Below are 144,179 nucleotides of genomic sequence, written 5' to 3'. Positions count from 1 at the left end.
TAATGCAAAGGTTTCTAGGTAAGCAAGTGTGATTTCAAGGTTGTTGAATTCTCAGCATTTCCACAAGGGGCGCTATTGCTGGTCTAAACTTAAAACAGGCAAAAGCATAAATATTGTCTTTTTTACGGTCAGTTTTCTCTATAAGATCAAGTACTTTCATGGCAGAGCAACATTTTGAAGACAGTCTTTCTGAGCAAGTTAGGCCGCTTAAGTTTGAAACTTCTGTTTTCATTTTCCTAACGTAATGTTTTTCCAAAGTTCATGGTAATGGAGAGCGTTTTCGAAACTCTCTGTTCTAGTGTGGATGGTAGGCATAAACGTAGCAAAATGAATGGCCTTACAACTGTCAACATGAATAATACTGGCACAGACATCTGAAGGTATCTCTGTTGCCCCCTTGTGTAGCCACAGGAACAAAAGATCAGGTATACACACTTAACAGTGAGTTTGCCAAGCATTTGCATATGTTTGCATTCTTACGTAGAGTATGTTTATTGTATTGATTCTATTTTTTATCGTAATGCTGGGAATGCATGTATTTTAATTTTTTTACTTTTAACAGCAATTCTCTTTGTTCTCCCTTCATTCCCTTCTTTTATTTCTCATATGCTCTCTCTTCTCACAGGTGGCCTATTTTACCGAGATGCACAAGATCTTCACTGAATTGATGGATCAGAATGAACAAGGCGAACTGACAGATGAACACAGAAAACAAGTAAACGAGGTACTCTGTGCATCGTGGCCATTGACTGATACAGAAAAAATCCTGTTACTCTCTCACATGCCGCAAAGACGTCTTCATGTGTTCAAGTAGATGTTTAAGGGATAGTTAACCCAAAAATGACAATTCTGTCTTCATTTACTCCCTCTTATGTTGTTTTTACTTCCATGGAATACAAAAAGAGATGTTAGGCAAAATGTCCAAGCTGCTCATTCCCTGGTCACATTCTTTCTTTATCATCCTTTTCTATACAATGGAAATAAATGGTGACCAGAGACAGACCAGCTTGGACATTCTATTCAATAACTCTGGGATTTTAATAATTTGTTTTTGTTTTCTGTGTGAGAGTGAAAGTCATATGGGTTTTTAATGACAGGAGGGTGAGTAAATAATGACAGAATAATTTTTTAGTTGAACTATGCCTTACATGACATTGCCTGAAATTATGTCAAGCATGGAGGATTTTAGTACATTTATTTATTTTTCATTTGAATTTGATTTTTTTACTCGATTCATAATGAAACTATTTTCTACTTGTTTTTTCAGATGAAAAGATTCTGATGAAATACATCTTCTTAGCTGGATTATCATCATACCTGGCACCGTTCCAGTAACTTAGCCGTTTTTGCTTAACAAGCTTCCTAAATGTATCAGTTCACCTAAATTATAAAATTTTATTACAAGTACAAACACTACAGTCGACACGGGCGATCACTTTATCGCTTTCTCATCCACTGGAGGTCAAATTCAGATTCAAACTCTACAAAGTTAAAGGTTAGTAAACCCAGAAATTTAAATCACATTGTTCCAGGTGAGTTTTTCTTTCCTGAAACACAAAATGAGATGTTGGGCAGAATGTTAGGGACTCACATTCTGAAAATAATCTAAAATAAGTCTAGTGAAAAAGCCCTTTAAATACAGTGCAAACCCTAAACGTTTCTATTTGGTTAGTTGTCCACTGCATGGGGAAAACTTATTTCTGTTGCTCATACAGTTCACACACTACATAAGATATGTTCTCCTCTTTATACTTGGTCTTTTTAAGAAGTGTCATCAGTCAATAGTGCAACATTGAAATCTTGCTGAGAACGTTTAAACAGCTCTCTCTTAGATAGTGACCATTTATAAGCAGTTGAATATGTCATAAAAATTAAAATGTTTATGGTTATTTTCAGAGCTAACAGAAATTATATGTATGTTATAACTTTCTGTCTTGATTATATATTTAGGAGACTTAATGTTGATGTAAACTCTGAAGGGACAACAGGCATTTAAATTATACTCGGGCTCCCTCTACTGACAGATCTATAGATGTTTGATTGAGAAGTTTTTCTTTACTCTTTGTAACTTGCTCATGTTTGTGTTTTTTTAATCAAGTAATGACGGATTGACCTGTTTTAACTATATTTTAACAATAGTTCAACAGCCATAATTTACAATGTACTCTTTGGAAATATTATTTGAAAAGTTGCCTATTGTCTTTGGACCTATTTTCCAAGTTATGCTACGTTCACACCGGACGCGAATAGCGCGTCAGGCGCGAGTGATTTCAATGTTAAGTCAATGCAAAGACGCGTTACGCACGTAAAAAATTCCTGCGGCGCGAATGAGGCGTAGAGCGCGGCGCGGTAGACGCGAATACGCCTCATTCGCGTATTCTGGCGCGTTACGCGCGAATGGTGCATTTTGTGCATTCACGCGTTTGACGCGAATTCGCGTCTGCCGCCCGAGTTGAAAAATCTGAACTTTGGCGTCAATTCGCGCCGCGTTAACCAATCAGGAGCCTAGCTGCCTGCTGTCACTCAGGAGGTAAAGTGACGTAAACTCCCGCTCCCGCTCGGAATCTTTCATTCCAAAATCACTGACAGCTATGGAGGAAAAATGAATTGTTGCTGTTAGCAGTCACCCGGAATTGCACGATTCCAGTTCATATTTTTACAGAGACAGGAACAAAAAGGACCTCGCTTGGAAGAGGGTCAGTGAGGAGATTGGGCAACCTGGTAAGTTGTAAATACAAATTAATCTTTAATATTTGTCCACTTCTTTACGATAGAAATGCTACAGTCACTGTAATTTCTTGAACAAAATATTTATGGGTATATTTTTTACACGCATATATATATATATATATATATATATATATATATATATATATATATATATATATATATATATATATATATAATTACACATTTCACTTTTGTGTCACGTTATTGCCCTGCTAAGCAGCTAGCTATTTTTAACTATTTTCCTGCTACTTTTGAGTCACGTTATTGACCTGCTAACCAGCTAGCAAGCTGCCTTGCGCTATTTTACAATTATTTTCCCGCTTATATTCAGCTACATTTTTTGCTTACAAGATATTGTTTATTCAGGGGACTTTTGCAGAAAAAAGTGGAAGAGCCTCAGGGACACATATCTGAAGGAGAAGAGGAAGGAGATGGACAAGAGGAGTGGGTCAGCAGCAGGGTCTGGGAAGAGGTGGAAGTACTCTCAGATCTTGGGATTCCTCGACCCCTTCGTCACCCCATGGGAGACTAGTGGTAACATGAGGGGGTCGAGGCCCGGATCAGAGAGGACAACCACCTCGAGGACCAGGGACAGCCTGGAGAAACGGCGTGGGAGACAGAGACTGGTGTGTTTCCAATTAATCCACATTACAAGGCATATATGCTGTCATTGTTTACAGATGAAGAAATGTAATCTCTCTATGATCATTGTTACCAACGTGTTGTATTAACATTTAATATTGTCTTGACAGAGGAAAATGATCAGAGGGGGGAAGAGGATATTTTGAGATCCCTTGCCTCTTCTCCTGTCTCCCCAGTCCCTGGTCCCTCAGCCTCTGCTGCTGAACTCACAGGTGTGTGAAGGCAATAGTACATACATACTTTTTAGCTACTGTTCATTTGCATGTTTATCTATTTACATGTCTGAAGTATAACTTGTAATTACTTGATATATAGTTCAAAACAATTTCACACTTGCATTTAAGCACTGTCTATGTCACTGACACAGATAGTATTTTCACAATATCTAGACAATTTTGTTGTTTCAATTAAATTGTTAACCTTTACTGTGAACATGAAAATCAGGTATCATCTTTCTGCCTTCTCATTGCACTGTGTATTGCTTTCACAGGCCAACAGAGGAGGAGAGCCCGACGGCGGCCCCGTGAACGGTCCCAGGATGGTCCGTCGGAGGTGGAGCAGACACTGTTGGAGCTTCTGACACAACCTCTGGCGTGACCTCCAACCCCACCGCCACGCTCCGCTGATGAGTACTTCCTCCTCAGCCTTCTGCCTTTTCTGCAGAGCATGCCGCCTCATTTAAAAGAAACAGTTAAATTTCAAATATACAAATTGGCAATGGAAAATAGCACCATTGTGCTAAATTTGGAACAATTGGACCCCCCCACACAGTAAACTTTAAAAATAAAATTAAAAAAAAGAGGCGGCAGGCTCTGCAGGAAACACAGAATGCCCTCCTTCCTCTTCTCCTATGCCGTTCCCTGTGGCTCTTCCACCTTCCAAGCGAGGTCCTTTTTGTTCCTGTCTCTTAATGTAAATAGTTTGCACATATTATTCATTTTTTTCAGTTCATATTGTTATTTTATATATTTTGCCTAAATAATTTTTTTTACGTTTTGCCTAAATATGTTTTTTAATGTTATACCTAAAATTACTTCATATGTTTGGCCTCAATAAATTATTTTGTAATATGACTAAATGCCTGGTGTGGTTCTAATGCACAAACAAAGCAAATCTTTTATCACATAACTTGATTTCAATATATGAGACATTTTGATTTTGTATTGATTGCTATTTATTCCATATCTAAATCTAGATTATATGAAACATTATTATTGTAATGTAAAAACAACCAACATTAGTGTCTGGACAGTGTTGAATAAGGAAAAAAAACACAGGACAGGTGTTAGATAATTTTGTCATCCAATGTATTTAATTTATTTGTTGATCTGCAATCCCCGTCTCGATACGGCTCAGCCGAGGGAAGAAAGAACTGACACAGAGAACCAATGCTATCAAATCCTCCTTCAACATTTATTGTCTCAACACTCTGTTTTATGGTCCAGAAAACCACATTCCACTGGACCCTCACCAATGAAATAGTTTTTTACCTTATATGGGGGTGACATACATGTTTGAGCTACGTGCGAAACGTGAGACAAAAACACATTCCTTAGAACATCTTTAGAGCAGGGAGCAGCTGTAGCTACCCCCAACAAGAGATACATAAAAGAGGCCTTCATTATTCCACATTACATCACCAGAGAAGTTGTTGAGAAGCATTAATTATTCCACAATGCCCACTTTGATCCTGAAAGGATCACATAGCCTTCTCAACCAACGTCAGTGTTAGGTACACGCATATAATGCAGCATGGCGATATTATGCCTGTTTATCATTACATTCATCTTTTGCATTAGTAATTGTAGCAAACATGGGCCAAATAATAACATAAGTATAATGGATACACCAATCGATATAATGGAAGACATCCAGGGTGCGAACCACCCAAACATATTGAAAAAGTTTCCCCATATTCCCTGATGTCCGGCGTGATCTGCTAACTCTTTATTCAACCTATCCATTTCCTTTAATACTTTCGTGAATTCTCCATCATCATCAGTGTGACCCGGGATGTATGTACAGCATTTGTCACCAAACATTTTACATACTCCTCCATCTTTAGCCAAGAGGTAGTCCAAAGCTATGCGATTTTGTTTAGTCATTTCACTTGCGGCATGTAATTGTTCTTTCACCAAATCGAAGGCCCGTTTAGTTTTATTAAAGAAACGCTGCTGATTATAATAGAGGTAATTGATCCATTCAGTGTTTTTATTTGGGGTTACCCATAAAAAGATGGATTCAAAACCACTAGCAATTTCGTTTCGGGCTTTGTACTGGTTTGGAATACCTCTAGGCTGTCCAAATATACTTCAGGGTCACTCGAGGCATCACCTTCTAGGTACCTTCGTATCCGGGTGTTCACCCGTACCTTCATAACAGAAACATCTTCCTGTAACATTACTATAAAACACAAACCATCAAATGGGGTGGGGGGTGCGACAAGAAGTTCTGAATCATTACCGGAACATACCCACCACATATCTGCAACCCCCCTAATGTTGTGAAATATTTGTGCGGGTAAACCGATGCTTTGATGTGAATAAGATTCTACAGCCTCGATCCACTTCACCTGAGAACAGTATTTGATCCGAAACCATTTTTTATGTAATGAAGTTCTGTTACCTGTATCTGAGAATTTATAACATTCAGTCTTATTAAACTTGACCCAGGAAACTAGCTTGGGTGGACTGGCACCTGGCACTGGCCAGTTTGTACATTGGGAATTGTCCAGTATAGTTTTGTTAACACGTCCACTGGCCCTGTAAAGTAAACAGTTAAAAGGACACATTGACTCCTTCTGGAGCACGGCTATGGCATTAGGGTCAGTGCAAGTTCGAGTTGTTTGTTAGTCCCGGCTATTGGCAGATTGATTGTATAGTTCAAACATGGAGGCCTTTTCTTAACCAGCTCCTCCTGATGAGTTAAACATGTTGATGTATTCATTGGTACAGGGATGACATAAGAAATTGATGCTGGCGATCTAGAGCACACTATACATTGTTTACCACCAGCAGTGTAGTTCATCCATAACCACCATACATTGTTCCTGGGAATTGGAATTACACTTGTGACTCCCTGCTGTTGTGTTAACACTGAACGGGTAAAGGCAAGCATAACCGCCTGACATATGCAGAGCATCAGTAGGAATACTTTCATGTTGACTATTCCGGGTCCCTCCTCAGGTCCTCCTAATTCAAAGATTCCGGTTGGGCACTGGCGCTGCGTGTTCAGCTCCTCCAGTGCTTTCACCGTTCACCCTGAATCAGTAAGTCCCTCCTCTGGAGCAAGCTTCACGCGGCTTGCGTGGATCCACTGCGGTTGAAGGTCAGTCAGCACCCCTGTTCTTGTCACTGCCAGTACAGTAGTTGGGCCCAAATACTTTGGTTCTCCTAACTTCGTTGGTCTCAGACACTTCACAAGAACCTGCTGATTTGGAACAAATGGATGAGTAGGACTTTCTGCAGGCAGAGGGGGAGAGAGAGAGAGACGTCACCATTTATGCCATTTAATGTCTTAATGAGGGAATCCACATATTCTGCAATCACCACCTCCGTGTCACCTGTGGAGAGAAAGCCAGCACGGCCTTTGACCCAAGGGGTCGGGAAAGGCCTACCCATTAGTATTTCAAATGGAGAGAATTTAACAACAGAAGATGGTGACATTCTGAGTTCAGTCAACACAGCCGGTAGAACATCAACCCATGTTCTTCCGGTTTCGGTGCAGGCTTTGTTCAATCTTTCTTTTAATGTGCGATTCGTTCGTTCAACGACGCCCGCTGACTGTGGGTGGTACGGTATGTTGAAATGCCAATTTATGTTCAATTCCTTTGCGAGTAGTTGCGTAACTTTGGACGTAAACGGAGTGCCATTGTCACTCTCAATAACGGTTGGAATGCCGAATCTTGGTATTATTTCTTTTGCCAGAATTTTTACCACTGTTTTAGCATTTTCCCTCACACATGGGAAAGCTTCTGTCCACTTAGAAAAACGGTCCACGATTACGAGTAATAATTTGTTATTCTTACATGGCGGCATATGTGTAAAATCTATTTGCAGGTGTTGGAAAGGCAATTCCGGGTGCGGTAATGAGTCGTGCTTTGTAGACTTGTGTCTGTTATTCTGTGCGCACATTAGACATGAGTCTAGGATTAGTTTTACTGCACTTCGTACCCCACTCATGCAATATGTTTGATTTATTGACTGTATAACTTTTTCTTTTGAAATGTGCAAGATACCGTGGTAATTTCGACAGAGTATTACTATTGCGGTTTTAGGCAGAGCCAGATGCCCTTGTTTATCCCTTAACAAATTATTCCGGTCTGGTTTCACTTCATTTGAGGCCCAATGTTGAATATCAGATTCAGATGGATTTGCCTGCAACAGTTTTACGTCAATGTCTCTTACCAGGGTTGATTGCATCATGGAAACTCTCTCTTTAGCTTGATTCAGATCTGGGCTTACCACAACTTCCTTCGCAGCCCACTTTGCTACCTCGTCAGCTAATTTATTTCCCCTCGCCTCTTCCAGCTCCCCTGTCATGTGCCCCGCAACTTTTATTACGGCCAATTTGGCAGGCAACTGTGCTGCTCTTAATAATTCTGAAACCAGGTTATGATGTGATATAGGTTTGCCTTCAGCTGTCTTGAAATCTCTTTCCTCCCACATTCGAGCAAAATCATGTATCACCCCATAAGCATACTTCGAGTCTGTGTATATATTGATTGATTTACCTTTAGCTAATTGGCATGCTCTGATCAATGCAAACAACTCAGCAGCTTGTGCAGATTTATATGGGAGCGAATAGGCTTCAATAATTCGATTCGGAAGTTCTGTTACAGCATAACCACACCAGTATACTGAGTCATTTGGCTTGGAACAGGACCCATCAACGTACCAATGATCCCCCTCCTCCAGGACGGATGAAGAAACATCTGACCTGCAGGAAGTACATGTTTTCAAGCGATCAAAGCAATCATGTGTGTCATTGGAAAATTCACCTTCAGTTAGCAATTTGTGTAATGACAATGTCGGGCCGTGTACAGAGGAAGTTGGTTTAATTGACAGATTAGCAGTAGCCAATAAAATAGCTTCATACCCCGATCGACGTTGTGCTGTCATGTGTTGCGTTGTAATATTGTGCATGATCGTTCCTACCTGGTGAGAGGTGTGCAGAACTAATGGATGTGAGAGTACAATGCATTCTGCATGTTGTATCATCAATGCCGCAACAGCCACTGCTCGCAAACATGCAGGGAGGCCTCTGGCAACTGCATCCAAAGTTTTTGACAAGTACGCCACTGGTCTATATGTTCCGCCATGGGACTGAGCGAGGATCGCTGCTGCTGTGCCTGCCGCCTCGTGCACGTACAGATGAAAGGGTTCATCATAGTTCGGTAAACCTAGCGCAGGTGGAGAGCTAAGGCTGTTTCGTAGATGTTTGAAAGCCATGTCCATTTCAGCAGTCCACTCTATAGGTTCTTCAGCATTTGAGAGTGTTGCTTCTCTCAGTATTTTGTCATATAATGAGCAGTTTGGCACCCATGCTCGACAATAGTTCACTAAGCCCAAGAAACTTTGCATTTGAGTTTTTGTTTTTGGGCATTTGAAGGTAGTTATTGTTTTCACCCTGTCTGTGGAGAGCCGTACTGTTCCTTTTTGTAGTTCATGACCCAGGTAGTTAACCTTTGGTTCCACCCATTGCAGCTTTTCTTTTGATGCTTTGAAGCCAGCCTTCGCTAATACATTGCACACAATAGTTGAAGCGGCTGTGCATGACTCGATGTCTGAGCCGGAAACCAGGATGTCATCAGCATATTGCAGCAGACAGGTCTGTGGTGGCAGTTTGGTACCTTTGAGAGTAGCGTGCACTACAGCAGAGAACACAGCAGGCGAGTCTCGAAATCCTTGAGGCATTTGCGTCCAAGTATACTGTTGGCCTCCATAGGTGAATGCGAACAGGGGCTGCGTAACTGGTGCAACTGGCACACTGAAGAAGGCAGAACATAAATCAATAACAGTAAAATGAGTGTGGTTTGCTGGAATTGAGTTAATGATAGTGTGTACATCTGGTACCACAGGTGACAATGGAATAATTAAATCATTAACTTTCCTTAAATCTTGTGTTAAACGCCATGTACCATTAGCTTTCTTTACTGGATTAATCAGTGTGTTGTATGGTGAGTGAGTAGGTTTTAAAATACCTTGTGATAGGCATTGCTGTATTATTGGGCCAATGCCTTGTTCTTTCTCTTTGGAAAGTGGATACTGTTTGCAATATACTGGTAGGTTTGAGCAGAGTTTGGCAACATATGGTCTTACGTCAATAAGGCCCGCCTCATCCTTGTGGGCGGCCCATAGCGCTGGGTCGACGTCGAACATTTCCTGTTTCGCAGCAGAAGTGCGGACAGACGTTGAGCTGCAAACATCTCCACAATGTCCTGTATACACAGACTGAAAATATACTGAGGGAAACAGTAATTGTAGTGAGTTAGAATCAAAAGTCATTTTTGCCCCAATTTTATGCATCAGATCACGACCCAGTAGGCAAAACGGAGAGTCAGGCAGAATCACAAAATCGTGCATTTTAAACAAGTTTGGGTTATAGGGAGATGTTACGGGTAATTTTGGTGTCATCTGACACTTAACGGGAACACCATTAATTCCCACAGAGTTTAGAGTGCGTCCCGTAATAGAGCCCTCATAGCAATGTGCTGTTAATGAACTTTTAGATGCGCCAGTATCGACCAGAAATGTATATGGTTTGTGGTCAATATTTAACGATATAAAAGGCAGTGTTGAGTTATCGAAACGCAGCGTTGATGCTAATGCATATGTGGAGGGCTCAGTGCTCTGTGGGCTTCCCTAGCGGGGTGTCCATTCTGTGGGGTATCGCGGTGTGGAGCGGTTATGTGGGCCAATTTCTCGTGACTGTTCAGAACGCGGCGGTACAGAGCGTGTTGAATTTTGTCTTTCATTTCGGTTACACCAATATGGTTGTCCCTGATCTTTCATCAATTTACGACAATCCCGCCTTAGATGTCCCTGTTTTCCGCAGTAATGGCATATGCGAGATTCATACATTTGGGACGTATATTGCACCATTGCGGATGCCGTTTTCGAGAAAGAACACTGACAGCCCTCAAAAGCCCCGGCAGTGGACAGCTCACGAAGACGTCGTCCGAATTCTGCAATTGTCATTGTAGTCAAACCAGCAGTTGTGATACGAATTAATCGAGCGGTTTCAGGGTCCATGTTATTCAAGAACGTGTTTATAAATAGAATCGCTTGATCATCATCAGTCGAAAGGGACGATTCGTCTGTCCACGAAGCTTTAAACCGGGCAAAGAATGCCACTGGACCTTCGTCTCTTTTTTGTTTCGTGTTAGCCGCATGCGTAATATCTTGTCTGGATGCGGCCATGCCCTGCAGGAATTTGAGGAGGTCTCCAAAAAACATTGGCAAGGCGTAATTGTCTCCCCATGCCCAGTCTATGGTTGTTCCTTTAAAGTCTCTTCCTGACCTGGTTTTCCCTTCCTCCACTCGTGGCTGATCGAATTTAGAATCCAGCAAAGGCACTTTATCAACTAATACTGTTTCAGTTACGTCTGGAGGTAATGTTTTGGACAATATGAATCTATAATCGCGCCCGGTCAGTTGACTGTACGTTGTAAGTTTCTTTAAAATATTCACGTATTGCAAGGGAGATCTAACTGGGTCGGGTAATTCCTTGCATATTGCCAGCGCCTCCGACATTGTTAGTGGAATGATCTTATATCCATCTGGACATTGGATAAAAGGAAATGCAGCTGTTGTACCCTCGCTTGTATCTTTCTTTGAATCTGAATCGTATACGTTTGCGGCTGCAGCGAATGAGTTACCCTTTACTTGTGTTAAATCGGGATACAACAGTGCGCATGGTGTCGCTGGGAGGTTAGGGGTTAAAGCTTTGTTCACGACAATATCATACTTAGGCGGTTGTTCGGACACAGAGACCGCTGCGTGCATTTGATTAGCTTCTTTTTGTTCAGGACCATTGTCCCAAAAAATTTCATCTTCTTCCATACCTCGTATGACTCTTTCATGTATTTATAATCCCACTGAGGGTCCCCCCACCCTTTTTTAACCATAGATTTTGAATTGCTCATGAATCGATCAATAAATGAGCCATCTCTAGGATATGTATCCAATTGTGTTTTTCCTTCTGACCATCCGGCCAGATTACTAATATAAGGTTCAGTATTGAAACCCTGATTATTGCGAAACATCCACTGTTTTGGAGTTTCGTTCGATAACGGGCGACTTATTTCCTGTCCCATAATGTCACCCTTTTAATAATAATAATAATACAAACAATTTCCCGATCGACACGGTTCCTGCAGATCAATAATGCAGATCAAATTTGTTCCGTCTTTTCCTTAGGACAATTCAAGTCCTCTTCTTATTCATACCAGAATAAGGATATCCTTAAACTACTGCTGCGGTTGTGGGGTTTTCCCTATATTATAATAGAGCAAAACCCTCCTTCCTATTTTCATAATAGGGCAATATCGTCTCTGAGAAGAGGCCCCCGAGCAGAGTTATTAACGGAGTTAATATAGAGCCAAATTAAACTAAGTTTTATTCAATCTCTCATCAGACAGGAATACCTGATACTTAAATCAGTCTTACCTGTCTGGAGAAATCCCGACGAGCCCCCAAACTGTTAGATAATTTTGTCATCCAATGTATTTAATTTATTTGTTGATCTGCAATCCCCGTCTCGATACGGCTCAGCCGAGGGAAGAAAGAACTGACACAGAGAACCAATGCTATCAAATCCTTCTTCAACGTTTATTGTCTCAACACTCTGTTTTATGGTCCAGAAAACCACATTCCACTGGACCCTCACCAATGAAATAGTTTTTTACCTTATATGGGGGTGACATACATGTTTGAGCTACGTGCGAAACGTGAGACAAAAACACATTCCTTAGAACATCTTTAGAGCAGGGAGCAGCTGTAGCTACCCCCAACAAGAGATACATAAAAGAGGCCTTCATTATTCCACATTACATCACCAGAGAATTTGTTGAGAAGCATTAATTATTCCACAACAGGTTAATTACTTTTTGAGGCTGGCTCCATTTATCATCAAAACAAAAATAAATAAATAATTTAACCTGATATACTACCATGGAAAACCTGACATTTTTAAAAAGTCTCAACTTAATAAATGTGCATGTTGTGGACCTGACATCCTGGAACTGGGGCTGACAACCTGGGAAAAAAAATATATATATAATAATAATGGACTATTTTTAGATAGTTTAGCTCTTTATAGGTTTGTGGGTGGCTCTTAAAAGAGCCGTTGTGGGGAAGTCATGAGGAGGACTTCAAACGCTACTCTGTCGGCTGCCATGGTACTGCTCCCTCCGCTGAGAAGTGTGCCATAAAGACATCCCTCACCCGGAGTGCCTCTCTGGAGGAGTTGTTGGCCGCAACCCGACCCAGACCTGGCAGTGGCTCCTCTCCAGCATGTCCCGCGCCCCTCGCAGCAGGTGCCTCTCTCCCTCCGAACACCTCAGAAAGTTGTGGAGAAGACACGTCGCCTTAACACACTTCTCCGCAACTTCTGGGTGGACCTCGATGAGGCGGCGTACTTCCTCCACTGTGAGGAGAGGATGCCAAAGGCGTTCTCCACCACCAGCCTGGCTCTGGAGAGGTGGTAATTGAAGACACGCCTCTCTGGAGGAAGGGTGCGTCCAGGGAAGGGCCGCATGAGGTTCCTCCTGAGCGGGAATGCCTCATCAGCCACAAAGACATGGGGCTGGGGTCCTCTTTCATCAGCACCGGGAAGAGGCTGGTCAGGAGGCAGATGAAGTGTACCAGCACGGAGAGCCTGTCCAAAGGCGGAGTTTGCCAGAATCCCACTGTCGCTGGTCCTGCCGTACCACCCAACATCGATCAACCGGAAGCGATACCTCGCATCCACAACTGCAAGGAGAATGATGGAGAATGTTCCCTTGTAGTTGTGGAACTGGGATCCTGAGTTGGGGGGTGCCTTCATTACCACGTGCTTCCCATCCACCGCTCCACAGCATAGAGGGTAGTTCCACCGCTCCTGGAATCCTTCTGGAATGGACCTCCAGTCATCAGGGGTGGGCACAGCCATGTACTCCTCCACAAGACAGTCCCAGATTGCAGTCACAACCTGGTGGACAATCTGGCTCACTGTTGAGACACCAACCCTGAAGCTGGACGCTATGGTCCTGAATGAGTCCCCTGTGGCAAGAAACCTAGAAAATATTTTTATAAGTACACTTGTAGTTACATATTCAACTATATACAATAACCAGTCTGTTTTACTTTAATGCACCATATTTGTTTGTTTGCTAGCAATTTTGCAAGCAATTTAACAAAGTTTTGAATCTTCAAAACAAAAGGGTATATGTGTATATGGTTTAAATCACTAGTGTGCCAATAACTGATTATCAAAAGAAAGAGTAACGTTACTACATATTGCTTACAGATAGAGACATGACAGTATCATTTTTAGGTTATAGCAGTTAACCGATTAACGTTATCACTAGAAAGAGCACTACATATTGCTTACAGATAGAGACATTATCACGTCTGCCAAAATAATATTTTATTTTTTAGGTTAACGTTACAGCAGTTAACTGAGTATCACTAGAAAGAGCACCAACAGTGGTATCCGTACCATACAGTTTGAAAAACATTGCTAGCATAGCATAAATTAACATATATTTAATATACTGTATTTAACATTTTATATACATTTACTAACCGAAGACAGATGGACAGGCGCCCGCAGCTGGGATAGAGCCTGTAGTTGGTGTCCTGAAGGGTGATCCTCGCTCCGATGCGGGACAACAGGTCATCAAACTGGGCGCGGGACAAGCGGAAGTACCGCTGAAAGCGGCCGTCATCCAGGCGCAGCTCCTGGAGCAAATGATGAAATTCGCCGAACTGGGAACGCCTCCGGAGGGTCTAGTGGACCCAAGTACGGCGACGACGACCCATACACCGCTGTTCTGCTCTCCAGAGCAAATACAGAGTGGTGACTCTCTCCACGAATGCTCGATCAACATCAGCCATCTTGTAAAAAGATGGCCGTCAACGGGTTTCGCCTCCGGAGTTTCATCGGATTTCGCCTCTGACGCGCGTCACGCGCGTAAATTTCGCTTCAAACTTTTGTTTTTTACACGCGTCAATTTCGCTCTTGACGCGCGAATGGATTCAAAGTGGTCAAGCGTATAACTAGACGCGGTAGGCGCGAATTTGACGCACTATTCGCGTCCGGTGTGAACACAGCATTACACTTTGTCTTCTCTTCTGATTTAGATTTTCTACTGAAAATCAATATAGAATCAAAGTATTTCTTTAAATGGATAGCCTTGTTTGTATCTGGGTCATCATTATTGAGATGATATTTAAATTGGATTATAAATGTGCCTTGGTTTTTGTAGTTCCTGTCATAGCTGGTAGAGCAAGCTGTTTGATTCCCAGGCAATACACAAACACTTGAATGCACTTTAAGTCACTTTGGATAAATTGTATGCTAAGTGAAGAAATGTAGACGGTATGTGTTTTTGCATGCCAACTTTGCCACAAAAGAAATGAATGTTCCCCTTCTGTCGCTCTCTCCACGTTGTGTCAGAGAAGCGACACTAGGGGTCTCTCTTGAGCGCCGATATTCACCTCTGGACTATGAAAAAAGGCCAATGAGAGTTTGCAACCAGTATTTGCATGTCCCGCCCCCGGACATACGGGTATTTAAGCGGCGCAAATACGGGAGTTCATTCAGAAAATTTCTTCGGAGCCGATGGTCGTGCATGAACTCTACTGCGAGTTACACACCAAGTTCCTGGTTAATCCTCTGACGCTCTGCATACTGTTGGATCTGACGCCGCATAACAGCGGCTTTCTCCTTCGTACACGGCTGTGCATTCTTGCCCCTGGGCGCTTCGACAGCGCAGACAACTCGAAAGAGTTATTCCAAACGGTCATAAAAACTGCCTTGCATTCCTGGGTTGCGATCACACGCAGGCAGCGTTTTTATGAATGGTCTATGTTTTCAGTGCGAGAACATAGCCATGACAGCATTGCGGTCGTAGGCTTTCTCTTGTAGTGAGAGAAAGCCGCTTCAGCCGCCCCCCGCACCTCGCCTCCTTCCTACGGGATTGAGGCAGGCGCCGCGGGCGATGAAAACAATCTGGGGACAATGACGGGCTCCGTTTAGCCAGGTGAACCCCTCGAAACCCCCGCCTCCCGGCACGCTTGCTTGTTTCTGTCCGAGCTCGGGATGAGCATTCTCTCCAATGGGTTATGTTTTCATTGTGAGAACATAGCCGCGGCAGCGATGCGATCTCTGCTTTCTCTTGTAGTGAGAGAGAGCCATCTCAGCCGCACCTCGCCTCCTTCCTACGGGATTGAGGCAGGCGCCGCGGGCGATGGAGAACGATCTGGGGAGAATAACGGGACGCTTTCGCCGGGTAAATCCCCCCAAAAACCTCCCGCCTCCCCGGCACGCTTGCCTGCTTCCCTCGAGCTCGGGATTAGTGCGGTCCGCTTAACGGCCTACCGTCCGGTCCCTCGAGCTCCCCAGCATTGGATGATGACATCACCGCTGCATCGGAGAGCGTAGCAGTGGCGTCGGATGCGGATAACTCGCCTGGGCCGCCACCTTCGGGTCTCCGCCCAGTCTGAGCCTGACGCAAGAAGGTCCGCTATGCTTCCCCGGGCTTAATTGGTTCCGTGGGCATCCCCCTGGATTCCTTCCCAGACGTGCATGACGAGCTGAGCAAGCCAAGCTTCCTCGCTCCTCCGCTCTCGCTACCCTCGGTGGTAGACCGGTCCCAGACCGCTCCCCCCTGCACACCATGGCCCCCTCCTGCAAGTCCACCGGGCCAGGGCACTTCAAAATCTGCACTTGGGTAGTCCTGTTCTTGACGTGACTCAGTCTCAGTGACAGCACGTCTCTCCAACGAGCGTGCTCAGTCAGTGCTGAAATGCCTCGCTTCCTTCAAGCCAGGCGCCGTGGTCCTGCTAAAACGTTTCCAACAGCTCCTGGGGCATATGGCATCCTCCGCGGCGGCCGCGCAGCTGGGGTTGATGCATATGGGACCACTTCAGCACTGGCTCTGGACTCGAGTCCCGAGACGAGCATGGTGCCGCGGCACGCATAACGTAAAAGTTACTTCTGCCTGCCGCTAAACCTTCAAACCCTGGACAGACCTCTGGTTTCTAAGGGCAGGTGTACCCTTGCAGCAGGTGTTCCGATGCGTTCTGGTCACAACCGACGCTTCCAAATTGGGTTGGGGCGCCGTGTGCAATGGGCGCGCAGCCGCAGGCCGGTGGAACCGAGGCCCGCTGCGCTGGCACATCAACTGCCTAGAGCTGCTGGCTGTTTGTCTGGCCCTGCAGAAGTTTCTCCCGTTAACTCGGAACAAACACATCCTAGTCAGGACAGACAGCACCACGGTCGTAGCCTACATAAACCGCCAAGGCGGAGTACGCTCCCCCACATGTCACAGCTCGCCCGTCGTCTCCTCCTTTGGAGTCAGCAGCGACTGGAGTCACTGCGCGCCACTCACATCCCCAGCAACCTCAATGTGATAGCGGACGCGCTGTCAAGACAAAGGTTGCCTGGCGGGGAGTGGAGGCTCCACCCCCAGTCGGTCCAGCTGATTTGGGACCGGTTCGGCAAGGCTCAGGTAGACCTGTTTGCCTCCCAAGAAACCTCCCACTGCCCGCTCTGGTATGCCCGGACAGAGGCTACCCTCGGGGCAGATGCGCTGGCACACAGCTGGCCCGCGGGGCTGCGCAAGTATGCATTTCCCCCAGTGAGCCTTCTTGCACAGGTGCTATGCAAGGTCAGGGAGGACGAGGAGCAAGTCATTCTTGTAGCCCCCTATTGGCCTACCCGGACTTGGTTTTCGGACCTCACGCTCCTGACAGCCCCTCCCTGGCGAATTCCCCTGAGGAAGGACCTTCTTTCTCAGGGACGGGGCACACTCTGGCACCCGCACCCAGACCTCTGGAACCTCCACGTCTGGCCCCTGGACAGGATGCGGAAGTAGATACAATCAGCCAAGCCAGAGCCCCCTCTACCAGGCATCTTTACGCCCTAAAGTGGCGTCTGTTCGCGGACTGGTGTTCTTCCCGAGCCGAAGACCCGCAGAAGTGCGCAGTTAGGTCAGCGCTCGTGTTTCTTCTGGAGAGGCTGGAGAGGAGGCTGTCCCCCTCCACCCTCAAGGTGTATGTCGCCGCTATCGCGGCCCACCATGACACGGTAGACGGAAAGTCTCTTGGTAAGCACGACTTAATCGTCAGGTTCCTAAAAGGTGCCCGGAGGATAGCTCACTCCCGGCCTAACCTGTTCCCCTCCTGGGATCTCTCGGTCGTCCTTACGGGACTCCAGAGACCCCCCTTCGAGCCACTTGACTCAGTTGGACTCAGGGCCCTCTCTCTCAAGACCGCCCTGCTGATCGCGCTCGCTTCCATCAAGAGGGTCGGGGACCTGCATGCGTTCTCCGTTAGCGACGCTTGCCTGGAGTTCGGTCCGGCAGACACTTTCGTGATCCTAAGACCGCGACCGGGCTATGTGCCCAAGGTTCCTACCACACCCTTCAGAAATCAGGTAGTGAACCTGCAAGCGCTGCACCAGGAGGAGGCAGATCCAGCCCTTTCACTGCTGTGTCCAGTACGTGCCTTACGTATCTACCTGGACCACACACAGAGCACTAGACGCTCTGAGCAGCTCTTCGTCTGCTTTGGGGGACAGCAGAAAGGGAATGCTGTCTCCAAGCAGAGACTCGCCCACTGGGTTGTCGACGCCATTTCCCTGGCTTATCACACCCAGGCCGTGCCCCCCCCTTTGCGGGTCCGAGCCCACTCCACCAGGAGTGTTGCGTCCTCATGGGCACTGGCTAGGGGCACTGCCCTAGCAGACATTTGTAGAGCAGCGGGCTGGGCAACACCTAACACTTTTGTGATATTCTACAATCTCCGAGTTGGGTCAGTATCGTCCCGTGTTCTCTCAGGTACCGAGCCCGTAGAACTCGGTGGCACGCTCACGATCTGACCGGGTGAATCGCTTGCACCTAGCGCCCTTCCCCCTAACCAGGGGAAACAGTGTGCCTTCATTCCCAGGAGATCTCAGGTTTGGGACACTGGTTGATTCCTCCCTAGCCCTCGTGGGTCGCAGTTCAGTGGAGGAACTCGCCGACCCAAGCCACTGCGGGTACCGCAAGCTACCCTGCACTGGTGTAGGTGCTCCACAGGTAAGGTCTCCTTCGGACTCCCCCTGTGTGTAACGCCACGGTTCTGTCCCCTCTGGCGAGCGGACTCCTGTGCTTCCCTTAGGCAGTCACGGCTGCCTTGGTTGCCGTGCTGTATGTTCCCCCCTCTATAGGCTGGATCCACCACCGCACCGACTTTTCCACATAGGCCCTAAGTCAGGCCTCTGATGGTTTTGCCACTTAAACTTGCCTCCCCTCTCGGGTAGGCGCGGCCTCCGCAGGGTCTTCTCCACCCTGAATAAGGGCTAAGACCCCCTTCCCTCAATGCGTGTAAGGGCCCCGGCCTAAGTTGCTCTATGCGAGAAACATAGAGAGAAAAGAGGCCCGGCCAGGCTTGGCCCGTTCCCAGGTTGGCAGCCTGCACCTTGTTCCCCCTTCCGGGGTAACGATAAGGAATCCTGATGGCTTAAATGGGGCATTGGGGAAGGGTACGTGCAGCCTGATACAGTTGGTCGTCCTGCACGTAAGAATACCTGCTCGCTCCTGTATCAGCAGTTCACGTACACGGCTCAGCGCGTGGCGCTTTTATAAGTGGACCCCTAGTGTCGCTTCTCTGACACAACGTGGAGAGAGCGACAGAAGGGGAACGTCTAGGTTACGTATGTAACCTCCGTTCCCCGATGGAGGGAACGAGATGTTGTGTCTCCCCTGCCACGTCGCTGAGCCGAGCCACTGTTGTGGCCGGACCATTTCCGGCTCCTCAGAAAAAGCGCCGCTTAAATACCCGTATGTCCGGGGGCGGGACATGCAAATACTGGTTGCCAACTCTCATTGGCCTTTTTTCATAGTCCAGAGGTGAATATTGGCGCTCAAGAGAGACCCCTAGTGTCGCTTCTCTGACACAACGTCTCGTTCCCTCCATCGGGGAACGGAGGTTACATACGTAACCTAGACGTTTTGCGTTCATAAAAATGTTAAAACTTTTTTCTGTCTGGAAACATAGCCTTATGTTTTAACAAATGTGTTCTCTCTTTTTGCTGCCATTGTGTATAATTTTCATGAACAGTCTTATAGTAAAATGGTTCTTGATGTCCACTGTTTGTGTTTCATATCATGCTGTACCAAATTGCAAATGGTATAATGCAAGTAAATCTCTAAACTTACAAAATCCTTCTTTTTCCATGTATGGTGAGTAATGGTTCCAGTAGCATTTACACCATGACAAGGGCTAGACTGTCCTTGTGCCTGGCACAAGGGGGACCAACCTAAGCCAAAAACTTGAGGAGGAGATAAACAGTTGCCCACCCTAAAGATCACATCCCTGGTTTCCCCTTGAGTGCAGTTCATTGCTATGGAGAGCCAGAGTGTTCTATATTTCTTTAGGCGTAAAGCATTCAGACATAACATTTAAAGATCCCTAAGTAATATGGAAGGCCAAATAGACAAAAATATCTTTATGAATAACATGTATAGACTCTATGTGTAAAGATGATATAATGGATGTACGCACATCTAAACACGCAATATTGTGTCCTTGGCTGTTAAAATAAAACTCACATCCACAAGCATGGAAACCTAACAAAATGACTGTGATTCAACTGGCTAGTCTACAATTAATTGCTTTTAGGGTGCTTTTTTACTTTATTACACAACATATAGTATGTTTATTAATGCGACATGTCAGTGAAAGTGTATTCATATAAGTTATAAGATAGAGAAGACACATAAGTACTTAGTGGGTACCTCAGGTCTCAGTTCTTGGTCCACTTCTCTATATATACAACATCACTGGGACCCATCATTATAGCACACAGGTTTTCGTATAACTGCTACCACTGATAATATGCAGCACTACTTGTCTTTTGAGGCTGATAATTCCACAATGAGAAATCTCTGCCTGGATGAAGGAACACCGCCTTCAACTCAACCTAGTGAAGACCGAGCTCCTCATATTTCTAGCCAACCCTGTTATTGAGCAAAACATCAGCATTCAGCTGGGTTAATCTACAATCCAAAATGGCCAGAAATCTAGAGGTCACCATCTACAACCAACTCAATTTCACTGAACACATCTCAAAAACAGTCAGATAATTTCTCTCTGAACATGCCACACAACTCCTTTTTTGTCATATCTAGACTGGACTACTGCAATGCACTTTTAGCCTGCAAATGATCCAAAATGCAGCAGTACGTCTGGCCTTCAATGAACCCAAGAGTGCGTTCTACACACCTCCTTGTCTCTCTACACTGGCTGCTGGTTGCTGCATGTATCAAGTTCAAGGATTTGATGTTGGCATACACTGGTTCTGTGCAACCTGACACCAGGCACCAAATCACTTTCTCTGACTTTCGGCTTCACTGTAACTTGATGGTGGAATGACCTTCCCAACTCCATCGGCCTTCAAAAAACGTCTAGTGTGTCTGCCTCATTAGGTTTCATTTGAATGGGAGTGAATGGAGCGTAAAGTGTTGTGTGACTGGGGCTTAATCCTGATTTTACAACACCACAGATGAAAAGGAACAGTAACTGTGCCAACTAGCCGGGATCGGTATGGAACGGCACAGCTGAGCTGAGCAAAGAGAACCGTTCTGCCTGATGCTGGAAAAGCAACTATCACTATAGTTAATGTACCATGTATCATATAATTTAGGTGTTTTGTATCCAAAGTGTATCCTGGCTCCTGGATGGGGCCCAGGCTGGGTTGGCACATCACATAGAGTTGCTGGCTGTATTTCTTGCCCTTTGCAGATTTCTGCCATTGATCTGTGGCAAGCACGTGTTGATTCGCTCAGACAACACAGCAATAGTAGCGTATATAATTCGTCAGGGCGGAGTTTGCTCTCGTCGCATGTTGCAACTCGCCTGCCATCTCCTCCTTTGGAGTCAGCAGCGACTGAGGTCACTGCATGGCACTCATATCCCAGGCAACCTAAACACCACAGCAGACATGGTGTCATGACAGGTAAAGCTCAGCTGAGAGTTGAGACTCCACCCTCATCTGGTCCAGCTGATTTGGGCTCCGTTTGGTAGAGCATAGGTAGATCTGTATTCCACCCACTGCCCGCACTGGTACTCTCTGACAGAAGCCCTCCTGGGCACAGATGCGCTGGCACAGATGCGCTGCGCAAGTACGCATTTCCCCCAGTGAGCCTATTTGCACAAGTCTTGTGCAAGGTCAGGGAGGACGAAGAATATGTCATTCTCTTGGCCCTCTACTAGCCCACACAGACTTGGTTCTCAGATCTCACGCTCCTTGCGACAACACCTCCCTGGCAAATTCCCCTGAGGAAGGACCTTCTTTCTCAGGGACGGGGCACCCTCTGGCATCCATTCCCAGATCTATGGAACCTCCACATCTGGCTCTTGGATGGAATGTGGAAGATCTAAATGGTCTACCACCAGCCGTCGTAGACATGATCACTAAAGCCAGAGCTTCCTCTACCAGGCTTTATGCCCCAAAGTGGCACTTATTCGCAAATTGTTGTTCTTCCCTATCTGAAGACCCGTAGAGGTGCGCAGTCGGGTCAATGCTCCCTTTCCTGCAGGAGAGGCTAGAGGGGTGGCTGTCCCCTCCACCTTGAAGGTCTATGTAGCCACCGTAGTGGTGCAGTGGACGGTAAGTCGTTTGGGTAGCTTGACCTGATCATCAGTTTCCTTAGAGGCACCCGGAGGCTGAAACCTCCTAGGCCATGCCTGTTCCCCTCATGGGATCTCACCCTTGTCCTCTCATAGCCTTCGGGGAGCCTTGTTTGAGCTGCTAGAATCAGTTGAACTAAAGGCCCTCTCCTTGAAAACAGCCCTTCTGATTACACTCACTTCCATCATGAGGGTTGGGGACCTGCAAACATTCTCTGTCAGCAACCCTTGCCTGAAGTCCGGGCTACGTGCTCAAGGTTCCTACGACCCCTTTTTTAGGGTTCAGATAGTGAACCTGCAAGTGTTGCCCAGAAGGAGGCAGACCCAACCTTAGAGTTGCTGTGTTCGGTGCAGAGCTTTAGACACTCTGAGCACCTCTTTGTCTGCTTGGGGGACAGCGGAAAGGGAACACTGTCTTAATCAGAGGCTTGCCAATGGGATCGTGGACGACATTGTGTTGGCCTTCCAGACCAGGCCGTGCCCGCCCCCTTCTGGGTTCGAGCACCCTCTACAAGGAGTGTGGCATCCTCGTGGGCACTGGCAATGCAACCTCTCTAGCAGACATCGCCAGAGCGGAGGGCTGGGCAACACCCAATACCTCACGAGGTCTTACAGTATCCAGGTTGAGCCGGTCGCTCTGTGTTTTGACAGGTCTGAACACGTAGAATTCAGTAATATTGTATGCCTGGCCGGGTGTATCGCTTCCGCATAGCGCCTTTCCCCTTCCCCGAGGTGAAGACCTGCTCTCTACTCCCCCAGTTAATTCCACAAGTCATGGACCCTGTGTGTCCTTCCTCCCTAGACCTCTGGCTCCAAATTCAGCAGAGGAAGTTCGCAGCTAGACCCACTGCAGGCACTGAATTGCCTGTACTGGAACAGGTGCTCCACAGGTTCTGATTACTCCAATGTTGTTGGGCAGAGTTTCCTCTCCCCTGGTCGCTGTGTTTGTAGAGCTCCTCCCCATCGAGGACCTACCACCGCACCACTTCCATGTGTGGCTGATAAGCCCATGTGACATATTTCCCCTGCTGGGCAGGATATGGTTGCCACAGGGTCTTTTCCCCCTGACAGAATAGGATTGTAAAATAATGCCTTCCCCAATGCGTTTTATAGTGTTAGATGGCCCCAGCCTCATCTAACACTCTATGGAGAGAAAACATAGAGAGAGAAAAGGTGCGGCCGGCTCCTAGGCTAGTGTCCCTCTTGCCACAACACTGTACTAAGCCGCTGAAATAGCCGGGACTTTATTCTCGGCTCCTCAGCTCAAAACCTGAAAAGACGCACGCTTCCCTCATTTTATATCCGTATGTCCGGGGGAGGGGCATGCAAATTATGTTTGTCAATTCTCATTGGCATTTTCTCAAAGACAGAGGTAAACGAGGCTCTCAATTGAGACCCCTAATGTCACTATATCGACACAACGTCTTGTTCCCTCCATCAGGGAACGGAGGTTACGACAGTAACCGAGATGTTTGAGGGGAATAATAGCCATTTTCTATACGTTTGAGGCACAATCAATTAGGAAATAACACTTAATACCCAGGAACCAAAAACAAATAATTAAAATGTGTTACATGGTGTAATTCAACAAAACAAATGAAATTAAGATGAACAAAATTTCAAACAGATTGTTCTTTAGAGGTGCAACATTGCTCATGATGTTAATAACTATTAGACTGTATATGTAGTTCATATTTTGTAAACAGAATTTAGCTTACTTGACAAGAAAATGAAAAATATTGAGTTAGGAATGTTGATATCCTTGTTCAGTTAAACCTAGTTACATATACATTATATAGCAGTGTTTGTGTAACGGTTACCCTGTCTTGTCCCTCTGTTGCCCTTTGTTTGTAATTTTGTCACTTTTGGTATTTCTTAGTTTTCACTTTAGTCCCTTATTTAACTCCACAGTCCTCTGTTAGCGTTCGTGTTCACTGTTCATTGTTTACACCTGCCCTTGTTAATTTGCCTTTGGTTTCTGTTAATCACCTCGTTATCTTGTTTGAGTTCTGTTCTTTCATTGGCCCCTTTTCCCATGTTTGTGTATTTATACCCCGTGTCTTTGTTCAGTCTTTGTCGATCGTTGTTTGATGTTAGCCTGATGTGTGCTTCTCTCCCTTGTTCCCTGTTTGTCTCTACCGTGGTTACCTTAACTAGTTTATGTTTCTTTTCCCCATCGTGGGTTGTTCTTTTGTTCATTTTGTGTTTTCTGATTAAATAAACTCAAACTGCGTTTGGATCCGCATCTCCTCGTCAGCCTCGTTATTCAAACGTTACAGAACGATCGAACGCACAATGGATCCAGCAGTTTTTCGGGCGAACTATGAACTGCTCAGCCTGAAGCAAGGGGACCGACCTATAGAAGACCACATCCACGACTTTCTGGTTCTGGCAAACGTTTCAGACTTCCCTAATTTCTCCCTGGTGGTCTTCTTCCGAGGCAACCTGAGTGACGGGCTGAAGGAGCGGCTGCCACCGCCAACGCCGCGACTGGACGCTCCGCGCGTTCGTTGAGGAGACCCTACAGATCTGCGGTTCTCCCTTAACAGTGGACATCCTCGAGGAGAACCCCGTAGCGCCTCCCGCAGTATTGACCCTCCATTCACCCGTGGTTCGTCCTTTCACACCAGTCAACGAGCCAGCACGGTCCTCTTCGTCTGCCCGGAGGAGGAGGAGAAGACAGGCTTCCGCCTCCCGGCCCACGCCTGCCCCGGTCTGCGAGCCAGAGCCCACGCCTGCCCCAGTGAGCGAGCCAGCTGCCACGCATGTCACAGTGAGCGAGCCAGCGGCCACGCATGTCACAGTGAGCGAACCAGCGCCTACGGCCTCTACCGTCAGCAAGCCTGAGCCCTCGTCAACCGCGGTCAGCGAGCCTGAGCCCTTGCCAGCCACGGTCAGCGAACCTGAAGCCACGCCGACCAGGAACAACATCCCAGCTTCGCCAGTCGCATCAGCCCGGAGGAAGAGGAGAAAGGGAGAGGTCTCTGCACTCCAGCCACCGCCTGCCACAGCCCCATGCTCTGAACCCCCCTTGGCTCTGCCCTCAGCGCCCAGCGAACCCAAGCCGGCGCTTACCACGGCAACCCAGCCAGTGCTTGTAGCCTCGGACGTCAGTGAGCCAGCGCCTGTAGCCTCAAACGTCAGTGAGCCAGCGCCTGTAGCCTCAAACGTCAGTGAGCCAGCGCCTGTAGCCTCAAACGTCAGTGAGCCAGCGCCAGTAGCCTCAAACGTCAGTGAGCCAGCGCCTGTAGCCTCGACCGTCCCTGAGCCAGCGCCTGTAGCCTCGACCGTCCCTGAGCCAGCGCCTGTAGCCTCGACCGTCCCTGAGCCAGTGCCTGCGGCCTCGACTGTCCCTGAGCCAGCGCCTGCGGCCTCGACCGTCCCTGAGCCAGCGCCAGCAGCTGTGACCGTCCAAGAGCCAGTGCCAGTAGCCATGACCGTCCAAGAGCCAGTGCCAGTAGCCGTGACCGTCCAAGAGCCAGTGCCAGTAGCCTCGATCGTCCAAGAGCCAGAGCCCGAAGCCATGACCGTCCAAGAGCCAGTGCCAGTAGCCATGACCGTCAAAGAGCCAGTGCCAGTAACCGTGACCGCCCAAGAGCCAGCGCCAGTGGTCGTGCCCATCCTAGAGCCAGCACCTCTCGGGTCTTCCAGGGCTCCTCCTCCCGAGCTTTCCAGAGCTCAGCCATCCGAGTTTCCCGAGCTTTCCAGAGCTCCGCCATCCGAGTTTCCCGAGCTTTCTAGAGCTCAGCCATCCGAGTTTCCCGAGCTTTCCAGAGCTCAGCCATCCGAGTTTCCCGAGCTTTCCAGAGCTCCGCCATCCGAGTTTTCCGAGCTTTCCAGAGCTCAGCCATCCGAGTTTCCCGAGCCTTCCAGAGCTCCGCCATCCGAGTTTCCAGAGCTTTCCAGAGCTCCGCCATCCGAGTTTCCCGAGCTTTCTAGAGCTCCGCCTTCCGAGTTTCCCGAGCTTTCCAGAGCTCCGCCTTCCGAGTTTCCCGAGGTTTCCAGAGCTCCGCCTTCCGAGTTTCCCGAGCTTTCCAGAGCTCCGCCTCCCGAGCTTTACAGAGCTCCGCCTCCCGAGCTTTACAGAGCTCCGCCTCTCAAGCCTCTCGAGCCTTCCAGGGCTGCGCCTCTCAAGCCTCTCGAGCCTACCAGGGGTCCACCCCTCAAGCCTCTCGAGCCTCCTAGAGCTCCGCCTCTCAAGTCTCTCGAGTCTTCCAGGACTCCGTCTCTCAAGCCTCCCAAGCTTTCCAGAGCTCCGCCCCCAGAGCTCCCCAGAACTCCGCCTCTCAAGCCTTCCAGGGCTCCGCCCCTCAAGCCTCTCGAGCCTGCCAGGGCTCCGCCCCTCAAGCCTCTCGAGCCTGCCAGGGCTCCGCCCCTCAAGCCTCTCGAGCCTCCCAGGGCTCCGCCTCTCGAACCTCTCGAGCCTTCCAGGGCTCCGCCTCCTGAACCTCTCGAGCCTGCCAGGGCTCCGCCCATCAAGCCTCTCGAGCCTTCCAGGGCTCCGCCCCCCCGAGTCTCCTACGGCTCCGCCCCCAGAGCCTCTTGAGCCTCCTACGGCTCCGCCCCCAGAGCCTCTCGAGCCTCCTGCAGCTCTGCCTACGGGGCCTCCTGCGGTTCCACCCCCGAGTCTCCTACGGCTCCGCCCCCAGAGCCTCTTGAGCCTCCTACGGCTCCACCTCTCGAGCCACTCAAGCCTTCGACGGCCCCGCCCTCAGAGCCTCCCGAGCCTCCTATGGCTCCGCCACCCGAGCCTCCTACGGCTCCGCCGCTCGAGCCACTCAAGCCTTCGACGGCTCCGCCCTCAGAGCCTCCTATGGCTCCGCCTCCCGAGCCTCCTCCGGCACCGCCTCTCAAGCCACTCAAGCCTTTGGTGGCTCCACCCTCAGAGCCTCCTACGTCTCTATCCCCAGAGACTCCAGAGTCTTCCTGGTCTCCGCTCCTAGATCCTCCCACGGTGCCGCCTACCTCGGCTCCACCTCCTGAGCCTCTTTCAGCTCCACCTCCTGATCCTCTCCCTTCGTCTCCGAAGCCTCCATTGGCTCCGTCTTCAGAGCCTTCATCGCCCTCGCCTCCTTCGGCTCCGCCTCCTGAACCTCCTTCAATTCCTCCTCCGGAGCCTCCCGAGCCTCTCCCGGCTCCGCCCCCGAAGCCTCCATTGGCTCCGTCTTCAGAGCCTTCTTCGCCCTCGCCACCTTCGGCTCCACCTCCAGTGGCTCCGCCTTCTGAGCCTTCTACACCATCGCCTCCCTTGGCTCCGCCCAACACTGTTCCGCCTCCTGACCTGCCCAAGGCCTTACCACCTGAGTCTGCCATGGCCCTGCCTAAGCCTCCTTTGGCGCCGCCTCCTAAGTCCTCTATGGCTCCGCCTCCGAAGTCCTCCTTGGCTCCGCCTCACACGGCTCTGCCAGCCTCTGTCCTGTGGCCTCTTCCCAGACCTCCTGACCCAGTCCCGTGGCCTCTTCCCAGGCCCCCTGACCCAGTCCCTGTCCGGTGGCCTCCACCCAGGCCTCCTGACCCAGTCCCTGTCCATTGGCCTCCTCCCTGGTCCCCCAAACCTGTCCTTGCCCTGTGGCCAGCTCCCAGACCACTGAAACCTGAGCCCGCCCGGTCGATACCACCCCGGCCTCCTAAACCTGTCCCTTTGTGCCCCCATGGACTGCCTGGTTGTCCCTTGTGCCCCCGTGGACTGTCTCATCTCCCTTTGTGCCCCCGTGGACTGTCGCATCTCCCTTTGTGCCCCCGTGGACTGTCTCATTTCCCCTCGTGGCCCCCCGGACTTCCTGCCTGCCCTCTGTGCCCCTTGGACTGCCTCCTTGTTCTTGTGCCCCCCTGGTCTGCCTGTCTGCCCCCGGACTTCCTGCCTGCCCAGTGTTCCCCCTGGTCTGCCTGTCTGCCCATGTGCCCACTTGGACTGTCTGTTTGCCCCTGGTGCCCTCATGTTGTTCTTATGGATTTTTGTCTTTTGTTGTGTGTTATTAAGGATCGTCTGGTATCCGATCCTTAAGGGGAGCTATGTAACGGTTACCCTGTCTTGTCCCTCTGTTGCCCTTTGTTTGTAATTTTGTCACTTTTGGTATTTCTTAGTTTTCACTTTAGTCCCTTATTTAACTCCACAGTCCTCTGTTAGCGTTCGTGTTCACTGTTCATTGTTTACACCTGCCCTTGTTAATTTGCCTTTGGTTTCTGTTAATCACCTCGTTATCTTGTTTGAGTTCTGTTCTTTCATTGGCCCCTTTTCCCATGTTTGTGTATTTATACCCCGTGTCTTTGTTCAGTCTTTGTCGATCGTTGTTTGATGTTAGCCTGATGTGTGCTTCTCTCCCTTGTTCCCTGTTTGTCTCTACCGTGGTTACCTTAACTAGTTTATGTTTCTTTTCCCCATCGTGGGTTGTTCTTTTGTTCATTTTGTGTTTTCTGATTAAATAAACTCAAACTGCGTTTGGATCCGCATCTCCTCGTCAGCCTCGTTATTCAAACGTTACAGTTTGCTGATTATTTATTCCCACAAGTCAATACATACAGTAATATAAATTATCAAAACATAGTTTCCTTTCAGCAGCATAGTTTTTGTTTAGCAAGTTTTCACAAAATGTTTAAAATATTAAAAAAATTAAATAACTTGTGAGACAGCAGAAATCAGATGTGAACCGTGTGTGTGTTAGAGTGTTTTAGAGGAACTGGATCTCTATATAGATGATTTACTATCATCTTTGTGATCTGCTCACTGAAAACTCTTCTTAGATCAACTCATTTGCTCTTCAGAGTTGGTGTGAGGAGGCCATTAGACACACTAAACATTTCAGGGTGCAAATATTAGTCCTTCACCTGACAGAGAAAGAGAAAACAAGACATGTAACACATCTCAGCTTCTCCATTGAAGTACATGACTGTTTTCATGAGCTGATACAGTGTGTGTGTGTGTGTGTGTGTGTGTGTGTGTGTATATATATATATATATATATATATATATATATATATATATATATATACTCAGCAAAAAAAGAAACGTCCTCTCACTTTCAACTGCTTTTATTTTCAGCAAACTTAACATGTGTAAATATTTGTATGAGCATAAAAAGATTCAACAACTAAGACGTAAACTGAACAATTTCACAGACATATTGAATATTGTGTCCCTGAACAAAGATAACAGTTCCCCACTATTCCACCAAGGCACTTGCAAGTTCCCGGACATTTCTGGGGGGAATGGCCCTAGCCCTCACCCTCCGATCCAACAGGTCCCAGACGTGCTCAATGGGATTGAGATCCAGGCTCTTCGCTGGCCATGGCAGAACACTGACATTCCTGTCTTGGAGGAAATCATGCACAGAATGAGCAGTATGGCTGGTGGCATTTTCATGCTGGAGGGTCATGTCAGGATGAGCGTGATAAGTGAAACGGAAAAAACAGGACAGACAACAAGGGATCGTAACATTAACCCCCCTCAAAAGGACTGGATTCCAGACGGTCCTAGCAAACAAAAGAAAGGAAAAAAAACAAACAAATGGTCAAGGAGAGAGGGGCTAGAAGAGGGGGAGAACAGACAAACCAAAGGGGGCACAAGGGACACAGAGACAGACCAGGGAGGCACAAGGGACACAGAGACAGACCAAGGAGGCACAAGGGATGGACAGGCAGACCAGGGAGGCCGAGGGGGCCGACAGGCAGTCCATAGGGATATGTGACAGGGACCAGGTCAGGTGGCCTGGGGGGCGTCTACCGGGTAGGGACTGGTTTAGGAGGCCAGGGAGGTATCGACCAGGCAGGGACAGGTTTAGGTGGTCTGGGAGGCGGCCACCAAATGGGGACAGGTTTGGGTGGCCCGGGGGCTGGCCACAAGGCAAGGGCCAGTCCAGGGGGCCTGGGAGGAGGAGTGGCCTCTGGGGAAGCTGGCGGAGCCGCGTGAGGCGGAGCCAAGGAAGGCTTCTGAGGCGGCACAGTCGTAGACTTGGGCGGCGGCGCCGAGGGAGGCGCAGGTAGGGCCGCAGGAGACCCTGGGGGCAGAGCAGAGGCAGGCAGAGCCGTGGGGTACACTGTGGGCGGAGCAGAGGCAGGCAGAGCCGTGGGAAACACGGGGGGCAGAGCAGAGGCAGGCTGGGCCGTGGCAGACTCAGGTGGTAGGGACTGAAGGAGGCTCTGGAGGCAGAGCCGAGAGAAGTTCAGGAGGCGGAGCCGAAGGAGGCGAGGGCGAAGAAGGCTCTGAAGGCAGTGCCGGGGGAGGCTTCAGAGGCGGAGTTGTGGTTGGCGGAGCCGAAGGAGGCGAGGGCGAAGAAGGCTCTGAAGGCGGTGCCGGGGGAGGCTTCAGAGGCGGAGTTGTGGTTGGCGGAACCATAGAAGGTTCTGTAGGCAGGGCCAAGGGAGGCTCCGGGGGCGGAGCCGTGGTTGACGGAGCCGTAGGAGGCTCGGAAGGCTCAGGAGGCTCGGGAGGCAATGGCCTGAGAGACTCGGGAGGCAGAGCCGTAGGAGGCTCGGGGGGCGGAGCCATGAGTGGCTCGAGAGGCGGAGCCCTGGGTGGCTTGAGAGGCTCGAGAGGCGGAGCCCTGAGTGGCTCGAGAGGCGGAGCCCTGGGAGGCTCGAGAGACTTGCGAGGCGGAGCCCTGGGAGGCTCGGGAGGAGGAGCCCTGGAAGACTCGAGAGACTTGAGAGGCGGGGTCCTGGGAGGCTCGAGAGACTTGAGAGGCGGAGCCCTGGGAGGCTCGAGAGACTTGAGAGGCGGAGCCCTGGGAGGCTCGAGAGACTTGAGAGGCGGAGCCCTAGAAGGCTCGGGAGGAGGAGACCTGGAAGACTCGAGAGACTTGAGAGGCGGAGCCCTGGAAGACTCGAGAGACTTGAGAGGCGGGGTCCTGGGAGGCCCGAGAGGAGGAGCCCTGGAAGACTCGAGAGACTTGAGAGGCGGGGCCCTGGGAGGCCCGAGAGGAGCCCTGGGAGGCTCGAGAGACTTGAGAGACTTGAGAGGCGGAGCCCTGGCTCACTGACATTTGAGGCTATCGGCACTGGCTCATTGACGTCTGAGGCTACAGGCATTGGCTGGTTGACCGTGGTATGCGCGAGCTTGGGTTCGCTGGACGCTGAAGGCAGAGCCACAGGGGGTTCTGGGGACGGAGCTGCGGTAGACGGAGGCTGGAGAGCAGAGACCCTTCCCTTTCTCCTCTTCCTCCGGGCGGATGAGGCTGACAATGCTGGAACGCTGTTCGTGGCTGGAGTGTGCTCAGGCTCGCTGACCGTGGCTGGAGTGGGCTCAGGCTCGCTGACCGTGGCTGGCGTGGGCTCAGGCTCGCTGACCGGGGCAGGCGAGGGCTCTGGCTCGCAGACCGTGGCGGTCCTCCGGTTAGACGAAGAGGGCCGCACTGGCTCGTGGGGGGCGACTGGCGTGGGGGTGAGCTCGCTGACAGGTGGAGCTGGTGCGACAGGAATCGCCATGACGACTGGAGAGTTGCCACCATGGGGGGAGAGGTAGGGTCCTCTTCAGCGACGCCCACGGTGAATGGTGAGCCACAGACCAGCAAAGTCGCCTCCTGGAAGTCGAGAAGACTCTAGCCGTGCGTCGTCTGCGGCAACCGCTCCTTCAGCGAACTCTGCAGGTTGTCCCTGAAGAAAACCACCAGAGAGGAGTCCGGGAAATCCGATATGCTCGCCAGGTTCAGGAAGTCGCGGATGTGGTCTTCTATAGGGCGGTCCTCTTGCTTTAAGCAGAGCAGGTGGTAGTTTGCTTGTTGAACCGCTGGATCCATAGTGGGTCGTTCGTTCTGTTATGGTGTGGGGAGTCAGGAGAAGGCAGACGGGAGGTTCGGATCCAAATGCGGGTCTTTATTCACAAGCAAATGATAATATTACAAACACAGGAGCAAATAAAGGGTCCACGGTGGGAAAAGGAAACTAAAATACTAGACTAAACACAGACGGGGTGCAGGTAACGAAACATCCACGAAGGGCAGGGAGATCCTCGAACGGGTTAACAGCGGGGAACACGAACAGCAGGGAAATCCTCGGACGAACACGCAGACAGCGAACATGAATTGTGAACAGCAGGGAGAGAAGTTAGCAGAGAACATGTAACGTCAACGAACTACAAAGGAAAGGGAAAACAAGCAGGTTTAAATAGACAGACATGTGATAACAAAATAACAAACAGGTGCGGACAATAACACAGAGATGGCGGTGATGAGTGAAACAGAAAACATGGGACAGACAACAAGGGATCGTAACACAGAGCAATACTAAAGCAGAATTTTCCACCTATTTCTATTTTTGGGCTTAAAAGATACTAAATTAATGTGGAACATTGTATCTAAAAAGGAGGACAATGTGGACCCCCATGTGCTACTTAAAGAAATAGTAAACTCAAACATGACAATTCTCTCATCATGCCATCTGTCTATGACTTTCTTTCTTCATAACCCAAATTAAGATTTTTAGAAGAATATCACTGCTCTGTAGGTCCATACAATGCAAGTGAATGAATGCCAACATTTTGAAGCTCCAAAAAGCACATCAAGGCAGCATAAACATTATCCATACGACTCCAGTGGTTTAATCCATGTCTTCAGAAGTCATATAATAGGTGTGGGTGAGAAACAGATCACAATTTAAGTACATTTTTGCTAGAAATGATTCTCCCTGTCCAGTAGATGGCAATATGCATGAAGAATGTGAATCACCAAAAATAAAAGAAGAAGAAAGTGAAAGTTAAAGTTGACTGAGCAGGGAGGAGAATTTATAATAAAAATGGAATTAAATATTTATCAGTCATATTGCTTCTGAAGACGGATTAAACCACTGGAGTCATATGAATTAGGCTACTTTTATGCTGATTTATGGAGCTTAAAAAATTTGGCACCCCTTCACTTACATTGTATGAACTAAAAGAGCTACAATAACTCTCTCTTGTCAGCATTATGGAAAATTTAGACCCTACACATAAACTGATTTTAATGTAATTGTTTCATACATTACGATATTGAAAATAACTTTCATCTTTTCATTTCTGCAATCATGTCACCCTTTTATTTCTTATGTAAAATCATGTAGTGTTTACAATATCATAGATAAATTATTAATTTTAAAAGTTGTCTATCCCTCTCTCTTTGACCCAGTCGACAAACACCTCGGGATCCGAAACTACTATTCCTATCAGATATGACTGAATGCACAAACACAGAACAAGAAATTACTGTTAAAAATGACTGTATGGTTGTTTCAAAACCTAGTGAGCTGCCTATTTAGACAGTAAACTGAGTTTCAAAACACAACCTACAGTATGTCTATGTCTACAAATCATATAAATGTATATGCACACAATTACTTGTAGACTATCTCCATGCACAAAGACCTGCAAAACTGGAAAACAGCATTTTTTTAATACGTAAAGTCCCATTCTGACAGACAACAGAGATAACAATGTTATAGTGTTATGTTCAGAACATTTTAACATGTTTTGAGGATGCTTATGTCTATTGTCTTATAATATTTATTTATAAATGTCTGTATAACTCTTAATAACCTACTGAAAGACATGTTTTTTTTTTCTTTAAATTTTCTTCCATTATGAAATTGACATCTTTGCAAAACTAAAAAACTGTTTTTGTTAAATAATATTTGGAGGATCCTTTTTTGGTAGCTATGTTCCCTGCATGGAAGCAACACAGTGCGACAACGGAAAGAAAGACATTTCTGATGTCAGAATAGAAAGTGATACATGACAATATTTAACATAATTTACTCAAAACTAACTTTTTATTTAAATGTTACTTTGAATGTTAAGTTAATACTAAGGAGGTAAATCATTTAATACTGGATATTACAAAAATATTATATAAAAAGCATGTAATAAGTGCAATATTCTTTTCTGAGGCCACCTCTAGGCAAAATAAACATTTAAGCAATCCAACATAGCATAAAAATAATTCATAATTAATATATAATTACTAGGGCTGTCAATTTATCTAGTTATTTTAGTGCGGTTAACCCTTTAAGCTCTAAGATTTTTTAATTAATATTATTATAAAAAAATTTTTTTTTAAGATTTCCTGTTTCAGACGCATGCCCAAAATGTTTAAAGGAGGGTCAAGTTTTTGATATAATTCTAAAGAAAACTTTTCAAAATTTCTAATGATATAGATTATAATAAATTCTGAGACTCTCAAAAACAATTTATTAAATACAAACATTTCTTTTTTTTTTCTTTTTTTCTAGTTTGATATTAGATTCAGAAAGTCTTCAGATCATTTCATTGTTTTCACATTTTGTCGACGAATCCATATGTTTGCAGCCTTATGCTAAAATGCTTTAAAAAGTTCACATTGATCTACACTCCATGACCCATAATGACTAATAAAATACCAGATTTTTGATAACACTGCAAATTTAATAAAAAGAAAAAACTGAAATATCACATTGACATAAATAATCACACCCTTTGCTATGACACTTGAAATTTAGCTCAGGTGCATCCCATTTCACTGGATTATCTGTGAGATGTTTCTACACTTTGATTGGAGTCCAACTGTGGCAAATTCAATTGATTGGACATGATTTGGAAAGGCACATACTTGTCTATATAAGATCTCACAGCTGAAAATGCATATCAGAGCAAAAACCAAGCCATGAGTTCAAAGAAACTGCCTGCAAAACTCATAGACAGGATTGTCTTGAGGCAAAGATCTGGGGAAGGCTACAAAAAAAAAAAAAATTGGCTGCATTGAAGGTTCCCAAGAGCACAGTGAACTCTAGAATTCTTAAATGGAAGAAGTTTGGAACAACCAGGACTCTTCCTAGTGCTGACTGACAAGCCAAACTAAGCAATTGGGGGAGAAGGGCCTTGGTAAGAGAGTTAACCAAGAACCTGGTGATTACTCTGGTTGAGCTCCAGAGATCATGTGTGGAGATGGAAGAAACTTGAAGAAGGACAACCATTACTGCAACATTCTACTGATCTGGGCATTATGGCGGAGAGGCCAGACGTAAGCCTCTCAGTGCAAGACACATAAAACAAGCACCTAAAGGACTCTCAGACTGTGAGAAACAAGATTCACCGGTTTGATGAAACAAAGATTGAACTGTTTGGCCTCAATTGCAAGTGTCATGTCTGGATGAAACCAGGCACCACTCATCACCTGCGCATTACCATCCCAACGGTGAAGCATGATGGTGGTATCATCATGCTGTGGGGGTGTTTTTCAGTGGTAGGGACTGGGGGACTGGTCAGGGTTGAAGGAAAGCTGAACGCAACAAAATACAGAGATATCCTTAATGAAATCCTGGTCCAGAGCACTCAAGACCTCAGACTGGGCCAAAGGTTCACCTTCCAACAATGACCCCAAGCACACAGCCAAGACAATGCAGAGTGGCTTAGGGACAACTCTGTGAATGTTCTTGAGTGGTCCAGCTAGAACCTGGACTTGAATCCAAGCGAACATCTCTGGAGAGACCTGAAAATGGCTGCCCACTGAGGGTCCCCATCCAACCTGACAGAGCTTGAGAGGATCGGCAGAGAAGAATGGCAGTAAATCCCCAAATATTACAGTGAATGATCATCTCTGCCCATATTTGGTTGACTTCCTCTTCTGGTTGCAGCGATCTGAATCCTAATACGATTGGTTTAGTGTTCCATGATACTGGACAACATACTACATCATTTCTCATGAAGTCATCTGATCCAGGAATGGTAACTTGTATTTAGCCAGATAACATATTATGTGCTGTGTGCACATTGTGCTATGTATGGATTATTGAATGATCTATGCATCTGATTATTTTGTGTGTGAACTAGTATTTAAATTTGTTGTTGTTGTATTGGGTTTTTTTTCTCCCCTTTTCTCCCCAATTTGGAATGCTCAATTCCCAATGAGCTCTAGGTCCTCGTGGTGGCATAGTGACTAGCCTCAATCCGAGTGGCGGAGGATGAATCTCAGTTGCCTCCTTGTCTGAGAGCGTCAATCCATGCATCTTTTCACGAAGCTTGTTGAGTGCGCTACCACAGAGACGTAGCACGTGTGGAGGCTTCACACAATTCTCCACGGCATCCACGCACAACACACCACGCTCCCCACCGAGAGCAGGAACCACATTATAGTGACCATGAGGAGGTTACCCCATGTGACTCTACCCTCCCTAGCAACCGGGCCAATTTGGTTGCTTAGAAGACCTGGCTGGAGACGCTCAGCATGCCACTAGATTCAAACTTGCGACTCCAGGTGTGGTAGTCAGCTTCTTTACTTGCTGAGTGACCCGAGGCCCCGTGTGTGGGCTCGTTTTAAAGATAATCAACTCTTATTAGTAATGTTACACTATATTTTATTTTTGGTTAATTTGTTCTTGAAGTGCAGTATTAAGCGAAAATGCGGCTTATAAGCAACATTTCTTATGTTTACAGGTAACATCTTTTTCAAAGGTATATATATATACTTATTACTCACTATACTTTTGTCTGTGAGAAAAACAAAATAGGCTTGTTGTATTCTACTCTTTTAAAGATTTCCAACGACATATGACACATGGCTATTTATTCAGTTTAATGTTTTTACCGATTACAATAATATGTGCAGTGCAAAGTATTAATAAATTATCAAAACGGAACACTTCTGATTTGTCTGCAAATTTCAAAACGCTTTCAGTTTTGGTCATAATACCTACATGCATTGTAAAGTACAGCTTCTAATCTTTTAAACAATACTTATTTTGTGTTGGTCAAGACTGTAGTTATTAGGCACTGAACCTGCCAAAGAGAATCCGTCAAAGAGAAATGGTGGACGGTGGTCGTAATGACGGCAAAAAAAGAAAGGACAAAAAGATTCTCCTGCCAAACCGAGTGGTCTGTTCACCAGCACCGGAACAGCGGGTCTCCTGGTCCCTGGGTCGTCCGTCTCTAGGGTGCTTCGAGGCATTCTTCTTGGTGGCCGGCTGTGAGACGGGTGGCATCTGCTGCAAGGGTACGACCTTGGCGATGAGCAGACGGGGTGCGGGGTCTTGAGCCGCGTTGCTTTCTGGGCAGGATGTGTTGGATGGTCTCCGTCTGCTGCTTCACTGCCGACACTTATGGGAAATGGGTAGATAAGGAACCTTATAGGCCTCTCTCATCTCGACCAGGTTGAGCCAAAGGTGGTGCTCCTGGACCAACAAGGTGGACATCGGCCATCTGAGAAACCGCGCCGTGATCTTCGTCACCCGGAGGGTGAGGTTGGTCGCAGTGCGCAGTTCCTCCATCAATCCTGGGACGGAAATACCCTCGTGCAGTTCTTTTAGCGCCTAGCCTTGGTGGACTTGCAGGAGAGCCATGGCGTGCAGGGAGGAGGTGGCTTGTCCAGTGGCACCGCGGGATTTGGCCATCAGGGACGACGTAAACCTACAGGCCCTGGATGGGAGCTTTGGGCGGCCATGCCTGATGGTGGCGGGATTTCAGGATTTCAGGGTTCAAATCCAGCCCCACGCTCACGGCGGTCCGGGCAAGCATAGCGGACATCAGCGTGTCAGGCTCAGACTGGACGAGTAGACCCGGAGGTGGCAGCCTAGTTGAGTCATCAGCATCAGACGCCACTGCGGCGCTCTCCGATGCAGCAGCGAAATCATCATCCAGCTCGCAGGGTCCGAGGGAGTAAACAGACTGGCCGTGAGGCTAGCCGCTCTCACCCCAAACCCATAGGAAGGAGGTGCGGCACAGGTGCGACTGAAGTGGCTTTCTCTCGGAGGAAAGAAAGACATGACCGCAAAGTTGCCATGGTTGTGTTCTCGCACTGAGAACATGAACCATTCATAAAACGCTGTCTGTGTGTGGCACGTGAGAAGCGGAGAGAAATCGACCACATCCAGGAACTACACAGGGGCGGAAGGGCATCTTTATAAAAACTCGTCCTGAAAAGGATGTTCAACACCAGCTGCGTATTGCTCTTTTAGAGAAATCACTCTTTTATGGAACTCTTTAAGTTTCTTTGCGCTGTCCTGCCCAGCGCCCGACGAATCCAACTGGCAAAGCGTCAGAGGAAAACAGGAACAGGTGTGTGACTCGCAGCTGACTGCAACACGACCATCGGCCCTGAAGAAAATTTCTGAATGAACTCGACATATTTGCCTTCTTTTATACCCGTATGTTAGGGGGCAGGGTATGCAAATACTGTCTGCCTAATTCCCATTGGCCTTTTTTCATAGATCAGAGGCATATTCGGCACTCAAGAGAGACCCTTAGTGTCGCTTCTTCGACACAACGTCGAAGTGAGTGACAGACAGGGAACTGTACTTATCCACAAATGAACAAAATTCCAGGACCAACAGATTCAGATACAGTGGTGAACTTTTAAAATTAATTATGTGAAATATTTATTGAATTGGCCATTAAGGATGAATATTTAATAATGGGTTTCATGACATCACTATCAGCAGCCCCCTTTCCAAACTGTCCCAAAAATTACAGATTAATTACAGATTACAATATGTATATATGTGTGTGTGTGTGTGTGTGTGTGTGTGTGTGTGTGTGTGTGTGTGTGTGTGTGTGTGTGTGTGTGTATATAACGTGTATATTGGAGTATATATATCCATAAAACTATCTTTTAGAATATGACAGCCCTAAACAGGATGGTTTTATTGTATTTCTTTATTACAAACATTTTCTATTGTAGTATATTTTTCCTGATCTGATCTGTACTGTAGCTTATCTTGTTAATAATATGTATAAATGCTTTCAAAGAAACTGCAGAAACAAAAAGGTTTTTTATTCCTTCATAAAAAGTTATTTATTGTTATGACAGTCCTTTTATCTTTCATCAGTTGATCTCTGTTCTCTTACAGGTGAAACTCGAAAAATTAGAATATCGTGCAAAAGTTCATTAATTTCAGTAATTCAACTTAAAAGGTGAAACTAATATATTATATAGACTCATTACAAGCAAAGTAAGATATTTCAAGCCTTTATTTGATATAATTTTGATGATTATGGCTTACAGTTTATGAAAACCCCAAATTCAGAATCTCAGAAAATTAGAATATTACATGAAATCAATAAAAAAAGGATTTTAAATACAGAAATGTCGGCCCTCTGAAAAGTATAATCATGCATATGTACTCAGTACTTGGTTTGGGCCCCTTTTGCATTAATTACTGCCTCAATGCGGCGTGGCATGGATGCTATCAGCCTGTGGCACTGCTGAGGTGTTATGGAAGACCAAGATGCTTCAATAGCGGCCTTCAGCTCTTCTGCATTGTTTGGTCTCATGTCTCTCATCTTTCTCTTAGCAATGCCCCATAGATTCTCTATGGGGTTCAGGTCAGGCGAGTTTGCTGGCCAATCAAGCACAGTAATACCATGGTCATTGAACCAGGTTTTGGTACTTTTGGCAGTGTGGGCAGGTGCCAAGTCCTGCTGGAAAATGAAGTCAGCATCTCCATAAAGCTTGTCTGCTGAAGGAAGCATGAAGTGCTCTAAAATGTCCCGGTAGATGGCTGCGTTGACTCTGGACTTAATAAAGCACAGTGGACCAACACCAGCCGATGACATGGCTCCCCAAACCAACACAGACTGTGGAAACTTCACACTGGACTTCAAGCATCTTGGATTGTGTGCCTCTCCATTCTTCCTCCAGACTCTGGGACCTTGGTTTCCAAATGAGATGCAAAATTTGCTCTCATCAGAAAAGAGGACTTTGGACCACTGAGCAACAGACCAGTTCTTTTTTTCTTTAGCCCAGGTAAGACGTTTGACATTTGAAGCCCATGTCCAAGACCCGTCTGTGTGTGGTGGCTCTTGATGCAGTAACACCAGCCTCAGTCCACTCATTGTGAAGCTCCCCCACACATTTGAATGGCCTTTTCCTGACAATCCTCTCCAGGCTACGGTCATCCCTGCTGCTTGTGCACCTTTTTCTTCCACACTTTTCCCTTCCACTTAACTTTCTATTAATGTGCTTTGATACAGCACTTTGAGAACATCCAACTTCTTTTGCAATTACCTTTTGAGGCTTTCCCTCCTTGTGGAGGGTGTCAATGATGGTTTTCTGCACAACTGTCAGGTTAGCAGTCTTCCCCATGATTGTGAATTCAACTGAACCAGACTGAGAGACCATTTAAAGGCTCAGGAACCCTTTGCAGGTGTTTAGCTGATTAGAGTGTGACACTTTGAGCCTACAATACTGAATCTTTTCACAATATTCTAATTTTCTGAGATTCTGAATTTGGGGTTTTCATAAGCTGTAAGCCATAATCATCAAAATTATATCAAATAAAGTCTTGAAATATCTTACTTTGCTTGTAATGAGTCTATATAATATATTAGTTTCACCTTTTAAGTTGAATTACTGAAATTAATGAACTTTTGCACGATATTCTAATTTTTCGAGTTTCACCTGTATATATAATATATTAAGTAAAGTGGCAAATGAGTAGCTCTCATTTGAGGAAAAAAAAATAATAAATAAATAAATATATATATATATATATATATATATATATATATATATATATATATATATATGCAGTTTATGGTGACCACCTCTTTAAGCTTCAAAAGGAAGCAAAAGCACAATTTAGAAGTCTAAAAATGTTTTCCATGTGACTCATGAGAGCTCCGTGAACTGCTGCTCTCGTGCACTCTCATGAACAGACCAACGGTCGGTGATGAATTTAACTAAATAATACATTCGATTACAGTTTGTTTCTCACCAAACCATGCCTTTTAGAACAATGCGTGTGTCACACTGAATAATTTTTTAGACTTCTGAATTATACATTTGTGTGCTTTTGAAGCGGACATGAGGTGGTCACATAAACTGCCATTGTATGACATCAGTGAGCACACATTTTTTTCACAATTTCTCCCTTTGTGTACCAAAAAAGAAAGTAAGTTATATGGATTTAGAATAATAAGATGGTGAGTAAATAAAGACAAGACTACAATTTTTGGATTAACTATCCCTTCAAATATACTAGATTTTAAAATATATACATACAGTACCTATTTTATATACTGTACATTAATATATATATATATATATATATATATATATATATATATATATATATATATATATATATATATTGTACTAACCCAGTCCAATTGAGACACTAACCCAGACAAATCTAAAAGTTTTCCTCTGTGACTAAACATTTTGAGGGAAATTCAACAAAGACAGCTTAAGTCTCGATACTCCAGTTGTTTTATGATATATGATGTTTTATTATATATATTTTTATTACCCCTATAACCTACTTTCCACTTAAATGACACCCTGTTGTGCAAATAACATGAGGAATTTTGTAATGCCTCAAAATGTACTGTGTGTGTATTTTAATATAACTTCCATAATATAAGCTTGACTTGTAATTTAATGTATTTAGCAAGTGTGTTATGTCTGTTTATAAGAAGACATTGCTTTTGTTAACCTTTGGTAAAATAGTTGTGATGACCATCTTTTGACAGAGCCTCACCCGTCAGTGAGTACATGACAAGAAGCGATGACCCAAGCATAGTTATGCTGATATCATTAACTTCTTCGAGTAATGACAGCCAACAAATACACAAGTTGGTCCTGAACTAATTTGAACTCCCAAATAATAATTAATGTGGTTGTTGTTTTCCATCTGAAATGCTCTTGGTACTTTTTACATTGTTGCTTATGGAGACCAGCACTAGAAAACAGTCCGGCATCAATTAGAATCATAATGGAACCACACAGTGGTGGCTCAGGAAAATGATTTTTTTTTTTATCTTATTAGTAGTTTTAAATGCATTATGGACTTTACCATTACTATACATTAACTATACATTACTAACGTAGTGAGACTGGTCATTATTCATTCATCCCAAATTAACATTTTTGGAAGGTAAAGATCACACTGCACATTAATATTTTCCCCCCTTGTCTCACTGAAGGCATGTGAAAGTATTTCTGTATGTGGTCAATGTAGTACATGTAGCTCATTACTTCCCAACTCGTTTACAGTTTTCCATTCTCTGCTTTTCTGCAGGTATTGGTGTTGATGATATGTTCATAATGATCTCCTGCTGGCAGAAGACTAATGTTCATGATGAAGTTGAAGAACGTTTAGCAGCAACATATAAAGAGGCAGCTGTTTCCATCACTATCACCACACTGACAGATGTGATCTCTTTCTACATAGGTCTCTTGACTCCCTTCCGCTCAGTACAATCTTTCTGCATGTATGCTAGCACAGCTATTCTCTTCTGTTACTTCCTTAACATTACATTCTTTGGCGCCTATCTTGCATTGAATGGAAGGCGAGAAAAAGGTAACAAGCACTGGCTGACTTGTATGGAAGTCCAAAAAGCCAATGGTGGTGGTGCAACTGGCAATATGTGTTGTATTGGTGGTGCTTTTAATGAAAACACTGGTACTGATTTAGAAATGCCAATGGATATATGCTTTAAAAAGCACTATGGGCCATTTCTGACAAAGACCTCGGTTAAGATGTTTGTGTGTTTTTTCTTTGCTGGTTATTTGGCAGTCAGCATTTATGGATGCTTAAAAATAAAAGAGGGACTTGATCTGAAAAATTTAGCTGCTGACAACTCGTATGTGGGCAATTACTACAATGATGAGGATCAATATTTTTCTGCTTATGGTCCCAATGTCATGTTGGTTATAACAGATGAACACTTTCAGTACTGGAATGCAACTGCTCGTGAACACCTTGACAGGTGTCTGGAAAATTTTCAGAATCTTTCAATGGCATCAAAAGATTCAGAAATTTCATTAATTTCTTGGCTTCATGCATATTTGAAGTATGGAAAGAATATTACAGATAATGAAACACATTTCAAAAGTAATATAAATGAATTTCTTAATATTGCTGGTTTTAGTCAGGATGTTAACTTTACTAACAATCAAATTCACGCATCACGCATGTTCATTCAGACGGTGAACATAAGAACATCATTCGATCAGAGGGACATGCTAAATGCATTTAGAGAAACAGCAGAAAAATGTGAAAAGTTGCCAACACCCATTATTCTAACAGTGATATCCTTTGTTTATCTATTATGATCAATATGCTGTTATAGTCAGTAACACAATCCAAAATGTAATAGCGACTTCATGTGCAATGTTAGTTATTTCACTCTTGTTGATTCCCAATCCTCTCTGTTCTCTCTGGGTGACATTTGCCATTGCATCTGTTTTTGTGGGTGTGGCTGGTTTTATGGCACTATGGGACGTTAGTTTAGACTCTGTATCTATGATCATTCTTATTATCTGTATTGGGTTTTCTGTGGACTTCTCTGCACACATATCCTATGCTTTTGTGTCCAGCAAAAAATCTTCAGCGAATGAGAAAGCCATAGATGCCATCTATCATCTGGGCTATCCAATAATACAAGGTGCAGTGTCCACTATTGCAGGTGTAGTTGTGCTTGCGGCAGCAGAGAGTTGTATTTTCAGAACCTTCTTTAAAATCATGTTCTTAGTCATTATTATTGGGGCCACCCATGGCATCATGTTCATACCTGTGTTTTTGACCTTCTTTGGCACTTGTGACCACATGTCTTGTGCCAAATGTGGAAAAAATAAACAGAGTCAAGGGCGTTCTGAGCACAGTGACATAAAGGATCAGAAAGTAGTAACAGTAATGAGTCAAAATGTCATTATCCAGACTGATACCAAATGTAGTACTTCAAATAATGTCTACAATTGCGGCATTGATCGTAGGACAGCTATGCCGATATTTATCACCCTGAAGAATGGAGCATTGCCATTTGATCCTGACTGTTACTGAGTTTAAATTTCTTCATACATGTAATGTTTATAATGGCTTGGCAAAGCTAACATACTATTATCCTACACTTGGTTTAGGGTGATTTATATATTTTTTTTCACTAACTCCAAGTGCTTTCAAGTTAAACATTCACCAAATTTGGCACAGACTATGAGTCCTGTTCTGACTTAGGGGCCATTCACACCGAACGCATCCTTGCACTAAATAAACTTGTCACACCACCACAAACAGAAAGGAACACAGGTTCTTTGAGATGCATCTTTAAAAATTGAAATTAAAATCTTTTTAACTTTGTATAATTTCTTCTCTTTGCATACAATGAATGAAGTTCTCTTCTCATTTCTGTTGTTTTCTATCCTGAAATTTGTTTAGAAGCCAAATCATTTTTTCATCATTAAATATTTTTAACTACTATAGATATGAATTGTAATTTTGCAATATATGTAGGAAATCATGAGCACTCACATTAAAATGAAGAATCTTTGATGTTAGATGTTAGAATCACACAACCAGCTTAATCTCAATAACCGTCATGTTATTTGACTCTTTCACTCATCGATTTAAGTAATCATGGCTGACTGTAAATCCAAAATTTCTACAATGGCATCTGAAACGGAAAACTATCGATTTTAACAGATGCTGCATCCAAGCCACTAGTTGTTAATGGAAGTACAAGATGATGCAAAGACAAAAGTTACTGAGTGCACCCTTAAGGTACCAATGGACTCTAAGCTATGGAAGTAAGCTATTGCAGGGTAAATACCACCGCTGGCATACAAAGGTACATGGAAGAATAGAGCAAATGTTATTTTTGAGTTCCAATTTGCTCCAACAGCAAACTAAAAAATCCACTATGGTTTTCCCAAGACTTTCTAAAGGAGGAAAAACATTTGAGAACTGGACTACTACAGATAACCAAGATATCAAATTTACTGTCACTCTCTCTGCAGCTGCATTTGAAACCCCATTGCAGCAGTGTTGAGATTTTCTTTTTATTAATACTTTGTGTTATAATGATAATATTATCATTAAAGTATTGCATTTTAATTATATATAACATAATTAAAAAATGTCAAATAAAAATAGTTTGCTTGATTTAACTTGCTAAATTAAGGCAGAAACACATCATCACACAGTCTGTATTCCATAGCAGCGAACAAAAAGAAAGTAACAAACAAATGCAGGTAGGCATTAACATCCCCAGTGACTCAACTAACTGCTGATTTAATGGCCCTGTGACTCCAACAATATCAACATGCTTTACACTTAAATGACGAGAAAATAAAGAGAACAGTCAATCTATCGTTCAATGAAGCTGAACATATCCTTTTAAAGGTGAGTACCAAAAGGACAAGACAATGTCACTCCATGATATGCATCCTAACCCACTACATTGTTTTACATTTCTGCAGTATTGCTGTTTTTATTTCAAGCTTTATATTGATTTGCATCCAAAATGGTACAATGCCTCCTCTGACAGTGGAGGGTGATATTGCAGCAAAACAGTTGGTAGGTGTGACACTGATTTAATTTAACATACAACATGACACAATGGAAACATAAGGGTATCTTATACACTAGAGTTCAAGAGTTATAGGACCAACACCAAAAAATGGCAGCATGTACACCAAACTACACCAAAAACTCAACATTTCACTCTGGTGAATATTGGTCAAAATTTGTAGAAAGAGTTACGAAAAATACCAAAATGATAGCCAATCTAGTTGGCGGAAATTTTAATCAGTGTTTCTCAACTGAAAGGTCTGTTAAGATTGGGTTGTGAACAGCAGTGAAAGAACAATGCCAAGGTTCTTATTTAAATATTTCTGCAAAAACATGATGCGATCAAAGCCTGGTTTTCCCGCATGTGTGGCACGAACCACCTGCGCCAATGATCTGCTCTGTTTTGTATCTCTGCGCATCAAGCTGGCTTCCCTCGATCTTGCGTGAGCAAAGACTATTACTTTATAGGCTATTACTTTGACAATATACTATAAATATTTAATTTTTACTTTTTCAGGAAGACTAGCTACATTAATCTAACCACAGTAATGAAGAACCATCCATGGTTTACCTGTGCTTATATGGCATTGCACTATTATTCTCCTGTGTAATATATTTTATGTTTGAAAGATATTTGATGTTAGGAAATAAACTGGATAATAAATATAATAGGTGCGTAAATAGGCTCATCAATTTTAAATCCTCTGTTTCTTTTGTTGATTGTTGATTGATTGTTGTTGACATTTTACTTGAAAGAAAATGCAACCAAGATTACATTAAATATAGGGGACATTTTCTTTTGTGTTGGGTCACCACTTAATGCCCAATGTAAATACAAAGTCCTGAAGCAAAACCAGTTGAGAACACTTATTTATATAAATTAATAATCTGCATTGGGTAAGAAACCTGAGGAAAAAAATGTATATTTCTAGGGGTTCGAAAGTTATAAGCAAAACAAAAATGGACTATAAACTGTAAGTGGACTATTCCTTTTTACTATCATGTGTAAAAGGGCCAAAAGGAGCAGAACAGGTATTAAAATAAAAAAACTGGAGTGGTGGTGGCGTAGTGGCTAAAGCACAGGGCTGTTAATCAGAAGGTCACAGTTTCTAACCCCACGGACACCACCATTGTGTCCTTGAGCAAGACACTTAACTCCAGGTTGCTCCAGGGGGATTGTCCCTGTAATAAGTGCTCTGTAAGTCGCTTTGGATAAAAGCATCTGCCAAATGCATAAATGTAAAATATCAAAAAAGTGTGGGGTTACCTGGATCAAGAGCTCAAATATGTGGGCAAGTGGCAGGTAGGAAATTGACACGTCCTACTGACAAACCACAAAGAAGCCCTGCCACAAGAACATTTTGACTAATTACAAATCAGAATCAAGGCAATCTTATTATACTTATTACACTTATTATAGCTAAAGTCTCATTGTATTTGATAACAAAAGTATCAGTGAACAAACCTGTTCATACAATGTACCCTCTCTGATACTATCTAGTTTGAACACTCTAGTTTACTCTAGTTTGACCTGAATCAACAAATAAATTAATCAACATTATGTTTGAAGTATTAATTTATCTTAGGACAATTGTAGGTTTCCCCACTGAAGATATACAATCAAAGATATATATGAAAGGTATCCATGAATTGCCACAGTAAACAAAGACTTAAATTAACAAAATTTGAAAGAGAAAGTTGTTTTAAGATCTCACAGGAAAACCAAGGTAAAACAAGAAACAGAAGGAAGAGATAACGAACAGAAGATAAGATGAAAGGTCTGAGTGGTAAAGTTCTGGAGAGGGAAAACAGGACATATAAAGAATGCATAAAGCAATAAAAACTAATGGATAAACTGGCCTCCAGCATCTTGATAACAGAGGAGGTGTTGGAGGCAATGTTGCCATGAGTGATCATGGCTCCTTTTGGCTTTCCTGTATAACAGTGATATCGTAACCACATTTGAATACAACTATCAGTCACAAATATAGGCCTTTGAAGGCATCAGTTATATAGGTTTTTAATACTATTAAAGAAAATACAACTGCATAATACAACAAAACTTAATTTGGCTTAGTCTATCTTACACTAGAGCAGAACAGGATCAAGAGTAAGCAAGGTTTACCTGTGGTTCCACTAGTGAAACACACAACTGCCAAGTCCTGGGGCTAAGGAGGCTGAAGCCAATTACAAACATTACATTAGAACCTTTTAATTTGTGGTGTGCCTCACAATATATTTGCCTTAAAATCAATCAGTCTCTAAAAAAAAAAAAGGGCAGTAATATATTCAGCTCACTTTACCAACCAAAAAGTCTCTCTTGAGAGCCTCGGTTACCGCTTATCTTTGAGAAAAGGCCAATGAGAATTGTCGAACAGAATTTGCATGCCCCTCCCCTGGACATTTGGGTATAAAAGGCGGGAAGCGTGCATCTGTCCAGACAGATTTTTTCTTCGGAGCTGAGAAAAACACACTGCTGTTTCACTCACCTCTAAAAAAGCATACGCTGTTGGTGATATGGCACATTTCAGCGCCTTTTCTCTTCTTCTGCATGCCAGTGCAGACTATGCCCCTGGGTGTTTCGACATCCCTCTATAAAAGAGTATATATTTCTCTGAACGAGTAATACACATTGACGTTGAATATCTTTTTAAAGACGCTTCTTTTTCAAGATGCCCTTCCATCTCCGTGTCATTCCTGGATGCGGTCGTTAACTCTCAGCTTCTGATGGCCACGGGCGCTGCCTCACGTCTCTGGGCAGAGATCACACAGAGGCAGCATTTGTGGATGGTTCATGTTCTCACTGCGAGAACATGACCATGGCAATGTTGCGGTCACGGCTTTCCTTCTTCCAAAGTTTTTTCACTCTATTCGCCCCGTGTGTAGCGCCTTCTACCCATGGGAACAGCGGCTGCTGCTGGAGGCCATTTTTGGAATTTAATGGGTGTAGTATTGCCAGGTAAATCCCCGCAGACCATACGTTCCCAGCACGCTCGTCTGCCCCGTCCGGTCCTGAGATCAGACCGGCTCGCCTTACGGTCTGATGTCTCTTTCGGAGCCCCCGAGCTGGATGAGAGTGCATCGGAGAGCTTCTTAGCTGACACTGATGACTCGGCTGGGCTAGCGCCTGCGGGTGTGCCGGCCCAGCCTGATGGTGATGCCGAGATGTCCGCTATGCTTGCCCGGGCCTCCGCGAGTGTTGGGCTTTACAGGAACCCTCTGTCCTCCCCTCAGCCCTCGTGGCTAGATGATTGGTTCCAGGGTTCAGGGCACCGCTCACAGCCATCCCCCCCCCACCCCCTTTCTTTGTGGAGGGCACCATTCACTGCCCGAAACCAACTTCCTCACTCGTCCGCTCTCACAACCCTTGACGGCGGGGTGGTCCACGGGTACACGGAGCTCCCTCAGGTGGATAAGATGGTTGCGGCACACCTGTGCCTGCAAAACACCACCACCTGGCAGGATCGACAAGCCTGTAGGTTGACGTAATTTCTGGTGGCCAAGGCCAACAGCGCCGCTGGACAGGCCGCCTCCACCCTGCGGCAGTGAAACCTTAGGGAGCTCCGCCCCAGCACGTGCCCAAGCTCTCAACCCAGCATAGAGCTCCATGCAGGAAACGGATGCCCCCCTCTAGTACAAGAACAAGGTAAGTGCTTCGAGCCTCTCCTCAACACATCCACCTTGGGACTTCAGCGGGATTCGCTTCACCTTGGTGCAGGGTGAAAATGCCTCCACCCTGCGTGTGGAGATCGCAACCCTTCTGGCAAGGACGCGATAGAGCCTGTCCCTCCAGCCGAGATGGAGAAGGGATTCTACAGCACTTACTTCATTGTACTCAAGAAAGGCGGTGGGTTGCGGCCAATCTTGGACCTGCGAGTTCTGAACTGGGCCTTTCAAGATTCAAGATGCTGAGGCAAAAATGTATTCTGACATGTGTCTGGCATCAAGATTGGTTTGCGGCAGTAGACCTGAAGGACGCATAATTTCACGCCTCAATATTACCCTGTCACAGACCCTTTCGACAGTTCACTTTCGACGGCCAGGCGTATCAGTACAAGGTCCTCCTCTTCGGTCATTCCCTGTCCCCTCGCGTCTTCGCGAAAGTCGCAGAGGCAACTCTTGCCCCGTTAGGGGAAGTGGGCATTCACATACTCAACTACCTCGACGATTGGCTAATCCTAGCACACTCTCGACATTTGCTCTGTGCACACAGGTACTTAGTGCTCAGGCACATCAGCCATTTAGGGCTTAGGGTCAACTGGGAAAAGAGCAAGCTCTTCCCAGTTCAGAGCATCTCTTTTCTCGGCATGGAGTTAGACTCTGTCTCAATGACAGCATGTCTCACAAGTGGGCGTGTGCAGTTGGTGCTGAACTGCCTGAGTACGTTCAGACCAGGCACAGCGGTACCACTAAAACAATTTAATATGGCATCCTCAACGACGGTCGCACCACTCGGGTTGATGCATAAAATACTGCTTCAGCACTGGCTTCAGACTGGAGTCCTGAGATGGGGATGGTGCTATGGCACATACCGTGTGACCCTCACCCCTTCCTACCATCACTTATTCAGCCCTTGGACAGACCTCTGTTTTCTACAGGCAGGAGTCCCCCTACAGCAGGTGTTCAGACGTACTTGTAGTTACTGCAGATGCCTCCCAGTCAGGCTGGGGCGCTGTGTGCAATGGGCACGCAGCCGCTGGCTCCTGGATAGGGCCGTAGCTGGGTTGGCACATCAACAACACAGTGACAGTAGCATATATAAATCACCAAAGTGGCGTTCACTCGTCGCATGTCGCAACTCGCCCGCCATCTCCTCCTTTTGAGTCAGCAGCAGCTGAGGTCGCTGCATGCCACTCATGTCCCGGGCAACCTAAACACCACTGCAGACGCGCTGTCATGGCAGGTAACACTCAGTGGACGGTACAGCTGATTTGGGGTCGGTTCGGCAGAGCACAGTTAGATATGTTTGCCTCCAGAGAATCAATCTAGCAGACATCAGCAGAGCGGCGGCCTTTGCAACACCAATACCTTTGTGAGATTTTACAATCTCCGGGTTGAGATGGTCTCGTCCGGTGTTTTGACAGGTCCAAAGACATAGAATTCGGTAATACGGAAAAGCTGGCCTGGTGTATCGCATGCACATAGAGCCTTTCCCCTCCCCTGAGGTGAAGATGTGCATTCTACTCCCCCAGTCAAGTCCACAAGCCACAGACACTGGTTGTCCTTCCTCCCTAGCCCTCTGGCTCTTAATTCAGCAGAGGAAGTTTTCAGCAAGACGCACAGCAGGCACTGACTTGCCTTTACTGGAACAGGTGCTCCATAGGTTCTGATTATTCCAATAATCTCCTGTCATATATTTTCGGCTGTACTGTCCCCCTTTCGGCGGACCAGCGTCTCCCTTGGGCAAAGTCCTTTCTGCCCCACGGTCGCTGTGTTTGTAGAGCTCTTCCCCGTCAAGACAGGACCTACCACCGTGCCACTTCCTTGATGGAGAGAACAAGACGTTGTGTCCCTCTTGCCACAACACTGGGCCGGGACCTTACTCTCGGCTCCTCAGCTAAAAACCTGTCTGAACAGATGCATGCTTCTCTCCTTTTATACCCGTATGTCCGGGGGAGGGGCATGCAAATTCTGTTCGCCAATTCTCATTGGCCTTTTCTCAAAGATATGAGTAACCGAGGCTCTCAAGAGAGACCCCTAGTGTCACTACATCGACACAACGTCTCGTTCCCTCCACCAGGAACGCAGGTTACAACAGTAACCGAGACTTTATAATTTGATCGATGAATTTTAAGATTTAGCATTTCAACAAGCCATATGGTATGAGCATACAACTCCTACAGGCAATTATGAATATGGACATTCAGATATTCTTAAATACAGCTCTTACCACAGGTACATTCTCTCGTCCCAGTCTTGTGAAGCAGGCCAAATATATAATTTAGTAACATGTAACTTATTTTTATTGATATGAAGACATTTATGACTTCGGGATATTCAACTTGAGATGTTGTGTCATTGCAGTCACTGCATGAAATGCTGTTCCTGACCTTGATCTGTGATAATTGCAGTATCTCCACACCGCACTTCCTCCCTCTCTCCAGCAGAGCAGTGCTGAAAGGGCTAAAGAGCACCAGACAATAGAAGTTGGGAGTCATACCTTTCTCCTTATTTTTTAACAGAGATTCTGCCTTGTCCTCCTTATCACAGATCACCAAAGAGATCTCCGCTAGACACACACACACACACACACACAGAGATAGAGAGAGAGAGAGAGAGAGAGAGAGAGAGAGAGAGAGAGAGAGAGAGAGGGAGGAGGGTAAGTATCAAAAGTCCTATTAAGATTGCTATTTTCAAAGCAATCGAGTGCAGCATTTTTAGCCAATTTAGTTTCAGAAATATTGTTATTTCCTGTAGAAAATTACATGAAGATGCATCTTTTAAGATTTTATGCAAAAATTATGTCATGTGTCAGCATCTGTTTCACTCACCCAGATTAAGGATATGAACGAAGGTCTCTAATCCCAGTGTATCATACAGAGGTACCACTGCCAAGGAGAATGTGTAGCAGGCCAGCTCTGCAATAACCCATTTCAGCCAGCAGGGGGAGACAAATATAACAAGGAGAATTTAGTAACATTACGCATACAAAAAGTGATAATTCAAAATAAGTGAAAATTCATGGCGAAATATTACAAACCCTAAGCCAAATTTACCATAATCATAAAAGAACAGTATATCTGGGTGTGTGGTTGACTGCCCAGATTTAATGTGTGAGTTTTAAATGCTTCAAAAACGAAATATGCTCTTAAGATAAAATCCAAGGCAGCGTCACATCTTTCCTTATATTTGAGAAAAGCTCAGAATGTTTTACAAAAGCTCAGTGAAAAGTTTAGGAAAATATCTAATTATCTGAATACTAATTAACAATCTTTTTTATTTTGTGTGCTATGTATTTTTTGTGCTTATTGTATTCTCCTCAGTTTTCATTACGAATATGTGCTGTTGGCTTTGATAATATAGGTGAAAAGAAACTGAAAAACAGTTTTCCCTTATTAATCTTGGCCAAGTTTCACATATATATAAAGTGTCAATTCTCCAATCAAAATTGAATTTTTTTTTAAGCATTTGTCAACAAAACTAAGCAATATTTTGAATAAACTCTCTGTGTCTGAAGACAAAATTTCCACTTATTTCAAGATTTTTTGTTGATATTTATAATTTATTATAATTGATTATTATTTTATATATATATATATATATATATATATATATATATATATATATATGGTCGGGAGGGTTACTTTTGAAATGTATTCCACTACAGATTACAGTATGCATGATGTAAAATGTAATTTGTAATGTATTCCGTTAGATTATTCAAGGTCAGTACCGTATTCTAAATACTTTGGATTACTTCTTCAGCACTGGTAGATTTTTTCACTTGTTTTGACTATAAAATCTGACAAAATACACATATTAAAAATACATTCTCTGAAAAACCTACATATCTTGTGCAGTGTTGTTTCTAAAACAACATAAATCAAATTGATCACAAGGATGGATTAAGAATTGAGAGGCCCATAGGCCGGTACACCGCGGAGGCCCCCCATGATTACCTTCACCTTTATTCACCAGAATAAGGATGTGCACGGTAGGCCCTACCCGAAAAACCTATGGATTTTGGGCCAAGTACTATAGGGTGAGTTACAGTCTGTTCACATGTGCATCTGCGCCATTTCTCAATTGTTTCAAAGCTATATAAACATGTACTGAATGGACATCTTTGATCGTTGCACCACAACTCACTTTTTTCAGCATACCGCGCAGGAACATTGCATTTATTTAGACAATGTTACTTTAAAAAGAACTCCAATATTTATAAATGCATCTCGAGACACATCTGTTCTGTTTCACCATTTGTTGCAATACATCAAGCTTTTTCAGCGCTGGTGTCACAAATCAACATTCTGATGAAGTTCAGGTTGCAAAGAAGACTTAATGTGACTGTTACACATGATTCCAGATTGTTTTTCACCTGCAAAGTTTCAGCAATTGATAAATGGTGAGTGTTTTCCCCCCTTTTGCTCTGGTGTGCAGACAATAATTATAAGTTAAATGCTGAATTTTAAATTCAAAGCATCCCGAAGAAGTCGGGATAACCTAATATTACAAAAGGTTACCGTGCAGATATTGAGGGTATAAAGGCACATTTGGTTTATCATTAAACATTAAATGCATGCAGGACTTTTTAGAGTCCTCGTCACTGTTGCAGGAAATCTGTCTCTTATATGAATTTAAACCATCAGCTTTGTACACAGCTAGGGTAAACTGCACTGTATCTTTGTGTTTGGATGCGTTTTGTAAATCAGGTGCATTTCTCTGTTGTCATTCAAATAAACACTCTGCACCTGTGAGACGCAGATTCCTTGAGTATGCACTCGACTGTCTGTGCTCGCGCTGCTGTACTCCAGCACTCATTCGACCGAACAAATGGTATTTCACAAAAGGCTGACATTTACGTGGATTTATAGAAATGTCTCAAAATACATAAAAGCATAAGTCCCTGCATCTACAGATCCATTCAGGTGCACTAGCAGAGGTTGTAACTGTGAATGTCTATTTTATATTTTCTTTTCTAAGCAAAACCTAGTGCTTCAGATGCATCAATAAACTAAAGGCAAACCGTGGTGCCAATGCTTACCAAACCGTGGGTGGCGAACCGAACAGTTCGCTTTTTTTTTACAGAGAACCGTTACACCCCTATTCACCCAATTGTCTTTTTCGAAACATTATTGGGATTTTGGTTGAAAAATAAACTACATCTGGTATTTTATTTGTTTTAGACTCTAGCCTTTATGCCTGAGCTGAAAAACTCATTTTTAAAAAACTATCGGCCAATTAATCGGTTATCTGCCTTTTCCACCATCTTAATTAACAGTATAGACAAACTTCACTATCGGTCGACATCTATGTACTGTATATATGCACTTTGCTTTAAAAAGGAAAAAAAAAATTTTGGTGTGAAATATGGCCCAGCATTTTTTCATGAGATAATGCCAAACAGGCCAAAAATGGTCTGATTTTAAGCCTGGATAATTTACTGTCTATCACAGCACACCTCATTTACTGTAAATGTACATTATGGAAATCTGGGCTCCCTATCGACATCTATTGTTGAAACATAAAATTGCAAGTAAACACTGTTGAGTATTTGTTTTATTTTAATTTTTTACGTCACTTGTGGTCTAGTGCAGCTCTTCTGTGTTAATGAATTTGATGGTTTGAGGTATACACATACCATATAAAATGGACATGACTACCTACACCAGTCACTGATAGTAAGAAGAAAGTCTATCCAAAAAATGTGTTATCTGGGCAGTCTGGGCCTGCCAGACATTCTTTTCTTTGTTTATAGACATGACAGAAACCAAAGACTGTTTAGCCCAAGACAGAGCACTTATAAAGAAAGGGAGAAATTAGAATGCCTAATAAGTCACATGTAGAAAAGGAAGTCCCACCTTACAGGTAATAAATAAACTTCAATTGGTTCAAAATGCAGCATCCAGTGTGCTGACGAGAACCAAAAAATATGATCGTATCAGCCCCATTTTATCATCATTACATTGGCTACCTGTTAAATTTTGTATTAATTTAAAAGTTCTGTTAACTATGTACATAAAGGAAGTAGATCCTTTTCATATTTGGCTCCTAAACTATGGAATAGTTTCCCTAACACTGTTCGAGATGCAGACACACTCACTCAGTTTAAGTCTAGACTAAAGACTTTGCCATGCATACACCTAATTTATCCTTCAACTCACAATTAGGCTGCTTTAGTTAGGTCTGCTGGAACCATAAACAGTAATCATGATCTATAACTCTGCAATAAATTGAATGGCATCAGTGCTAATATTATTTTATTGGTTTCTCAACCTCTGGACATCTATCCTTGGTCACCAGAACCAGATGTATCCAGCTCCATTCCTCCTTCATGTTGGACTCCACTGCTACGTGTCGCTATGTGATGATGACAAATAGCAGCCGTGCCAGCCAAACATCACTTCAGTCTATTACGATGGACTTCAGAGGATGAACTGATGCCAACTCCAACCATAAGACAAGGGATAATTCATATGCCATTGTCTGAACCTTGGATTTAGGATAGACCTCACTGAAATTACCGGCCAGGTTCAACTGCGACTGGACTACACTCTTAAAATGGAATACACAGACTATCAATAAATTGCCAACAAAAGCCTTCATCAACCAACTAACAAGGACAATTGTATCTATGTGAACTTCTGCAGTTAATCCAGGATGGACTTCAAAGACATTAGTCATTATTCTTACAGTTCATACAAAATCTATGTTTAAACACTGAGCCTTAACACTTACTTAGTTTAATAATTTTAAACCATGACTTGCACTAAACATAAGTAATATTGGCATTATATTCATGATGTTAGCCAGAGGGGAACTGTCCCCCACAGTGAGTCTGGTTTCTCCCAAGGTTATTTCATCTTATGGAGTTTTGTGTTCCTTGCCACAGTCGCCTTCGGCTTGCTCACTGGAGTTATAATTAGAATTTTTATTTAATTATATACTTATTTTTAAATGCGATTCCAAATCGTATTTAATCAAACTACATAATGATGAATCTAGCACTTTATATATATTACAGTTTCAATTTCTGTTAATGCCTGATCTTCTGTATAGCTGCTTTGAAACGATGTGTGTTGTGAAAGGCGCTATACAAATAAAAATGACTTGACTTGACATGTAAAACAGCCAATCACATTTTAAATACAGGTATCGCCTGTCAGTCAACTAAAAAAAGCATATTCGCATTAGCTGGACCAGCCTGAAAAAGTGTTTTTTTAGCGTAATCGGAGCTAAAGAAGCACAATTTATGTCAAATTTAACAGCTGATTTAAAAAACGTCCTTTGATTCTAATTATTCTTTTGTAGAGATGACATCAGAAAATTAAACAGAACTTAAACAGAACAAAAAAAGGGGAGACAGACAGAGGCTATCACTCAAAGTACTGCTAAATGAACTAAAGAGCATTTCAAAAGAAAGGCTTACAGATTTACAACCTCCATTACTGAAGCAAACTCAAACTCTCAGACACCAACACAGCAGATATCAACATACAACCGAGAAAGTTAGTAAAGCCCATGGAAAGACGTTTTTGAACATTTTTTATTATTATTATTAGACAAGGCTTAAGACATTAGGACAGTACAACATGCTTAATTTTAATTCATGTTTTGTAAACATGGCATCTACCCTCGATAAATATCCATGATCAAGCTATTAGTTTTGTTGCTGTAGTCAAGAGTCTTGTGGGATCTTCACATGTGATGAGTGGAGGTTTTGAAGTGGTTATCCCATAATGGTGTTGCTTCCTTTCTGGAACAGTTAAACTGGATTTGTGTTGGTTTTAAGGTCATAAAACGTCATAGGTTTGGAGTTCACAGAGGAATCATAAGGCACTGGGAATTTTGAGTTGCTTGTAAGGAGTTCAGCTTGAGTTATTAATTAAGAGTCCTTTTTGCACATTCAATGGACATTTTGGTCAAGGCATTCTCCTGTGATGGCTAATGAAGCAACTAGGAAGAGTGGACAATAGTGGAGAATCTCTACAGACGTATTTAAACTAGCATGAATGTCACACAAGAGTAAACATTGAATGCATTTACATGCATGATCTTACAGAGATTATGGTTAATAAGTTGACAACATATGTGCATTAAAGTCTTAAACCATATTTTTTAATTGGAGAAAGGTCAAATCCATTTAATTGGCACACAGATTTTGACCCATTACCCCGATTTCGTGTTGCATGTAAACACAATTAATGGCACACTCTGCCGGCCTATTCGATGTGCGCATTGTCTTTTGCACATGTCCGTTTACCGTTTTGACCCTAACACCAGAAAAAACAGAATAACTTCAGATGTCATGTAAACAAGTTTTTCTCGAATTGTTGAGTATTTAGAATGAGCTAATTTCTGACAGACATCAGCATATTGTAGTGCATGTTATGCACTCAGTGACTCATGATCACCTTCACCTGAGGCCAACGCACAGACAGCTTTACACAAACTCCCATTCAAAATGCTAACGCAGAGATGCGCAGTTCGGTCAGTGCTTTCATTCCTGCAAGAGAGGTTGGAGGGGAGGCTGTCCCCCTCCACCTTGAAGGTGTATGTAGCCACTATCGCAGCCCACCATGACCATGCAGTGGACAGCAAGTACTTGGGTAAGCATGATTGGATTATCAGGTTCCTTAGAGGTGCCCGGAGGCTGAGCTCTCCCTGGCCAAGCCTGTTCCCCTCCTGGAATCTCTCAGTGGTCCTCTCGGGCCTTCAGAGACCCCCCTTTGAGCCGCTTTACTCAGTTGAGCTCAAGGCCCTCTCCTCTCCTCTACTCACGTCATCCTAAGACCGCGACCTGGCTACGTGCCCAAGTCACCTCCCTAGCAGACATCTGCAGAGCAGCGGGCTGGGCAACACCTTTGCGAGATTCTACAATCAAATCAAAATCAAATCATTTATTGTCACACTACCATGTACACAAGTGCAACAGTAGGTTAAATACTTGTGTGCAGTTTCCGAGCAACATAGCAGTCATGACAGTGACGAGACATATACCAATTACAATAAACAACATATTTACACAACACAATTTACATATCAAATGTACACATAATTACACAACACAATAATAATAATATACAATGTACAGTAAACAATACACACAATATAGAATACACATACAATAACAAAAATTAAATAAAGAGTATATACAAATATATATACAGTAGTTGTATTGTGGAGAATATATTTGACAGTCCAGTGTGAGATATAAGATTAATAAGATTAATAAAGTGCAGTGCTGATTATTGATCATGAGAGATCAAGTGTTCAAAAGTCTGATTGCTTGGGGGAAGAAGCTGTCATGTAGTCGGCTGGTGGGGGTCCTGATGCTGCGATACCGCCTGCCTGATGGTAGCAGTGAGAGCAGCCCATGACTCGGGTGGCTGGAGTCTCTGATGATCCTCCGAGCTTTTTTCACACGCCACCTATTATATATGTCCTGGAGGGAGGGAAGCACACCTCCAATGATGTGTCTGGCAGTTCGCACCACCCTTTGCAGGGCTTTGCAGTTGTGGGCGGTGCTATTGCCGTACCAGGCAGTGATGCAGCCGGTCAGGATGCTCTCTATAGTACTGGTGTAGAACCGTGTGAGGATGTGGTGGTTCATTCCAAACTTCCTCAGCCGTCTCAGGAAGAAGAGGCACTGGGGAGCCTTCTTCACAATGGCCTCAGTGTGGACGGACCATGTGAGTTCCTCAGTAATGTGGACACCGAGGAACTTGAAGCTGCTGACTCTCTCCACCGGTGCTCCATTAATGGTGATGGGGCTGTGTTCTCTGTCTTTCTTCCTGAAGTCCACTACAAGCTCCTTGGTTTTACTGACGTTGAGGGAGAGGTTGTGCTCCTGATACCAGCATGTCAGAGTGTGCACCTCCTCTATGTAGGCTGTTTCATCATTGTCAGTGATCAGACCTACCACCGTCGTATCATCAGCAAACTTAATGATGGCATTGGAGCTATGTGTTGCCACACAGTCATGTGTGTATAGGGAATACAGGAGTGGGCTGAGAACACAGCCCTGCGGGGCTCCAGTGTTGAGGGTCAGTGATGAGGAGATGTTGCTGCCCATTCTAACCACCTGATGTCTGCCTGACAGGTAGTCCAGGATCCAGCTGCACAGCAAGCTGTTTAAGCCAAGAGCCCAGAGTTTCACATCAAGCTTGGAGGGCACTATGGTGTTGAATGCTGAGCTGTAGTCTACAAACAGCATTTTCACATATGTTTTCCAGGTGGGAGAGAGCAGTGTGTATTGTAGATGCAATGGCATCATCAGTAGAGCGGTTGTTATGGTAGGCAAACTGCAATAGATCCAGAGAGGTGGGCAGCTGTGGAATAATTAATGCTTCTCAACAACTTCTCTGGTGATGTAATGTGGAATAATGAAGGCCTCTTTCAAACTTCTTTTGTTGGGTAGCTACAGCTGTTCCCTGTTCTAAAGATGTTCTAAGGAATCTGTTTCTTGTCTCTCACATTTCACACGTAGCTTCAAACATGTATGTCACCCCCATATAAGGTAAAGAACTATTTCATTGGTGAGGGTCCAGTGGAATGTGGTTTTGTGGACCATATAACAGAATGCTGAAACAATAAACGTCAAAGAAGGGATTTGATACCATTGAGTCTGTGTCATTTCTTTCTTCCCTCGGCTGAGCCGTATCGAGATGGGGATTGCAGATCAATAAAATAAATTAAATACATTGGATGACAAAATTATCTAACAGTTTGGGGGCTCGTCCGGGATTTCTCCAGACAGGTAAGACTGATTTAAATATCAGGTATTCCTGTCTGATGAGAGATTGAATAAAACTTAGTTTAATTTGGCTCTATATTAACTCAGTTAATAACTCTGCTCGGGGGCCCCTTCTCAGGGATGACGTTGCCCTATTATGAAATAGGAAGGAGGGTTTTGCTCTATTATAATATAGGGAAAACCCCACAACAGCAGCAGTAGTTTTAAGGATATCCTTATTGTGGTATGAATAGGAAGAGGACAGTAATTGTCCTAAGGAAAAGACGGAGAGAATTTGATCTGCATTATTGTTCTGCATGAACCGTGTCGATCAGGAAATTGTTTGTATTATTATTATTATTAAAAGGGTGACATTATGGGACAGGAAATAAGTCACCCGTTATCGAAGTAAACTCCAAAATAATGGATGTTTTACAATAAATAAGATTATAATACTGAGCCATATATCAGCAATATGGCTGGGTGGTCAGAGAAAGGAAAAAGGAAGAAAAAAAAAGAAAGAAAAACTTAGATAAATTCATGAGTAAATCCAAATCTATGGTTAAAAAGGGTGAAAGGACCCTCAGTGGGATTATAAATACATAAAAGAGTCATACGATGTGTGGAAGAAAATAAAACTATTCTGGGACATAGGTCCTGAACAAAAAGAGACTAATCAAATGCACGCAGCGGCCTCGGTTTCAAAACAAGCTGCCTAAATATGATATTGTCGTGAACATAGCTTTAACCCCTAGCTTCCCAAAGACACCATGCGCACTGTTGTATCCCGATTTAACACAATTTAAGGGTAACTCATTCGCTGCAGCCGCGGATGTATTCGATTCAGATTCAAAGAAAGATACGAGCAAAGATACAACATCTGCATTTCCTTTTATCAAGTGCCCAAACGGATATAAAATCGTTTCAATAACATTGTCAGAGACGCTGGCTAAATGCAAAGAATTACCTTAAAAAAACTGCATACCTTTATCATCGATACGAGCGCATCTAAAAGTTAATTTACAGTGCATTGCTATGAGGGCTCTATTATGGGACGCACTCTGAACTCTGTGGGAATTAATGGCATTCCTGTGAAGTGTAATATGACACCAAAATTACCCGTAACATCTCCAGATAACATAAACATGTTTAAAATGCATGATTTTGTGATTTTGCCTGACTCGTCTGTGATCCGATGCATAAAATGGAAAAAAAAACTTTTGATTCTGACTCATTACAATTGCTGTTTCCCTCAGTATATTTTCAGTCTGTTTATACAGGACATTACGGAGCAGTTTGCGGCTCAATGTCTGACAACACTTCTGCTGCAAACCAGGAAATGCTCGACGTCGACTCAGCGCTATGGGCCGCCCACAAGGATGAGGTGGGCCTTATTGACGTAAGACCATATGTTGCCAAACTCTGCTCAAACCTACCAGTATACAGCAAACAGTATCCACTTTCCAAAGAGAAAGAACAAGGCATTGGCCCAATGAAGAAAGCTAATAATACATGGAAATTAACACAACATTTGAAAATTAATGCCATTGTCACCAGTGGTGCCGGATGTGTGCACTACTATTAACTAAATTCCAGCAGACCACACCTCTACTATTATTAATTTGTGTTAATTCAGTGTCAGTTATGCCAATTACACAGTCGCTGTTCGCATTCACATATGGAGGCCAATAGTAACAGAATTTAGAGACTCGCCTGCTGTGTTCTCTGCTGTAGTGCACGCTACTTTGAAGGACACCAAGCTGCCACCTGTCTATTGCAATATGCTGATGACATTCTGCTTTCCGGCCTGGACATCAAGTCATGCACAGCCACTTCAACTATTGTGTACAATGTATTAGCGAAGGCTGGCTTCAAGACATCAAAAGAAAAGATGCAATGGGTGAACTGAACTATCAATCTGGGTCATGAACTACAGAAAGGAACAGTACGTCTCTCCACAGACAGAGTGAAGATGATTAATACCTTCCAACACCCTAAAACAAAGGCTCAAATGCAAAGTTTCTTGGGCTTAATGAACTATTGTCGAGCATGGGTGCCAAACTGCTCGTTATATGAGAAAATCCTGAGAGAAGCAACACTCTCAAGGGCTGAGGAACCTATCAAGTGGACTGCTGAAATGGACATTGCTACCAAATCATGATGAACCCTTTCATCTGTACGTGCACGAGGCGACAGGCACAGCAGCAGCGATCCTCGCTCAGTCCCATTGCGGAACATATAGACCAGTGGCGTACTTGTCAAAATTTTAGAGGCAAAGGCCTCCCTGCATGTTTGTGAGCAGTGACTGCTGCGGCGTTGATGGTACAACATGCAGAACATATAGTTCTCTCACATCCATTAGTTGTGAACACCTCTCACAAGGTAGGAACTATCATGTACAACATTACCACATGACAGCACAACATTGATCGGGGTATGAAGTTATTTTATTGGCTACTGCTAATCTGATCATTAAACCAACTTCCATTGTACATTAATGGCCCGACATTATCATTACACATGATTGCTTCGATCACCTGAAAATATATACTTTATGCAGGCCGGATGTTTCAACATCCTCCCTGGAGGAGGGGAACCATTAGTACGTTGATGGGTCCTGTGTAGTACGTTGATGGGTCCTGTTTGGTTATGCTGTAACGGAACTTTCGAATCGAATTATTGAAGCTTATTCGCTCCCATATAAATCTGCACAAGCTGCTGAGTTGTTTGCATTGATCAGAGCATGCCATTTGGCTAAAGGTAAATCAACAGATATATGACACAGACTCAAAGTATGCTGATGAGGTAGCAAAGTGGGCTGCAAGGGAAGTTATGGTAAGCCCAGAGCTGAATCAAGCTAAAGAGAATTTTTCCATGATACAATCAACACTGGTAAAAGACAATGACACTAAATTGTTACAGGTAAATCCATCTGAATCTGACAACATTGGGCCTCAAATTAAGTGAAATCAAACTTATTGCATAAATGGGGTACAAAATGCTGTAAAATGTATGTCTTATGTCTTGTGTCTTAATATGCGTACAGAACAACAGACACAAGCCTACGGAGCACAACTCATTACCACACTCGGAACTGCAATTCTAAACGGACAGAAGCTTTCCTGTGTGTGAGGTAAAATTATAAAATGGTGAAAATTTGGCAAAATAAATAATACAGAGATTCGGCTGACTGAGCTCAGAATGTCACATCCTCTGTTGTTAATCTCTCCATTTGAAATACTAATGCGTAAGCCTTTCCCGACCCCTTGGGGTCAAAGGCTGCGCTAGCTTTCTCTCCACAGGTGACAAGGAGGTGGTGATTGCAGAATATGTGGATTCCCTCATTAAATATTAAATGACATAAATGATGATATCTCTCTCCCTCTGCCTGCAGAAAGCCCTACTCATTTGTTCCGAATCAGCAGGTTCTGGTGAAGTGTCTGAAACCAACAAAGTTAGGTGAACCAAAGTGGGCCCAACAACTGTACTGCCAGTGACCAGAACGGTGGTGCTAACTGACCTTCAACCACAGTGAATCCACGCAAGCCGCGTGAAGCTTGCTCCAGAGGAGGGCTTCACTGATTCAAGGTGAACGGTGAAAGCACTGGAGGAGCTGAACATGCAGCGCCAGTGCCCAACCGGGAATCTGTGAATTAGGAGGACCTGAGGAGGGACCCAGAACAGTCCACATGAAGACATTCCTACTGACACTCTGCATATGGCAGGTGGTCGTGCTTGCCTATGCCCGTTCAGTATCAACACAACAGCAAGGAGTCACAAGTGTAATTCCAATTCCTAGAAATAATGTATGATGGTTTATGTTTTATGGTAATGTTACAGGAAGATGTTTCTGTTATGAAGGTATGGGTAAGTGAAGGTATGGGTAAACACCCGGAAACGAAGGTACATAGAAGGTGATGCCTCAAGTGACCCTGAAGTATATCTAGACAGTGTTGGACAGCCAAGAGGTATTAAATGTTTGGATTAACTCCTGGCTAAAGATGGAGGAGGAATATGTAAAATATTTGGTGACAAATGCTATACATACATCCTGAGTCACATTGATGATGATGGTGAATTCATGATGGTATGAAAGGAAATGGATAAGTTGAATAAAGAATTAGCTAATAACACCGGAAATCAGGGAATATGGGGAAACTTTTTCAATATGTTTGGGTGGTTCGCACCCTAGATGTCTTCCATTATTTTGATTGGTGTATGTATTATACTTATGTTATTATTTGGCCCATGTTTGCAACAATTACTAATGTAAAAGTTGAATGTGATGATAAACAGGCATAATATCGCCATGCTCCATTATATGCGTGTACCTAATACTGAAGTTGGTTGAGAAGGCTACGTGATCCTTTCAGGTGTTATTGTCCTCGAAACGAGCATAAAATGTATTAAGCTCATCTGGGAGAGAGGCAGCAGTGTTCACGGCAGAGTTTTTATTCCCTTTGTAGTCCGTGATGATGTTAATTCCCTGCCACATACTTCTAGAGTCGGTGGTGTTGAACTGTCCTTCAATTTTGAGCCTGTTCTGGCGTTTGGCTGTTCTGGTAGAGTTACGGAGGGCAAAACTGGCTTGTTTATTGCTCCTCCGTGTTCCTGGAATTAAAAGTGAACATCGCCGTTAACACATGGTTTCTGGTTGGGGTAGATCCATATTGTTATGGTTGGAACAATGTCCTCTTTGCACTTCCTGATGAAACACTGTAACGTATTCAATGGAAGGGAGGAGGCTAAAGTCGGTCTCGTCCCGTGTTTTTTCAGGTCCGAGCCGGTAGAACTCGGTAATACGGAACAGCCAACCGGGTGTTTCGCTTGCACCTAGCGCCCTTCACCAAGTTGATCCAGTGCTCTTTTCTCTCCCAGGTTAACCACTAACCTGGATGTTCTTCCTCCCCAGCCTTCTGGCCTGCGAATTCAGCAGAGGAATTTGCGACCAGACCCACTATGAGCCACAAGTGCTTTGTACTGTGGTAGGGCTCCACAGGCTTAATTCCCTCTTCAGGCAACTCTATGTGATGTATTTTCCACAGAACGGTCCCCCTGTCGGTGGACCCGCATCTCCATTGGGCAACCCCTCTGCCCCCCCGGTCGCTGTGTTTGTAGAGCTCCTCCCTCATCAGGTAGGACCTGCCACTCCCACGTGTGGCTTGACAACCCATGTGGTGTATTGGCCACATATAACCTCCCCCTAGTCTGGGCAGGATGTGGTCTCTGCAGGGTCTTTTCCCCTGAAAGAATAGGATCGGGAAAGATCGCCTTCCCCGATGCATTTCATAGAGTTAAGATTTAAGCCCAGCCATAGCCCAGCCGCTTTACACTCTATGCGAGAAACATAGAGAGAGAAAAGGCCCCGACTGGCTGGCTTGCTCCCATGATGGTCATGTAGTGCCTGTTCCCCCTTAGGGGTGCTGGAAACCTAAGGTCTGTATATGACACCTTTTTCTGGGGGCGTTGGGGAAGGGTTACGTGCAGCCAATACAGTTGCTTCTTGCACGCACCAGCCTGCTTGCACCTGTGTCAGCAGTTCACGTATCATGGTCTAGTGCATGGCGCTTTGAAATGGGACCCCCTTGTGTCACTACATAAGACACAACTTCGAGTGAGTGACAGAAGGGGAACGTCATGGTTACTGTTGTAACCTCCGTTCCCTGATGGAGGGAACGAGAGGTTGTGTCCCCTTTGCCACGACACTAGACCTTCCACTGTGATTGGCCATACCTTATTCTCGGCTCCTTAGTGAGCTTTCAGCTTCATGCTACTTACACATCATGCACGCGCTACAGTAGCCAGAGCTTATTTTCTCTGTGTACGGATATGACGCGAACACACATGGGTGAAATTCGTATGTATGCAATTTCCCAACAGCTTTAAAATAGAAATCATTATTATAGGTTTATCAAAGTGTATTTGGGTAAAGTAATGACATGGTTTGGAAGATAGATTTTTGTTGCACTCACTCCTTTATAATTATTTATTTTTAACAAAGAAATGTTACATAGTGTAGCTTTAAATTAATTTAAACTGACTGAATACTGTTCACAACACTCTAGACTGTCATTTAAGGGTTCAACTTCTGGTACACCGAGTCACGTGACACAACAGCATGGTGTCGATTTCCTTGAAGCTCTTCCCTGGGTGCAGAGACAACACAAGTGGCTCTGGTAAGTAACCCCTTTATGTTTTTAAATTGAAACCTGTTTGGGTGTAAAGAGTACCATCTCTAGTTTTGTTTGATATGCCGCTTTAAAAATATATGAATTTTTTGTGCGTCAGCATGCTGATAAACATGATGTACACATATGTGGATTTTGGTACATTATTCCCTCAAAAAATTAAAAAACATGTTATTTTGAATAACTTCTTATTTTCGTTATTTTGAATAACTTTCAACATTAACACATCTGTGGGTCATTTCGCTTCATTTTAATATGTATTTTGATAGATTTCATTTTGTTGTCATTGTACAATACAGTTCTATTCATTAACATTAGTAAATGCATTCCTATATTCACTGTGCATTTTCACATTGAGAATCAATGGGTTCATCTAAAAGCTTTATATGGAGTTAGAATGAAAATTAGATTAATTTCAAACTATTCTGAAACCAGTGAAGACAGACAGCACACTGGAGGTTAAGCAATTCACTAAAGATTATGTTTTTACATTATCTTTAATAGACATTAAATATCTTTGATTCTTTGGTTCTGCAATGTTGGACAGTCATTCATTTATAATTATAATTATTTTGTATAATATGAAAATGTTTAATATGAAAGTTTCTACATTTTAGTTCTAATTATTATTTTAAGTTCTATAATAGAAAATGCTGATATTTTTAATTAATTTGATATGCTTTCAAATTATATCACATATTCTTAGAAAAATAAAACATAAAAAAATATTTTAAACTCTCATATTGTGAGATATGAGAGGCTGATTTAGAATGTGTAATGAAGGGCTGAAAGAGATAGATAAAACAAACTCAAGTGTAAAGAACCATAATGCAAAATGATTAAGGTTAAGCCTGGAGGCATGACAGCACCTCTGATAATAATGAGTGACTTTTAAACACTGGGTTACAAGATAACAATGCAAGCCACTGGGAAGAATAATAAAGATGAAGAGATATATTGGCAAATACACTGTAAAACAAATCCTGTTGTTTTTACAACAACAACAAAAAAAAAAAAACAACTGCAGCAGTGGTTGCCAGAATAATTATGTTAAAAATATAGTAAAAATGTAAACAACTTTACAGAACAACCTGTACATTTTACAGTTTAATATGGTTGTAATTTACATGACCACACTGGCACTGTAAAAAAAATTTTTTTACTTGTTATTAGGCTTCTAAAACTGAAAAAATCTGCTTTTTACTTTATAAGGTGTTGTTAATCACCGTAGTAACAACAGAAGAACATGATGCCACAAAGTTCATCAATAGTGGCTCTTTCAGGAGCAATGACCAATAAATATGTAGAGACAGTGTCACTCACACAAACACTAAATACCTTCAGGGTAACACATGTGAGATTTAAATAACGCAGTAAACATTAACTAAATTACATCAAATATAAATATACCTGCTCAGTAGGTGGCGACATGCACGAAGAATGTGAATTGCCAAAAACAAAAGAAGAAAATTTTATTTTGGAAGAACTTTTCCTTCAAATTGCAGATGGCTAAGTTAAATAGTGATTTCTTACCATTTGTATTAATTTCACATTAAAACGATAAAATGGCTTGCCATAGCAGCAGGTCGCACCAGCAGTAGATTCTGAGATGGCTGGAATGTTGGCACTGAGCCGCAGACGGTCGAACTCCCTCTGCAGGCGACGTCGCCTAAAGATGAGAACGTCTTTAGCGTCCAGTTCAAGCTCCAGCTCGTCGATAAGAGCATCTCCCTGCTGTTACCCTTCTTCAACTGCAGCGTGAACTGACATAGTGAGCAATTTCTATAGAATGATTTTAGATCATTTGATCTAACATTTAATAACTTTTATGTAATGAGAATTCCTGAAATTGTGTTAAAAGATAAAGAACTTTTTTGTCATTTTCAGTTTGTTGAAGCTGATTGAATGAAAACGTTTTTCAAAAACTGACCATAAGAGAAAGGATAGTATTTGGGTTATAAAGCCCCCCATGTTGCAGAAGCTAAATAAAACACATTGCTTTTCTTAAAGGCACACTCAGTAATTTTTACCTCATAAAAAGTTGTATTCCTAATGAAATTAATAGTAATTTTGAAACATATGTTTAAAATCACATTAAAATGAAGACTCCAGTCATATCAGTTACCTTATAAATTCTGTTTTATTCTACATGGAGAGGGTCCGCACATGGGGGTTAGAATCACATGACCAGCTAAATACTACTTGCTTAATCTCAGTAACTGTCCTGTTATCTGGCACTTTCACTCATTGATTAAATTAATCATGGCTGACTGTGAATAATGAACTGAAAACTATTGATTTTAAATTATGCTGCATCCAAGCACAAGTGTCAGTGTAAGTCCAAGATGGCACAAAGACAAAAGTTACTGAGTGCACCTTTAAGTGGGGTGAACAGATTTGTTATGAAAAATGTTCAAAGTGGGTTCACATTGACTGATCCAAATACAGTGGAGATTCATTTGTGTATAGAATACTTGAGATGTTATGAAATGCCAAATGTCAGACAATCATGTGTCAGCTGTACAGTGCATAAAATCATGCAAATACGTGTCAGGAGCTTCAGTTAATGTTCACATCAACCATCAGATTGGGGAAAAGTTTTATCGCAGTGATTTTGACAGTGTTATGATTGTTGGTGTCAGATGGGCTGGTTTGAGTATTTCTGTAACTGCTGATCTCCTGGGATTTCTCAGAATGGTGACAAAAACAAAAACATGCAGAGAGCGGCAGTTCTGCAGATGGAAATGCCTTGTTGATGAGAGAGGTCAACGGAGTTCAAGCTGACAGAAAGGCTACAGTAAATCAGATAACCGCTCTGTACAATCATAGTGAACAGAATAGCATCTCAGAATGGGCTACAACAGCAGAAGACCAAATTGGGCACTTCATTAGAACCATGTTCCCAACAAAATGCTCAGTGAGTGTACATTATCACTATAACCTCCCAGCCAAAAAATTAAATAAAACAACAACAATAATAATTATAAAAACAATCTTCTGTTATTACTTTACACACATGTTGCTTCTTCAATATTCAATACAAATAATTGTATTTTTTATATCTTGATACACTTTGTGACCAGATAAATTCACATAAGTTGTATTAGTTGGACTGTTTGGGGTGTCAGCTGTTTATAATAAAATACATAAATTGCTTGTTACATTGTTAACATCAAATAATTTATTTAAATAAATTTTAACTAGAAAAAAAAGAGGTGTAATGTGATTTAGTTTAGATTGTACTTAGTAGTAGAAGCTAACCCGAATTTTTTCGACTCTTTGCCCAACCACCAAGTCTTCATAAACACCTAACGACAGAAAATAACATCTCTGATAGGATGAACAATATTTGAGGGCGTGTCGTCATTTCTGTACGTATGTTCCGTGTTGCTACTGTTCAGCATTCTTTCTACGAGTGCGCAGGAGAAAAGACGTCAATTTGAGGAGATATAGTCGTATATTTTGAAATATCTGAAACATCAATATTGAAGTCATGTGGTTTAAATTCACTTTAGCCGCTGTTGTGCTCCTTGGCGTCAGCTGTTCAGCCAAGCAATGTAAGTAAATCCTTTGTTCTTTGACGCGGAGTTTATTATTATATATTAATATATATATTATTGTTTTAAGTTTTCTGTCGCTCTCTTTTTCATACGCGGGTACCTTCAAGATGTTTTTTTTTTACCTTCAATAAAGGTAACGAACGTCGAGCTAATGTGGAAAGAAGCTGAATTCAGCCTCGTGAAAACAGGACGAAGAATATCTTTTAAAATTGAGGAGAAATCCCACATGCTTACTAAAAATATATTCCTAACTTATTGTAGTAACCTTAAAAAGCTTGTAAGAAATATTTTCAGAGATTTTAAACATGTCTGAGACATGTTTCTGTGTCTGATATCAAAGAGCATTTTACTTTCACTTTCACTTAGGCTACTGTAATGGTGTATGAGAAGAAAACAAAAACTCGTTTTACTGGATTTGAGTGGTTGTAAGACAGAGATGTTCTGTCACGTGATACATGAGAACTTGTTTTTAATCAAGCCCTTTTTTTCTTGAGAAATCAATTTTAGTTTTTGCATTTAAAATGAAATGAAATGAAATTACACAGTTCCATTCACAAGACTACACATACATACAGGGCTGGAGTGAGACTCATTTTCAGCCCTGGAGTTTCATGCCTTAGACCTGCCCACTTTAGTTCACAAATTACTATTAAAATAATGTAATTAAAACCTCAGTATTTAAGTCTGCAATAGTGCACTGTTCTCTAGTGACTTGTAATTCATTGTATTTTTCTAGGCATTTTGTATATTTACTAGGCCAATCTTTTGATCAAATACATTATGGGTCACTAGTAACATTTGGGCATAGAAAGTTGTTATAGGTCTAGTGTAATTCATGTGATCATGTTTGCTTATTCACACAGCTTTCCTGTGTCTTCCACAGTGAGAGCATCAATCTCTTGCATAGGCCTACAACTGGGTCCTGGCTCTGCTTCTGACACTAAATCAAATTTTACAAATTGTTATATTTCTCACCACAAATCTCCCCTTTTTACAAAGTTTTCTGGTCAAGTCAGTTTCATTAATGTAGTGCTGAATCATCTGGTATCATTAATTATCTCATGGCATTTTTCTTTGAGCTGGTGTACACCATACTAGGGCTGCAACTAACGATTATTTTGATAATTGATTAATCTAACGGTTATTAGAATGATTATTCGACTTTTCATCAATTATTGCAATGATTAATCATTAGCTCTTAACCGATTATTCTGCTTAAAGGTTGTATTAAACGTGTTTACTAACAAAAAAGAGGACAAAATCATCTTTTAAAAATATCTCTAAATGACTCATGGAACTAAAGGGAAAAAATGCTTTTTATTAAGTTTAATTAAGTAAAGAAATTCACTGCAAAAAAACTATTTCTATCAAGGGTTTTTGTCTTGTTTTCCATTTAAAATTGTCTGAAAATCCTTAAAACAAGATACATTTACTTGAGAAGCAACATACACAATATTTCGACTTGCTTTAAGAGAATGTATCTTAAATATACAGTAAGTGTATTTTATAAGTGAATTGTTTCACTTGTTCATACTTCTGCAAGTGCAGTAAAGACAAAATATACTTATATGCAAGGTATATTCTCTAAAAGCAAGTCTAAATATCTCATATGCTACTTCTCAGGTGAATTAATATTTTTTTTAAAGGATTTGTATATATTTTTAAATATTTGAATTTTTAATATTATATCCAACATTTTTTTTTCTTCTGCAGTATAGTTCCTAAAGTAGATGAGTTTTAGATATTTGTATTGGGAAAACAAGCCAAAACAAAAGAAATCAAAAATATATTTTGTTGCAGTGTATAATGGAGCGAATACTTCCTCTCTCACCTTTCTGTTCACTTCAATCCATCTTTAACTCACAAAACAAAAAAAACTCTCTCTTATTATTAAAGCTGTTTATTGCCAATTTTCTTCAAGATAAGACATGCACAGTGACACATACAGTGGGTACAGAAAGTATTCAGACCCCCTTAAATTTTTCACTCTTTGTTATATTGCAGCCATTTGCTAAAATCATTTAAGTTCATTTTTTTCCTCATTATTGTACACACAGCACCCCATATTGACAGAAAAACACAGAATTGTTGACATTTTTGCACATTTATTAAAAAAAGAAAAACTGAAATATCACATGGTCCTAAGTATTCAGACCCTTTGTTCAGTATTTAGTAGAAGCACCCTTTTGATCTAATACAGCCATGAGTCTTTTTGGGAAAGATGCAACAAGTTTTTTCACATCTGGATTTGGGTATCCTCTGCCATTCCTCCTTGCAGATCCTCTCCAGTTATGTCAGGTTGGATGGTAAACGTTGGTGGACAGCCATTTTCAGGTCTCTCCAGAGATGCTCAATTGGGTTTAAGTCAGGGCTCTGGCTGGGCCATTCAAGAACAGTCACAGAGTTGTTGTGAAGCCACTCCTTCGTTATTTTAGCGGTGTGCTTAGGGTCATTGGCTTGTAGGAAGGTGAACCTTCGGCCCAGTCTGAGGTCCAGAGCACTCTGGAGAAGGTTTTCGTCCAGGATATCCCTGTACTTGGCCGCATTCATCTTTCCCTCGATTGAAACCAGTCGTCCTGTCCCCGCAGCTGAAAAACACCCCCACAGCATGATGCTGCCACCACCATGTTTCACTGTTGAGACTGTATTGGACAGGTGATGAGCAGTGCCTGGTTTTCTCCACACATACCGCTTAGAATTAAGGCCAAAAAGTTCTATCTTGGTCTCATCAGACCAGAAAATCTTATTTATCACCATCTTGGAGTCCTTCGGGTGTTTTTTAGCAAACTCCATGCAGGCTTTCATGTGTCTTGCACTGAGGAGAGGCTTCCGTCGGGCCACTCTGCCATAAAGCTCCGACTGGTGGATGGCTGCAGTGATGGTTGACTTTTACTACAACTTTCTCCCATCTCCCGACTGCATCTCTGGAGCTCAGACACAGTGATCTTTGGGTTCTTCTTTACCTCTCTCTCCAAGGCCCTTCTCCCCCGATAGCTCAGTTTGGCCGGACGGCCAGCTCTAGGAAGGGTTCTGGTCATCCCAAACGTCTTCCATTTAAGGATTATGGAGGCCACTGTGCTCTTATGAACCTTAAGGGCAGCAGAATTTTTTTTGTAACCTTGGCCAGATCTGTGCCTTGCCACAAATGTCTCTGAGCTCTTCAGGCAGTTCCTTTGACCTCATGATTCTCATTTGCTCTGACATGCACTGTGAGCTGTAAGGTCTTATATAGACAGGTGTGTGGCTTTCCTAATAAAGTCCAATCAGTATAATCAAACACAGCTGGACTCAATTGAAGGTGTAGAACCATCTCAAGGATGATCAGACGAAATGGACAGCACCTGAGTTAAATATATTGCTGTGTCACAGCAAAGGGTCTGAATACTTAGGACCATGTGATATTTCAGTTTTTCTTTTTTAATAAATGTGCAAAAATGTCAACAATTCTGTGTTTTTCTGTCAATATGGGGTGCTGTGTGTACAATAATGAGGAAAAAAAATGAACTTAAATGATTTTAGCAAATGGCTGCAATATAACAAAGAGTGAAAAATGTAAGGGGGTCCGAATACTTTCTGTACCTACTGTATATTATGATTCATTAAGTCATGAGCCATTGCGTTATAATCTAGCTTTAGTAAGTGTGGGCTCGAGGGATGAGTGTCTCTGTGACAGTGTGTCTCTCAACTGGGTGCAGTTTCATCCTCTCCCCCTTAGATTGGGACATTCGTGCAGCTCATAGAAGAGGCGCTGACTGCACAGAGAAATGCCAGTTTCTGAGTTTTTAGTTAACTACAAGACCTGCTTCCATATTATTTGAACTTTAATAAAGCAATAACGCATTAAATATATCTGAATTTAAGATGTAACGCCATGGTGTTTCCTTTAAAGACCTCCGGCTCCACTTATTCCACAATGAGAGTGCTTCTGTATTTACTTATTGGATATTTTTGTATAATTCCCCAATACTTTGTGATCTACATCACCTGAAGCTGTTTGGAAAGTTTAGAGTGCATCTGGACTGTGATCTGTGTAATTCTTCCTCAGTCAGACTCAGGCGCGAACTTCAGTGCTGCTCTCGCGCGTCATCATTACAGTTTATTGTGATCTCATGTTACGTTTAATGAGATCAAAGACAAATTCAACAACGAAAATTATTGTCAACAATATTTTATTGTCGACGTTGTCGATAACGTCGACTAATCGTTTCAGCTCTACACCATACTCTTCATTAACATTTATTCTTCTAACTTATATTCACTCAATGAGCAATAGAGGCTGCTGCTGCTGAAAAACTAAAAGAAAAGGTTTTATATGTAAACATGAACGGTGGTTTGCAGACAACATTGTATTGCACGGCCGCTAGGATATTGCACTGCTCCGAACTAGCTTAACGTTAGCATACCAGCCCTCTCATCGTCTTCATTTGGTGCGCTGGTGAAAAAGCTGCTCAGTTTTGTACATTTGGCCATGTCAGTTTGAAGAGCTTTCTTTTTTTAATCTTGCATCCGCCTTTGCGCGTTCTATTGTCCATTTTAGCCTATATCCTCCATCAACCACAACCACCACTGACTGAAGTTTAACCCTCTGGGGTCTGAGGGTGTTTTGGGCCCTGGAGAAGTTTTGACATGCCTTGACATTTGTGCTTTTTTCAGTTGCTTAAAAACATATTAATGTCTAAAGTCTGATAACACTGTCTTCAGCACAACCTGGGCTACAATAATATGTGAGCAACATGTATGTACAGGTTTGTATTTTTGAGAAAATAACGTTTATGCGTGGTTTTTGAAAAAACGAAAATGTTAAGTCACTGAAATAAGGCCATATAACACATACTAAACATTTGTCCACAAGACTTTTGAGAACTGGATCTTGTAGCCTTGAGTTTTTGCTACAAAATGATGTGAAAAATCATCCTGATCACTCATTCATACAAAACAATATAGTCATTTAACTTTTGTGTGACAATTTTAGTGCTGAATGGTAATATGCGAGGAGGCTTGAATGATCATGAATATTGATGTGATTCACACCTGAGGACACAAAGACCACTCCTCTGGGCCTATCAATGAGGAATGTGACAGAGAGAGAATTAATGTGAGGAGACTTAATGATCAAAATCAAGTTTTAAGTTAAAAGAAGTACTCTGACTATATATTTTCTTTACATAAAGACTTTACTTAATTTTAGACCTACACTACCATTAAAAGAAGTCTCTTCTGCTCACCAAGACTGCATTTATTTGATCCAAAATACATATGATAATATGCTGATTTTCTAATATGGGCATATTTAAAGTGCATTTTACTCATTTAACCTAAACACATATTTGCAAGCACAAGCTTTGTTGATGATAACGAGGCAGCATAAACACATTAAAATATAATCTAACATTCATATTATTTTTATATCATATTACATATCATATTTATATCATACAGCATACAATGTAAATAACAACATTTACATGTAACTAAAACTTGCCTATTAGGACATGTCAATACTTCGAATGTCAAATGTCAAACTTTGAATCCTGTCTGGAAACAGTTCCACTAGTAAAATATGTACATGTTTATATAAAATAGCATGTCAGCTAATGAAAACTAAATGACTTACTCGTTTGAAATTGTATCTTCTGCTGGATCAAGTCTCTCTTCAAAATACAAACGTTCATCGGAGTCCCGCTCTTCTTCTCAGAAAAATGTTAACTCTTCCTTAATAGCCAAGAGTTTGATCACCTGTGTATCGTTACAAACATGCAGAAAAGTTGTGTTGTGTTTACATCAAATCTCGCAGTCGGGGGCGTGTACTTTTCCCTTGATCGCCTCAGCACATTAGCGTATGAATGGCGCGCTCTGCTGGTGGGTCTGATCACATTAGAGAAGCTGTGCCAGGAAAACCGTACATCGCTTTGTTTCATACAGATTACATTGCAGGAGAATATTTGTTTTAAATTTGAATTGTTTTATTTAAAAGTAGACATTTTAAGCTTTCTTTAGACATATGTTTCATGTTTGTGTGAGAAGAATTTGCGGAGTTTAAGTTAATTTTAGTGACGTGTTTCTGAAATATGATCGTGAACACCGAGACTGCTGAAAGCTCAACCTTTTTATTTTATTTATTAAAAAAAAACACAAGGTTTTGATGTTAATATGAGTGTACACAAAAAAAGAAGACCCTCTATAGTTTATAATCATGTATTGATTGTATTTATTTATTTATATGACCATATATGACGGAGTATTTTAAGTCTATGTTGCTGCTATGTGAAAAAAAAACAGCAAAACGCGCCGGCGCGTTTGCCGACCCCAGAGGGTTAAAGTAACTATTTTTTTTTTTAGCAAGGTGCCGCTGTCGGGGGAGTCAAAAGATAATTACATCATTAACCTGCAGGCTGCACTCTGCGAGTGGGCTGCGAAAAAATTATAAATAAAAAGAGTGGGTCTGAGGTAAAATAAAAATAAAAAAGAGTGGCTGCTGTGAGTGCAGGCAGCCTAGGGACAGTAGCCGTATTGCAACCCAGTGCCATGACAACACCGGCCCTCGCGGCCAAAAAAACAGTCTGGCCCACCAGGAATTCTCCCGGTGCTCACGATTAGCCAATCCGGGCCTACATACATACAATACAACATATAAAACATTCACAAGGACTGAAAATGAAATACAAGGAGAAAAAAGGGGAGAGAAAAGGTGATAAAGGGTATAATTAACTGTATTAGAATTACAGATATAATGTTAAACATAATATAATATTTAATTAAAGGGAAGTAAATCTGGTCTGTTGACACATTCTTCATATAATTAAAACGTTGGCAATTTTTATATTATTTTTTGCTTTTGTTTCTTAGCAAGTATGTTATCTTTTCTAGGGGTATAGTCAAGTCAAGTCAATTTTATTTGTATAGCGCCTTTCACAACACACATCGTTTCAAAGCAGCTTTACAGAATATCAGCATTAACAGACGATAAAACTGTAATGTCTATAAAGTCGATTAATCATCATTAATGTATACAGCTGTTAATTCCTGATATCCACATTCCAGTTGGTGTGACAATGTCTGACTTCCATTTTAATGCAATAAAGGTTTTTTGGGAAATCAGTAATCAAACTTCTGTATAAGCGTTGCATCATATAATATATAATTATGCCTGAGGTTAGAGTTTGTAAAATTATCCAGTAACTTCAATAGTTTTTGATTTTATTTATTTTTTTATGTATTGTCACTAGCTGACCCAAAAGTCCAAGTGTATAGCCACGGTCCTGGAATTTTCGGCAAAAAGAATGTGCTGATCTGCCATGTTAGTGGCTTCCATCCTCCTGACATCACCATTGACCTTCTCAAGAATGACCAGGTGATTCCAAACACCATCCAGACAGACCTGGCCTTCGAGCAGGGCTGGGACTTTCACCTGACAAAGTTCATTGACTTCAATCCCCAGAGTGGAGAGGTGTATTCCTGCAAAGTCCGACACCTGACAAACATTAAGACCTACACATGGGGTGAGAGTTTATAGAGATCATTTTGTTCTTAACAAGCACATTTATGTCCTTGATGCAGTTTTGTTGAATACCTTTAGTGGAGGAAAGTGTTGATATTTTTTTAGGAACTGTTTTAGGCTGTGAGTCCTGTATTCTCTATTCTCACTTTCTTAGAAATCTGTCTTTTATTCTTGAAGTTTAGTTTCCTATCAAAAAGCTACACTTTGATGTTGCGCTGATTTAGCGCTTTGGGAACGTCTTTAGGTGTGACCAGCTGTGAATATGTGTGCAACATGTCAATGAAATTGACAAAATGTATAGCCTCCGCCGGTGACATCATCAAGATGCGTCGGTAAAGAGGCTATAAATAGATGCGCCACAGGCGCATCGTCAGATCTTTTGTCTTCAGATCATTCTGTGTGTGTTGTGCTTCTTGACTGTCAGAACTTTCTACTTTCCTCTGTTAGGAGTTAGAATTGTTAGGCAGTGCACAGAAACCTTTCTCTTTTCTTAAAAAAAAAAAAGAAGAATGACTGATAAACAAAGTGGTGTGTTCCCATGTTTATGCTCTATGGCTGAGAGGGACAAACTGCCACCAAGAGATGCTGCGCTTCATTGCCGCACTCAGGATGCCCCAGGTCTGCTCTTCAGACAAAATACCTGACGATTCACCTGTGGCGCATCTATTTCTAGCCCCTTTACCAGTGCATCCTGATGATGTCCCTGGCGGAGGCTATCATTTTTGTCAATTTCATTGACGTGTTGCACACATATTCACAGCTGGTCACTCCTAAAGACGTTACCAAAGCGCTAAATCAGCGCAGCATCTCATTCCGCTTTTATCAGGGAACGGGTGTTACAGTTAAGTAACCCAAGACATTCCTTTCCACCATGTTAATTACGGGAAGGGATATGCTTCAGACAGCCAAAACAGCTGTGTCAATCAAACAGCTTGTGACTGTTGACAAATGTGTAAGAAATGAGGGCAACTGGGTATGCATTAAAAAAGAAGAATTTGAGCTATATATCTGGCTAAATCAGATACCAATAAGATTAAATGAGACAATGTTTAAATAAAATTAATGTTTGTTTTTCTTTCTTTTAGAGCCTGATATGTGAAACACAATTAGTAGTTCGGGCAAAACACAATTAGAAGTAAGTTTTGTTGTATTTATATATATTAGTGTTTTGTTAGTGTTATATAAGTGTTTTGTTAGATTTAGCTGTCAAATCTTGTATTTTTTTATTAATATATTTCTATAAGTGCCTTTTTAAAATGTATTATTACAGGAATCATTTATCACACACAGTATGTAAATGTATTTTCTTTCTAACAGATACCTGAAATCAGCACCTCACCCTTTCTCTGCATATAGACTCCAGAAATTTTCCAGTACTGCAAGCGCAATCATACGCACTTGCTTTGATTTTATCATGATGGCTATGAAATTCTCACCTTCAGTTTTTTAGGATGCTGCCACCTATGATGTTAAGATTGTCAGAATTTGAATGCTTTCATTCTTGATAAGAGCTTCCTAACTTTTAAAGCCCAAAGTATACTTCGGTTTTGATGCAAATGCTCAGTGTCTGCATACAGTTGAACATGAGCCTGTTGAAATAGACTTAATTTTACTGTGCGCGCATACATAGGCAGTTGCCGCATTCCTGTTATGACTGCTATGAGATACTGGACTATTTCTCCACAGGAGTTCAGACACATAAACGATGTTTTCATATTCTTTACACTCATGTTATACAAATGCAGGTATCTCCAGACCTCCTCACACAAGTGCTCTTGATGTGCACATCCACTGTTGTTGTTTCCTCATTCGTCTTCTGTAATTTAGCAGTGATTGATCAAATGTGAGTGTTGTCATCTTGCGGACCCACTAATTAGTGCAAATAAATCCAGGTGCATGCACTTTCAAAGATGCGCAGTTAGAAAAATTTACATTTATGCATTTGGCAGACACTTTTATCCAAAGCGACTTACAGTGCACTTATTACAGAGACAATCCCCCCGGAGCAACCTGGAGTTGAGTGCCTTGCTCAAGGAAACAGTTATGTGCTTTAGCCCACTACGCCACCACCACTCATCGCGCTACGCACGTTCAGTGCTCAAGCACACTGCTGATGACTAGATTTGCCTGATGTGTCATGTAAGCGGACGCTAAGCATTCGTGTCTGACTGAAGTATACTTTGGGATTGAACTGTTTATATTACTGTAAGTGTGTGAATTTAAATACCACCTAATACATTGTGTGTGAAAATTCTTTACTTTGTTTTTTTCTTTACAAGATAAGCAATTTCTTCAACTAAATATATTTTGTTTTGAATTGTAATCTTCGCTTTATAATTCAGGAATAGTAAGCTTTCGATTTCAGTAGCGTAACTCATGCAGTCATTAGATTGAGCAAGTTTTTTGCTGAAAAACAAACTCATAAAAAGCTTTTAATTTTTCCCTCTAAAATGAAACAATGAAATGATGAAAACATCAGCGATTATTCAGGTAGATAACGTTAGAAATTAACTTACATTGTAATGTTTTGGAATTGTAATTTGGTTCAATAAAATATATTTTTTTTCCTCCTTAAGTGTGTGTAAAAATTTGATGGATAGGGCAGTTTTCTCAGTGTGGTCTTGGTCTTCAAATCTCTCAAGAGAACATAAATATCTTAAATTATAAATTCTTGGCCTGAGCCTTTGTCTCGGCATATGGTATAAATGGAAGCTGGATCCTGCCACGGAATAAAGAAAATAAAAGGTGATCTAACTTAATTCTCTGAATTGTATGATATATAGTTGCAATTGCAAGATATTGTAAATTGTGAGAAATACTTCCAACATAAAGAACTTGTGTTCTGTATTGTGTGTGTATATATATGAAAAATATATTTTTTCTATCCAAAAATAGCACTTAGTATTGTGAAACTGTGGGTATTGTTAGTTTTTGTTATTGTTGTATTGTTTTGCTTATATTCCTCATTTTTGTAAATTGCTTTGATGGAAGAGTGTGTCTAGGTTACGGATGTGGAGGGAACGAGATGCTGTGTCGAAGAAGCGACACTATGGGTCTCTCTTGAGTGCAGAATATACCTCTGAACTATAAAAAAAAAGGCCAATGAGAAGTTGGCAGACAGAATTTGCATGTCCCACCCCCAGACATATGGGTATAAATGTGGGGAAATGCATCTGTTTCATTCAGGATTTTTCTGAGGAGCCGGAAATGGTCCGGCCACAACAGTGGCTCGGCTCAGCGACGTGGACGGGAGGACACAAAGTCTTGTTCCTTCCATCAGGGAATGGAGGTTACATCCATAAACTAGACGTTCCCCGTCTGTCGCTCACTTCGATGTTGTGTCGAAGAAGCGACACTAAGGGTCCAATTTAAATCACGCCATGCGCTGAGCCGTGTACGTCTACTGCTGACACAGGAGCAGCCAGGTACTTGACGTGCCAAAACGACGAGCTGTATCAGACTGCACGTACCCTTCCCCCAATGCCCCATAAAGTCATCAAAATCCTTATAGTTCTAGGTCCTCGAGGGGGTCCGTGAGACAGAATGTGTGCTTCCTGCAGGGCACTCGACGCGGGGGCTGACAGCTGTGCCCGGGTTGAGGCAGGGCTGCACGTGTTTTAGCCACAGGAAGACGCCCTTGGCGAGCCGACGGGGCTTGGCCCGTGGCGGGGAAGGATGTGTGAGATGGCCATCCTGAGATGGTTTCGCTGAAGAGGCTGAACTGGGAGACAGGGGCGTCGAGAAAGCGTGTCTTGTCCGTCTTGCGCATCTCGACCAAGTTCAGCCACAGATGACGTTCCTGAACCAAAAGTGTGGCCATCGCCTGCCCGAGTGACTGCACTGTGGCCTTCGTGGCCCTGAGGGTGAGGTCGGTTGCGGAGCGCAGTTCCTGCAGCACGTCGGGATCAGGACTACCCTCGTGCAGATCTTTGAGTGCCTTGGCCTGGTGGACTTGCAGGAGGGCCATGGCATGCAGGGCGGAAGCGGCCTGTCCGGTGGCACTGTAGGCTTTGGTGGTCAATCACGAAGTTGTCCTACAGGCCTTGGAGGGGAGCACATGGTGACCCCGCCAGGTGGCGGCGTTCTCGGGGCATAGATGGATCGCAACCGCCCTATCTACCTGGGGAATCGCCGTGTACCCGTGGGCCGCTCCGCCGTCAAGGATAGTGAGAGCAGATGAGCGAGGGGCTTTGTGACTAGTGGAGAGGGGTGCTCGCCATGCTGTCGTCAGCTCATCATGCACCTCCGGGAATAAAGGGACCGGGGGGGGGGGGTGTGGCTGTGAGCGGAACGCAGACCCCAGGAACCAATCATCCAACCACGACGGAGGGTTCCAGTCCATCCCCATGCTGGTGGCGGCCCGGGCAAGCATGTCGGACATCTGGGTGTCGGCCTCAGCCTGGGCGTGCTGGCCCTAAGGCGGCAGCCCAGACGAGTCACTCCGCGTCCCCAGATCACCTCTATCGCCAGCCGCGTCATCCTCAATCCAGTGAGAAAAAGGAGTGACCCGGGGGGCGGCTGGAGTGGCCGTGATTGCAAAGTTGTGGAAAGCCGTGACTGCAAAGTTGCCATGGTCATGCTCTCGCAGTGAGAACATGAACCATCCACAAACGCTGCCTCGGTGTGATCGCAGCCCAGACACACGAGACAGCGCCTGTGGCTGTCTGAAGCAGAGAGCACTCTACCGCATCCAGGAACTACACAGGGGCGGAAAGGCATCTTTATAAAGACGCGTCCTGAAAAAGGCGTTCAACGCCGCTGTGTATTGCTCTTTTAGAGTAAAATACTCTTTTAGAGAAAATCACTCTTTTAACAAAACACTCTTTTAGTTTTGCGCTGTCGAAGCGCCCAGGGGCAAACTGCACTGCCGTGCAGAGATGAAGAAAGCCGCTGAAGTTAGCCGTAGATCCAACAGCAGTATCGCTCAGAGGCAGAGGAACAGGTGTGTGACTCGCAGTTCGCTGCATACACGACCATCGGCTCCGAAGAAAATTTCTGAATGAAACAGACGCATTTCCCCGCCTTTATACCCGTATGTCTGGGGGCGGGACATGCAAATTCTGTTTGCCAACTTCTCATTGGCCTTTTTTCATAGTTCAGAGGTATATTCGGCGCTCAAGAGAGACGCCTAGTGTCACTTCTTCGACACGTCGAAGTGAGCGACAGACGGGGAACTAAATGTAAATTAAAATAAAGTCGCAAATGTGGAAATGTTGGCATTGTGAGCGTGGACTATATCATGAAACTACTAGTTATGAAGTCTCAGTTGTGAGAAATAAAGCCAGAATTACCTTTAAAATAAAATGTAATTCCGTGGCAGGATCAAGGCACGAGTAAAAGTGTAATGTAAAAAGTTTTTGTGTGTGAGTTTGTTGGTTTATTGTTATTATTCAATATTATATAATTACAATTGGAAACTACAAAATAAGGTTAAATTCTGAGCCAGATTGTTTTAGAATAAGGACTATAAGGCCTATCTTAGTCTTCCTAAAGATTTTCTGTATGCTCACCAAAAGGACTTATGATACATATGCTTGCCAGAACAACAAGTATGCTTTTGACTTATTATTTATCTTGTTTACTTTTTAAGTGTACAGAGATTCTCTCTAAAAACTAACAAAGTAACTTGAGGCGGGAGAGTGGACCAGAAGGAACGTTCAAGATAGACAGTTCAACACAGCAAAGCAACCAATCAGAATGTTCGGTTCAGACGGAATTGGATACTTGCTAACGAATCATACTTTACGTTTCAGAAAGGGGTAGGCTACTTTCTATTATGCCACCCTTTATGCAAAGAGGACTACAAGTAAACTATTTCATTGTTAATTTTCTCGAAAACCATGAACACTGTGTCTCTGTGGCAATTTGAAAGTGCCTCTGTTTGTTTTCAGTGACCCAATAATTCAGACACTAACATTGACAGCCAATGGCTTGTTGATATGCAAAGTATTGAAACTCAAAATGAGTAAAACTAATGAACTTTTACAACTATTTTCACACAATAAAAATATTATTAAACATTTTACTAACATATTTTCTACAGCACAATACACTTCCAACAACCAGTAATGTATTAATAAATAAAAAGGCGGGTAAAATGTTAAGTTACTTATTATTTTAAGTAGGCTACAGTCACTGCTACCAAAAACAATCAGTCTTCAGCTGAGTGAAAAGACAATAACTGCTGTCTCAACCAGCACCCCTATTCGAGCGTCCCAACTTGCAATGTGCAGTCATCCACACACTCGCAGTCTTCACGTCTACTTGCACACTATTAGCCAAACACCAGAAATACGTAAGACGAGGGTAAGTAGGCAAGACCAAAACCGCAGGAGGGGGTATTATGAGGTGTGATTTGTGCACTTACTTTGCAAACTAAGCAATCATCGTGTCGATCGTCACGTACATTGCCGGGCCTACACGTTAGTTCACCTCTCAGTTTGCTTAGCGATCGCCAAAAAGTGCACAAATCACACCTCATAGGGTATAGGGACAGGGCCATTGTTTCTGCCGTTTACTGCTAACAGTGGTGGTGTCTTTTCGTCGTGACAAATTATTTAACGTTGTTGTTTTTTTATTTTGTTGTTGATAAATTTACAGTATGCCCACTCTTTTGTCACCATTTCACTATTGTATGTGACTGTCTGGCACTATGGCTGGCACATGGGTGAGGGCGAGGCGGAACATCCACTCAGTGCGCATGTGTAGGTCAAGATCCATCGTCTACGTCATGTCCGTGGGAAGCGACGGCTGTTAGTCAACGAATGTTAAATTCGATAATATTTATCTTTTCTTTAATTGATATTTAATTATATACATGTAAAAATGATTCTTACAGTAAAGCCACTTCAAGGAAAAGAGTGTAATGTACAGGTATGCTTAATAGCGGTTTGGCCTCTTTAGCATAGCACTGTAGCTTTGTTTTCTCTCACTTTAGAACACAGCATATTGTTCATGTGCCAACCTATTCTTGTAGATAAATTATAAAACAACTTTTATCTGCTGTAGCCAGTTAGACATGCTTTCCACTCTCGACATTATTATTGTTCACGACACATTCCCGAACAAATAATTTACACTTGGTTCAAACAAAAGTGCTGTCTAGCTAGGCAGCACACTAGGTCTTGAGAGCCACTAATATCTGTACAGGAGAATATTTTGAGCTAGATCAGGCAAAACATGAATAATCATTTTGAGTTAATATGTCCATCTTTACAGTATGAGTATCATGAAAAGTTATGTTTGTAGTAGCCCACTAACTTCAGTTAGGCTGGCACACAAAAGCAATGTGTTAATCTGAAGAGTTATCAATAAACAAACAATCACTGTCTCTAAATATAACGATTTAATGCATTTGTAACCATTCAGTCTTGTTCTTTTCGTCAATGCACAGGTGACAGAAAATGAAAAGGTATGGACAGTAAAAGAACTAGTATCAGAACGTTTAAACATCCCACCAAGTCAGCAGAGACTGCTGTATAAAGGAAAAGCTCTTTCAGGTACAACCTCGATTTTTATTTAAAGTTATAGTAGAACCAATAATAATAATCTTTATGTCATTATTTACCCACCCTCATGTCGTTCCAAGTCTCTACTTTCAGGGAGCACAAATGTTTTGCAGGATGTTAACATTGTGCATTTATTATGCAACAAATGCCTATAGTTTCCAGGGTTCGTTGCACCAGCTGTGCGTAAGGTCTCACATAAGTTGGGGTGTAAAGTTCAGACTAAAGGCTTAGTAACTACTAGTTAGATTGTAACTAAATCAGGGCTTAATTTGGTTGCACCTCCTGTTCTTAATGCAAGACTTATCTAGTAGGTCGTAAACTCTCCATAAAGTAATGCTTAGTCGCATAATATGTTGTTTACCTGAATTGATTCAATAAGCAGCCTTCAAATTTGTACACACAAGTGTTAAAAAGCCTTGAATTTCAGTTTGACTTTGTTACGGTTGATGTTCAAACCTTGTATGCTTACGGAATTGTCAGCTGTAATAAATTAGTTCCCCATTGAAATATGATACGTAATAAAAGTAGATTTGATAAATAGTGTATTTGCCCTGTGTAAATAACAAATATTGTTATAAATATTCTCCGATACACCATAGCTTGGTCCTCGGCCACTCCTCCACCCTCTAACGGATGACAGCCGCGCCTCCCCGGGTGGATCGGAGGCAGTCCTCCAGCCCCTGGCAGACGGAATGCCCGCCGCGTTCTCGGGTCTCCCCCGACCCTGGCAGCGGTTCTCCCGCTCCAGGTGGTCGGCAGTGAGCCCCTTCTCCCCTTGTGGTTGGCGGCCGTCCTCTGCTTCCAGGCTGCCGGGCTCCTCCGTCCTCCGGCAGACGGCTGCTCTGTTGGGGTGTATGGTAGTGGCGAGAACTCCACTACGGTGTATCCCTCCCCCTTCCGGGTCTTCGGCACTAGTGTAAAGGAGTTCAATGGAAAGTAGGAGGCGAGAACCGGCTTGACAATATAAATAATATTTTAATGAAAAACTTAAAAGACACAAACACACATGACGGTCAGCTGCCCGTGAACGTTTTCTCTCTCTGTCGCATCATCGTCCGCAGTCGGCCCTTATCCCTCTCGGAGGCTTAATTAGCCTGATAAGGGACTGGGTGTGCAGCATCACGGCCCGGCCCCTCCCTCCGCCCTTTCACAAGTGTATTTTTCACTTGTTCATACTTCTTAAAGACAAAATATACTTATATTCAAGATCTATTCTTTTTTTTTTTTTAAAGGATTTTTAGATATTTTAAAATATTTGCATTTTTAATATTATATTCATCATTCTCAGATAACCATTTTTTCTTCTGCAGTATGTAAAAAATGTACGTTGTTTTAAAAGAGTTTTACATATTTATATTGGAAAACAAGCCAAAATTAAACATCAAGAAAGTGTTTTGTTGCAGTGTATAATGGGGCGAAGAATACCCTCTCTCACCTTTCTGATCACTTCAATCCATTTTTAACTCACAAAAAAACAAACTCTCTCTTATTAATAAAGCTGCATATTGCCAATATTCTTCACAATAAGAAATGCACAGTAACACACGTATTATGATTCAATAAGTCACCAGCCATCACATTATAATCTAGCTGCATTAAGTGAGCACGCTCAAGGTAAGAGCGTCCCCGTGACAGAGTGCGCCTCAGCTGGGTGCAGTTTCAGCCTCTCACCCTTAGATTGGGATATTCGTGCAACTCATAGAAATGCCAGTTTCAGAGTTTGTAGTTATTTACATGATCTACTTCGGTATTATTTGAACTTTAATAAAGCTATAATGCATTAAATATAACTGCATTTAAGATGTTATTCCGGGGTGTTTCCTTTAAAGATGCTCGACACACGAGCTTTGCTTTGTTAAAATCCCCAAGAATAATAAGTGAGTCCGGGTGTTGTTGCTTGTGTCTGTGATGTGATCAGCCAGCAGTTGCAGCACTGTGCTCACACACGCTTCTAGAGGAATGTAAACACTCACCAGAATATATGAGGAAAACTCTCGTTGTGAGTTGAAAGGCTTACAGTTGAGGAAGAGCGCTTCTAAAGTAGGGCAGCACATTTTCTTCAATGCTGTTACATCTGTACACCAACTTGCATTGATGTAAAAGCATGTTCCACCACCTCTCGTTTTCCCCGATAACTCGGCGATGTGATCCGCTCTGAACAGCTGAAAGCCCGGCAGATGTAACGTGCTGTCCGGAATGATTTCACTCAGCCAGGTTTCCGTAAAGCACAGAGCAGCAGAGTTAGCAAAGTCCTTATTTGTATGGGTTAGGAGAAGTAGTTTGTCCGTTTTGTTAGGAAGAGAGTGGAGATTCGCTTGATATATACTTCATTTGCTTCAGAATAATCAAATACCAGTAAAAACTTATCTGGTGTTTGCTGCCGAATATGTCATAGTTTGTTTCTGTTGAAACTGATCGAAAATACATTATTAAACCCAGGACAAACAAACAAAAACTGCTAAAGAACTGAGAGATCCACACAGAGGCGTTCAACTCCCATCATTTACTCACCATTATACCATCCCAGATATGAATGACTTACTTTCTTCTGCTGAACACAAAGTATTTAGAAGAATATCTCAGCTCTGTTGGTCCATACAATGCAAGTAAACAGGGTCCAAAACTTGAAGCTCAAACAGCACGTAAAGGCAGCATAAAAGTTATCCATAAGACTCCAGTGGTTAAATCTACATCTTCAGAAGTGATTTGATAGGTGAGTGAGAAGCAGATACATTTGTAAGCCCTTTTTATTACTGTAAATGTTAACTTTCAAACAGCCCTCCTAAGCGCATTTCTCTCCTAAGAGGGCTTTTTTACATATCGCCACCTAGAGGGCAGAGAGGAAAAATTATGGTAAAAAAGGATTTCAATATTGATCTTCATCCACACTTATCACTTCTGAAGGTATGGATTACATTTATGCTGCCATTATGTGCTTTTTGAGCTTCAACGTTTTGGACCCTGTTTACTTGTATTGTATGGACTTTCAGAGCTGAAATATTCTTCTAAAAATCTTTGTGTTCAGCAGAATTTGGAAATTCATACACATCTTGAGCCTATACGATCAGTCTGGTTGTACAACCTCATGGTTACAGGATTGGTTTCGAGTTCAATCAATCCAATCAGGGATAATTGGTACCATGATGCTGCTCATCAACTTTCTCTGTCAACTCAAGCTTTGATCCTGAGTTCAAGATTAGTTCAGGCTCATGTGCACATGATTAAGTGACTTTTGCAGCGAACAGCCAATCATGTGAAACATGGAGAGAGAAAGAGATTCTCTTCTTACAAGAGACAGTGGGATTTACCTCTCTGCTGAAGATCAGTAGAGAAAATGTGAACAATTTAAATACATTTAAACAGCACAACAAGAGATTGGGACCCACTTTATATTAGGTGGCCTTAACTGCTATCTACTTAATCATTTGATACAATGTACTTCTGTACATGCTGTTGCATTGTAATTACATTTAAAGTACTTGCATCTAATAACATTTGTGGTTACACTGTTAACTTTACCCCTAACCTAACCCTTACCCCAAAACCTAAATCTAACCCCTAATCTTAACCCTACCCTTACTCCAAAACCTACCTGTACCTCAACCTCAGTGTGGGCATTTTGCAGTACAACCTGTAGTTACAGAGTAAATGCATAGTTTTGTATGTATTTGATGTTAGTACATATTAGTTAAGTCCACCTAATATAAAGTTGTGACCAGAGATTGTTATAATGTAATGTAATAATAGGAAAATTGAAAACACGTTTACACGGCACAAGAGATCACCCATGAAATCACGAAGAATTAAAACACATGATTTACACAGCAAAAGGGATCACTGTACAATTATGAAGAAATTAAAGACATTTACACTGCAAGAAGAAACACAGCGGCTGCTGCGAGAGCTCAAGAGGACTGATGGAAACAAATTCTGAATGTGATAAAAATATAAAACAGCTGATGTATCAATGCTTAAGTGAATTCAGATATTTCCACAACAAAAACACACTGGCTTATTAATTTGAATAGCTTAAAAAATTTATTTAAAATAGAAAAGCTTCTATATTCACTTAAATGGAAAGCTTAGTATAATTTATTACTATTAAAAATGTACATAGGCTACTATTGAATAATACAAAATTGAGCATTTGGAATATTAAATGCAATTTCATATTAGTTCTTTTTTGTTTTAAATGTATTTTGTGTACTGCTTATACTGAACTAAAATTAACTTAAGTGTACTTATTTGAACTTGTATTATATTGAACGTCTGACTCATTGAAATGCTGTATGTACATCTCTAGTCCATGATAGAGGTTTTGGATGCATGTATCGCTGTTTTATTGATAGCTTAATATATCTTTTTGTTTTACATTTTCCACAGATATTTTATGGCTAGAGTAGGTCAATTAAAAACAAAAATAGTACTTTTAAATAAAATAGAATGAATCTGCCGAAAATCTATATTTAAATTATTTATCATGAAGAGATAAATTTGTGGATATCTATAATTTTGTTTCTGTAAAGTGTGCTTTAATTGATACAGGGGTGTGACTTCATTGCATCATGTGAGGGTGAGCAATTGATGGCTACATTTTCATTTTTGGGTGAACTACTCCATTACAGCCCTTTTTGGACAAATGCTGATTAGTACATGTGCATTCATAATTTTAGGTGACACAAAATCTATTTCTCTTCCTGCTGTGCTTTTGTGGTATTTTGAGGACACATACTGGCAGCAACATTCCTTTAATTCCATTTGTCAAGGCATGAGGTTAAGTATGTCATTACGACTGTTTTGTTCTGTCTCCAGATGAACAAAGTTTGAGTGATTACTCCATTGGACCAGAGGCCAAGCTGAATCTAGTTGTGCGGCCAGCAGGAGAGAGGAGTGGAGGGGCAATGGAAGCCAGTAGCAGTTGTAACAATGGAAAACCTGGTAATAGTGTATGGCAATTATTGTCAACTGTCCTGGCCAAACACTTCAGCCTGGCCGATGCTGCTAAAGTGCAGGAACAACTTATTAAGGTACTTTTGGTACAAATATTTCTCTTTCTCCTAGATATCTAAGATTCATACAGTCTATTTCTCTCTCATTTTCTTTGCCCTTCTCAGTATTACCTAGGGTTGCCAAGTTTTTGCCATACAAATATGGGACACACTTTGACCAAAATACAGGACTTCTCGGCTAATACTTGACAGTTAGCAACCCTAGTATTGCCATATATTTTTATTGTGGTTTCATGCTTCTGCAAGCATCACAATTACAATTGTTTGTACTTAGTGTTTGGGATTTGACCAATCCTTCTGGGTTGTAAACCTGCAACTGTTTGGTTACTAACGCAGATCTTGAAACACCATGTTTCAACACCCATTTGTAAAATGTATTATTGAACCTAAGTTTATTTTAATTTTTTTTATTTAGGATTATGAACGCTCCATCAGACTGCTAAGTCTAGATGACATTGAGCGTATGGCCAGTCGTCTGCTGCATCCGGAGGCAGAGGGCATGGATACATCATACATGGACTGAAAAAAACTACACAGATGTAACTCTGACTCCAGTGGACTACCCCTACCAATCAGCCATGTATGTGGGAGTAGGATGTATTTAATATGGACTGTTAGAAAGAAAAAAGCCAGAAGTCTCCTTTACATTACAGACTGAGGTGAACTCTCACAAGGCAAGGAGCCACAATGCATACCATAGCTTTTCCATAAGAGGAAACTGGTGGTGATTTTACTGCAACTCTGTTAATATGCTGTGCAAATTATTACATAAAAGAAAAAAAATGTTCCTCCCCTTTTCTCCCCAATATGGAATGCCCAATTCCCGATGCGTTCTAAGTCCTCGTGGTGGCGTAGTGACTCGCCTCAATCTGGGTGGCGGTGGACGAATCTTAGTTGCCTCCGTGTCTGAGATCGTCAATCCGTGCATCTTATCACGTGGCTTGTTGAGTGCCTTTCCGCAGAGACATAGCGCGTGGAGGCTTCACGCTATTCTCCTCGGCATCCATGCACAACTCGCCATGCGCCCCACGCATTATGGTGACCACGATGAGGTTACCCCATGTGACTCTACCCTCCCTAGCAAACGGGCCAATTTGGTTGCTTAAGTCAGGAGACCTGGCTGGAGTCAAACTCGTGACTCCATGGGTGGTAGTCAGTGTCTTTACTTGCTGAGCTACCCATGTCCCCTTGGGCAAATTAATAAAAAGTGTTCTTGATCAGCTTTATTATTTACTTATTTAAAAGTAAGCACATGGATCTTTGAAAATGCACAGGTATTGACAAAGCCAGCTTGCTTGTAAATGTTTCCTTTATTGAACTCTTTTTGGTTTTCAAGTCGTTCTTACATATGGCCAAAATAAAGTGATACCTACTGCAAGGTTTGTGTGTGTGTGTGTGTGTGTGTGTGTGTGTGTGTGTGTGTGTGTGTTGGCTTATAAAATGGTGGAGCTCTTAGGTAGGTTACAGATATATATTAATTAATAAAAGTATACCACAGAATTGACCAAAGGCAAATCAAAGCACTAAATTGAGCATGGAATGTGCGTCTCTTTTGCTTACGAGCAACTTATCTGGCAGTTCTGCAACTCACATGACCTCTAATGAACCACACTGGAAATACGTGCAAAAAATGACCTGTTTATGTAAACCTTCATCACTTGGACACTGTACATTGTTGGAATGAGAAACAATCTGAAGAAATTTGCTGCAGAAACAGTCATGCAGTCCAATTAATTTTAAACTATATTCTTTGTTCTATGTCAGCGAGACCTACAACAGCCAAATGTCACTAAATTAATGGCCAATATAATGTTATCCACTTTTAAAAGGGCTGTCTGTCCTTCATGACATATTACAAACTAGGGCTGGGTAATATAGCTATATTTGAAGCCTTCTGACAATATTCATTTACTCTGAAATGGTTTGAAAAGTGATTTTTTTTTTATGTTGTTGAGGATTGAACTGTCAATGCAACCAAACGGCTATTGCTGCCAAGTAGATTCAAAATCTTTGTAGCAAGAAGTAAAATACTGTAGAAATGTAGTTAAAAATAAGCAAGGAATGTTTTCCACACTTTTTACAAAATGGGCACATGGATAATTTACATTTATATGCATCAACATGTCAATACATAGTTATAAACAGCAATAATTACCTCCATACATATTTTTTACTAAAACATTCTAAAGCATGTAAAATTAAATGCAGCGTCTTCGAAAAATTTGAAGTGATGATGTGAACGAATCGTTAAGGCAGTCCTTTGAACTGCCTTAATGCTTTTAAACTGAATTGGAATGTTATAAAAATGTATATGCTGAAATGGCTTGGACTTTCCAGTTCTATCAGAATTTTTGCAATTGAGACACTATTAAGAAACTTTATTCTTGCAAGCTGTAACAATGAGCGAGAGCAAAACAGGCCTACTGGCACAGTCTTAAGTTAAAGCTGAAGTGTGTAATTCATGCTCCTCTGAACAGATCTGCCAAAATAAAAACAGACTACCAAATACTGCCCGTCTGCAGTTTATCGAACAAACAGAAAGGTCCCAACTCAAACTCTGTTGTACCCGTCTCAAATGCTGTTGAAGTGTCCAGCTCGACAGGTTGCTCAAAACAAACGTTTTTATATAGCACTACAGAGACAAATGTTTATATTACTTATAGTTGTAGTTGCATTTTAAGCTGAGAAACGAGAAAGTATTCTATCTAGAGGTAGGCCAATATATTGGCGCCAATAGTTGCTTTGTGGAACTATCAGTTAATGGGAAAAATCTTGTAAGCGTTTTAAATTTAAGTGAGGGCATGCAAAGAAAAATTTACAATATGGAAACGTTCCTCGTCAGCACATACATTGTGTCTCCAACTTAATATATTGTGAGAAATAATATATAGGTAAATATAAAAAGCTCAATTTGTTAAATATAAAAATAGAGCATTGTTAAGAGCCAAGGCTCCGTCATTTCAAAATAAGAGACCCCATGCGTGTTTTAGGCTTGTTTAGTGTTAAAGTCCCATGTTATGCACCAAATAAAGGTTTTCTGATTATTATTGGTTGAAAAATAAACTACATCTGGGATTTTATAAATTTTGTACTCTGGCCTCTATGTATGTGCTGACGAACATTTTGTAACATTCCGTTTTGATTTTAAAAACTATCGCCCGATTAATAAGTTGTCAGCCCTTTCCACCACCTTAGTTACTATCGGCAAAATCCACTAACAGTCGACCTTTAATTCTAATAGTGAAAAAGTTACACACTTCAGCTTAAACTTTGTCGAAATTGAAAGCACAACATTTAAAAAAATGAATTGGCGCAGTATTGGTTATTTTTATATCAGCAACAAAATAATATCAAATATAACATAAAAGTTTGCAATATCACCCAGCCCTATTACATATATTAAGAATGCTTGTTCAGCATAGGAGTGAAACAGGTGCTGAGAATAACAAAAAGTATAAAGGCACAATGAATTAGCAGACAAAAAGGATAATTTCCAAACAAAAGAAAAATAAAATGTAATGGACAGCAGGAGTAGTGACAGTCAGGGAAATTCATCGCCAGCTGTAGTGAGAGTAGGACTTGTAATAAATGCATTGTCAGAAGATTTGCAACATATTGGTCTTCCTGTTCTCTGGACAGTTAGTCATACCACATGTTGCTTGGGGTTCAGCAATAAAATGGATGTTCAGCTTTCACATGTGGCATTTGATACCCTGGATATTTCAAAGGAGAAAAGAAAACTGCAGAGAGAAGGATGTGCGCAAGAGTGACAGACCTGGATGTTTTCCATCCCTTCCTCTCTTTCCCAAACTAGATCTTTCTCTTCCCTGCCCTATTTCTTTTCTCCTTCAGCAGCTGCAGCCATCACTAGTGGATGCAGTTCTGTCATCTCTTAGTTTAATCTGGTCAGGAAAATCATATGTCTCCACTTCGGACTCCTGAAAGTGACAAATCAATTTAAGATGAAAAAAGATCCTGTAACCATTACGTCAAAGTTTATCAGTTAGCAAAGCGGCCAATTATTTTAATATGAAGTCATTTTGTTGTGTCATATTGTGTCAAACACAATATGAAATATGCACAATCTCTTTTACCTGTTTTAGTGCATTATGAGCAATAGTTTGGAAAGCCTGGTCCACGTTAATGGCTTCTTTGGCACTGGTCTCATAATAGGGGATATTGTTCTTACTCTGACACCACGCTTGAGCTCGCTTTGTTGTAACCTGTTCAAAATACAAAGGATTTTTAGATGAAAATTTGGATCAACAATCTAAGAATATCAGACAGAAACTCCATTGAAAAATAAAAAAATATGCTGTACATCTTAGTTACGAGACTTGAAGGTGAAGTGTGTCATTTCACTAGCATCACCACACGGAGTTGGAAAAATAATTGATTCCAGACAGGTTTCTGAATAATCATCCTGTTTGCCAAAGGTCAAAAAACAGATTGTACCGCTCCAAACTGACTTCACTGAATTAAACTGAATTAAGTAATTAGTTACTTAATTCAAATAATGTTGCAATTAAGTATTTTAACATAGAAAAAATGACACTTCAGCTTTTCTACTGAGTCAAATGTTGTAAAACATTGGTTAAAGTTTAAACAATTTCAACTTTGACCCCATTTGCTAGTGATTGATTCAGTGATTACAAAACAATTTGCATGACGAATCATTACCAGAGATGGATTATGACTTGCGTTCGTAAGTTGTTGGTTTTCACTGTTGATGGGTTTTCGAGCAGGGGGATCGCCAAACTGGTCACGCAACCTTGAAGCCCAGGGCCCACCCCTCCCCGCCCATTGGCCCGGTCGGTAATCCATCCCTGATCATTATGTGTGCATCATCCTCAGTGTAGATTAATTGAATTGTATAATACATTATTTTCACCATTTACAGAGTACATTTCCTGCTTTCTTACAACCTTATGTACAATTTCTTGATGCCATATGTGGTGCTTTTTAATTAGAGGACAAAGCAGTGCATTGAAGCTCTGATGTGAGAAATATGAAAGTATGTGAACTGCGTTTGATTGGCCGACACATTTTTTCTTTATCAAGAGGGCAATAGAGTTACCATCAAAAGTCTGTCGCATTTAACTGGGTGTTTTATTATTCTGGTAAGCTGCTATAAATATATTGACTGTTAAAGCACCAACAAATGGAATTAACGAATAAAAAACATTTTCAAAACAACTTTCTGAATACGCCCCCTTCTGCCGTTGATCTAACAAACAGATAGTCCCGCCCCAACTCACGGCATTGGTTGAGTTAATGGTATTGCTCAAAACAAACAGAGAAATTTTCATAGCGCCACAGAGACACAGTGTTTACAGTTTCCAAGAAAATTAACCTATGAGTGTCTTACTTATGGCCATCTCTGCATATTAAGTTGGGATAGGAGAAATTATTTTAAAAGAAAATGTTACATACTTCCACTTTAACTTTAATATTCTCTTTATACTGTTGCTCTGTCAAGACAGTTAATGACTTGAAAGAGAAAACTCCCCGTAGAAGCAAACAGTTCACACTAATCTCACTGTAGCACCGCTTGTGGCACCACTGAGAATGCAACGCATACTTTTTAAATTTTGTTACATTTTTAATTGCGATCTGACACATTTTGGAACGCATTATCATATGAAACTGAGCCTGCGTAGCAAGAAGTGTCTGTGTTTGTGCACTGGCATAGAGTAAGTTTTGGCCTTTAGTTCTATTCAAATATTGCAATGTTAACATTGTAAATATTAACGCTTTTGAAATTTTATGTTATGTTGCCCATGTATTAAAAATCCATATTGGTCAAAGTTAACACAGGAAACTAAGAGGAATTCCACTGTTTAAAACCAAGACATTTTTTATAAATACAAGTGGTATAGCCACTCAGTTAGGACAGCACACTGACCTGTCTGTTGTCCAAGTCAATTTTGTTGCCTAACACAACAAAAGGGAAGTTCTCTGGGTCACGTGGACTGGCCTGAATGAGAAACTCATCCCTCCAGCTGTCCAGAGTCTTAAATGTAGTTGGTGCTGTGACGTCATAGACCAACACGCAACAGTCCGCCCCTCTGTAGAAAGCCACACCCAGAGACTGAAATCGTTCTTGACCAGCTGTGTCCCAAATCTTAGAAAGACAATAAAAAGTAATGCTTTTTGAAGAATAACAACAAAGTGTTTAATAATACTTTTAATCTAGGTCTCTGTTTCTGGTATAAACGATTATATTCTAATAACATTATTCTATGATTTGATGGCTTGATTATTATTAATATTATATTAATTATAACACATAAAAACAAAGACAATTTGGTGTCTGTTCTTCTACTGTCCATCTGATAAAAGCTGATATGGGTAAAAAAGATTCATAATTAAAGTAATGATGAGCAATGTAAATACTGCGCAGACATATTAAATAGTAAAGTGACCCCAATTCAGAAATGAATTCTAAATTAGTAACAGATAGAGCGATAAGAACTTTTTAGGAATAGCTTCCCAAACACAGTTTGTCTGGACATGTGGTGATTTTGGTCAACCTGACTGGTCATACTTGGTAAGCACATGGCTGACAGATGTAAACACCACACGTGAGCTGAAAACTGGTTGTTCATACCAACCTAGTGCCTACTGGAAAATACCAGGGGATTACCAGGCATGTAACTAAATGTGTCTCATTTACTTAGCATTATACCAGTATACAGGATAAGTGACATCTAAAAACTGCTATATCAAAATGAGTGTAAAAGATGAGCAATGAGATCCCACACGTGGTTTATTAGTAATCACAGAGTTGTCATGTTTTTGAGATGACAGTATTACCTATTATGTTGATCCTTTAATTACATCACATGATCAGAAATTATTTTCACTATAGAGCATTGTTCACAAAATAATGGTTGTGAGGACATGCCATTGTTATCATCAGGCCACACGGGCCTCTCATGTGTTTGCTGAGCAGTTTCAAAACAATTCAACAGTCAAGACCAAATACAGCATTGGAAAAAAGTAGGGATGCACCGATGTATCGGCCGCCGATATTTATCTGCCAATTATTGACCAAATAAAAATCATTGGCTTTAAGCATGAAAATGCAGATATGAAAAACCAATGGTTTATTTATAATTAATTACCATCACACTTTGTGAAAACTCTGTGAAATAATGATAGCTACAGGATGTAGAATGGTTGACACTCCTAAGAACATGTTATATTTAATTGATAATCATGTTTGTTCTCACATTAATGAGGAAAAACCATCGCAGATGTGACATTTGTAAAAGCAGCACTTACCTTTACATGATTAGGTAAAACCATCCAAAATGCTTTGAAACCAGTAAACTTTGACCTCTTAGACATTGGTATGGAATCCATTAAGGGTAATTGATTGACAAAGATTGAGTTAAGATTGAAATCACAATAAGGTCTTGTGTGGTTACTAAACCATGAAAGCTTAAAAATAGGCCGCATTCTGCGATTAAGTCAGCATTGTGTAAGCAAGCGGCACCCTCTAGTGGTGTGTATGGCATTATCCATTATCTGCAACAGAACTTAAAAGAGTGTTTTGTTCCTTTGGTAACTTTGTTTTTCCATGATGTGGTTAACAGTTCAATTGAATTGCCAAACATATACATAATATGAATTTGTAATGTTCTAGTACATGTAAATGTTTTGCACTGCAAAAACAAAAGTGCAAAAATGTTTTAAATAATGTATTTTTTCACATCAATCCTCATGCTTTGATATTTAGTTATTTGTATCTTCTATTTATCTTTCATTGTGGCTCACTTTTAAAAATTGGCCTGTTCAACAGATTCAATCCATGTTCAATGGAGATTATTTATTTTAGAACAATAAAAAGCTTTTGTACCTCTTTGTACATTTTTAAACATAATATCTGAGCCAAATAGTGATTCGATGACAAAATAAGGTAAGTGGCAAAATATCAGTATCGGTCTATAGTTTTTTTATAAAATTGGTAATCGATATCGGCCTAAATTGTTCATATTGTTGCATCCCTAGAAAAATAAATAGCTATTATAGGTTTATACAAGGGTGAATCTTACAAAAACTGTCAAGTAATGTTCAACTAATATTTTACCCCAAAATGAAAAGAAAGAAATATATCAATACAGTACATTTTAAAATATAACTAAATTAATGCCACAATTAAAATGCTATAATATATCTTTATTTATTGGTCCTAGAAAATAGGCTCATTTTTCATTATGCAAATATATTCATTTTTTTCTTTTGGGGTAAAATCAATACATTTATGGGTAAATCTCAAGAAGAAATGCCTGGGTCATAGGCATTTCTTGAGATTTACCCATAAATGTATTGAGTTACTGTAAAAACCTGAACATATAGTGCATGTGATTATATATAATTAAGTAAAAACAATAGATTTTCCTAGACTTTCAGAGAAAACTGAAAACATGTCAAGGCAATGAAAATACTAAAATTATTTTCAGGAAACTTAAGCACATTTTTACCCCCAAAGTCTCATTACCGCAACACATCCTTACATTTTAATGTTACTACATTGTTATAATGGTGATTTTCATTAACAAAACCTTTTTGTTTGTTTGTTTGCTTTTTACTGTATTACAGTAAAAAAAGATGCTGTTGTACAATCATTTTATAAATTAAAATCAGTGAACATGCAGGCAGTACCAAGAGAGTACCACTATGATGTATAAATACTTGACAATATAAATAAAACATATTTTTTGGAGGGTCAAATATGCGTAACTGTCATAAAAATAATATCACAAATGCAAAACAAATCTCAACAGCCCTAAAATAGGCTTTATTTTTTATATGTAAAATATAATGTCTTATTTTTGGAGTAAAATAGCACCAGTACATTTTCTTGACATGTTTTGTGAGAGTCACCCGAATAGAACACACCTGCATAGTGACCAGTCTGTCGTCCACCATCACCTCCTTGGTGAGGAAGTCAGCTCCAATAGTGGCCTTATACTGATTACTAAACTTATTATTTACATACTGGTTCATCAAAGATGTCTTCCCAACTCTGTCAAAGGAAAAGGGAACATGAAATCAGAAAGAACAAATATGTAATTAAGGACACAATGCATTTGAAGAATAACATTAGAATCACTGATAAATATGTCAATACCACAGTACAGCCAACACCTAAATCTACTTTACATTGAGTAAGTCTGCATAGCTTTCAGATAAAGCTTTGATAACATTTCATTCACAGTATGATGTGATCATCCAGCACTATTTAACATTATCAGAGATAGTGAGATTGGCCATCAGTGTTTTCATTGTTTACCAGGACTGTGCAAATTCCAAACGCACCAACATTAAGGTAGTGGTTGATGGAAAGTCAGGGGAATTCCTTGAGTACTGTCAAGTCAATAATGTTTACATGAACAGCTAATAACAAGAGACAAAGTGTCACTGCTGATAACACCATCTGGGCAGCATGACACCAATCGAATATAACAATCTAAACGCCAGTGTCCACATATAATGCTGGAATGTTGCACAAACACATACCCTGAATCCCCTAGGATGATCACTTTAAGCAGCACCTTCTTCCGAGAAGCCATAATGTGTTGAAGAAACCTGAGGAGCAAAGAAGCATATTATACAGTAGCAGATACCTTTTGAACATTCCCCCCAGACAAATGCTTAACAGGTTTTGTATTTTAATTCCAAAAGTGAAAATAGCTGAAAACACAGTTAAAATTAAATATGTTACAAATATTAATTGGCATAAATAAATAAATAAAAACACACACAAGCTTGTTTTTATATCACTGTGGGGACTCTCCATAGACTTCCATGCATTTAATGGATTTAACCCTCACAGAAACCTTTTTGCATTTTTACATTTATATATAAAAAAAAACATAGTATGTTAAATGATCCATTTCCCTCGTGGGGACCGCTGGCTGGTCCCCACTAGGTAGATGATCTCAGGTTTTACTATCCTTGTGGGGACATTTGGTCCCCACAATGTAAGATAAACATGTACACACACACAACCCAATTATTGAATGTTTCTTTTATATATTGATGTCCTTCAGAAACCATTCCAATGTGTGCTATCTACACAGCTGTTGTTTTGATCGCTGTCTCAAAATACAGGCCTGCGACAGTTTACAACAAGTTAAAATTCGGTGTTAGGTGATTATTTATATATATATAGGCCTATATACTGTGTGTATGTGCATGTATATACAGTACACATACACACAATATATAAATTGATGTAGATGTAATAGATGTACTGTAGGCCAATAAAGATGTATCATGCTGCAACTACTAATCGATTAGTAGTAGTTGACAACACTAATTATTTGGGAATGTGGGCCTTCTTATTAAGTATAGGCCATATCTTAATACAATGTATAGCGTATATTATTTTCTGTAGTATTCCATTTGCACAATTTGTGACTGAGAATATTGCAGAACATGTTTTTCAATAAAGTGCTGATTCTTTATCTTTATTTTAATTAAACAAATAACCGACAGATTATAATCATGATTGTTAGTTGCAGCACTAGTATAATGTATTTTGAATAGTATCTCAAGACCACTGAAAATAACATACACTGAAAGATGAATATCAAAAACTGTTCACCACACTATTTTCATAGAGTGGCAGAAGTACAAAGAATTAATTCATGTGATTCATCGAGTCATGTGACGTCACTCCTGTAGAAAAACATGCCAGTTACATTGTAACACATGCATTAATAACGAAACATGTCCAACGGAGCATCACAAAAGCGAAAACGCAAAACAAACAGCACAGTCTTTTGTTCTGGTGTGAACAAATAGTTCGTCCTAGCAAGGACAGATGTGTCATGATAATCCAGAAAACAATCATATATATATATCGATTAAATATAGAAATGGGCAAGACTAAATTCAAGAAAAAGCACAACACAAAACAGTGATCGTGATATTAAGATAATATTCTCTGCACCAGTCTGTTTTACTGATTTGTAATAAAAACAAACTGTCGGACATTTACCTTCGCCTCTTCGCTCTCCGTCGCGGACTGAATCTTCTCTGGATAAGGTCGAACAAAATCACCCAATGCTTGTAATGATCCAGATGCACATCAACTGTTGTGGAGCGTGTGTCTCTTCCTAGCAGAACAGGACATGACTGTGAGTCACAAGGGACTGACGCACAATATTGATGTCCGATTCGCAAATGAATCGTGTTTTGAGTCGGTTCTTTTAGTTAATCGAACGAAACGACTCGCAACGCGTTTGTTTATGACTCAACTTTAAGGGAGACTTTGGTGTTAAACCAGTGTGGTGGGTGATAAGTTGGTACCACGCAACAAAATTGTTATCTAAAATATATTTTACGAAAAAGGGAAACGTAAAACGTATTTCTGGGAACACTTTCGAGTGAAGCCCAAAACGAATCTGTGAATCATATCACGAACATGTTCATTGAAACGAACTCTTTGAACGAACCGAATCTCTAAAAATGAATCAGACTTCCCAAAGCAAGCGCAGAGCACAACTGGAAGAAGCCCTCCCTCATTTTCATATGACTCCTGCAAGATGGCGAAGATGATTGAAAATGATATCCGCACAGTTGACTTTTTATTGATCTCTTTTCGCTTCTTGAACAAGCCAGTCGATAAATGACAACAACTTCCCATAAATAAAAAATATATATAAAAAAGGGGAAAAAAGTGGTTGGACGCTTGGATACAGGCACAACTTTAATCTGACAAAGTTAATGCATACTGAAACAAGTTATGCAACTCAAACATGACTGGGCAAGAAAAGAACAACAACAAAAGCAGGACAGGGAGAGGCTCTTCCTGTGATATTTTATGCCTTATGATCCTCCGTCCCATCCTCTGTCATGTGATTTACATGCTGATCTTTTGTGTCTGAATTCTGACTCATTCACAACCAGGCTTACTTCCTGAATACCTCAACTCTTCAATAGCCTACCTTAACTACTTCCTTAACCTCATTTACTACTTCCAAAACATTATTTGTAAGGTTATGAATTTACAAAATATTCCCTCTAACACTCTACATTTGATGTAACTTTCAGAGGGTCTATTTTATTAAGATTTTTCTTCTTGCATGTCCTGAAGAACGAAATAAATCTAAGACACTAATGTGGTGTTGAAGTTCTTTGATTAAATATTGGAGGGGTCCTGATGTTGGGAAGGGGTGTGGTCAAGTGGCCATGACATAATGTGATTGACAGTTTCTGTTTCCAATCAGCTCAAAACAAAACAGAACGTCAATAACACATTAGCCAATCAATTTGCTCGTAGGTCAAAGTTGTTTCAAGGCAAGTCGGTCCAGTCGGCGGCCATGTTTGGAACGCTCCCCGGGCAGCTGCTTTCTATGGATCCAAGTGGCATAAAATTAGTGCTCCCATCTACTTGAAGAGGGAAAGAGCGTAATCTTCCAAAATGTTGTTCAAAATAACGACCAAAGAACATAATTCACATTAGCAGTAATACTTGACGACAATTGTATCATAAATTGTGATTCTTCAACTAAAAAAATGCTAAAAAAAAATCGTATTGTTAAGGCTGGCTCAGCAAATGCGCATGCGCGTTTTTGAGATGACTGTCAGGTGATGTCTGTATCTAAAAGATGATTGGCTCCTTTACCTGTAAGGCGGGACTTCCTTTTATACATCCAATATGGATTGGGCGTTCTAATTTCTCCCTTTTATTTTAATACAAGTGCTTGGACTTCTGCTAAATACTCTCTGTTGTTGGAGAGGCTGGAGCTGTGTTTGACAGCCTAGAGTAAGGGCGCAAAAAAAGCGAAACCTCAAACGGTCCTTCATTGAGTGAACGTATAGTTTAATCATTTCCATCATGACAGTGATCGGTATAACGCTGTGACAGTGAAATTTAGATACAGAAGGTTCGACGCTTCACACTTCGGTGAGGATTTTATTATGTGAAGTCTGTTGTGTTAATGATTTTATCTTTTCTCCGGTCCTTTCTCTCATGTTACCTTGTTCTGCTTTGAGCATCACACCCAGCAGGGCTGATGATATCGTGCAATCGTGTAAATAAAACTGCAAATTAATAGCTGCTTTTTGCATGGACACTTTGTGTTTTAATCGGATTGAAATCATTCCGATCGATGATTCCGAACGTACTGTTTACATGTATAGCGTTTATGTATATAATGTTATGCGCGACGGCTTGTGGGTTTAATAATCAATACATCATAAATAATAATAAAAATAAATATAAATTTAAAAATGTTCAAATATACCATCTACTAATTTTCCAGTAACAATATAAACACCCAGCTTTGAAATATACCGCTTTTGAATTGATCCAAGAGTTCAATTAACAGTTGGCTGTTAACGCCAAGGGCATGAATTTTACCAAAGGTAGATATTTATATTTCAACATCAGTTCCTAAACTACTTCTATAATACACTGTGTACATAAAATAGTTTCACTCAGGACCTTCAGCACAAAAATGTCCCCATTGAAACCCATTAAAACTGCAATATTTAATCCCAGTATCATTAAAGCATAAAATCATGAATTATATGATATTATACTTTCATTCCAGATCCCTGGCTTCAAAATGGGTAATATGTTCCACCTTATGGTACCACTTTTCTCATGTTTAGCCTATGGAGCAAATACATGCTTTTTTCCTATTTTCTGTATTATAGAGCATTGCAGGCCAACTGAATAAAAGATGCAGCTAAAATTGTGTGGGTGTGTTGGTATGGATGTCAGAGTGTGTTTTCTATGTGTGTAATGAGACATTTGTGTGTGTGTAAAACTGGCATTTAATGGGTTAATATCCTGAAAATTTATGAATATTTGGTAGTTATGATCAGGACTGATGTTGGTTAAAAAAATTAACTAATTGAAAGTGGAAATAATATTAATATATCATATTATTATGCCAGTGTTTTGACATTTTTGTCCTCTAAAGACCTCTGAGTTATTAGGCCTACATTTTTTTAACTGATGCACAAGGGTTAATAAAGGAATACTGCTGTTTACTTACCAGATCCAAAATCACCATGTCAACCAGCGATGAAGGGAAATAAACACTTACATTTATGATACCATGACCTTGTAAGATGTGTGATGATTGTAACACATTGTATAAAAGCACTATAACATCACTATACAGTATATATTTAATATGTAGGCTATACAGTATACTAACGGTAGTCATTAAACAACACATAAGATTTTGAATCACAGAATGTATTCATGCCACCAGAATACAATGTACAAATAGTCATATTTACACAGCAGGTTTGTATGGAAAATGCTGGAGATTTTTAAATTACTTTAACAACGCTACAAAAGAGACAATGTATGCATGACAACATAAACAAAACACAATAGTAATAATTAATAATTTGCATAAGTTTGTTTGCCTCGGTTGCTTTCTGTGTTCTCTGTATGAGCTAAAAGCAGATCTTACATTCATACAGGCGGGATCATCACCGACATTTAGTAATATAGTGACAATATATTTAAATGTTCGTGAAAGTCAAATCTGGCAACATTTCTGGTGCCTTCAAACCTGTGCACGCTTTTCCTGGCACTTGGCATGCAACTTTTGGATGCTTTTATTGATGTAATTTCACAGGTGTTCTCCATTCAACTCTGTTGCTTCTTTATGCTGATTGTCACAAATACCGTATGCCCGTTTCATACCGTTGTGATGAAAGTGTGTCGTTTAGCATGAAACGTCATGATGCCATTACTGCGTCAGTACTGAACATACACACATCGTCCCAGTTTTACAAAAAATCTGATCAAGTTTTAACATGGCAAAAAGTATCTTTTCAAACGGATTAGAAAAGCCCTTATAATCCGAATGAAATTTTAATCGGATATGGCCAATTTAATCCGATTGATGTAGTTACATGAGACTTTTTATTCGGATTGAGCGTCTAGTCCATTCACAAACAGATTACCAGGGTCCATGTGAACAAATGTACTGATACATATTTACAAATGCATCTATAGTTAACCATTAGTTTTATTGCACTGTTAAAGTGTTAATGCTGTTGTGGTTTTTATCAATACATGTGCAGAACACAATAATACCAAAAATGAATAACCATATTCTTCTCTTCAGAGATGGAAACTCTGATTCCGATCATTAACAGACTGCAGGAAGTTTTCCTTACAGTTGGTGCAGAGATCATCGAGCTTCCTCAGATCGTAGTCGTAGGATCACAGGTCAGTCATTTATCTAAAGGTGAAAGGTTTCAATATTGGTCCGTATGCAGTGCTCTAAAACCGAAACCATCAACAGGCTATTTCAGATACGGAATAGTTCACCCAAAATGGAAATGATCACCCTCGTGTCATTTTTCTCTCTTAAGGGGTAAGGTGAATTTGTGAAGAATATCCCGGCCACTCTTTTCTATATAATGAAACTGAGAGGAACTGAGGTTGTCAAGCTCCAAAACAGCACCATAAAAGTGACATAAAATCAGTCCATATGACGTGTGCACTATACTCTATCTGTTCTTAACACATTTGATAGCTTTTTGTAATAAAAGACCGAAATTTAAGTTGTTACTTATTTTAAATCATCCCCTTCGCTGTAGTTCTCAAATTAGCAACTATTGACATCAATAGAGCGCAACAGTGCCCGCCCACTTTTTCAGCTGTCTTTGTTTCCGGAAGTATTTTTCCCATTAATTGTTTCTGTAGATAAGTCTTTACATTTTTCATAAAAGAATTCTAAGCCATGAACCAAACCAAACAGCTCTGAGGTGAATAAAAACATTATAAACTTAATTTATCGGCCAAAAAGACAAAGGTACAAGACTGTGTACTTACCGTCTTTCATGAGGGAATTAACTATAATTCCTGGAAGCATCGTGAGTGACGTAATCAAATAAAAAATCATGGAAAAAGTTGGCCGGAGAATCGGAGCAGCGGGGGCGGTATTGCACCCGCTCTATCGCACCGTTGTCACGAAAAGAGAGCTGAGCCGGAAGGCAAAGCTCTCGATCTACCGGTCAATTTTTGTTCCTACCCTCACCTATGGTCATGAAGGCTGGGTCATGACCGAAAGAACTAGGTCGTGAGTACAAGCGGCCGAAATGGGCTTCCTCAGAAGGGTGGCGGGCTTCTCCCTTAGAGATAGGGTGAGGAGCTCAGTCATCCGTGAGGAGCTCGGAGTAGAGCCGCTGCTCTTTTGCGTCGAAAGGAGTCAGTTGAGGTGGTTTGGGCATCTGGTAAGGATGCCCCCTGGCCACCTCCCTAGGGAGGTGTTTCAGGCACGTCCAGCTGGGAGGAGGCCTCGGGGAAGACCCAGGATTAGGTGGAGAGATTACATCTCCACACTGGCCTGGGAACGCCTTGGGGTCCCCCAGTCAGAGCTGGTTAATGTTGCTCAGGATAGGGAAGTTTGGGGCCCCCTGCTGGAGCTGCTGCCCCCGCGACCCGACTTCGGATAAGTGGTTGAAGATGGATTGATGGATGGAAAAATATAAATCTATTGGTGAAGTGTAGAAACAATATAATTAAATTTTATTGCAAAATATTGATATATTTACAAACATATAAATAGTTTGAGGGTGTTGGTATGCGTCAATCTCTTTATGTCATGGAAGTGGTTCTCTGATTGATGAAATTACCTTCTCAGGATCATGGAAATTGTAGTTCTTCACCAGGACTTTTGCATGCACGCTAAAAAAACAACCTCAGAGCTCACAGTAGGTCTTCAAAGGTTTAGAAGTTGTATCTGAGACTATTTAGCAGAGATGGGCCACTTCTATTAAAATGAATGGGAGAAATTGGAACTAACCCTAACCCTAAAGGTCAACAGGTGCAGAAAAAAGTTCCCGCCTTATAGGTAAAAGGGCTAATCACCTTTTAGATACAGACATCGCCTGTCAATCAACTCGAGAACATGCATGCACATTAGCTATACAAGCTATACAAGCGGGATAATTGCATTTGTTTATGCGTAAAAACTAAAAGAAGCACAATTTTTGATTCCAGTGCTGTCAGATTTTCCTGCTGATTTCAAATATGTTATTTTCCTTATTTGCTTCTTTTTCTCCCCAATTTGGAATGCCTAATTCCCAATGCGCTCTTAAGTCCTCGTGGTGGCATAGTGACTCGCCTCAATCCGGGTGGCAGAGGATGAATCTCAGTTGCCTCCGCATCTGAGGCCATCGATCCGCGCATCTTATCATGTGGCTATAGCGTGTTTTGGGGCTTCACGCTAGTCTCCGCGGCATCCACGCACAACTCACCACGCGCACCACCGAGAGCGAGAACCACATTATACCACAGTACCCCATGTGACTCCACTCTCCCTAGCAACCAGGCCAATTTGGTTCCTTAGGAGACCTGGCTGGAATCACTCAGCACACCTTGGATTCGAACTCGAGACTCCAGGGGTGATAGTCAGCATCAATACACGCTGAGCTACCCAGGCCCCCTTCTGAAATATGTTCTTTGATCTTGACCAACCGTTTTGTATTAGTGGATTTTCAAGATTCCCCATTCAAGCAGATAGGATCTGCACTTTCATAACTGGAAACAGCTTTCCTCAATGATTGCCGCCAGTGGACTGACTTGCTAGAAAGGCTTTGGTTGTATTTAATAATCAATTTCCCTCTGGAAAAAAAATAAAAATGTGCTCTGTTTCTCTCTTCCAATGAATCTACAGAGCAGTGGAAAGAGTTCAGTGTTGGAGAGCTTGGTTGGACGAGACTTCCTGCCTCGGGGTTCAGGAATAGTCACACGGCGCCCTCTAGTGCTACAGCTAGTGAACGTGCCCACTCTGGAGGAGAGACGCAAACAAGAAAATGGTACCTGCCTCTATTTTTATTTCACAAGGGCTTTATGAGTTTTTCATATGTATATTCATTTGAGTGAAGACATAGAGGATATGTCTTTTTCAGCTGCCTACCTAGACAACATTTGAATGTGCCTATGATGCCGAAAAATGCGGTCTACTGTAGGTTGGCTCATTAGGTTTTGAGAAACAGCCAGAGAGGTTCGAACATATTTGATAAAATCGTATTAACATACCTCCCCAAAAATGTAGAACTTTTGAAATAAGATTTGCTCACATGAGAATAAAATGCTTCTGGCGTGCATTGAAATAGATTGTTTACATGTTCAAACCTAAAGGAATGTAAGTAAGTAATGCAAGTAGACTTAACTCAGATTTTAAAAGTTGTTGTTTCTACTTAATAGTTTAAATTGAATGGACTCAAATTTAGGTCACTGCTTAAATAATGAGTATAACTGATTCTAGGTCAATCGTGAAATAAACTTATTGCTCCACAGAAATGCATAGACACCTGTACTGTACTTCAAATGCACATGCATAAGGATAACTGAGATAGTGTTAATGGTCCAACTTTACCAAAGGGGACATGGATCGACCTAATGTTGACATCACACGAATCAACTATTTGCAACAAAACAATAGCAATTATACTACTAAAACTTCTATGAATTCTTAATAGCAAATATTTAAATGCGCCCATATGTTCCCTTTGACCAATGAAACATAATTAAATAACTCAAACGCAAGGCATTTTGGGTATTCCCCATAGCCTTATGTTTTGTACTCCATAGTTTGAGTTAACACTTAAAATCTTGAGTCTGGATTTTTAAGAAAAATAAGTTCAAGGAACATAGATATTTAAATTATGAGCCCAAAACTTGACATTTGAAGTACTGTTTAATAAAGACAACTTGATTTTTCCAGTAATGAAAACTTTAGTGTTTACAGTGTATAACATGCGCAAGGACAACAGAAAAGGACTGTTTACGTAGAGAAAAATCCACACATTGTGTTTCACCACTAAAAGGACGATTTAGACAACTTTTAATTAACATGCATTTGTGTTCAGGAGGATTAAACGGATAGTTCACCCCAAAAATTTAAATTCTCTCATCATTTACTCACCCTCATGCCATCCCAGATGTGTTTTACTCTTTCTTCTGCTGAATAAAAAAATATAATTTTTGAAAAATATTTCAGCTCTGTAGGTCCATATAATGTATGTAAATGGAGGTCCAAAAAGCACATCAAGGAAACATAAACATCATCAATATGACTCCAGTGGTTAATTCCATGTCTTCAGAAGTGATATGATAGATGTGGTTGAGAAAAAGATCAATATTTATGTACTTTTTTATAGGTGGCGATATGCACAAAGAATGTGAGTTGCCAAAAGCCAAAGAAGAATAATGTGAAAGTAAAAGTGGAGATTTATAGTAAATAAGGACTTAAATATTGATCTGTTTCTCACCCACACTTATCATATCACTTCTGAAGACATGGATTTAACCACTGGAGTTGTACTGATTACGTTTATGCTGTGGTGGAAAATTACTCAATTTCCATATTTAAGTGAAAGTACACATACCACACAAATGTATTACTTAAGTAAAAGTCATCAATTAATATACTTCTTAAGTAAAAATTAAAAATACCTGTTTTTAAAAATACTTAAGTATCAAAAAAGTAAAAGTACTCAAATCCATTCATTTTATAAAATGCGATCCATTCATGTTGTTATTTATAAAGCCATAAAATTTAGTTTCATGTAGGTAATATTGGATACGATAAATATTTACTTTTTATATTTTCTCTTCAATTTTCAAATAATATTTTTAATTTTGTTTGGTGTTATTTATTTATTTATTTATTCCTATCTAGGGTCCTGAGATGCAAATTAGCATGTGCTATAATCTCTGTTTTACCTCTGAAATTATGTTCTTGTACTGTCCCTTTACAAAAAAAATACAATTGTTCAGTATACATTAAGTAAAGCTCAGTGACAGGTGGATAAGAACAGATCTTTTATTCAGAAAAGAAGCTAGAGTATCAATACATTTATTAAGTATAAATGTAACATATGTACTTTTTTAAAGAGTAACTACACTACAAGTTATTAACAAAATGGCTTAATTAACAATAGAACTACACTGAAGTATTATCTTTATTAAAAATATAAAACTGTCAGTGTTAAACTGTATTTGAAAAGATACACCAGTGTGTAAATAATGTAAACACATCCATGTAAATAAATGAAATGAAAACAGTAGTGAACGGCAGCATTTAACTAAATATTCAGCAACAAGCAAAATAATGCGTAGGGTATTATTGCATCTTATCTGTGTGTTTGGAGTGTGTTTAGTCAAAGTTTAGTCTCTGGTTTAATTCAGCGTTCCTCGCTGGTCTGATACTGTTTGAGCGCATGCTCTGTTTATACGCTGCTCTCTGCTCCCTTTTTGCAAATAATGAAACTAAATTGTTTTAATCCAAGTAACAAGTACCGAGAGGGTCTGTATCAGAGATTTATTTATTTTATTCTTTTTGGCAAAAACATTTTGCAAAGTAAAAGTAAAATAGGTTAAAAAAAACACTGCTTTTATGCTGCCTTTATGTGATTTTTGGAGCTTCAAAGTTCTGGCCATTGTAAGTACCTACAGAGCTGAAATATTCTAAAAATGTTTGTGTTCTGCAGAAGAAAGTATCTTCTGGGATGGCATGTGGTTGAGTAAGTGATGAGAGATGATGATGGGTGAACTATCCCTTTTAAAACACAGGCTTGAAAAAAGCATGAGCTTCACGTTTCTGCATTTTAGCCCTTCAGAATACCTTGCCCCATAGACTTACATTGTAAGTGCATTGCTGTAAATATATATATTTACAGGCACCCCCTTTTTGAGCACAAACCATGAAAAGGACATAACTGAACTTAAATGGTTGTATTTACTGGACCCCTATTGTAGTATCTTTTGAAAGAAGACACTTTGGGCATTATTTTCCAAGTTTCAGAATTAGTATATGTTGTTTTTTTAGTTAGAGAAGCTGAAGTTTATAGTAATACAAATATTTTGTGCTGAACATGTTTTATAATCTAAAAAAACAATAATAAAAGTGCCAAGACAACCCAGAAATACAATGTTCTCAGAGCCACAAGTCTAGAGAAGTTATGTTTCAAATTTGAAGATGATCTTAACAAAAAATGAGGTTCCTGCAAGCTTTTGTCTCTGTAAAATCACTGGAAGTGTACAGAGTATAATTAAGGCTCCGCCTTTCAAGACGACACAAAATCTGACGGCACTGCTTGACTATTATGAATAAAACTATGCCGCATTTTTAAAAATAGACTTTGGAGACACGCTCATTTTGTTTATGAGACTCTAATATATAAGATCATATACAGTTTTACAACATGAATGCTGCTCACATTGCAGTTTGTTGAAGAACGATGATGAAGGGTATATCGTTCAGGCAAGATCTCATGTAAACAATGGAGAATATATCAACATTTCTCAGATTTATCACTTTTATGGACAAAAAGTGCTATTGGATGTTTTTCAATGAACGTTTGTCATGGACAATTGACACTAGTGTGTTGAACTGGATTCATCTGGTGTTCGTGTTTTCATAATAAAGGTATGAAGTCCCGTTTTGATATTGCATGTTTTCATTTGTTCTCCTGGCACAAATAACTAAATTGCTGTTTCTGGAGCATTGCTATCGTGAAACAGAGATCGGATATCAATGTTGAACCCTTGGATCTTTGAAAAGATGTATAATTTGTTAACATTAATTAAATTTATAGACGGTAAATTATATATTAAATGTAAGCATAGTGATGTCACTACCGCATGCGGGGGGATTGCGTATCAACAGGTTAATATCTGCTGACTATAACAATGTCTTTTTTTATCTTCTCTTTTCCCCCCAATTTGGAATGCCCAATTTCCAATGCACTCTAAGTCCTCGTGGTGGTGTAGTGACTAGCGTCGGAGGACAAATCGCAGTTGCCTTCGTGTCCGAGACGTCAATCCATGCATCTTATCACGTGGCTTGTTGAGCATGTTACCGCGGAGACCTAGTGCATGTGGAGGCTTCACGCTATTCTCCGCGGCCTCCATGCACAACTCACCACGTGCCCCAACAAGAGCAAACCACATTATAGCGACCACGAGGAGGTTACCCCATATGACTCTACCCACCTTAGCAACCAGGCCAATTTGGTTGCTTAAGAGACCTGGCTGGAGTCTCTCAGCACGCCCTGGATTCGAACTTGCGACTCCAGGGGTGGTAGTCAGCGTCAATACTCGCTGAGCTACACAGGCCCCCCACTATAACAATGTCTTTAACGAATTCTGGTCTTTCTGTGCATGTGTTCTAACACATTGTGTTTCTTCCTAACATGCTCTCTGCTGTTTTTTGCTTTCTCAGGAAATGGAGCTAAACAAAACTCTCAAAACATCTATCCAGGTCTCTGTTTTTCAACATATGTTCATCCGCATAATCTTGGCCTTCATCTATGTCCATCTCACTGCACCTATTTCATCTTCATACTCTGTAAATTTCACTTTTCATAACCTAGATTGTTCTCCCACCTGTAATGTTTTGGTTTGTGAAACCTACTTGCACTGTTTCCTCCACAGTGAGAGACTTTGACTGTGGAGCAAAAGGATGTTAATTTACGTTGTACTTTCTCAGTTGTGTGCAATTGTATCTGGCCACTGTGTAACATATTTCTGCAGAATATTGATTTTACAATTTGTTCAAGACAGTCCACTTTGCAGTCAAAGCCTCTAAAAAGACTTTATTCCATTGTGGTCTTTTATGGTAAGAGGGTTTCTGGTGAGTGTTTGCTGGGCTTGCTGTCATTAATATTGATTTGTTTTTTCCCTCATTCTGTTACTCTTCTATAAGGAATCAAAGCAGAAGAATGGGGCACTTTCCTTCACTGCAAAAACCAGGTAATCAACCAGAATAACCATGATTATAGATTATGATTTGAGTAAAGATTCCACATCCCCCACTGTATAAGGGAGCCCAGGGCGAGGAAGTTGACACAAGGACTGTATCTTCGGAAATATAAGGTTTTGAGTCAAAACTCCAATTGCCCAATTGCCACTCCAATTGTGTGTTCGTTCTGAAAAGGGGGAAGCAGAAACGTCTAGGTTACATATGTAACCTCCGTTCCCCGATGGAGGGAATGAGACGTTGTGTCAGAGAAGCGACACTAGGGGTCTCTCTTGAGCGCCGATATTCACCTCTGAACTATGAAAAAAGGCCAATGAGAGTTGGCAGCCAGTATTTGCATGTCCCGCCCCCGGACATACGGGTATTTAAGCGGCGCAAATATGGGAGTTCATTCAGGATTTTTCTGAGGAGCCGGAAATGGTCCGGCCACAACAGGGGCTCGGCTCAGCGACGTGGCAGGGGAGACACAACATCTCGTTCCCTCCATCGGGGAACGGAGGTTACATACATAACCTAGACGTTCCCCTTCTCTCCACGTTGTGTCAGAGAAGCGACACTAGGGGTCCACTTAAAAAGAGCCATGCGCTGAGCCGTGTACGTGATCCGCTGATACAGGAGCGAGCAGGTATTCCTATGTGCAGAACGACCAACTGTATCAGGCTGCACGTACCCTTCCCCAATGCCCCATTTAAGCCATCAGGATTCCTTATCGTTACCCTGGAGGGGGGGGAACAAGGTGACGGCCGCCAACATGGGAACGGGCCAGCCTGGCTGGGCCTCTTTTCTCTCTATGTTTCTCGCATAGAGCAACTACGGCCGGGGCCCTTACACGCATTGAGGGAAGGGGGTCTTAGCCCTTATTAGGGCGGAGAAGACCCTGCTGAGGCCACACCTACCCGGGAGGGGAGGCAAATTTTGAGTGGCAAATACATCGCATGGCCTATACTTAGGTCTTATGCGGAACAGTAGTGCGGTGGTAGATCCAGCCTCGCAGAGGGGGGAAGCATACAGCACGGCACCCGAGGCAGCTGTAACTGCCTAAGGAAAACACGGAGTCAACTCTCGTGAGGGGACAGAACCGTGGTTTTACACACGGGGGAGTCCGAACAGGAGGCCTTACCTGTGGGGCACCTATACCAGTACAGGGTAGCTAGTGGTACCCGCAGTGGTTTGGGTCGGCGAGTTCCTCCGCAGAACTGCGACCCACGAGGGCTAGGGTGGAGTCAATCAGTGTCCCAAACCTGGGATCTCCTGGGAAAGAAGGCTCACTGTTTCCCCTGGTTAGGGGGAAGGGCGCTGGGTGCAAGCGATTCACCCGGTCAGATCGTGGACGTGCCACCGAGTTCTACGGGCTCGGTACCTGAGAGAACACGGGACGATACTGACTCAACTCGGAGATTATAGAATCTCGCAAAAGTGTTAGGTGTTGCCCAGCCCGCTGCTCTACAAATGTCTGCTAGGGCAATGCCCCTAGCCAGTGCCCACGAGGACGCAACACTCCTGGTGGAGTGGGCTCGGACCCGCAAAGGGGGGGGCACGGCCTGGGTGTGATAAGCCAGGGAAATGGCGTCGACAACCCAGTGGGCGAGTCTCTGCTTGGAGACAGCATTCCCTTTCTGCTGTCCCCCAAAGCAGACGAAGAGCTGCTCAGAGTGTCTGGTGCTCTGTGTGCGGTCCAGGTAAATACGTAAGGCACGTACTGGACACAGCAGTGAAAGGGCTGGGTCTGCCTCCTCCTGGGGCAGCAAGACAGAAAGAAGCGAGGCATTCCAGCACTGACTGAGCACGCTCGTTGGAGAGACGTGCTGTCATTGAGACTGAGTCTAACTCCAAACCGAGAAAAGAGATGCTCTGGACCGGGGTGAGCTTGCTCTTTTCCCAGTTGACCTGAAACCCTAAACGGCCGAGGTGCTCGAGCACCTGGTCTCTGTGTGCGCATAGTTATTCCTGCGAGGAGGCCAAAATGAGCCAATCGTCGAGGTAATTGAGTATGCATATGCCCGCTCCTCATAGCGGGGCAAGAGCCGCCTCTGCGACCTTCGTGAAGACGCGAGGGGACAGAGACAGGCCGAAGGCTGTAGAAACCCTTCTTCGTTTCGGTCGGAGGGACATGCTCTATTGCGTCCTTGATTAGAAGTGAGGTGATTTCCTCGCGCAGGGAGTGGGCATGTTCGCCGTGCACTGCGGAGGAACGAGCGCCCACGAAGGGGGGCGGAGACCTGGCAAACTGAATTGCGTAACCGAGTCAGATGGTCCGGTGCAGCCACCGTGACGAGCTGGGCAGTGAAAGCCATGCCTCTAAGCTCCGTGCTAGGGACACCAAGGGGACGAGTATTTTGGACGTACCCGGCGGGGCTTCGCAGCGGTGCGGAACAGGTAACGCGGCGTCGGGAGGCTCTGGTGCTGAGAATAAACTCAAAGCACTTACTCCGCGCACCCGGCAGGGGGCGGGTTCGTGACTGAGGAGGAGGTCTGATGCTGGCGTCCTCTGGACTCGTCTGAACCGGCCGGCCGGGGAACAGTCATGGGGCTGAGGGCGGAAGCACCGCATCCTGGGCGCCGATACTGTTGAGGCCTGAAAGCAAAGTGCCGTGAGAATGGCATTTGCGGGCTATGTGACCCAGAGGTAAAGGAAATAGCTCTTTTATTGAGAATTTGGGGCAAATGAAAAAACAAAAGATTCTCCTCCCGGCCCTCCACCGGGGGACGGAGTGGTCTTACCACCTCCGGAGCTAACTTCTCGTCCTCTGGGTCCGCTGTCTCAGGGACGCTTGGGAGCCTTCCGGGTCCTCGAAGGGGTCCGTGAGGCAGGGGGCGTACGCTTCCTGCGGTTTGCTCGACGCCGGGGCTGAGAGCTGGGCCCAGGTTGGGGCGGAGCAGAAGGTCTTCTGGCCGCGGGAGGACGCCCTCGGCAAGCAGGTGGTGCCTGGGCGCGGCATGATGTGCGAAATGGCCTCCGTCTGCTTCTTCACCAAGGAGAACTGCTGAGCAAAGTCCTCAACGGTGTCGCCGAAGAGGCCGAACTGGGAGACAGGGGCGTTGAGGAAGCGAGTCTTGTCAGCTTCACGCATCTCAACCAAGTCCAGCCATTGCTGACGTTCCTGGACCACCAGAGTGGCCATCGCCTGCCCGAGTGCCTGCGCTGTGACCTTCGTCGCTCTCAGGGCGAGGTCGGTCGCTGAGCGCAGTTCCTGCAGCGTGTCGGGATCAGGGCCACCCCCGTGCATGTTGCGTAGTGCCTTGGCTTGGTGGACCTGCAGGAGAGCCATGGCATGCAGGGCGGAAGCGGCGCGTCCGGTAGCGCTGTAGGCCTTCGCGGTGAGCGAGGATGTTGCTCTACAGGACCGGGAAGGGAGTACAGGGCGGCCCCGCCAGGTGGTAGTGCTTCCGGGACATAAGTGGAGCGCAACAGCTCTATCCACCTGGGGGATCTCCGTGTACCCGTGGCGCGCTCCGCCGTCGAGGGTGGTGAGGGCGGATGAGCAGGTAATGGTGCGACGAGTGGAGAGGGGTGCTCTCCACGAAGACGTCAGCTCATCATGCACCTCCGGGAAGAAAGGAACCGGGGGGGGCGAGGCTGTGAGCGGCGCCCCACACCCAAGAACCAATCGTCCAGCCGTGATGGCTGTGGGGAGGATGGAGGGTTCCAATCCAGGCCCACGCTGTTGGCTGCCCGGGAAAGCATATCGGACATCTGTGCGTCGGCTTCCTCCTAGGCGTGCAAGCCCGAAGGCGGCAGCCCAGAGGAGCCCTCAGCATCAGAGCCCACGCCCTCTGATGTCGCGGCGAACTCATCTGCTTCCATCGCAAGAGGGTAGGCAGACTGGCTGTGAGGCGAGTCGCCGCCACCTCGAGCGGGGACGGGAGTCAACGAGCGTGCCGGGGCGCGGGTGGTCCGAGGGGGCGTACCCGGCGGAGCTGCACCCGCTGCCATCCCCGAATCGCCTCCATCGCCAGCCGCATCGTCCTCAATCCCGTGGGAAGAAGGAGCGACGCGGGGGGCGGCTGGAGTGGCTTGCTTACAGTTGTAAGCAAGCCGCGACCGCAACGTTGTCATGGTCATATTCTCGCAATGAGAACATGAACCATCCACAAACGCAGCCTCAGTGTGATCACCCTTCGGAAGCGGAGAGTACTCTACCGCATCCAGGAACAACACAGGGGTGGAAAGGCATCTTTATAAAGATGCGTCCTTAAAAGGATGTTCAACGCCGCTGTGTTTTTTGCTCTTTTAGAGGAAATTACTCTTTTAAATAAAATCACTCTTTTATGAATGAAAGAACTCGTGAGAGATCTTTCTTATCTGCAACTGTCGATGCGCTCAGGGGCAGGAAGTGCACAGCCGTGCAAACAGGAGAAAGCCCCTGTTGTGCGCCGTAGAATCCAACAGCATGCAGCAGAGGATAGCAGGAACTCGGTGTGTAAAACGCAGCAGTCTGCAAACACGACCATCGGCTCAGATGAAATTTTCTGAATGAACTCCCGTTTTTGCGCTGCTTAAATACCCGTATATCCGGGGGCGGGACATGCAAATACTGGCTGCCAACTCTCATTGGCCTTTTTTCATAGTTCAGAGGTGAATATCGGCGCTCAAGAGAGACCCCTAGTGTCGCTTCTCTGACACAACGTGGAGAGAGCGACAGAAGGGGAACCGGAAGCATATTCAACAAGACTTTAATTGGACACGACATAAAAGGTCTAGGTTACTATTGTAACCTCCGTACCCTGTTGGAGGACATACGGGTATAAAGGGAGGGAAATTAGTTTGTCCATTCAGGTTTTTGCCCTGAGGAGCCCAGAATGAGGTTCGGCCATAACAGTGGCTCGTGGCCGGGAGGACACAGTGTCTTGTTCCCCCCATCAGGGAACGGAGGTTACAATAGTAACCTAGATGTTCCCCATCTGTTGCTCACTTTGACGTTGTGTCGAAGAAGCGACACTAGGGGTCCATATTTAATCACGCCATGCGCTGAACCGTGTACATGTGCTGCTGGAGCAGGTCTGTTGTTTCCGCGTTACCGAGCTCTACTGGCTCGGACCTGAGAGAACACGGGATGAAACCAACTCAACCCTGAAATTGTAAAACCTTGTGAAGGTATTGAGTGTTGCCCAACCCGCTGCTCTGCATATGTCTGCTATGGAGGTGCCGTTGGCCAGTGCCCATGAGGATGCCACAATTCTCGTTGAGTGTGCTCGAACCCGCGAGGGGGCAGGCACGGCCTGGGTGTGATAGGCCAATGTATGGCATAAACAACCCAGCTGGACTGACTGGGGGTGAAGCCTCCACTCTCTGCTGAGTGTACCTTGTCGTGACAGCGCGTCCGCTGCCGTGTTGAGGTTGCCTGGGATATGAGTGACACGCAGTGATCCGCGTCGCTGCTGGCTCCAAAGGAGGAGATGGCGTTGTGACGTGACGGGAGCGCATGCTGCCTTGCCAATTTATGTACGCTACCCTTGCAGTGCTGTCTGAACGGATCAAGACATGCTTACCCCAAATTAGCGGGAGGAACCTCATTAGGGCAAGAAATACAGTCATCAGCTCTAGGCAGTTGATGTGCCAACGCAGCGGGAGCCCTTTCTTGGAGCCAGTGGCTGCGTGCCCGTTGCACACGGCGCCCCAACCCTGTTTGGAGGCATCTGTGGTGACCAGAACGCTTCGGGACACCTTTTGTAAGGGGACACCTGTCTGCAGAAAACAGAGGTCTGTCCAGGGTTTGAAAGTCGAAGTGGAGGACCTTGTACTGATACGCCTGGCCGTTAAATGCGAACCGTAGAAAGGGTCGGTGTCGAGGCAAGATAGAGATGTGGACGTATGCGTCCTTCAGGTCTGCCACTGCGAACCAATCTTGATGCCGGAAGCAAGTTAAGATGTGTCTTTGCATGAGCATTTTAGTTTGTCCAGGATTGGTCGTAGGCCGCCACCTTTCTTGGGTACGAAGTAAGGGCTGTAGAAACCCTTCTTCATCTCGGCTGGAGGGACAGGCTCTATCATGTCTTTGAGTAGAAGGGTTGCAATCTCCGCACGCAGGGTGTTGGCGTCTTTGCCGTGCACCGATGTAAAGTGGTCGCCGGCGAAAGGGGTCGGGGGCCTGGCGAACTGGATTGCATAGCCGAGTTGGATGGTCCTGGCCAATCAGCGCTACGGGTTGGGAAGCGAAAGCCACGTGTCCAAGCTCCGTGCAAGGGTCACTAAGGGACGATAGATTTTGACTTACCCAGCAGGGCTTCGAAGCGGGACGAAGCAGGCAATATGGCGTCGGGAGGCAAAAGTGCGTCCCGAGGCTCTAGTGCTGAGAGAAGACTCGAAGCACTTACCTTGCTCTGCACACCTGGCAGGGGGCAGGTTAGTGACTGAGGAGGTGGTCCCATGTAGGCGTACTCTCGACTCATCAGAACCGGTTGCCGGGGGACAGCAGTCACACCGTTCTGCTGCCACGTATTCAGCCCTTGGACAGACCTTGTGTTTCTACAGGCAGGAGTTCCCCTACAGCAAGTGTCCAGACATGTCGTGGTCACCACAGACGACTCCAAACTGGGCTGGGGCACCGTGTGCAATGGGCACGCAGCAGTCGGTTCCTGGTCAGGACCACGACTGGGTTGACACATCAACTGCCTAGAGTTGCTGGCAATACTACTCACCCTGCAGAGACTATTGCCGTTGATCCAGGGCAAGCATGTGTTGGTCCGGTCCGACAACACAGCGACAGTAGCGTATATAAATCGCCACGGAGGTGAACACTCTCGTCGCATGTCGCAACTCGCCCACCATCTCGTCCTCTGGAGTAATCAGCGGCTGAGGTCACTGCGGGCCACTCATATCCCAGGCAACCTCAATGCCACAGTGGACGCGCTGTCGCTGCAGGCACCGCTCAGCGGAGAGTGGAGACTCCACCCCCAGGTGGTCCAGCTGATTTGGGTCGATTCGGCAAAGCACAGGTAGACCTGTTCGCTTCCCGGAAATCCTCCCACTGCCTGCTCTGGTATTCCCTGACGGGAGCCCCCCTCGTGAAACATGCGATGGCACACAGCTGGCACCGGGGGCTGCGCAAATGCGCATTTCCCACATTGTGCCTTCTTGCACAGACCCTGTGCAAAGTCAGGGAGGACGATGAACAAGTCACCCTCGTGGCCCCATACTGGCCACCCAGACTTGGTTCTCGTACCTCATGCTCCTCGCGACAGCACCTCCCTGGCAGATTCCTCTAAAGATGGACCTTCTTTCTCAGGGATGGGGCACAATCTGGCACACGCGCTCAGACCTCTGGAACCTCCACGTCTGGCCCTCAGACAGGACGTGGAAGATCTAAGTGGCCTACCACCAGCAGTCGTAAACACGATCACTCAAGCCAAAGCTCCCTCTACCAGGCAGCTTTATGCCCTGAAGTGGCGTTTGTTCGTGAATTGGTGTTCTTCCTGAGCCGAAGACCACCAGAGATGCATAGTCGGGTCAGTGCTTTCCTTCCTGCAGGAGACGCAGTTTATGGTAAGTCCCTAGGGAAACACGACCTGATCATCAGGTTCCTCAGAGACGCCCGGAGGCTGAATCCTCCCAGGTCATGCCTCTTCCCCTCATGGGATCTCTGTGGTCCTCTTGGGCCTTGGGCCGTATTTGAGCTGTTGAGTCAGTTGAGCTGAAAGCCCTCTCCTTAAAGATGTCCCTCCTGATTGTGCTCATCTCCATCAAGGGGACCTGCAACCATACTCTGTCAGTGACTCTTGCCTGAGTTCGGTCCGGCAGATTCTCACGTGATCCTGTGGTGAACCTGCAAGCGTTGCCCCAGGAGGAGGCAGACCCAGCCCTGTCGATGCTGTGTCCAGTGCATGCTTTGCACACCTACTTTGATCGCACGCAGAGCTTGTGACGCTCTGAGCAGCTCTTTTCTTTAGTGGACAGCGGGAAGGGAACACTGTCTCAAAACAGAGGCTTGCTCACTGGATCGTGGATGCCATTGCATTGGCCTACCAAACATAGGCCGTGCCCACCCCCTTGCGGGTTCGAGCACACTCTACACGGAGTGCACCGTTCTCGTTAGCACTGGCCAATGGCACCTCTCTAGCAGACATCTGCAGAGCAGTGGGCTGGGCAACACCCAATACCTTCGCAACATTTTACAATCTCCAGGTTGAGCCAGTTTCATCCCATGTTCTTTCAGGTACGAACAGGTAGAGTTAGGTAATACGGAACAGCTGGCCGGGTGTATCACTTGCGTATAGCACCTTTTCCCCTCCCCTGAGGCAAAAACTTGCGTTTTTACCCCCTGTCGAGTTCACAAAGTTGTCGACCTGGGATGTCCTTCCTCTCTAGCCCTATGGTTTGCGAACACGGCAGAGGAGTTCGCAGCCAGCCCCACTACGGGGTCTAATATGCCCTGTACTGGGATAGGTGCTACACAGGTGCCGATTACTCCGGTAACCCCTGTGATGTATATTCTGCGGTACGGTCTCCCTTTAGGTGGACCCGTGTCTCCCTTGGGCAGAGCTCTCTCTGCCCCAGGTCACTGTGTTTGTAGAGTCTCCCCATTCCTTCGTGGCAGGACCTATCACCGTGCCTCTTCCATGTGCAGCTGCTGAGGCCATGTGTCGTATTGCCTCATGTTGACCTCCCCTTTTGGGCAGGATGTGGTCTCCGCGGGGTCTTTTCCCCCTGAAAGAATTGGAAAGGAAAAGAACACCTTCCCCGATGCATATGATAGCATTAGATGGCCCCATCCAAATTTAAAACTCTGGGGAGAGAAAACATAGAGAGAAAAGGCTGCGGCTGGCACGGCCTGGCCCCCCTTAGGGATGTGGGGAACTACATGACGTCTTTTGGGGCATTGGGGGAGGTTAAATGCAGTCTGATGCACCTGCTATTACTCACGCAGCAGCCTGCTTGCACCTGCATCAGCAGTTCACGTAACACGGTTCAGCTGTTGTGGTGTTTTTAGATAGGGACCCCTAGGGTCACTACATCAACACAACGTCGAGTGAGTGACAGAAGGGGAACGTCATGGTTACTGTCGTAACCTCCATTCCCTGATTAAAGGAACGAGACATTGTATCCCTCTTGCTACAACACTACTAGCCACTGAAATGGCTGGACCTTGTCTCGGCTCCTCAGCACAAAACCTGAATGGAATTGCATTCCAGCTCCTTTTATACCCAAATGTCCAGGGGAGTTGCATGCAAATTCCACTCGCCAATTCTCATTGGCCTTTTTTCAAAGAATGGTAGGTGTTCGGAGCTCTCAAGAGCGACCCCTAGAGTCGCTACATTGATACAACATCTTGTTCCCTCCATCAGACAATGGAGGTTATTACCGTAACATTACGTTTTTAAGGGCATGAAAGAATGCGAAAAATGTTCATGTAAAGCTAAATTATGACTGCTGCTGGGACAAGAAATCTTGACCAGCATTATAAGTGGAGTTCAGTTGTCAAATGTGACAAAAGTTTAGAATATTTCCACTTTAAGATATTTAAAGATTCTAAAGTTTAAAATGTTGTTTTTGTCTGCTCAGATTTTCACAGATTTCAATGAAATCCGGAAGGAGATTGAGGAGGAAACAGAACGCAGCACTAATAATAAGGTAAACAGTTTTTAGCAGTGCAGTGTTTCATATCATCTAATATTCAACCCACAGACTTTTGTTTTATTGGAAATATTTTAACTGGTCTCATATAGTTGTTTCATTCTCAGGGCATCAGTCCAGAGCCCATTTACCTGAAGATTTATTCCCCTAATGTACTCAGTCTGACATTGGTTGACTTGCCTGGCATCACTAAGGTAACCACAATAAAAGAAAATCTTCTTGTGCTAACATCTTATATTGCATCTGCTGTTTATTTCTTGTAGGTCTTATTTTGTGAAAATTGTTGCAATACTGTTTTTTAACAGAGTAGATACAATAAAAAAAAAATTTTGTTTCAGTTTTATATAGCATAGACTTGCTATAAAATATAGTCCCAAAGAAAGCAAAATTCTCATAGGAAGTCAAAATTCTGTATATAACATATGCACGTATGCATTTTCTCAGGCACCTTTTGAGTCTAAATAGATGAACAACTTAAATAATTTCAGTAGTACACCAAATGACAATAGTCATATCATACTGTCCATGTGTTGCCATTGCTATAGTTTACTTCTACATTGCTTCTTCATCAAATAGCAATGTCAAATGTAAATCAAGTCAATCAATGACACATCAGTGCCACCTTGAGTAAGAAATAATGTGTAAAATATGTATGTGTATGTTCATATGGGATACTGATAATTCACCATTTTCAAACAGAAAATCAACAATGATATATTTTTTAGTTGTATGAATATAGTACTCATTTCTCTTGTAATAAGCAAATAAATAGATATCATGTTAAAGAAAACTTTAATAGATATGAAATATGATTTTAGGAAGCACAAAAAAACAAAACAATTTAGCCTTTTTTGTTTTGTTTTTCCACTACGTATAATGTAACTTCATGACAACAATAAACTAATAAACACACTTTTGCTGGAAAATTATTACTGATTTTAATGTTGCATGTTTTGTTTGTCTGAGAAGGTCCCAGTTGGTGACCAGCCTGAAGATATAGAGACTCAAGTACAGGAGATGATTTTGTCCTACATTTCCAACCCCAACTCCCTCATCCTGTGTGTCTCACCTGCAAACTCTGATCTGGCCACATCTGATGCCCTTAAAATGGCACAAGAGGTGGACCCAGATGGTGAGCAGCATGCAGAAGATAGCACGTGTCATTTTGACACTGTGGGAAGGAATGTATTTACCTTGTGTGTGCGTCTGTGGTAATGTCAGGTCGTAGGACGCTTCTGGTGGTGAGTAAGCTGGATTTGATGGACGCGGGAACAGATGCACTGGAGGTTTTGCTAGGTCGGGTCATACCGGTCAGACTGGGTATAATTGGTGTGGTTAACAGGTCAGTTTATGCACATCTGTTGAAAATGCACTCAAACAACACCCCCCACACACAAACAGAAAGAGACAAATTTCCTACTTTAAATATCCTTAAATGCAATATTCATAGAAACTAAGAAAAATATTTCATTCAGAAATATGTCAGAAGAATGAGAACAATAACATATGGCCACCCACCTTCAATGACACTTTTTAGCAACTTTGCCTGCTCTAATAAATAACAGTGTCAACTGCACTGCTAGTTTTATATCCATAATGTTTGGCCAATCATAATAGATGTTATTTAACCCTCTAAGCTTGGATGAGTCCATTCAAAATATTAATAATAACAGTCTTGACCAACACAAAATAGGTATTGTTTTAAAGCTTAGAAGCTGTACTTTACAATGCATATAGGCATTATGACCAAAATTAATCAAGTGATTTGAAATTTGAAGACAAATCAGAAGTATTCCGTTTTGATAATTTACTAATAATTTTGCACTGCACATATTATTGTAATCGATAAATACATCAAACTGATCAAATAGCCATGTGTCATATGTCATTGGAAATCTCTCAAAGAGTAGAATACAACCAGCCTATTTTTTCACAAACAAATAGGCTGGTCCACAGACAAAAATATAGCGAGTCATAGCTAAGTACGTGTCTTTGACAGACATGTTGTATTTTCGCTTATAACTTTACAAAATATAAACAAAATATAAAATATAATAGCATATGCATATGCATAGATCATTAGATAATCTACATGAAGCACAATGTGCACACAGCACGTAATGTGCTATCTAGCTAAAAAAAAATTTAGCTTTCAGATTAATAAAAAAAACATTATGTAGTACATTGTCCAACGTCATGGAATGCTAAGCTGTTCGTATTATGATTCAGATCGCTGCAACCAGAGGTGGAAGTCATCCAAATATGGGCAGAGAGGATTGTTCATTGTAATTACATATGGCCACCAGAAGATGGTGCCAAGTAAATGACACAGACTCAATGATGACTCATATGACACAGCATGAAACTGAATGAGATCTTGTTACTCATGCCTACATGCTATGGAGAGCCTTTAGTCATTGCTGTATTTGCATATGTAATTTGTTTTTATGTACATTTGTTATGTTTTATTTGTTTGGAGATGGTTTATGGACACTAGGATAAATTATTTTTGTAATGCTATAACTTTTGATTGCTTTGTCGTATCAACACAACATTTTACTCAGGTACAGTTGACATGATTGGAAACAAAACATTTTTTTTGGAGCTACCCTATTCATACTCTTGAGATATATAATGTCAAATCAGAAAAATAAGATTTTTCAGTCTCAAAATGTATTGTAATCTATATCATTAAAACATTTATAAAGTATTCTTTAAAATTATACCTTTTTATTTTTTATTTTTTTGTTATAAGCCTTTAATTTTGGGTATGCCTCTGAAACAGGAAATCTTTAAAAACACCTCCAGAGCTTAAAGGGTTAAATTCTGCAAAAACAGTTGGCCATAGAGTGGTGGAATTTTTAAATCAACATTAAGAATTTATGCTAAAATATATGTGAATGTAAAGTATGAGGAAAAGTGTATATTTTAGGTCCTGTAGCTGGTAACTAGGCGTGTGTTTTGTTTTTCACCATTTTACCAACACTTTTAACTAGTTGGTCCTGTGGTAATGAAAGTTTGTCAGCAGATCTTAAAGACCGAGTAGGTCTTTAAAGTGTTAGTCGAGCTTAGGAGGTCTGTAGATTAGAGCACAAAAAAATTATGTAGAGGCAGACTCCATAAGAACACACTCCATCTCGAATGTAGAGAACATCCCGACAGAAACTGTTTGAAGTTTAAACAAGTTCTTAAAAACCATAGCAATCAGCAATCAGACAGACAGAGTTCATAAAAAAATTGCTGACTTACCAGGAGTAGAGTATATCTCTATACTTTTTCTCCAGCACTAAGCATAATCAGGCATTTGAATAGTGTAACAGTGTTTTTACAGTGCAAATTGTAATTCACAATGAGTTCCTCCACCAAAACCCCAAGTGGCATTTACTTAAATAATCCCTATGCTGTTACCCTCTCCTATCCTGCCTACTTAAAAGAACCCAAGGGCACCATGTCTACCCATTATCAGTCAGCGTAGAGCCGTGTTTGAGATAATCGTTGGGTAATTTATCTCTGTGCAAAGCAAGCACTGGCAATAATACAATAAATTGGGGAGGTCATTAAAATTTATGGTGAATATCAGTATACTCTGGAAAAGATTCTGAAAACAGGTTAAATACCATATGAATTTCAAGTTTTATAGTAAGCCTAGTATGTTCATAACTTTGATATTTTGCCAGAAACAATGGTTACCAGATACATTTTGTGAGTAATAGTTTCAACAGAACAGATATAATCAAAACAATTATTCGTCAATCATCATACTGACGTCTTACTATTTATTTAGGATTGAACTGTGATAAAGTAACTTCATGACACAACAGTAAAGAGCGATTTTTTGTAAGCAACTTGCTTATCCTACTTTACTAATCAATACTCAATATATATTTCTGCTTCTCTTTACTGTTTGATAAATTCTTAATTAAAGAACTGCTTCTTGTCATGTTCTGAAAAATCAGCTTTTTACTTTATAAGGTATTGTTAATCACCATAAAAAGAGAACAGATGGGCACATGATGTCAAAAGTTCATCAATAGTGGCTCTTCCAGGAACTTGTAGAGACAGTGCTCAGTGTCACTCACACAAACACTAAACACCATCAAGGCAACACATGTGAAATTTAAATAATGCAGTAAACATTAAATAAACTACATCAAATATAACACAGAACACCCCAATGTATGTACAGTTCGAGACAGAAATTTACATACATTTAGGTTGAAGTCATTAAAACTCATTTTAAACCACTCCATAGATTTATTATTAGCAAAATATAGTTTTGGCAAGTCGTTTAGGACATCTACTTGACATGAGTAATTTTTCCAACAGTTGTTTACAGGCAGATTGTTTCACTTTTAATTAACTATATCACAATTCCAAAGGGTCTGAAGTTTACATACACTAAGTTAACTGTGCCTTTAAGCAGCTTGGAAAATTCCAGAAAATGATGTCAAGCCTTTAGATAATTAGCCAATTAGCTTTTGATTGGAGGTGTACCTGTGGATGTATTTTAAGACCTACCTTCAAACTCAGTGACTCTTTGCTTGACATCATGGGAAAATCAAAAGAAATCAGCCAAGACCTCAGAAAAAAGTCTGGTTCATCCTTGGGAGCAATTTCCAAATGCCTGAAGGTACCACGTTCATCTGGACAAACAATAGTAAGAAAGTATAAACATCATGGGACCAAGCAGCCATCATACTGGTCAGGAAGGATCGTAGAAAACATTCTGTCCTTTGTCTCCTAGAGATGAACGTAGTTTGGTGTGAAAAGTGTAAATCAATCCTAGTACAACAGCAAAGGACCTTGTGAAGATGCTGGATGATACAGGTAGACAAGTATCTATATCCACATAAAACAAGCCCTATATCAACATAACCTGAAAGGATGCTCAGCAAGAATGAAGCCATTGCTCCAAAACCGCCATAAAAAACCTTGACTACAGTTTAGTAGTGCACATGGGGACAAAGATCTTACTTTTTGGAGAAATGTCCTCTGGTCTGATGAAACAAAAATTGAACTGTTTGGCCGTAATGACCATCGTTATGTTTGGAGGCAAATGAGGCTTGCAAGCAGAAGAACACCATCCCATCAATGAAGCATGGGGATGGCAGCATCATGTTGTGGAGGTGCTTTGCTGCAGGAGGGACTGGTGCACTTCACAAATTAGATGACATCATGAAGGAAAATTATGTGGATATAATGAAGCAACATCTCAAGACATCAGCCAGGAAGTTAAAGCTTGATCGCAAATGGGTCTTCCCAATGGACAATCACCCCAAGCATACCTCCAAAGTTGTGGCAAAATGGGTTAAGGACCACAAAGTCAAGGTATTGGAGTGGCCATCACAAAGCCCTGACCTCAATCTGAAATTTGTGGGCAGAAATGAAAAAGTTTGTGTGAGCAAGGAGGTCTACAAACCTGACTAAGTTACACCAGTTCTGTCTGGAGGAATGGGCCAAAATTTCAGCAACTTATTGTGAGAAGCTTGTGGAAGGACACCCAAAACTTTTGACCCAAGGCAATGCTACCAAATAATAACAAACAGTATGTAAACTTCTGACCCATTTCTTTGATCACATTCTGAATGTGATGAAAGAAATAAAAGCTGAAATAAATTTCACATTCTTAAGATAAAGTAGTGATCCTAGCTGACCTAAGACTGGAAATGTTTTCTACGATTAAATGTCAGGAATTATGAAAAACTGAGTTTAAATATATTTGGCTAAGGTATATGTAAACTTCTGACTTCAATCTATTCCCATAAGATATTATGAAATATGATAGATCATGCAGAGAATTTTGGGAACGCCCGATTATAGTTTTTTACTGTAATTTTAACAATAATTTACTGTAAAAAGTACATGTACTGTCTTGTTAAACAATGTACATTTTTACATCTAAAAAATATTAATTTTACAAAATGTACAACACGACTGTATTGTATATTTTACATTTAATATTCGTAAATAAATTCACGTTTTATTTCTGTAGCATTTTTACAGTTCAAATTACAGACATTTTTTTACAGTGTAGTGATGCTCTTTGCAAATCAGTCTTAATTTGAATGTTGTTGTTTTTTTTATCCTATTCAGTAATTTCAAACCACTGAAAAGTAATTTATTAATCAATAATTCATTGGTCAATAAGTGTAGGAACCCTGCAATTACTACTAGGATGTGCAAAACTACATATTTTCAAAATCGAGTAGTGGGTGGCCTGCAAACTTGGCTTCGGTTCAGCTGACCCAAAACTAATGCATTTCTTGGGTGCATTTACAGAAGACATATTCTTGCGTTCTAGAACAGCTATTCTGTGCACAACAGAATGAAACCGAATGCGGAGATCTAGAGTTGCACTATTAAAATATTTGACTTTTTAACTTGGGTGGGGCACTCAGAAAAACAGCATGAGACATTGCAATGGTAGCGTCGGTGAATTTAAAAGAATATTAATTTAATACAAGCTAAGCTCAATTGACGGCATTTGTGGCATAATGTTGATTTTGTTGAAAGTTATTGAAGGGTCCCTTCTTTAAATAAAGCAAAAATCGAATTTACAGTGAGGCATTTACAATAGAATTGAATGGGTATTCGATACATATTGACAACCAAATTATACATTGGCATTTAGGGTTACTAAATTTGTTCAAATCCCTAACCTAAAACATGTAACTCATTCCATTTGTGCAATGGACTTGAATAATACTTGTTAAAAGGGATCCAACTAACGATTTTTGCCTGCTGAATGAAGAAATGTTAAAACAATCCAATAGACTTGCACTTAAGGAGTTGTACATACTACACTGGAAAAAAAAACAATCCATTTGCTCAACAACCATAATGTAAGAAAATAAATAGCTTCTACTCAGAAACATAAATATTTATAAAATGTTTAGCTTTACTTAATTTGCATTAATGTGTAAAACAAAATATTAATTATAAGGCGAACTTGGAGGCCTCAGGAGAATAATGACCTTTAAAGCCTAATGTATCAAATATGATACCTAAAACAAAAATATAAAAATGAATTTTCTTTTTAGTTCTTTTTAGAGTTTGTCTAATGGCACTAAAACAGTTCAATGTCAAAAATTTTAATTTTCTGACATTTCTTTCATATGTCAGACTTTAAAGGGTTAAGTAAACTAAGTTGAATTAACTGATACATTTTTGTATGTCTAACTCTAACAAAGGTTTTCATTGTAGGTTAGCATGTTCAGAAAATATTGGGCTTGACAGAAGCAATCAATGGTTGTAGCTCTCTTTGTCCAGTAGCAGGCAGTATACTTACAATTTTCAATGTTCTCTGAGGCTGTCCTGTATCCACTCTTGATCAATTCATTTAAAAAATCTTTCACCAAAAGGAAAGAGTTAAAGACAGACACCTACACTTGCATTTGTCAGAGAACAAATCGTGGCTACCAACTGTCTCCAGTTAACATGAAATCAAAAGTGATCCTTTTAAAAAAAAAAGCCTACCCCCGTGCGGGACAGGGCTCAACTGGTGGTGGTGGGGTGGTGGAGGTTGCTGTGTTAGCACACTGAAACAGCAATGTGATAGATTGTGAGCAGACTTATAAAGCAATGGCTTACATGCGATTGGCTAGGAGTTACGCAGCTAATGATGTGATGATGTACAGCTGCTAGTCTTCCCGCTAGAACTACGCTGCGCTTCCATGTCCCATACTAAATTTTTTCCATGTATCAACATCATGTTTCACTCAGAAACATGTTACAATTCAGAAGTTAATTGGGTTGCGAATGTCCATTTTAAGCTAAGACCATGCTCTTCAACCTTTTTTTTTTTTTTACCTTAACAGGAGCCAACATGATTTAAACACCCAAAAGAGTCTCACCGACTCTGGCAAAGATGAGCAGGGGTTTCTACAGCGGCATTACCCATCATTAGCCTCTCGATGTGGCTCGCGATACCTGGCTCGCACCCTGAGTCGACTGCTCATGCATCACATCAGAGATTGTCTTCCGGAGCTAAAGACTCGAGTCACGGTGCTGACCACCCAGTACCAGACCCGACTCAACAGCTACGGGCAGCCTGTGGAAGACCAAAGCGCCACCTTGCTGCAGATCGTCACCAAGTTTGCCACCGACTACTGTAGCACCATTGAAGGCACTGCCAGACACATACAAACCTCTGAACTGTGAGTTGACGAAGTACAAATGTTTTGGTTTATTTTCCTGTAGAACGCTGTTCTTAAATATTGTTTTATTTATATATATATATATATATATATATATATATATATATATATATATATATATATATAAAACAGTTAGTTCGGTTCTCGAATCTGATTGGACGAGAGACGTTCCATAAGCACTGATGGTCTGACACCATCAACACTCCGATGCTTCACTGTGTGTTTATCACTCCGCTTGTGTTCGTGCCATTCTAAACTAAAGTGTAAGAGTAGTGCATATGTGTTAGTATTATCACATATCTGTTTGTTTGTTTTTTGTTTTTACATGTTCAATGTTCAATGTTCAATTTATTTATAAAGCACATATTAATACAACAGAAGTTGACCACAGTGCTGTACATAGTATAAAATAACAATCATAAAATCATAATTAAATTAAAAACATTGTCACAGACACCTCAAAATCTAAGCGGCGTCAATAATAAACTATTACATAACTAGCACAATACTCATGAATGATCAAAACGCCAGAGTGAAAAAATAAGTTTTTAAGTGTCGTTTAAACTCTGTAAGAGAGGAACATTCCCTGATATAATGAGGTAAATTATTCCACAGCCTGGGAGCAGCCGCTGCAAAGGAGCGGTCTCCTCTCATTTTCCTGTACGTGCGCGGGACTACCAAGAGATTTAATGATTCGGAGCGCAATGCTCTCTTTGGTTTATTCACCTGGATTAGATCAGCTATATATGTCGGAGCAGTGCCATGTAGTGCTTTAAAAACAAATAAAAGTATTTTAAAATTAATCCTGTAGAAAACCGGCAACCAATGTAGTTCTCTTAATATAGGAGTAATATGCTCATTTTTTCGAGTGCCTGTCAAGAGTCTAGCGGCCGCATTTTGGATTAATTGCAATCTGTTTAAGCCTTTGTGTTGGACACCATAGTATAATGCATTACCATAGTCCAATCTTGAGAAAATAAACGCATGAACTACCTTTTCCAGGTCCTTCCGTGTTACAAAGGGTTTAATTTTAGTGACTAATCTTAACTGGAAGAAACTCATTTTAACTACTTGATTTATCTGTTTATCAAATTTCAGTGCACTATCACAAATTATACCTAAGGTTTTTACTTGACGCATCAGATAAGGGGATAGTGTACCCAATTCAGTTTTGGATGGATCTGCATTCTCTGAAGGGCCAAATAAAATCAATTCTGTTTTTTACATACATTACATATGTTAGCCAGCAGGTGGTGGCAAATGAAAATTTTTGTGTGTAATATGAGCCAGTTAGGTGACGTGAAGTGAATCCGTGTCAGCCAGTGTCTTTAAAACAGCTCTTCGTGATCACTTGTCTAAAGTGCACTATTAAAGCTAGGAAATAGCTTTAAACAGCTTTAAACAAACAACTTCAGCGTTACGGCTCATCACAACTGAGATACACAACACACTGATTAATTACACTATGGGTGCTGTTTAAAATGGTAGAGAAGATTGTGGTTTCTATAGTGATCGACGAAATATGGAGAAATACCCCCCGCCTGGACGCTATTTATCCACTGAGAAAGCTGATCTTCAGAAAGCTGACAGCATCTCTGCTTGGGAGTGGCAACAGGTGATCGCACATGCTCTTTTTTTACAACCGTACTCAGTTTTTCCTAATTATTTTAAATGTACTTGTTCATTGAACTGTTGTATATAAGCACTATCACACTCACAATCGTATAAATCATTCTATAAATGTGGCAGGGCGGAGGGCAGGGCCGGGTCGTGATCATGTACACCTGGTCCCTTAAACAGAAGACAAACACACACACATGACGGACATGTCCGTAAACTATCGCTCTCTCGTCGCACCACCGTCTATCATCTGCATTTATCCCTCTCGGAGGCTTAATTTGCCTGATAAGGGACAGAGTGTGTATAATCACGACCCGGCCCCGCCCTCCGCCGTGCCACATTCCTCCCTCATTCTCTCAGGCTGGAGAGCCCCCGGCCTGACGTACACCCCCCCCCCCTTTCCCTGGGGGAGGGCATGCTTTAAGCCTAGTCTGCCGGCAGGTCATCCCCATCTACCTGGATGAGGGAGGGGACCGGGTGTGTATGATAACGACCCGGCCCCGCCCTCCGCCCTGCCACAATAATATATAATAATATATCATTATTATTATTATTATTATTATCATTTGTTTACAAATTATAATCATATTTAAGTTGAATGAGTTCCAAAAAATAACTTTAAAGGATACAGATCTCTTTATTTGTTCAATTTAGTTGTAAGATATCAGCTCACTTTTCATTCAAAGTCGAAATACAAAAAAGAAAAAGAAAGAAAAACAGCTTCTTGTCCTGATGACTTATACTGAATTACTGTTAATTTTGCTGCTACATTATCCAGTATGCTGGTTAACAATAAAGTGTTTCTTAATAAGCTATACATTTATATTGAAATAAAGTGTAGTTAGAGGTTTGTGTTTATTTACATATTAAAGAGCACACCCAATTAGATCCACGCAATAATATAAAGATATTCTAAACTGATTATGCAAAAAAACGACAACACTGGTATCATATCAGGATCGGTATCGGAAGAGAAAAAGTGGGATCGGTGCATCCCTACTTTTAATACACTTTCTGTTCTGTACAGTCAGTTGTTGATCAAAAACATCAAAATAAATATTTAATTCTAATCATGCATAGGACAGATGAGATAAAGCCATTTGAATTGTCTCTCCTTAACATGCACTCATCTACAAACGCAAAGGCGGACTTTAGCGCTAAAGAGACAGTACAAGTTTTAGCGCGTGTTAAACAAATCAATGTAAAGTACAAATTATGCAATTAAACAATAAAAATGTAACAAAAATTAGTGTTAATTATTATTGAATATAATATATTATTTATCGATTGAATACATGGATTTGTTCAATTTTAAAAAGTCAAAATGTGGCCATAATGATAAAACATTTATAAAATTGAATTAGTAAAATGTATATTTTAATATTAGAAGGTTCAGTGTATAATTAACAGCATTAGCTGGGAGAGAATTAATTTCATATATAAGCAAAAGGGACATTATAACTGAAATATACCCTTATGAATCGATATAGAATTAAATCGAAATTCTATCGGAATTGAGTCGAATCAATGTGCGCCTCAACTACCCTAGCATACAGCGCAACTACAGAATTAAAGCTTGTCTCACAGGATGCATTATGGTCAGCTGGGGGAGGTACAACAGAATGCATCTCGAGATGTGATTGTTTTTTTTAAAGACACAGCATCCTAAAAACAGAGCATTTACCACTGAGACCTCCAAACTCATCCGTCTAAGGCATATGTCTATAGACTAACAATTAATAATTTGGTTCGATATAATGCAATATATCACGATATCATAATTTGATTAATTCCAATTTCAGTTTACAATTCATTTGGGTACTAGGGATGCTGGGATTATACGGTTTTACTATTAAGTGTGATTACAAATTTGGCGGTTAATTTAACCATAAGAATTTAGAATCTGCGTTTAAAAAATTAAATGCTTTATTAACACGTGGTAAACATGTTATATATAATGTAAAAATATCTAATAGAAAACAGTGTTTCGGTGTAAGCCTATCTCTTTTGCTTGTGCCTGGGTGGATAGTGCAGCTGTTGCTATGGTTACAGACGGTAGCCGCATGGTGCTTTAATGGCCATGTGTCACGGACTGAACGTGAAATTTCAATTCACATGAAACTGAAGCTTAAACACACAAATTCCAAAATATAACAGGAATTTGATATACCATCAAAAAAGCGACTTAAATCGGCTGTTTGGCCGTATTTAAATGACTGACTGAAGACAATGGATAACACACATTCTACAAATTGGACAGGATGCTTCACTAGTCATCCAACAACAAACTAGTAAGTTTAATATTTTTAGCTTTGTTGATTTTAAAGTGATAAATTAAAGATGCCACTTTTTGTAATGTGAGCATGTGTGCTGACAGCATGCGGTGCATTTGCAGTAAGTCAGTGAGTAAACTTGAAAAGTTGCGTCTAAATCATCCTCATTATGTAAAGTATTGCTTTTGTACAAATTCACTGCATTCAATAATAAATGTCAATTTTAGTCATGATAATGTTCCTTTTATTATGCATTGTCCAAACGTTTATTTGTGCGATGCTGTGAACAGTATTTATTTATAGAATCCATAGCCGATTCTTTATATTGGGGTGTCCGACAGACAATGGATTGCATTAATAAACTGATGTAAGGGGGCCTGGATAGCTCAGCGAGTATTGACGCTGACTAGCACCCCTGGAGTCGCGAGTTCAAATCCAGGGTGTGCTGAGTGACTCCAGCCAGGTCTCCTAAGCAACCAAATAGGCCCAGTTGCTAGGAAGGGTAGAGTCACATGGGGTAACCTCCTCGTGGTCACTATAATATGGTTCTCGCTCTCGGTGGGACGCGTGGTGAGATGTGCGTGGATGCCACTGAGAATAACGTGAAGCCTCCACACATGCTATGTCTCCGCGGTAACACTCAAAAAGCCATGAGATAGCTAAAAGCACGGATTGACGGTCTCAGATGCGGATGCAACTGAAATTCATCCTCCGCCACCTGGATTCAGTCGAGTCACTACACCACCACGAGGACTTAAAGCGCATTTGCAAATTGGGGTGAAAAAGTGAGAAAATCCAAAATAAATAAATAAACTGATGAAAAAGAAAAAAACTGTTTAATGCCATGAACTACATGTTGCGCACCCAATAATCTTACAGTTACGCACTTTTGAAGCACTGTAGTTACACTGAAGCACATCACTGTGCTCGCGATGCACATAAGTAGAGTCGTGCCCTAGATTGGAGCGTCCCTTATTATTATTGTGTGTGTGTGTGTGTGTGTGTGTGTGTGTGTGTGTGTGTGTATTTATCAGTTTTCTTATTATAGGGCTGCCCTTTGTCCAAATATCCCCCAGAAATATATTCACTTATACGTTCAATTGCTATATGATATGCATTTTTTGCATCAGTGCTGTTGCTAAATAAGGAAATGTGCAAATAATCGTAAAACCGGTTAACAGCAATCTTTTGTCAAAAACTCACTGTGGCAGCCCTATTGTGTACATTTCAGCTATATATTGATGTCTGATGAAGAGCATGTATCTCGAAACATCACATTTTTGTTTCTTGAGCGGACCACATGTGATCGGATAACCCAAAACGCATTACACCAGGTGTAAACGGGGTCTTGGTGAGCTCATTAAATTGATTTGGAAGTAACAATGTGCCATCTTTGTTGTGTGTTTACATGATATTAATAAACAAATAGATGAATATAAATATTGATACATGGATCTTAAGTATCGGTATCAATATCATGAGAAAAAGTATCACAATATACCGATATTTGATTGTATTGACACATCCCTAGTATTGACTATACTCGTCTGCCATAATAATGCAATATATTTCAATCAGAATATTTTAATTAATTTGTTATTATAAGCCCTACATATTATATTATGTAGGGCTTTTTTTCCTGAGACATCAAAAGTTTGTCATTTTCACACTAAAGCTCATCACAGCTATCAAGAGCATCATGTTTTCTTTGTCTAACTCAATGAACATGACAGGAAGATAATCCTCAAGTCTGTCCAGCTCCTTAGTTAAACTCCACTGTTAGCTGAAATCTTGTTTATCTCCCATATCTGGCAAAGTCCACACAATGTGAACATTTGAACGTGCCAGTGATGGACAGAAATGCTGCATGATTTTTAACTTTACAGTGGTTTTAATGACTATATGCATTTGTGTGTTGTAGGTGTGGTGGAGCTCGTATCTGTTACATATTCCACGAGACGTTTGGAAGAACCCTGCAGTCCATTGATCCACTGGGAGGACTCACTGAACTAGATGTCCTCACAGCTATCAGAAACGCCACGGTATAGTATTTATTAGGGCTGCATGATTAGGACAAAAATGGTAATCCACCATGGTTAATTTAACTGTAAGAATTAAGAAACTTAAACTCTTAAAACCCTCAAAATGATATATTTACAAGTGATAAAAATATAATATATGAATATAAACCTTTGAGACAAAAGATTATGACCACCTGCCATGTTGTTTTGTCACATGACTATGTTCGTCGAAATTGTAACCCTTTACTGACAGCACAGAGTCTCCTGAACTTAGATCAGTCAGTTAAAAAAAATTGTAATTATGCATTGCATATAGTGAAGCCAAACTCCAACGTCAACTCGTGAACATGGTGTTGCACAGGTTAAATGTTGAAGAAGTTTTTTTTTTAACTTCACACGGCATATAATAAATCACAGCGCTCCTGCATGTGATGCTGAATAAACAAACAAAAATGTTTTATTGATCTTTTTTTATTTAAATGGCCTAACCAGCCATGACCATCAACAGTGCTGTGCGACGAGACCTTTTCCTCATTGTGCTGGGTATCTCCGTCCACAGTGAAATCTCATTGATCCAAAATCATGCTCCACATGTACATTAAACATCAAATATATGCTAGAAACTTGTTGTGTTTCAACAATACAATACCATGTTGCCAGCAGGAAGTCTTATGGAAACTGGAGTGCTGCCCTGTTTAATCATTTATGCAAATAGATTAGAGTTGACTGCACTGTGTTGGTTTTTTTTTGGATGTAGGGTCCTCGGCCAGCACTATTTGTTCCTGAAGTGTGTTTTGAGCTGCTGGTGAAGAAACAGATCAAGAGACTGGAGGAGCCCAGTCTGCGTTGTGTGGAGCTCGTACATGAAGAACTGCAGAGAATCATTCAACACTGCTCTGCCTACAGCACACAGGTGAAGCACACACACACACACACATACACACACACACTTCAAAAAAATCATGCTGTCAGATGCATTTATGTAGGACAGTGCTTCTCCAACCATTTAGGACAAGTACCACCTTTGATCAAATCAGAACATTCAAGTACCACCTAGTCACCACCAATGTTCTCTCAAATATTTTTGAGTGTTGATTTAAGGATTGTGAGCAACATACACAATCCCATATTTGATGATGATTAGTTTACACAATCAGCAAGAGTGTGCTTCTAAAATCAAACATACAATATAAAAGCTATCTGATGGTTCATTTTACTTTGAATCGTGCCCTTACCAGTCGTTAACTTTAAAACTTGTCAAACTAAGTATTTTCCTTCCCTCTAGTCATAGGCAGAGTTTAAACAGTTGAGATTTGAAGAAATATTTAACTCACCCTCATGTCGTTCCAAACCCATATGACTTTATTTTTCTCCTCTATTCCACTGCCTACATGTCTACATTTGTTTTACATTAAACCTTTTTTTATTTCCTCCATTATAAACAGAAATGGAGGGATTGTGGGGAAGAGTGTTGATATGATGCTCAAGATCTTTGTAAAAGACATGGCACTGTATACTCATTCATATACAGTACATACACCCAGTATAAATAATGCTCTAAACAGTGGATGCTAACCTGTCCTGCTAACCTAATGTTTATGTTTATGTCCAAAGGAGCTTTTGCGTTTTCCCAAACTGCATGACTCAATAGTGGAGGTGGTGACCATTTTACTCAGGAAACGCCTGCCCATAACCAATGACATGGTAAGAATATGGGTGTACCTACGAACATGTGTAAATATACACGCTAACACATCACAGTGATAATTCACCCAAAAATGAAAATTCTCTCAATTTACTCACCCTTATGCCATCCCAGATGTGTGTGACTTACTTTCCTCTGCTAAACACAATATAAGCTTTTCAGAAGAATTTTTCAGCTCTGTAGGTCCATACAATGCAAGTGAATGGTGACCAGAACTTTGAAGCTTCAAAAATCACATAAAGACAGAATTAAAGTAATCTGTAAGACTCCAGTGGATAAATCCATGTCTTCAGAAGTGTTAATATAGGTGTAGACAAGAAACAGATTCATATTTAAGTCCTTTGTTAGTATACATTTTACACTTTACCTACAGAGATATTATTCTAAAAATCTTTGTTAGTGTTCAGCAGAAGAAAGAAAGTCATACACATCTGGAATGGCATGAGGGTGATTAAATAATGAGAGGATTTAATTTTTTTGTGTGAACTATTCCTTTAAATAGCCTCCGCTGCTCGCCATTACCAGTAGCATTAACTAGCAGATAACAACAACTAAGCCGAAGTGCGGAGCATCCGAGAGGAAGTCTCTCGTCATAATGTCGCCGCCTTTGGAGAAGTGAGGAAAAAGGTGGATATATTTACCCAAAACATGCACACAAAATAGATAATTAACCATACTGAGAGCCTCATGCAGTGTGAGCACAATTCTGAAAATATGTCATCATGTTACCTGAAGAGCTTTGTTTACTTCTGCTTCATAATGGTTCTTAATCTACTGCTTTAATTCTGCTTAGGTTCATAATCTGGTTGCGATTGAGTTGGCCTATATAAACACAAAACATCCTGATTTCACCGATGCTGCCCAGGTGTCTGCATCTGTCAACAGCCAGCAGGTACTGAAACCACATCTCTTTCTCTCTCTCATTCTCTTTGTCTGGGTTTTGTCTTTTGTCCAAATGTTAGTGCATTTAAAAATTTTGAGAAATTTGAAAGGATGTCCATGCTGCTTTTTTTCAGATAGTGACAGCATAGAGTGAATAGTGGCTGTGAAGATCCAAAAATGACAAAAAAGAACTGTAAAAGTAGTCCATACATCTCATGCGCTATATACTGTAAGTCTTCTAAAGCTACACAGATTAGCCAAAACATTATGACCACCTGCTTAATATACAATTGGTCTTCTGCATGCTGCCAAAACAGCGCCGACCCAATGAGCCATGGACTCTACAAGACCCCTGAAGTGTCCTGTAGTATCTGGCAGCAGCAGATCCTTCAAGTCCTGTAAGAGGTGAGGTTGAGCCACAATGGATCGGATTTGCTGGTACAGCAAGTACCACAGATGCTCAATTGGATTGAGATCTGGGAAATTTTGAGGCCTGAGCAACACCTTGAACTCGTCATAATTTTCCTCAAACCATTCCCCAACAATGTGTGCAGTCTGGCATGACGCATTATCCTGCTGAAAGAGGCCACTGCCATAAGGGAATACCATTGCCATGAAGGGGTGTACCTGGTCTGCAACAATGTTTAGGTAGGTGTCAAATTGACATCCACATGAATGGCTTAACCCAGGGTTTCCCAGCAGAACATTACCCAGAACACTCCACCGGCTTGTCGTCTTCCCACAGTGCATACCGGTGCCATCACTTTCCCAGGTAAAAGGCACATACATACACGGTCGTCCACGTAAGGTAAAAGAAAACGGGACTCATCAGACCAGGTGACCTTCTTCCTCTGCTCCAAGGTCCAGTTCCGACGCTCACGTGCCCATTGTAGGGACATTCGACATTGGACAGGGGTCATCATGGGCACTATGAAGCCCCATATGCCTCATATCCCATATGTGTTGTGACACATTCTTCCCGTAACCATCATTAAAATTTTCTGCCAGACCATGTTCACAGACCTTCTACCCAGACCTTGACATGTGGCCTGGTTAGGAGATGATCAACATTATTCGCTTCACCTGTGAGTGGTCATAATGTTTTGGCTTATCAGTGTGCATGATAGCTTTGTTTGAGGAACTGACCAAGATTTAAGTCATTTATCGCTATAGATTTGCACAAATTCAAAATTGTTGCATCAAGACATTGCTGTAAGTTCAGTGTCAGAAAAACCTAATAATCAAATGCGATGATCCAAGTTTAAAAGTGTAGAAGATTTCCATAAAATTATTACTTGAACAAGTAGCGTGAACATTCTGCAAACCTGTTTTCCCGAGATAGACAAAAAGTCATATAAGTTTGGAATAGCATGGTGGATGACAAAATGTAAATTTTTGGGTGAACTATTCCTTTAACAATCTCTTATTATAGGTAGAGGCAGGGGATGCAGGCAAGAGATGGAAGAATGAGAAGATGCCATCAGAAGAGAAAGGCCCTGTGCCTGGGTTTGGGAGCCCCACCAAAGCTGTCAACCTGCTCGACACGGTAACTCAACACTCAATGATAACTGGGTTTTTCTTCAACTGTGGGAACTTTTATTTGTTTAGCTAAGGCTGATTTAATTTCAGAGCAGCATTTTGGCATAATTCGACAAAATTGCAGCATGATTAGAAATGGTGCTCAATAAAAATAGTGATATTTAACTTAAGTTTTCTTTGTTTTAGTCACGCATGACATTTTAGACAGGCTTGTCATTGGTACTGCTTTCTTAGTACAATAACTTTTCTTAAAACATTGTTATGGGCAAAATTACCCAACTGTAATGTGGGTAATTTATAAAAAAATTCTAAATGTTTTTCCACACAATAAATATTGAAGTGGTTTATGTTTATTTCTCTCTTAATTTATATCATAATTTTTTTTTTTAGAGCTGTCAAAATGAACGCGTAAACACATGGGATTAATTTTAAAACGTCTTAATTTTTCTTAATCGCGATTAATGTATTTACCGTTTCTATAGAATAAACCAGCATAAACACTTATTTGAAAGGTGGAACATTTGTGTCTTCCGTATTCATTACACTGATGCACAAACCACAAACACACATGCAACAGTGCTTTCGTGTCAGAGATAAAATGATGGGGAAAGGAGCACTTAACGCTATTTGTTGTACAAAAACATTCCTAGAAAGGACTTGAGATAGAAATCAAGTATTTTTCAGCCTGTGCAAGGCACGTTTTAATTGCCACAGAAGCACGTCAAGTCTTAACAATCACCAAAATGCAGAATTAGATGTTTTTGTCTTCAAGCGCTTTTCATGTGGAGTTCAATGTGGCACCTGACACTGGCACTGATGCCCTGATGCAAATCATTCTCACAGCTTCACAATTGCTGTAGTAAAGCATATAGCCAAAGTATACCAGCAGATTAATATTGTGGAGGATGAGAGTTTAAGAGCTTTAATGCCCATTGTAATGAAAATGAAACCTATGTGGGGGCTAGTTATTTTAATTAGTCAGAATCCCACTTAGACTTTGGGAAATGTTTAATTTTACTTGAAATGGTGCTATTTTAGTGCATTTCTATCTTAATACTGTGCAAGAAAATGTTATTAAAGCATTATATTTTTAAATAGTGTTTTGTTTTCTTTCCTAAGGACATAAATACATTTTGACAGGAAATGAAGTATATTCAAATTTCAGCACTTTCAAAATAGATCGATCAATCATGACTAACTACAAAAACATTATGCGATTAATCACGATTAAAAAAATAATCGACTGACTGCACAATGTTTTTTTTATGTATTTTCATAGTTATTGATTGAAAATTGAAGTCTGGGACAATGCTAAAACAATAAACCCTATACATAAAAGTCATTTGAAAAGGCTTAAAAAAATAAATGAAGATCTGTTAAAATGTTTCCAAAACCATTTTAATTGGACCCTCGTATAACAACAATAATAAAGACAAAAAGTGGAAATCTTTTGTTTTGTGGAAATCTCACTATAGAAAATGTTCCTCCAGGCTGTGCCAGTATCCCGCAAACTGAGCGCTCGTGAGCAGAGAGACTGTGAGGTCATCCAGCGACTCATCAAGTGCTACTTCCTGATCGTGCGCAAGATCATCCAGGACAGGTCAGGCTCATGCTGCCTGTTTGTGTGGGAGCCAAATAACTGGGTGACTGGGAACCATTTTGCATTATTTTTCTATTTTCTGCTCTCTGTAGTGTGCCAAAAACGGTGATGCATTTCCTGGTAAATTTTGTGAAAGAGCATCTGCAGAGTGAGTTGGTGGGCCAGCTGTACAAACAGCCTCTGCTGCAGGAGCTCCTCACCGAATCTCAGGAAACAGCACAGCAGCGCACAGAGGTCGCACAGATGCTGGAGGTACATTTGTGTGTGTTTGAAACAACCACATAAATCACTAAGAATGATTTGCGCCTGATAAAATGCTGTTCGTTTGCATGCAGTGTCACTAAAGTAATTATGCGTTATTGTACCAATACTGCTCTCTGCTGCTTATTTTGCCTCTTTCTAATCTGTCTTTCTGTTTCATTCTCTTTCAGGCGCTGAAGAAAGCCAGTAACATTATCTCAGAGATCCGTGAGATTCATCTTTGGTAGCCAAACATTCTCATGAACATTGTCAGGAAAGTGTTTACATGTTTGTTTGTGAGAGTGCTGTATGTGCTCTGTTTGAGTTTGAACGTGTATAATACAGGTCAAATACATCATATCTGAAGAAATTCAATTCCTCTGCCACCATGAACATTCAAGAATATATTTAAGACAAATGTATTTGTGTACAGTTTTTCAATTGCTCCTTGTTCCCAATGTATATGCACAGAATTCCATTATTGCACGTTTCACAGAAGTCTGTGCGTTTGTGTGCCTGTGTGTTTGTATCATGTCCACGTCACTTTCTTCAGCTACATAAATGTATGTTCGTGGTTTCTGAGTGTTGTGCCAACTACTCTTTTATTTTAACATCATAAACACTCCTTTACATTTGCGTCCAATTAAATATGGAGTCTACTTTGATTTACAGTAGGCTGATAATGTTGCTCATACAATCTCATACACTCAAATGACTGATTAAAAGAACATGTAGTAAGTATGATGTAATTGTATGTGCTATCAGGGTAAGCATTATTATGAAAAAACGTCCCCTTGATTTATTCGACACGTGATGCCCTGAAAATTTTGGGAAAATGTATGCATGTTTGCAAGGTTGTACTGAGGCAGTGAATACGTAATGTGAGTGAGTTTAACTCGGAGCTATAAATGAACTACATTATAATGTTTCAGTATAGTATAATTTATGATGCAACCTGTGACATTCTAGACAGTGTAACTAAATGGTGGTGTAGTGTACAGCGCCATAGAACAATGAGCCTTTGTGGATGGCTGTATTCTGAAACACTTCAAATCACGCTCAGATGTACCGGAGACTTGACTGCCTCTGGCAATTCTGACTGCAGTATTTATGCCTGTATGAATATTTATCGTGAGAGTGTGTCAGAGAAGGTCAAATGAAGTAGAACAAAGAAATAAAAACATTCCATCTAAATCACTGCTGGGAGCCCTGAACACTAAGAAGTAATGGTTAGTGTTCAGTGTCAAATAAAAACGATCCAGCAGAATTCAAATTAAACAAACATAAAACAAAAAATGTGGTCTTTTGGCCTTTAGAGTATGTATGGTTGTTATTTCAATGTCACTAAGTATTTAATTTACTTAATTCGTTGGGTTTTACTTCGATTTTCGGCCTGTTGACATTAGTTATTTCATGCGTCTTGAATAATTGGATTGATATCTGGTTGGATGTGACATTCTAGTTACGCTTGGCCTCATAAATGGATATACACTAAATCTGATCTATAGTGCCTGCACTATATGCACATATAATGGAGTTCAAGTCCATAACGATGTTAAAGCCAGGAAGCAACATTTTGCTGCACTTGATGTGTATAGTGGCTGAGGAGTGCACAGCACAACTAAATTAGCAAGGCAAATAAAAGATGGAAAACAGAACAGAAATAATCCAACACAACGAAATTAAGCCACAACACAATGGAACAATCACAACACAACACAAATAAGCCGCAATGCAAAATTAATAAGCCACAATACAATTAAATTAAGCCACAACACAACAAAATTAAGCCAAAATCAAACTGAAAAGTCCCAGCACAAAACAAATAAGCTAGAACACAATGGAAAAACCACAACACAATACAAATAAGACACAAATCTAATTTAAGCAACAATACAATGGAAAAACCACAACACAATACAAATAAGACACAATAAAACTAATTTAAGCCACAATACAATGGAAAAACCACAACACAACTAAATTAAACAGCAACACAACGGAAATAAGCCACAACAATTCATCAACAACACATCAAAATTAAGCCACAACACAACGAAATTAAGCCAAAACACAATGGAACAATCACAACACAACACAAATAAGCCGCAATGCAAAATTAATAAGCCACAATACAATTAAATTAAGCCACAACACAACAAAATTAAGCCAAAATCA

At 41.7% G+C, this 144,179-nt stretch overlaps 6 protein-coding genes and 1 long non-coding RNA gene across 8 annotated transcripts in view; 6 read left to right on the top strand and 1 right to left on the bottom strand.

Annotated features, from left to right (window-relative positions):
• LOC127620524 (bridging integrator 3-like) overlaps positions 1-1,469 on the top strand; it is an 85,853-nt gene extending 84,384 nt beyond the window's left edge. Inside the window, exons 6-7 of the mRNA XM_052093656.1 lie at positions 626-724; positions 1,268-1,469. Of these exons, the coding sequence (XP_051949616.1) occupies positions 626-724; positions 1,268-1,282 (114 nt within the window). The 3' untranslated portion in view covers positions 1,283-1,469. The remainder of the gene's footprint in view (positions 1-625; positions 725-1,267) is intronic.
• Positions 1,470-1,958: 489 nt separating this feature from the next.
• LOC127621201 (patched domain-containing protein 3-like) lies at positions 1,959-44,335 on the top strand. The gene is given in 4 exon segments (XM_052094709.1): positions 1,959-1,966; positions 2,663-2,721; positions 42,204-43,215; positions 43,217-44,335. Coding segments are annotated over 4 exon segments (1,830 nt in total). The 3' UTR covers positions 43,968-44,335.
• Positions 2,919-4,039, top strand: LOC127620525 (uncharacterized). Its single transcript, XR_007967750.1, has 3 exons — positions 2,919-3,356; positions 3,483-3,584; positions 3,863-4,039. It is a non-coding gene; the product is annotated as an uncharacterized LOC127620525 (long non-coding RNA).
• Positions 44,336-69,423: 25,088 nt separating the features above from the next.
• On the top strand, positions 69,424-79,856 carry LOC127621174 (beta-2-microglobulin-like). The gene is made up of 4 exons (XM_052094681.1): positions 69,424-69,610; positions 76,840-77,112; positions 78,197-78,246; positions 78,429-79,856. Exons 1-3 carry the CDS (start codon positions 69,547-69,549, stop codon positions 78,208-78,210), a joined length of 351 nt encoding a protein of 116 aa, XP_051950641.1. The 5' UTR covers positions 69,424-69,546; the 3' UTR covers positions 78,211-78,246; positions 78,429-79,856.
• Positions 79,857-83,825: 3,969 nt separating this feature from the next.
• LOC127620887 (ubiquitin-like protein 4A) lies at positions 83,826-90,191 on the top strand. Its single transcript, XM_052094226.1, has 4 exons — positions 83,826-83,984; positions 84,505-84,610; positions 89,432-89,646; positions 90,044-90,191. Exons 1-4 carry the CDS (start codon positions 83,937-83,939, stop codon positions 90,149-90,151), a joined length of 477 nt encoding a protein of 158 aa, XP_051950186.1. The 5' UTR covers positions 83,826-83,936; the 3' UTR covers positions 90,152-90,191.
• Positions 90,171-100,791, bottom strand: LOC127620886 (ras-related protein rab7-like). Its single transcript, XM_052094225.1, has 6 exons — positions 100,643-100,791; positions 99,157-99,225; positions 98,536-98,662; positions 95,534-95,752; positions 93,723-93,851; positions 90,171-93,566 (listed from the first exon to the last, which is right to left on the bottom strand). The coding sequence occupies exons 2-6, from the start codon at positions 99,207-99,209 to the stop codon at positions 93,477-93,479; spliced, it is 618 nt and encodes a 205-aa protein (XP_051950185.1). The 5' UTR covers positions 99,210-99,225; positions 100,643-100,791; the 3' UTR covers positions 90,171-93,476.
• A 1,597-nt stretch (positions 100,792-102,388) lies between these two features.
• On the top strand, positions 102,389-142,534 carry LOC127620999 (dynamin-1-like protein). 2 transcript variants are annotated; one of them, XM_052094401.1, is made up of 18 exons: positions 102,389-102,553; positions 104,745-104,848; positions 107,304-107,445; positions 111,858-111,896; positions 112,350-112,387; positions 121,894-121,962; positions 122,073-122,159; positions 122,935-123,097; positions 123,187-123,307; positions 129,783-130,121; positions 135,936-136,056; positions 136,793-136,948; positions 137,650-137,739; positions 138,534-138,632; positions 140,055-140,168; positions 141,652-141,761; positions 141,854-142,013; positions 142,193-142,534. In XM_052094401.1, exons 2-18 carry the CDS (start codon positions 104,747-104,749, stop codon positions 142,247-142,249), a joined length of 2,007 nt encoding a protein of 668 aa, XP_051950361.1. In that variant the 5' UTR covers positions 102,389-102,553; positions 104,745-104,746; the 3' UTR covers positions 142,250-142,534. The 2 variants fall into 2 exon arrangements, with proteins under 2 accessions (XP_051950361.1, XP_051950359.1); XM_052094399.1 differs by having other exon boundaries at positions 112,341-112,387.
• The last annotated feature ends 1,645 nt before the right edge of the window (positions 142,535-144,179 follow it).

The sequence above is a fragment of the Xyrauchen texanus genome, chromosome 27, assembly GCF_025860055.1.
Source record: "Xyrauchen texanus isolate HMW12.3.18 chromosome 27, RBS_HiC_50CHRs, whole genome shotgun sequence".
In the NCBI taxonomy this organism is placed as follows: Eukaryota; Metazoa; Chordata; class Actinopteri; order Cypriniformes; family Catostomidae; genus Xyrauchen; species Xyrauchen texanus.
Note: the sequence above shows the minus strand (reverse complement) of the source record. Positions and strands in the feature narration are given on the sequence as shown.

Coding starts and splice junctions, on each gene's coding strand:
- LOC127621174 (XM_052094681.1), top strand. CDS start 69,547: ATGTGGTTTAAATTCACTTTAGCCGCTGTTGTGCTCCTTGGCGTCAGC. Junction 69,611..76,839: donor CAGCTGTTCAGCCAAGCAAT/GTAAGTAAATCC, acceptor TATTGTCACTAG/CTGACCCAAAAGTCCAAGTG.
- LOC127620886 (XM_052094225.1), bottom strand. CDS start 99,209: ATGGCTTCTCGGAAGAAGGTGCTGCTTAAAGTGATCATCCTAGGGGAT. Junction 98,663..99,156: donor ATCATCCTAGGGGATTCAGG/GTATGTGTTTGT, acceptor TTCCTTTGACAG/AGTTGGGAAGACATCTTTGA. Junction 93,567..93,722: donor CTCATAATGCACTAAAACAG/GTAAAAGAGATT, acceptor TGTCACTTTCAG/GAGTCCGAAGTGGAGACATA.
- LOC127620999 (XM_052094399.1), top strand. CDS start 104,747: ATGGAAACTCTGATTCCGATCATTAACAGACTGCAGGAAGTTTTCCTT. Junction 121,963..122,072: donor AACGCAGCACTAATAATAAG/GTAAACAGTTTT, acceptor TTTCATTCTCAG/GGCATCAGTCCAGAGCCCAT. Junction 136,057..136,792: donor CAGCTATCAGAAACGCCACG/GTATAGTATTTA, acceptor TTTTGGATGTAG/GGTCCTCGGCCAGCACTATT.
- LOC127620887 (XM_052094226.1), top strand. CDS start 83,937: ATGATTCTTACAGTAAAGCCACTTCAAGGAAAAGAGTGTAATGTACAG. Junction 84,611..89,431: donor TAAAGGAAAAGCTCTTTCAG/GTACAACCTCGA, acceptor TTCTGTCTCCAG/ATGAACAAAGTTTGAGTGAT. Junction 89,647..90,043: donor TGCAGGAACAACTTATTAAG/GTACTTTTGGTA, acceptor TTTTTTATTTAG/GATTATGAACGCTCCATCAG.